General features: G+C 42.1%; 2 protein-coding genes across 5 annotated transcripts; both read right to left on the bottom strand.

Moving 5' to 3' along the window:
* Positions 1–2,864: 2,864 nt before the first annotated feature.
* CHRNA1 (cholinergic receptor nicotinic alpha 1 subunit) lies at positions 2,865–12,307 on the bottom strand. Its single transcript, XM_059475809.1, has 9 exons — positions 12,250–12,307; positions 10,367–10,512; positions 10,175–10,219; positions 9,632–9,741; positions 9,197–9,392; positions 8,342–8,579; positions 7,047–7,270; positions 5,547–5,786; positions 2,865–3,635 (listed from the first exon to the last, which is right to left on the bottom strand). Exons 1-9 carry the CDS (start codon positions 12,290–12,292, stop codon positions 3,504–3,506), a joined length of 1,374 nt encoding a protein of 457 aa, XP_059331792.1. The 5' UTR covers positions 12,293–12,307; the 3' UTR covers positions 2,865–3,503.
* Positions 12,308–23,822: 11,515 nt separating this feature from the next.
* On the bottom strand, positions 23,823–116,266 carry CHN1 (chimerin 1). 4 transcript variants are annotated; one of them, XM_059475801.1, is made up of 14 exons: positions 116,250–116,266; positions 115,511–115,638; positions 94,038–94,076; positions 90,710–90,765; positions 85,003–85,034; positions 84,016–84,129; positions 70,361–70,649; positions 51,788–51,865; positions 39,109–39,193; positions 28,959–29,132; positions 28,184–28,261; positions 26,924–27,061; positions 25,828–25,933; positions 23,823–24,749 (listed from the first exon to the last, which is right to left on the bottom strand). In XM_059475801.1, coding segments are annotated over exons 1-14 (1,491 nt in total). In that variant the 5' UTR covers positions 116,252–116,266; the 3' UTR covers positions 23,823–24,577. The 4 variants fall into 4 exon arrangements, with proteins under 4 accessions (XP_059331784.1, XP_059331785.1, XP_059331787.1 ...); XM_059475802.1 differs by lacking the exon at positions 116,250–116,266 and adding an exon at positions 115,884–115,921; XM_059475804.1 differs by lacking the exons at positions 115,511–115,638; positions 116,250–116,266 and adding an exon at positions 101,829–101,853.
* Positions 116,267–122,831: the final 6,565 nt, after the last annotated feature.

Here is a 122,831-nt window from a genome sequence, read left to right as displayed (position 1 = left end):
TCCTGCCCTGCTGTCCCTACCCGCTGTGGCTTGCCTCAGCTGTGGAAACAGGAACTGCTGAGTCAGCAGCCTGATGAAACTCACACTGCTTTCACACTTCTCTGGGGAGACTGCCACAGCAAGGAGGTTGGCAGCAACTTATATTCCGGGGAAAAAAAAAAAAAAAAAAAAAAAAAAAAAAGAGCACTTAAACTGTCTTACAATTGCCTGATACAATAATCTGATTTTTAAAAAACTCTCCAACTGAAGGAGGCTGTGGGACCCAAGCACTGGTGGCAGATGAATGATCACACCTGGCACACGAGCTCATAGTCGAGTGCTTGGAGTTCATTGAGTGTCATTTTCCTGTTCTCTCTCTTGATCAGCTCAACTGCATTTTACAGAGCCGAGATCCAACTGGCTGAAGAGACAGAATAAGGACATCGAGTTCAGCTCAGCTGTCTGGTGAGGATGGAGAGCAGCAGCCTGTTCTGATTACAGACTCATGCAGAGGTGAAACTGCTCCCTTGGAGCTTGTACAAGATAAGGGACTGTGAAAATTCAAATAACCCTCTCAGAAGAGTCAGGTCTCCCGAAAAGCACAAAGTGCCAAAGAGTAAAGAGATTTGGCAGTGACTGCATCTCTGAGAGCAGCATATCCATGGCACAGTAGAGACTAACTAAGGTCAGCTAAATGGATGGGAAGGGGAAAGTTAACTTCCAAATGGTTTGAAAACTGGAAAGAGAACCAAACTGAAAAAGATGGAGACATTCCAGGAAGCTATTCTACTAAGGATATAAATATGGTGTTATCAACAAGCTCAAAGTGAACTAAAGCCGCTTTAGTAGCAAGAAGATGGCAGTTAACTGCTCCAGGTACTATCACTACAAAAGAAACACCTTCCCACTGAGATGCCCCATGTCTGCTTTCATTTAAGTGAGGTCTGCTTACTTCAGCACCATGATGTTTACATGTCATTATTTTTTATACTTATTTGAGAAATTTAACAATGTGTGATGCCTGTTTCTTGCTTTGCTTATCATGAGGTTTGTAAGTTGAAGCTGCAGGCTGAACTATGCCTGTTTAAGGCAATGAGGCAGCAGAGATGCATGCGTGGGTTGCAATTATCCAGGGTCATCTCCCTGGGTCTGCTGATCCAACCCGTGTAGGAGAGAGTTTGTGTTGAGGTTGCAAGGGGGGGCTACAGAGCTGTAAACGAGAAATCATTAGACTATACATACTTACATGTGTGCAGCAGATTTTCTGTGTCAGTGACAGAACATTTACAAGCTCCAAAGCTACTATTTTAGCAGGGGCTGACATTGAAAGCACAGTAGCAGTTGAGAAGAGGTAGTCTGCAGGTAGGTAAGGTTGTTCTGTCAGAGGATGGACACTGGTAACAGGGGATCTTAGTGGTATGCAAAAAAATGTATCATAAAGGTGATCTAGGAAGAGAAAACAGAGGCTGGTATAGTCCAAATATTCAAAGCAAAGCAAAGAAAAAAAAAAGAAAAAAGAAAAAAAAGAAAAACATGCACTTATTTGATGCTTGGAGAACTCTGTTTGGAGAGTCAGAGTACAATGCCTGGAATCTGCAACTTAAGAAGGGAAGTTGTTAGCATTTATTTTTGCCTGCTGTCACATCTTTTGAGACACAACTAGTTCATCAAGAGACAAAGTGACATAAAGGCAGAAGATTTGCTGTGCCTATAAAACAGGTAAAAAATGACAATTTTTGAATAAATAGTTTCAAACCTTTTTCTGAGGAAGTGGAAGGGAAGCACTGGTACTTAGCTGTGTATAAGGAGAGCTGGAGAAGCAGGCAGGTACACACGTGCACACATTGACTCTGGCACACAGATAGGGGGAATTTGGAGGCCAAGACTCAGATCTCTTGGGAAAGCTGAACAAAGATACTGTAAGTGCTCACCATGAATCTTGTTACTTGATGTTTATTTTTAATGCTAAGATTCAACTACCTGCTGCTCTAAGAGGATTGTTCTGTCAATTTCAGCGCCAATCAGAGGCTCTCAAATTAAGGTCCAGGCACCATTAGGCTGCAGCTTAGCTCGTCTGAGCAGGGAGCTGCTGACTCCCCCAGGGGCTGGGAGCTGGGAATTCCCACCGGAGCCAAACCCAGCTGCAGTGAGCATTCCCTCTGGCAGCAGAGGTGGCGCCCAGCAATGCATCTTTGGCCCTCGCTTGCAGGGTTAATGATCATCCAGGGAGGCAAAGATTACCATCCTTTAAACCGTGAGAGCGGAGCAGCGTGCTACAAGTGATCACCCCAGACACACTGTTTGCTCAGGACTGCAGCTCACCAAAACACTGTCCGGCAAACACTACGCAATGCTGGGAGTGTTGCTCAAGTGCCTCATTTCCCTCTAGTGCTTCAAATGCCTGTCCTCTGCAGGCAGGACACGTTTTAACATAATACCAATTATTTTACTAAATTGTTTACAGCTGTTAGCAAAGTAGTGCTCTTGGCTTGGACAACCAGCTGGAAAAGATGAGTAACTTGTCGCAGTTGCCCCACCTATCCTTATTTATGTTTGAGAAGAAGAGGCAGCGCTGCTGGTATTGCCACACGGCATCATTTGAACGCAGAGAGGCTCCTTGCTTGTGTCGCATGCGGAGTAAACAGTCTGGCGGTGCTGGGCAGAGGCAGCGGCAGCAGTGCTTTGCTTTGGCCACCAGAGCGAGCTGCTGCTCAAGTTTTGAGCGGAGCGGGGCCGCTCCCGGCGCGGCTCCGGGAGGAGCGCTCCCGTTAGCGGGCCTCGGGCACGGCCGGGAGCCGCGGCCGGACCAGTGGGGCAGGGGACAGCTTCGGAAACAGAGAATTGTGTTTAACAAACACCCTCAAGGTCGAAAGTGCAGCGTGGAAACCAACCTTCCAAGAGCAGAGTAGGCTGAATGTGGAGATTATTCTAGAAACAGGTTGGATCCTTCCCACTGTAAAGAACAAGTCTCTCCCCCTTTGCTGCAGCAAGAGATTCTGTGGGTAGAGTCCTGCATGATAGTCAGTCAGTTCAAAAATCAAGTGCTTAAGCATGGAGTTTGAGATATTTCTGGTGGTTATGTCTAGTGTTATCAGAGGAGTGACTCTGCTAGTACACAAGCCACAGAGTAGATATTAAAACCAGCTTGAATGCCAAAGTTGGATACAGATTTACAGCTCAGCTAAAGCTTATTACACTGCTATTGACTTCACTGGAATAGTATCTGTTGCTTACAAAGTCAGACAACCTTATTATACATTAACATTTTTAATAAAGGGTAAAACAGATCAAAACCTGGCTGATAGCCATTCACTTTTACCACTAATGCAAGTGTTTCTTTTTGGCAGTTAAATGCTACTGAGCAGCAGCTCAGAAGTGCTAAGTATGGGGCCTTATGTTTTTTTATCCCTGCTCTTTCCCAGTGGTTACTGATTCCTGTCAGTGAACCTTTCAGAGGCTGGCCAGATTCTGATGGTCATGATGCTTTCAGCTGTTCAGGGCAGCAAATAGTTTCCAGCTGACGTTCATCCTTGCTGATTTAATTCAATAAGGCGACCAGCAAATACAGCTAATGTTCCTATAAAACAAACTAGCATAAATATGCCAAGGAGGAGATGATCAAGCACCATTGCAACAAACTTCCATTCTTCTGCAGCCTGGGAAAGAAACAAAGGAGATGGTAAAATCTCTGCAGAGCCCTGTTTGTTACAGAATTCTCGTAATTTACTATCTTGAACAAGGGGAAGACTCTTCCTAAGTGCCATTATTGCTATGCAAAAAATGCTCATTTTCTTCTCAAAAGCAGGTCAGTGGTTAAGAAAGCCTAAACAACCTAGAAATACAAGTTTCAACATAAACTAACCAGAAACCCTGGCAATTTGCTGAACAATTTCATTTAAAAAAATGTTGAAAAGCTTATTAGGCCAATTGTTGCTTCTGAAAGAAAGTGTAAAATCTTGAAAGCAAAATGCTTAGTTTGACTCAAATGACTTTTGTTTTTCCCTTGCTTTTTTTTTTTCTCATGAGATATCTAGGCAATTCCTAATAATTTAACCCTAATCCCTGCTTTCCATACACTCTAATGCCTTGTAAAACCTTCTTGGTAGCTCCATTAGTCTTTTTTCTAGTTGTGGGACACCATGAGCCACTTGCTCTGTACCTTTTCACTGGGAACCCAGCACAGTAAGAACATGCAGAGTGCAAGGCCCCAAGTACAGCAGGGCTCATGATTTCCACCCTGGAACTCCACCTGAAGGAGTGACATGTGCTGGCCTAAAGCACCTTCTGCTTGTGCCTTGGTTCTGCCATAAGCAGAAGAGGCTGCTGTAATTTATCTAGAGGACACTGACAATGACTACTGTTTTGAGATGGTTCAGAAGCAAATGCAATGAAGTGATAGCCTTCAGATCCTTTAGTTTATTTAGGAAACTTGACTTTTGAAACCCCCTGGAAGTGATATATCACTAGTGCCCAGATGACACAAACAGCTGGGCTCCACTTCCGAGGGGGGTGTTTGCTGGTAACCTGAAGACCCTCCTTGTAAGCTAGGGAGGAAGTGGAGCCCAGAGATGTTGAAGCCATGCCAGCCCTGCTGAAGACAACAATTTGTCTGCAGAGAGGCAAAGGAGTCACGGGGAACATGAGACTACAGCCAGAGCCATTCCACATGCTCCAGGAATTTGGTCACAGGAACAAACACTGTGGTGTAAATCCTGTCGGTGGCAAGGAAGCACCTCCTTTTCAAGAGAGTGAGTCAAATTATTTTTTCAGAGAGCTCCCCTGTCTTCAGACAGCCTGCAGCTCAACAGGAGAGGACTATGACCACCTAGGAAGGTGAAATACCAGGACTGAATTAGCCTTGCAAAAGCTGTGTGAGCTGTGAAAGCTGAAATAAAAGAGGGGTTAATTGTGCTGAATGTGCTAGAAGGAGGCAGAGCTAGGTTTTCTAGGGAACACTGCCATGTGTGACTATATGCTTTTATCCTTCCTTTGGCTTGCAATTGGAAAAAGTCAGTAAGCAGAGTAGCTCATAACGTACTTCATTTGGAGGGACTACTTGTATTCAGGAATAAAACAAAACCTTATCCAAATTGGAAATATAATTTGTAAGTTACATTTAACACTTCTCAAATAACACTACTAGGGCTTTTAGAGTTTGCCTTGCTTCCTGGGTTTTCAAAAGCAGCAGGATCTTACTACAGGGGCAAGATGCCTGAGTGGGAGACAGAAGAAATGTGTTTTGGAACTTGCTTATAATTCTTGAAACTGGTTTCCTACTCACAGACACTCCATCTCTATGCCTTCACATACCACATAAGAAAACCTTAGCACTGACACTTTTTCCTTCCTTTTCTATTATTTTGGGAAGCCAATATTCAGTTAACATCTGTGACAATTATTTGTTGTTCCTTGTTGACTCCCTTAAGGGGAGAAGACCACCCACTGCTGGAGCCAAACCAGGGCTTGGAGTGTTTTTGTAAGGCAGGGATATTTTGCCAAAAAAGTAAGATGTAGCAACCTGAAAGCTAGAAATGAATCATGCACAAAAAAACAAAAAAGCGCCTTACATTACTGGCTTCTTGGTCCGATTTCATTGTTTCTGCAATGTATTTGATTCCCTCTATAGCATTTTTCACATCTGGGTTTTTGGTAAGCGGGGAGTAGAAGTTGACAGGCACAGAACCTGACTTCCCAGAAATGTCAGAAATATCAATATCTTCTGAAAAAATATTTTTGTCTTGTTTGTCTCTTGATGGTCGTTTCATTGTAGAGAAAAACATGACGTTTGGGATGGTGTCAATAAAGATCTGCGAACAGAGGGAGAAGATGACAGTGGCTGCTCTGTGGGGCTGTGCTACAGCTGCAGCTGTGCTGAACAAAGACCAGCCTCTCCCCTCCCGGATCCTTCCCGTGCTGCACATTCCCTCTCCGACTGTGTCACAGCCCACGCCTCAGTCACACCGGGGCTTTTCTCACCTCCTGTCCCGGGGCAGAGGGAGTCCCCCCAGGGCCTGCAGTGTGTTTGCTGCCAGCCATCCCCCTGCCCTACACCCAGCATCCACACCTGAAGCAGAGGGTGATGCCACAGAGCACATCCTCAGCTGGCATGGGCTGACAGAGCTCCAGCCATCCCATCTAACTTGAAACACATTGCCTACAAATCTGACTGGAAGAATGGACTGCAAAGAAACTCTTTTGGCTCCTTAGGTTTGATTTCACTGTTATGAATGTTTGCTATACAGGCATATAAGGTTTACAGTAAGAGATTTGCTGCCAGAGCAATGTTAGGCACATGCAGTGTTTCCTGTTGAAATTTCCCTTCTGCAGGGGTTGTTTATGCTGTAGAGGGAATCCAATATAAGCTGTAACCTTACAAACACAATTAGAAATACACAGAAAAACCTCCTTTCGTGTCTTGGTTTAGTATGAACCCAGGCAGGCTTCAAAACTGCAAGGATTACTGAATAAATCAGATGGTCTTTGATACTGTCTCCCTGGCAAAGAACTTGTGATGATAGACAACCAATTTTTTTTGTGTCTTATGATTACCATTTAGACTCCTGTGCAAGGATCTCCCAAGGGCTGCAGAGGAACTGTATACTGGAAAACTACAGAGAAGATTTTTTAGCTTTTGCTGAAGTATTCTTTGCAAAATGGGATGCTGAACTCAGGTATTCCCAGTGGCCTTTGTGCTCTGCACTCATGCAGGCTGGTGGCTGGTCACTGGCAGGCAGCAGTGCCTTGCAGTCAGTGGAGAATTAGGCTAGGATACATAATTTGAGTCCAGATGGACATTTTCTTTTCCCATTCCCTACCTTTAGCTGCCCATGTTTTGTCTCATCTGTTCCCTGCAAGGCTCTACCCCAGCGCACAATTTTGTTACCTCAAGAAGCACTTTAGCAATCTTGCTGACTTTACACACAGCTAGGCAGTAAACACTGGCTCTTGTGCTCTTTAACGTGACGCATTTACCTCCCCAATTCTTTTTGACTTTTATTACAAGACCTGCCAATAAAATATGGAGCATTTGGTGAAAGCAGCAGGTGAAACCAAGGCACAGAGCTCACCTTCCTGACCCAGGGGGGCATGGTGTGCGTGCTGGGGGAGCGGTGGTGGGTGTTGATGACGATGACGGTGATGATGATCGAGGCGATGACAAACACCATGGTGAACAGCATGTACTTGCCAATCAGAGGCACTGCGCTGGAGGTGGAGGGAATCAGCTCCACGATGACCAGCAGGAACACAGTCAGGGACAGCAGGACAGAGATGCTGAGGGTCATTTTCTCACCTGTCATAAAAAAGCCAGACCCCCAAAATCATTGCTGCTCCCATCGTTCAGTACAGAGAGCATTGATTTGAGAAGCAGGATGGGTAAGTGCTGTTCACACAAACACCTGTGTGCATTTGCAAGGCCATCATCTCTGCCAGCATCCAAAGCAGAAGTAGGCTTGGCAAATATGAGACCCTAACAGCATCTGCTCCAGCACTAAGGTGGGAATTACCAGGAATGACTGGGCTGAGGTGTGGGTGGGTGCTGAATATTTTTACTTGCTAGGAGCATTTGGTGGGCTCTGCATTTTGAACAATGCAGCATATGCACCTTTGTGCTTGCTCCACAGCTTTCTGAGGGTTTGCTTCCCTTACTCTCTGTCTCTGGGCTGAGAGAGCAGACTAAAATCACATCTGACATCAGGTCAGTTGCTATGCATGTGGATGGTGTCAAAAATGAATTACAAAACATTATTCACACATTTTTTTAAATCCAGTTCAACTTTGTAGAAAGTTTTCCACTTAAAAAATTACGTCAAGTATTTAATAAGAAGGGGCATACACTGAAAATAAGTGGTATGAAAACCTGACAGAAGACAAAAAGAATGAAGCAGATGAAATGGTTGCAGGGAGCATGAGTGGCTCAGCAGAGACGAAGGAGGCCAGAACAGGTCAGAATTACTCTGTGTCACACAAGGTGATGTGTGTGTGAGCAGGTATCGAGCTCTCTGCTCTGACACGATGCAAAAGGGCCTCTGTCATCCCTGTGTGCTCATTTTACTGCTGGACATACTAATACACTGACTTCCTATGGCAAAACATAAAAATTATCCATCTAAATCTTTAGTTTGCAGAAGTTAACTGGATAGCTAGTCAGCAATTTCTGTGGGAAAGCACCCCAATTTATTTCTATCAACAGTTTCAGTTTTCAGCACTTATCCTTTCTTTGCAGAATATTTAAAGCCATTACTTTCAGTGGAAATGTCCAGTTTTAGTATGCACTGGCATTCAAGCTGGCTGATGGTTTCAAATACTGGGAATTTCTTAGAAGAGCAATTTCTATGGAAGCAGAACGAATACATTTACATACCTGAATCTGTGGGTAGGTAAAAAACGAGCCCTGTTAGAAAGGAGAAGAGCAGGCAGGGGATGATGACGTTGACAATGAAGTAGAGGGGCAGGCGCTGCATGAGGAAGTGGTAGGTGATGTCCAGGTAGGGCGTGTCAGGGCAGCAGGCGTAGTAAACCCAGTGCTTCCAGCCACGGTAATCCTTCATCACCCACTCCCCACTCTCCATGAAGTTACTCAGGTCTGGGCGATCGCTCTCCTGGCAGCAAAACACCCCAACAAATTCTTAGCACCAGGTATTCTGAGCCAAATCAAAACTTAGCAGGTTTGGCTCAGGAATGGGATTCCAGATAACTCATGCACTTTGTTGGGGTTTTTTGTGAGTAAACAACTCTCATCTATGTTATTTTTCCTTAGAATATCAGCCTCCACACAGCATTCAACTGAATATTTTACAGAAACGGTCAAGATAGTAGACTGAAAAAATGTGACAGATAGGAGACGTACCTGAGGGAACAGGGAAGGAGTCTTTGGCAATGTAAAGTCATGAGCAGAGAAAATATACCCCCTCAAAAAACTCTAAACCCAAGAAAACAAACAGAAGTAGAACAGGCAGCATCATAAAAAGTGGTGCAAATCTGCCAGAGGACAGACAGGAGACTGTTAGGGCACAGGGATAATATGTAAGAAGAATTTAGGAGCCAAACTAGGAAATCTTGTGTTAGATCTACAAATGAGAATTTTCTGTTTTACAGGTAGGGTCTTCTTGTTTTTCCTGTCAGAACTAGGTCATATTCCATTCTAAATCTGAGATCTCTCTTAAAAAAACACGTACAGGTCTTTGCTGCTTTTCCCAATTACAGAGTCCTTGCTTACCGGGTTAATAACAACCATTGTGCCATCATATGTCCAAGTTCCCAACTTCATGCTGCAGTTCTGCTGGTCAAATGGGAAGTGTGTGACTATGATTTCACAGTAACTCTTAAAAATGGCTGGTGGTGTCCAGGTGATCCGACCTGTGTGCTCCAGAAGGACTTTGGTGTATTTCACAATGGCAAAATCCCCGTCTGCACTGCAGAAGGAACAAGGACGTTGAAAGCAATGTGGACAGCATAATCAGCAGAGTCACAAAAGGTTTCTCTGGCTGTGGGTCAAATGACTCCCCAGTGCCTGCTCCTGGAGAAGCTTTCCCTGAGGAATTGTACCCACTGGAACAGATGTCATGGGAAAACTGTCCCACCAGGGTGGTGCCACAAGGCAGAGCTCCTCTCCCCTCCCTCCCTGCCTCCCTGAGCAGCTGGCACCCCTTACTTGTTGTAAAGAACAAGGTCTGGCCGCCAGATATCATCTGAGGGGATGCGGATTTTTTTTACGCCACCGTAGTCATCTGGATTCCATTTGAGGTTGACGTCTGTCCATTGCTAAAGAGAGAAGATTTCAGCCCCTGAGAGCCCCTCCCAGCACTGGGGTTAGTTTGTTTCCCAGAAACAGCTCCTCCCTTGCTTTGGGACATGCAGGTAAGCATAAACATGCGGGAGTGGGACCCCCAGCTCATTTTTTACATTAACTTATACTTTGGTTTAAGAAGCTTATTAAAAAAAACCCAAAAACCCCAAAAGAAAATAACACAAAGATATCAGAAGCCTACTGTTTGAAATACAACCCCAAATGCTTTTCTTAAAACTCTTAGCATCTAGAGTACTTTAATCTTTAGATCTCAGTAAGAAGAAATGCTCTACTGTCTGACCCACCTCTCCAGGCTGCCCCTGAAGGTATGAGAGTGTGGTCAATTCCTGACTGTGTTGAGTGCATTTATTTGAATTAGATGAAATGCTTAAGAATATTTAGAGTTACCTGTTTCAGGCGCACATTGGTTGTCACAATCTGATTTACTTCATCCTTAAAAAAAAGGAAAGGGAAAAAAAAAAGCAGGCAGTATCAGCAAGCATCAGGATTAAAGCATAAAAATTGTTTCCTTAGAAAAACACCACCATTTGGCACGATCACATGAGGCAGTGACTCAACACCACCCGTGTCCCGCCGTACCACGCTGATGAGCTGGATGAGCTGCAGCCCCACGGTGACGACGACGGCGTCACGATGGTCCTCCACGGGCCGCACCACCTTGTTGTAGTTACTGAACAAGTCCTCCACCAGGCGGGTCTCATCCTCATAGCCCAGGGCCAGCCCAGCTGCACAACAGCCAGAAAGGACAACAACAGTCAGGAGGGGCAGGGAACAGCCTACAGCACCATCGGTCTGAGGCTGGCATACAGGAAACGCTGCCAGGCAAGCTGCTGGTGAGGGATGACACCGAGTCCTCCCTGTGACAATGGCCTCCCACCAGGAGATGAACAAATGCAAACAGGCAGGATCATGAACATCAGACTGAACATCAGGAGTCTTCCAGCCTGAAACTGTGCTAACATGCAGTACTTATGGGCAGGTAAACACAGAAAATGTCCAGTCTCAAGGGTTTCTAATGTTGCCTTTTCCACCTTCAACCCCACAGACCTTCTGTGACACTGACATTAAAGGTGAGGGCCAAGCACACCAGTCATGGAGAAGGCATCACCATCCCCACTCCTTGCATCTGCAGTCTAAGTGGAACAAGAGCTCCTCTCCACAATGGGAGTTGCTGGGGTTATGCAGGTGGTGAGGGAAGGAAACCACTCACTGTGTGGGGCAGGTCCATGGACAGCTCTGCCCACAGGCTGCCCAGCATGACTTGGCTGTGCTGCGCCAAAGAGCCTTGAAAGAAAAATTTCCCAGGTGAAAATGGCAGGGAGCAGCCCTGTTCCAGTGGAGCCTTCACAGTGCTGTGCATTGCACTGCCGTGCCAAGAAGCAAGGGCACTGGGAACAGATGGGCCCTGCTTCCAGAGAGCCTGGGGCAGGGGGAGCAGGCACACAATGTCCTCAGACTGTAGCTGCTTCATTGGTACAGGGGAGAAAGCAAATGAGAGGGATGCCTGGGGATGTTTTTGTGTCTCCCCTCTTGAAGGTGGTGAGAGGGAGCAGAGCAGTTGAGCCTCACTGCAAGAATTTTTGGCAGATTGCATCCTTGTCTCCCACTCTCTGTTGAATCCTGGACCACAGAAGTCAACAAGAATTTTGCTGCTGACTCCAAGGATTTCTGCTGGTTTCCTAACTGACTTTTCATCAACTTCTTCTACATAGCTGAGCTGAGATTGCCAAGGGTTCTGCCTTGGCCTTGTCCTGCCATGAGATTATATTGAAGTACTTGGATGCCAATCAGAAAAGCTGTCTGTTTGCTTCCACTGCCAGGAGGCTGAGCGAGGGTAGGCAGGAGACATCTTTCAATGTTTAAGTTATGATTACAACAACCCATCTAATTGAAGCTCTATGCTTTATTAATGCAATTAAAATCCTTTCATATTTGTTCCCTTCTGGTGTAGCTTGGTAGGAATTTAGTATACTGCTTGAATTTTCTGAAAAGTTTTTAGGATTACAAATATTTATTCTTTTAAGGGACAGTTCAAAAAGAATTAGCTCAGTACAACACATGCAGCTGCCAATCAATTCTACCTCCTTGTCAGTCACCCCACAACTTCATGAAACTTCTTGTAATGATTTTTCCCATTCCAAGTCATGCTTACTAGATCCCTTCCCATATTTTGAAATACAGGTAGCACTAAGGTAAACGGGAGCATGAGAAAAAGATTGCAGAGACAAAACCAATTAAACACAAACTTCTCCACTGAAAATATCTGGTGCCTGAAATTACAAATACCTGAGCTGCTACTAATGCACTCCAAAGCTTTCTTTTAAATGATTGGGTGCGTTCATAAAACCTTACCAGTGGGACAGGCCCCTCCTGGAACACATTCTTGCTCGTGCTGATGTACATGCAGAGCCCTGGAAGGAGACACCCCCCCCCGCTTCAAGGCAACAGCTGGAACACCTTACCTGAGCAGATGAGGAGGAGGAGCACACAATGGACCTTCATCATCCTCTTGCTGCAGTCATACAGATGGAGGCATGCACAAAGCACTCTGAGTCTCTTCAGAGGGGGCTGTGCTGCCAAAGTACACCCAGCAGGGTGTTGGTTTACAGCACCTGTTCTGGGAGTGACAGCTGAGGGCCACCGGGCTGGAAACAGGAGCACAGTGTGCTTCACCCTTCAAATATCTTCTGTGGTTTACAGAAGGTGATTTTTTTTCTAAGTATCAATGTGGTCTGTGACTTACTAAACAAATACACACACAAATAAACTAAGAAAGAGTTATCTGTAAGTAACTGAACATCTTGGTGAGATCTCAGAAACTTTTTGTGAACAGAGCAACTTGCCAGGTTTAAGGTTTTGTTTCTCTGAGACAAAACAGAGCACAGTCACTAATTTCTGATACACCCCCACCAGACAGCATGCTGGGAGGAGGCTGCTCCCTTGGCTTCACAGAGGGATGGGAAAGCTTTGAAGTAAACAAATATTCTCAAGAGAGATCCATCTCCTTGAATCTACCAGGACTCCCTAGTAGAGGAGTCCCACTTTTTAAGCTATTAACTGACTAAGAGAAGATTCTCAGTCTGCTGCCACCTCCATAGTTAGTGGACTGAGAAAGTCAAGTGATAGAAACATGACTGGTTTGTTTCTACAGCAGGGCAGATCCAGTGGATTTCTGTAGAACATGCGAGTGCTTGCTCTTTATTGCCATAAATCACCTGTAAAGGAGAGAAAACTATTATTACCAAATACATAATAATGTATTGGTAATTATCAGTAATAATACTCAGTCATTGGTAATAATAGTCATTCAGGCTAGCAAAGAAAACAAGAAACAGTGGAGATTTATATATATATATAAATAATATATATATACTACACACACTTATATACACACACCTATCTACCTCATATATACATGATTATCTACTCTGAGCTCAACAATATCACTCAGGAACAAAACCTTGAGAGATAGTCCTGTGAAGTGCTCAGCAGCATGAGAAAAGCAAGTCCATCAGTTTCCAGGAGAGGAGATGAAGCAAAAAGGAAAGATGCCACTATAAATCTGTGAATGTTCTTTGCAGTTCAGGTCATCTGGTTTCAAAAGACTTGGAAGAGGCCCAGGAGAAAGTGACAACAACATCCACAGTGCAAATTGGCTTCTGCACCTGGAACAGATAGAGAGTATGAGCCATCAGCCTGAAAGCAAGACAGAGAGTTTTAGTAGGGTCTGTAAAATCCCAAATGGTCTGGAGAAGGCAGATTTGGATTCACTTGCTGTCCCCATGATAAAAAGTAGAGGATATTGAGGTTAAATTACAGTTGTCCAGCTTAACCAAGACAGCTCTTCACAGTGCGTGTCTGCAGTGGAGTTGGGGGCCACAGGAGTGTCTGTTTGCAGAGGTCTATCTCTGTCCAGAAAAAATAGTCTGCCAAATAATTTTATACTATTGAATGCACACATACACAGACTCCCCCTAAGAAGTCTGTCACTGACTCTGGGGTGGTGTCCTGGGGATAGATTGCCAAATGCTAATGGTGTTCTTGCATTTTTCTCAGGCAGCTGCCATGTGGAGATAGGACATGGCGCTGGGTGACCTGCCACAGGCGTTCTTGCACTGTGTTCCAAATTCCCTTTTCCAGAAAACATTCCCCAGAAAACCCTTCCCTAGCTTTGCCTCTGGGTGACACCAGAGGTATTTTCTATTTCTGCTGTATATCCTTGGTGCTGTCTGCCGGCTGGCTTGGTGTTTCATGCTGGATGCCTTTATTATTATTTTAATTATTTTTTAATCACTTTCCCTCACCCACCTCCCTCCAGTAAGCATCCAGCCTCTGCATTTACATTTATCACCCAGTACAAACTCTCCATCTACATAACTCTGGCCTGGTTCCTGGCCAGCAGCTCCCATTGTTGCAGAGATCTTGTTTCAAACCCGCGTCTGAGTGCTCCCAGCCTTTATCCCAGGCCGGCAGCTGCCGTGGAGATACAATTGCATGGAGGCATTGTGGGAATGCTGACCAGGGCCCTCCGGATCCTCTCGGGGTCCCAAAGCATTCCTGCCCACCCCAGCAGGGCTCCAAGATGGATGAGTGTTTCCACACTCTGGCACACGACAGCTCTCGGCTAGCAGAGGTGTCTGTCTGTCTGTCCTGACAGGGCTGTCCCTTGGGGCTGGCAGGGTGCAGAGGGTGTGGGGGCCCCAGCGAGTCTGCAGCCCCACAAGGGGTTGTGGCTCTTGCAGCCGCCCCCGCCGGCTGGGAGTCACTGCTCGTGTTGGAAGAGGAAGGAGCAGGTATTTGTGGAAGGCCTTTGGGGAGCAGCAGCCTGGCTCTGAGAAATGTTCCCTGGCAGAGACACAAAGCCTTTTACCTCGCAAAAAACCCGAGGCAACCTGAGCTACTGCAGTTAAATATGGACAGAGAAGTGAATGCTGCTTGTTGTTCAGCTAGGGAATGTGACCCATCATGACCGAGGTGGAAAAGCAAGGGAAGGGGCTGAGCCACACTGAATGCCTGAATTTGGTCAGTTGCTAGGATGGGTATTTTTCTTTTTTCCTTCAGAGTATTCAGCGAATTTTTTGACAAACGTTTCTTTCCCACGCAAAAATCCCTTTTAACATCTCTCTTGACTCCAGCCTTTTCAGCTTGTTTTTATGAGCCCCCTCCCCATCCTTCACACAAACTCACCTTCCCCTGTAGTTATGGCAGGCCATCCTCATTCAGATGGATTGGAAAGCAGAAAACTCCCTGCTTGCTGGATGTAGGGCACAGCTCCTTCCATCCACGTGTGAGGAACAGGCCCTGCCCAAGGGAAGCCAGCTGTAAACCAATATTCCTGCAGGTGACGTGCTTTGGCAGAGTGGCACTGCACAGGCACGGGCAAGGTGAGCAGAACACCTAATGCTTTGGACAGAGTGAGGAATACAAGGTGTTAAGTGGAATTTTTATCACAGGATTGCAGAGAGGCAGTGCCCAATGGAAGAGAGCCGGTGCCAGAGGCTCCAGCAGACACACGGACAACAGGGCCTGTGGGAGGGTGGAGGTGGTGAGAAGCAGAAGCAAAACTAACCAAAAGAACAGAGAAAGGTTAAAAAGTATATCAGGGAAATTAAAGGAACAAAAGGTTGAAAATAATAGCACTGTCCAGCAGTTTTAGCTTCAGTTTTCAAATGCAGTATATACCTTTTAAAATGCATTTTTGTATCGGGAAAATGGCATTGCTGGCGGCAGTAGATTATGGCAGCACTGTAAGGCAGATGGCAGACAAACATTTGTGAGTTTGCCACGCGTTGGTTCCCAGATTTCCCCTCTTACATCCCGGCACACGTTCCCGCTGGATCCCAGCTCGGCCCCACGGCCGCCAGATGGCAACAGCTGGATGAGGGATGAGCCGCGCACGGCAGCGCGACCGCGAACCCTCCCTGGCGAGAGAAAACGGGGAGCAAACGTTTTCGGAGGAAATTCATTCAAGGAATTAATGCCAGTCTTGAGATGCTGGAGGACTGTACTTACCCAGCTTACTCCAGTGCCCATAAGAATATGCTAAGTATTAATATACACGTCAGAACATATTGATAAACAAGATTAAATTCCTCAAATCAAGAAATCCAAAGTTGCAGTTTTCCATACTCAGACACATCTCCACCAACCCACAAAAACGTTTTATCACCACGGATGTTTGTGGCAAGTTGGGTTTCAGCAGATATTTTCTTTGTTTTCTATTACATCACCCAAAGGAATTGAAAATACCGAAAACTTGCTCAGAAGTGGTGATCTTGAACTCTGCAATTACAGAGCTTTCATGTTATGGCAGAGGCATGGTGCTCAGTTACCTAATCTGAATGATGCTTCTGGAAAGAAAATAAGAACTTGAGTCTGGAAAGAAAGAGAAGAACAAGGAAAAGGTCACCAGTCAAACAGGGAAACCAGATCCTAGGAGTCTCTGCTTCTGGAGGTGACGTTATTATATTTTAAGTGCATATTCAGATGCTATTTGTAAGTATTTAATAGAGTTACCGTGCAGTGCAGAAAGTGGAGCCCAGCATAACCTGACTTCTGGAAATACATGTGTCATATCCCTGCCCCATTCCATACAGTGAGTGGGACCACAGGAGCATTTAGCCTGAAGTATTTCTCTGGATGCTCCCATTTACCTGTTTAGATACATCTGTCTGTTTCTAATGATGATTCTCCACTGGAGCAACTGCAGAGCAGGCTGTTCAAGTTTAGCTGCACATAAATCTGCTGGTTCAGCTCCCATGAGCTCTGACCTATTTCGGCTGGTGTTCCATAGAGTTTTGCTGAAGGCATTTTGAGGGGTGCTCCACTGAACAGCCAAGGGAAGGAAGAGGTGGCAATGCAGGGTTGTTTTAGTGCTTAAAGCTACTGCCCAGATTGACACAGGCCCTTCTCTGCTGCCCACAAGGATATAATTGACTGCAGCCCTTCTGCAATGTCATCACTCCCAAATACAAAACAAATCCTGAAACATGGGGCACACATTCCCCATATAACCCCAGCTATGGGATGGGAGCATAAATATTCCTCTGGATGTCACCTGCTTTCCGTGGAACTCCAGTGCCATGGTGAAAGGCAGACCTGCTAAACCCTCCCACATCACACCTGCAGTGAGTACAACCAGGATCAACTTTTGTGATCCTGAGGACACCTCTGTAACCCTGTGGGAGGCTCAGGGTGCCTGCCTTTGGGGTGCAGGTTCTCTCATTGCTGGTATGATCTGGATAAACACACTGAAACAAGTTTGGTTTATTTTTAATCCTGCCAGTGAGCTGAGCGGCAAAGCTCTCTCCCTCCCCACATGGTGTTTTTCTCCATAAGCCCTCACTGGTCCCAGAAAACCCCACAGATCCCTGCAAAGCATCCCTCTCACCTGGGGCTGCAGCGTTTGCCTTCAAAAAGTCAACATCTACCTCACTGGGCTACCTGAGCTGCAGAGTGTTTAAAAGCAGGAAATGCCACCCTCCACCGTGCTCCCAGGGACAGACTTCTACTCCTGCACATGACACACTTGGAATTGTTGATATGTGCTTTACCCAGGACTGACCTCATGCCAAATACTCACTTTCATTGCTTATGCTGGGATCTTTGCCAACACACACAGAATTTTCTTGGTAATTAGTGGAAAATACTGACTTCTGTGGCTCCTGGTGTGTAGCTCTCACCTATCACACAAAATTTATTTTGCCTCCTTGGCAGCCTGCAAGATCTTGGCTGTGTTAGACAAAAGGGAACTTACAAGCTTGTATTTACAAATGATAAAACAGAAAAACAAAAATACAGCCTAAACTCCAGCAACACCTTCAGAGTGATAACTGGGTCCCTGCAGGAGGGTGGGGGCTGCCAATGGCAAGGCACAAATGGCTGGGACACTGAGCACCAGGCAGGAGGCAGGGGTGGCTCCCCTCCTCTGACAGCCCCACAGATTTTACTCAGCATTTCACATGAAGACAAATTCCAGATTTCCCTGCTCACCAATATTTGGGATTTGACAGGAGTTCAAAACACCGTACTCAAGGCAGTTTCGGGAATACCTTGGTAAACACACTGCACAGCAAGGGGAGCAGTGTGAGTGCAAGCCAGGCTGTGCAGGAGCCAGAGGAGCAGCCCCACAAGAGAAACTGGCACTGAAACAGTTCCAGTTTAATGAGTGTCAACAAAGCCTGGGTTGTGGATCAGCCTGATTGTGAGGTTCATCCTCCTAGCAGACAAAGCTACATCTGCACTGCCTTGTCACACTGCCCCGGAGCTTGCGCCCTGCCTGTGCTCACACAGGACAGGTTACAGCTCTGAAGCTCAGCACAGCGGTGGTTTGAGGTGAGAGCAGCTCAACAGTGTCAGATGATACACATGCAGCATCCAGCCCAACCACACTGCCTGCACCAAAAGGAATATTCCATGTGAGCAATTCCCTTGGTCACTTTTCCTGGCTACTTCAGGTAACCAATTCTGAAAATTTTTTATCTTCCTTTTCTCGTCTTTCTGTGCCCCCTGCACTGGCAGGTCACTGGGATGGTCCTGGGGAGGCTGCTGTGCTGGCTGCTGGCTCTGCAGGAGGGTTGTGGCACCAGCAGGAGCTTCATCCTTCACTGACACTGTCAGCAACCTGCCCACAGCTCAGGTGTGAGGCTGAACTGACATCTGAGCTGCAGGGCAAGAAGGGAACATCACTGGGGGTTTGCCTCCCACCAAGAGAAAGAGAATGGCAGATTCCTCCTAGTGCTGGGGGAGGTTTCCAAACAAGGATGGACTCAGACTGAACAGGCCAGTTCCCGCTTCCCATGGCAGTACCTGTGACTCCTCCTGTAGCTTCCCCACTGCCAAGTTGATTCTTTTCTGCAGCTTCTGACAAACCCCTCTTGGTTTATGCTAGAGAGAGAACTTCCAATTTAGCTGTGGGCAGGCCACAATTCTTCCTTCAATGAGGGGGCATGAAGGAGCTCTAGAGGCTCAGCATTGCACTGTATTTGAAATGGTTGAGAAGAGCGGGCATTTGGATTGCTGAGCATGGGCTGCTGGGGTCTGGGATTTTTTTGAACAAAATTTAAACCCAAGGTACTGTAACACATTTGGAAATGATGCCTTTTCTCCAAATGGCAAGAAGAAGTACTTTCAGGAGAAGCTCACAGCTTTCCATGAGGAAGGGATTTGCAAGTGTCAATGCTACTGACCTTGCAGCAGATGTTGCGCCTCCTCACATCTATTTCATTATTGGCCTCTGTCTACTTTAAATAAAAGTACTCAGCTGGGCTGCAAACCTCCCTTTCTGTGAGGTATCTTGTCCTGCACCACACTGGTGCTGTCTAACTCACCTTGCAGCAATCTCAGTGTACCTGAACTCCAGCAGTTTAGTGGGAGATGTCATATGAGAGTTGTTGCCTGGTATAAACAAGATATGTCCAACATCATGATGCTGGAAAACATCAAAGGGGATAAAAGAGCAGATAACAAATTAGAAGAATCTCTCACCTTCCCCTTTTTGAGAACAGAGCAGGTGCTGGATTTGAGTGAGCAACAGCATGGTGCTGTGTTAAGTTCTTTTGAGTTTAGTGAATGATCCTTCAAGCAAGCTTTAGGATACACTACCTTATGAATATTAATCTATAGAATGAGTAATTTTAATAGTTGTACAATCCTATTTGCATTAGTGACAGAGTTAGTAATGAGTCATAAAAAAAGAGGCAAAGAGAGAAAGCTTAGCATTCAATCTCTAGGCTTGGTAGCAAGAAAGAAAAATTACAGGCAACATAATGCTTGAAAATAAATCCTAGTTGGCTGCCAAATATATATTTCAAAATAAAGCCTAATTGCCTCAGGAAATACATTAATCAGAGGGTCCCAGAGGCCTGAGAACCATTTGCTCCAATTGACCAAGGCAGAGTACTGATAAACACCTGAGTAATGTAAGAAGCTATACATGTCCTTGAGACAAAATATATGAGAAATAGAAAAGGACATCTAAATAAAAGCTCTTAAACAAGTTCCTTGAGCAGCTTACTGACATCACTCTTGGGAGAGATCAAAGAAAAATGGTACTCTGACCATGAAACCAGCAAGAGACATTCGATAATCACTGAATCACGCTGTCCAAATTGAGATTTAGCAGGAGGCATCAAGAAGAGTATCTCTGTGGTGTGGCCCAGACCATGGAGAGAGACAGTCAGACCATGAAGAAATTATCAGGTTATGCAAGAGCTCTGGTGAAGAGCATAACTCCAAATGTCCATGGCTAAGGCAGGGGAAGGATGTGCTGAAAAACTGAAAAGAGCTGGACCCCCAATGCACAGGTGAGGCTTCCTCCTCTCAGTGCCCCAGCTGGAGGCAGAGCTCAGGGCACCCAGCAGTGCTGTGCTGCAGGGGGGACCTGGGCAGGTCTGCTGGGGACAGTGCAGTGCCACCCCAGCCCCTCACTGTCACTATAGGATACAGAACAACATAAGGGCACACAGCACTGCGTTTGAGGTGAAGAAAAGGGAAGGTTTATTTTCTGACTCTAACATTTATAGATTTCCAAAAGTGCCATCTCTCCAATGACACTGGACAAACTAACAGTCTATCAAATTTCTCTTCTTCCAAAAAAGAATGCAAAACAATAAGTTGTTTATAAGAAAGCGTGTGAGAAAGTTTGCTACAAGAATGTAAACATCAGAAAGCTTAGAAAATCTTAAAAGATCAAAGCAACACCTCCCAGCCCTCTGAGGGGCACAGGGCCCCTGCCCAGAGCCCAGGCTCTCTCCTTGCCTTGCTGGTTTGCTCAGCAGTCCCTGGATGCACACACACGTCCTGGCCCTCCTCCCCGTGTGTTACATAAGCTTCCCAGGGCTGAGGTGTAGTTGCTAAGCAGTAATTCTGCACAACTAAAGAAGAAACCCATGATTGCTAGGTTCACTAAATGGTTTTTTATCCCCAACTGCAATATAATTATAGCTATAATAAAAACATTGCAGAACATTCATCAGCATGCAAAAATTAGGTCAGGAACAAAGTGAGTACATCATATATGCCTTTTAGAAGCCTTTTTTCCTTTCCTTTGCCATTGAAGGGGGAAGGACCAGAAAAGTTTGTTATTGCATCAAATCATAAATAACAGGATTTTCCATCCTGTCAGCTCACCTGATATTAGCAGTAGCTCATGTTCTTGTTTCACAAGGCAGCTTGCTTCCCCATCACAGAGCTCTCCTAGAGCCTTGCCAGAGGTTCCCTGCCCACAGCCTCTGCACACAGTGCTTTGCCTGAGCTCTGCAGTCTGAAATGGGGGTGCCCACACATCCCTCCAGTGGGGAGCTGTAGTTTAATCCCTGTTCCCCATCTTTTCCCGTGTCCAGCTGCCCTTTGATGAGGTGCTGCCAGTGAGCTGGCGGCAGTGTCTGTGCCCAGCTGCCCACAGCTACCCACAGCACTGAGACAGCACTTAGTCCTCATGGAAACCAATTCCTTCAGAGAACTAATCAACTTGGTGATAGCCCTTGCTACTCATAGACCTAGATTATTTATTCTATTGTCACTTAACTAATACAAATATGAAAAATACCCACTTTCTGTGTTTAATTAAAAAATCTAATAAATGAAACTTAAATAATGCAATTTGCTTGTATGCCTGTGCAAAACACCTGCCTGGTCAGCAAAAAGAAATTTCAAATTCACTGCAAAGACAGTGATTTTTCTGCACTACCTCTTTAAAAGATTACCACTCAGGAAAGATCAGAGTTTCATTACAATAGTTAAAAAAACAAGACTAAAATGGAGGCTTTTGCCTACACACTTAATAAAAAATTGCAATTAAAGAGAATAAAGGAAAGCCACTGCATACAGATGCCTGGGATTCCAGGTCAAGAAAGCACTTCATTGAATGTTGGGGTCCTCCATCCCACATTCCTGACCCTAGCACAACATGTGACCCACATCCAAGAGATGTGCACTCTGTAGGGGCAGCTCTGTTCCATGAGGGCTGAGCCGGGCGCCTGGCACTCAGGGTCAGCCTTCATTAGTTGAATATTGATATTATCTGGTGTGGAACACATTCTGTATCATCCCTTGGCATGCAGTTTCCTTACAGCCCATCAGAAAGTGTGGCTTGGGGAGAGCAGAGGGTGTTGTTGCCAGCATTTCTTGACATGGGTTTTTAGAGGGTGGTTCTATTTATCTTTGGGTGTGTGGGCTTGCAGGGCCTTTACTTGCTCTGGCTTTGGGTTTTTTGTGTATTATGTTTGGGTTTGTTGTTTGTTTTTTTTTTCTTTCAGCAGTAGCTCCCCATTTAGGTTTTCCTCTTTTCCTACAGAAACTTCCATTATCATAATCACTTGTAAAACTGTGCTTGAGAGGGGGCATCTCCTGCACGAGGCTCCCTAGTAGCTCACAAACCTTGTTTGCCCCCCGGTGTGTACTGACCATCCCCAGAGCAATCTAGGCTTGCTATTTTCAGTGGTCTTTTCTCTCCCTGATCCACCTGTCGGGCACCTCTGCTTCCAAAGGCAGCTGAAAGCACCTGCAGGGCAGCAGCTGTGTCAGCAGCACCGACAGGGAGATAGAGGCTGGATATTTCACACCAGAAGAAAAGCTAATTATCCCAATTACTGCCATTTACTGTGTGCTTTCTGTTACATGCTTTAGAAAGGGCAACTACAGCCACCTAGCTCAGGTTTACTTGCACAGCTGGGGAACAAGAGCTGCCTTTTGCTCGGATGGACACAGAGTGCCAGCACCACGGCTGGAACTGCTGGGGACAGCCCTGCCCTGGGGACACAGCCCTGCCCCGGGCTCAGCTTCTGCTGGAGCAGTGCAGTGCACCCCCAGCATTGCCTGGGAGAACATCCCTTCTCCTGGTGACAGAGCAAGGACACCTGAGCGCTGCCACGGCCGGGGCTGAGAGCTGAGTGCAGTGACAGGACAGTGCCAGGGCCAGCCAGAGCCACTGCAAGGGATCCCCAAGGGCATGCAGGAGCGGTGGATGGCCTGAGGAGCCACCCAAAACACAGGGCTGAGTGAGGAAATGCACCACAAAGAGTCAGGGCAGCAGTGGGCAATACAGCATGTTCAGGAGCTGGCTTGGAGCAAGGTAGAGGTGAACACGTGTGGCTGCTCCAGTGCAAGGCAGATGTGACTGAGCAGCGTGTGGGCCACTCCTTTTGGGCTGGGGGAGGCAAGGCTATGGTCAGAGACATGAAGTTTTCCATCTGTTGCAGTTCATTGCCATAAATAAAGTGATACTGTGCACAAATTAGTGCAGGAATTATAACAGCAAGCCACTTTCAATACTACAGATGATTGAAAAAAACCTCAAACTAAACCATACTTCAGATTCCCTCAAAACTTCCCCCATTCTGCCTCCCCAGCAGCCCCCAGCCCAGAGCAGCATTCCCCACACACTTACCTGTGTACATCCCCATCTTCACCTTTTTCTCCCTGGAATCCTTCAATCTCAGGAGAGCTGCAGAAAGGCAGCTCACCATCTCTCCTCTCCTAGCCAGACAGGCAAGGCAGGGTGGGATGCAATGAGGCACCGTATTGCTGTCAGCTGTGCTGTCAGCACAGCTGGTGCTGATCACTGGGGGATTGCTCCTCCTTGTTCACCTCCTGCTCCAGGAGGTGTTTGCAGGGCTGACCAAAGTGCTTGCACCAGAGCTGAACTTCTGAAGTGCAAAGGAAATGTCCTAGGATGTGTCTGCATGTGGAATTTGGTGGTGTATCCATCTACTGTGGGCAGCTACAGCTGTGTAATTGTAAGCTGCCATTCCAGTTCACATACAGGCAATTATGACAATACTTTTCTTGGTTTATTTAAGAGTTCTGAAGCTTTCTTGGACAAGGAAGAAAGGAGTTTTCAGAGTAGACAGGAATTTGTGAGAACCTTAGCAATGTGTCAGGACCCAAAATATTTAGAATAGTCTTGTCAAAATTGGTGAAACTCTAACTCATTTAAGTCAGAACTCATTTGTTCAGCATTGAAGTGCCAATGTGAGAAATGAAACAATCAGTATTTTTGAAACAAGTTCAGAAAGGAAAAATAAATAGCATGATGTTAGAGTTCTAAAAGCAAAATTTAATAAATTAATATATGCATGCCAGATAAAAATACAAAATTACAATTGAAATAGCAATAATAATAAAGGAACACTGTTCAGTATTGCAGATTTCACTGCAACCACCATAAACATCATGGAGAATTACTTAAAGTAACATTTAAAGTACAATTTTGTTTCTGTTAAAAACAAATTACTATATGATGAAAAAATGGAAAGAAACCCAGGAAGAAATCAGCCCCAGAAGAGGAAGAGAAGAATATGAAATGTCAATAAATGGCCAGAGGCTCCATTTCACAGAAGTCTGCCTTCTTTTTAGTATTAGAAACCAATTACATAGAACAAAAAGCAAATTCACAACAGGTTTACACGGAGAAACATGCTGAATTACAATCACAAACTATCCAGAACAAAGATGCTGCACCAATTCAGTTGTTTTCTTCATGGAATGAGTCTCACCAGAACAGGGAGAACAGGGAGCAAATCATGCAATAGCTTTAGGCATTTTGTTTTTTATTTCAACATGATAAACACCCAGGATTACTAGTACTGGAAAGTATGTGTTAACCTTTTTCAACATCAGCTGAATGGCACTACAGAAACGACAAAGAGTTCCTTCATTGTTATCCTGAATACATCGAAAGCTCTAGCAAATATGGAATTCAGTGACAAGAGCCATTAAATTACTTTAAAATATTCCTTCATCCATAGAACACTGTTGCTTCCTTTTTTTATTACAAAACCCCCAAAATATTCAAAATAAAATGTCTTCATTTTTTATAAGCATCTCCACCACAAGTCTCTGATAGCGGATGTCGTTCAGCGCGGCCATCGCATCCAGCTCCGGCGCTCTCATAAGGGTTGGTCCAAAAACTATGCCCAGGTTTTCTGCACTCATCAGGTTCTCCTTTTCATGGAGCGTTACTCTGCAAAAAAAAACCAGTGATTCTCACATTTCTTCTGTGCCAGACCATGCCTGCATATGTTGAAAATCAGGGAAACTGGGCAGAAATGTGTGCCTTTCCCAGCAGGTTGCACATGGGAGTGTCAGGTGAAACACTTGGGAGTGAGTGAAAGCAAATGCTGTGGGGGTTTGTGGTGACTCGGTGTCTGTCCCCCTCAGAGCACACAGACCATGCTCACTTGCACTGCATGAACAAGTCCTTTGGTATACAAGAACTACAAACTCTAGATTTTTCTTCTGTTTCTCCCTTTCTGCCTCAGTTTTTATTTGAAAACAGGTCAGACTGATGTTACTGAGTTGCTGCGTCTCCAGTCTGTAAGTATTCCAAATAAAGGAGCTGTGTCTGATTACCTGAATTCAGCAGCAAGGCAATGGCCTGTTGAGCAGCACAGCTCCTTTTAGCAAAGCATTAAACAGAAGTTTAAAAATAGTGAATTTTGTCACCTTTCTACCTTATCATTCCCCTATACCAGAAATAGGGTGTGCAAAAGCGACTTGCTAGGTAGAGCAGCAACAGCTCATTTTGAACAGAGTGAAGAAAAATTAATTTCACACTTCACAAGCTGTAAGGTGGAATTTTTTTCCTATGTCTCTCATCCCTTTGTCCGTTTTAAAACACCCATTAGAAATGTCATTGAAATAAAGGGACAAATCAGGCAAACTCAGTAGCTGAATTTTGCCTGAGGCAAAACTCAGCAGAGACAACACAGTCCTACTTGTAGAGGAACTACATAATGAAAAAAGGCAGAAGAGACCTTAAAATAAAGTAGTTTTTCTATGGAGAGGGAATGATCTTACATATTGACAGTATGTTCATGTTACTTGAGAAACTAAAATGGACACCCTAACGTGCCACCTTGGATTTGCTTTGCAAGGGATAATCCCCTGTGCCTGAGTTTTGCTGTTGTGCATGGTACCACTCCTGCCACAGGCCCTTTCCAGGATTTGGTGGGCCTTGACCAGACTTTTCTGGAGGTGCTAACATGGATTTTTGCTAAAAATTAGTGTGGCTTAGAGTTCTTTGCAGCTGTTGCACCCACCTCTTCAGATGTGCCATGAGATACCGTAATGTTTCACAGTGTGCAGGCGGCAGCAGCTTCAGCGCCTCGTGCAGAATTTCCAGCTGTTCATCCGGATCTGTGGTTTCTGAAACACAGATGTTCAATGTCACCACACAAACAGCCAGAATGCACACACAGAAAGGCAACAACCTGGCCTGCACAGGAGACAGGGTCTCACAGCTCTGCTGGGTTACTCATGGAGGATTTGTCTGTCCAAGGAGGGGCTCAGAGCACCATAAGGATGTGACTGGTTTTGGATAAAGAAAACTCCCCAAAGCAAACTGCACTCCACTGAAAGATTCCCTGCAGCCTACTAAAAAAAATCTTCTGGCAATCTTGCTGACTGGACTGGTTTTGCACAAATAATCTACAGGTGCAACTCTGGGAGAGCAGAAGGTACTGGGAACTTTGCCATCAGTGCCTTTGGCTGTCTCCATATGACTTGGAAAAAGCCTTCTCCAAAGGAGCTGTAAGGCCAGCATGCAGTCCTTGTTTTGTACCCACGGCTACCTCACACCTTTCCAGGTGGGGCTGGTGTGAACACATCACAGAAATGCTTCAGGCAGCCAGGATGTTTGGGAGAGAGATTCCAGCTGGGCTTACTGCTGTGCTTGTAGACCCGGTTTCTGCAAGGCCAGCCCCAAAGGTGGCTTTGGGACAATGAGTGGTTATCGGCTTATGAAAACACTCAGAACGGACAACTCCAGAAACAAGTGACATCTTATTTCTAAACATTTCCATAAATCATCTTCTTTCTGGCACCATAAAACCAACAGACTTTAAATAATCACTGTCAAGTACCCAGGACTCATGCAAGACACACCAGTGATGTAATCCATAATGTGTGATGAAAAGGAAACATTCCTGGTGACAAAGGCAAAGGAAAATGTAACCGTGCCCACATAGCATCACGGTCAGGCCATAATGTGCACTGCATGTTTACTCCTGGAAGCCTTACTAAATTGGGCATGCAGGGTAAGAGCTGATGGGACAGCTACAAAACACATAGGACAGTCCTGCACAAAAAGGAGAAAAGGCTAAGAATGAAAAGCAGACAAAAAAGTGTTACACTTACTTGCAGACTCTATGAACTTTGGGTAGGCATCATATGTGATGAGTGGAATTGGCAAATCCCTGAAGTACAGTTTAAGTGCACCAGTGATAATATTGATATCTTCATACATATTCACAGAAATATCAGCTTTTTCCCCATCTGTGTGGAGAAGGCACTGATATTAAAGCCTTGGAAATGTAAACAGATGTAGAGCAGCATTCAAAAGAAAAATAATAAATCCCTTAAGCAAACATTATTGAAAAGGAAACAATTACAGATTTTGTATGTAAAACTGATATTCATGGTTTCAGGGTGAAAACCTCAAGCATTTTATAAAATAACACATCTTTTCTTTGTTTCAAATAATTACTAAAAAATACAGTTTGGGGTTTTTTTTAGAACCTGCCTGAGTGAACTTGCAGTATCTGTCTTGTATGAAGGTATGGACATTTAGATATTTCTGAACACACTGCATTGCAAAACAACACATTCATCAGCACTGAATGAGAAATCAGAGAGTCTGGGAAAAAAGTAAAAGGCAGAAAACCAGCTTTGTCCACAGCCCCCCTATTTTATAGGAAAAACATGTGTTCACCATTTAACTGGAACATACTACCTACTCCAAAGTGCAGAGGACACACATCCAGAACTTGGCCTCTGCAGCACATCCCCACCCTGCTAACACTGCAGATGTGCTCCGAATCGGGCCAGTCCTCCAGACAAACAGGAAAGAGAGTTTCCAGCACGGATTCTGGACTTGATTTCTACTGGGATAGAGGGACTGCAGCTGGAAACCCCTTAATTTTCCCACTGTCTTTTCTCAGAGAGAAGAGTTTGTTCTCAGTGACCTTCTTTTAGTCTGTAATAATTCAAACTTTGTTTGCACTATTGCATTCATCTTATTATTTTGGAGCTTTCATCCAGAAAGATGGATTCAAGTTGCACAGCTCTCTTAAGGCACTTCAGCACTCACCCTCTATCCCTCCCCCACCCCTCCAAGCACAGTTTGACTTGCAAACTAGGGCAGTAGTTCACAAAGCTTTGTCCTTTCTACACACATGGTTACTGGAGCACAGATACTGATGGAAGGAGAAAAGTGGATTTTTGTAATAAAGGCCAGGGTTAAGCGGATATGCTTTTGTGATGGGGCAGCTCCCCTCCTGCCAGCACCCTCCTGTCTGACTCCTTCAGAGCACTGGAGTGTGAGACACAGGCTCTGCAGAAAAACTGTCTATATTTTATACATCAGCACCAAGTTCCAGCACGCAGGGAAGACTGTACCTCTGTCAAATGCCATTTTGACATCTTCAATAAGATCACTAAATCCTGAGACTCGGTACAGTCCTTCAGAATTAAGACCTGCAATGAACATTTTAACAAGATTAGAATTAGTCCTGATTTTTACAGTGACCTTCAACCTGGTTCTTCCCTTGGCAAGGTAGAAAAAGCAGACATGCTTTAAAAGCCTTATCAGGTTTTTCTTCCAGAACAAAACCTTATGTGGGTTTATAACCCTGACCGTTGCAGTAGATGCCTTGTTCTATCAGCACTAAACTATATTTACAAAAATGACTTCAGAGCTGAAGGGATGTATTAAACCAATTACAGCTCATTTCAAAATAACTCAGATTAACATACTTGATGATCAGTCATTATTTCAGAATAAAAACAAGTACCCTAATTCTAGAAAAGGATACTCGGTGTGGGCTAGGGAGACTAGCAAGAATGAACACATTAATATGAACCCTCTTTGTTTTGCCACATTCATTTAATTTTTAAAATGAATATATTATTGGAAAGATAGGCACTAATATGTAACTACAAAGCAGTAACTTCCCATTAAGCAATTTCTAGCAGAATCTATAAAAATTATAAATGGTATGAACCATGAAATAATGCACAGTATAATATTAGCTGTGCAGGGTAATTGGCAGTCATAAAATGTCTTGTGCGAATCTGTTTTGAGCAATCATACATTCAGCAGAAACCCAGATGACCCAGATCAATCTAAATGGATTATCAGTAAAGCAACAAAAGTCCATTAAGGATTCCTTACCTCTAGATTCAATTTCCCTAATGCACATATCCACCACCATTGGTCTCTTGGTGAAGTGTGCTTTTACTAGTGTGGTAAGGTCACAGCTGTACACTTTTTTGACATGCTTCAGGTCTGGCTTGCAGTCATTTGGGACCATCTTGGAACATTGCTTGTGCACATTTAAACCACAATCTAAGGAAAAAAATGAAAACATGATTAGGCTGGTGTTTGCTGAAAATGTATTCTGAGATCAGTGCTGGGGAGTACAAATGGCTCCGGCAGGATCTGACCTCAGCTCACAGCAGTTACTTCTCTTCAGGGCCCTTAAGCACCAAATACCTGAAGAAGGGACAGCCCTGAAGTCAGAAGGATTTCCTACCCAAGACATTTATTCTGTTTCTGGGAGGTCTAACACAGAGTGACAAGCTTTCCATGTGTTTTTGCAAATCAGGAGCTAGGGGTCAATTATATTCCCCAGCACTATTACACACACTGCTGTCACAATGAAGACTTTTCTCCCAAGTTACTGGGGAATTCCTAACACCTCCATCTTCCATGCAGCCCTGGACCTGGCACTTTAGACATCTCCTAGGGGAGATGAAGGTAGGGACTGGGTTACAAACAGGCTACAACCCCTCTGCAGCGAGCTGGCAAGGCAGTTGCCCCTTCAGGGACAGGTGTGCCAGCCCTGCCCTGCCTGGAGAGGAGCTGACCCCAGCACTGACCCTGTGCCTCTGCCCAGTGCCACCTCTGCTGTTCTGCCATGCACACTGCCAGGTGCTTGCAGGAAGCAGCCGAGCCCAGAGAGAACAGCAGCACATCCCAGCGAGGGCGGCTGCCACCCTCTGATGGGCACTTGGGACACACAGGGACCCCTGCCCTGCCAGCCCCGGGGCCCTGACTGTCACAGCATCAAGGGATGGAGGAGCTTGGAGGATTGATGCCCTGATGAAAATCTGTACTTCCTTCTCTCACAGCAGGACTGGGTATTATCTACTGAGAATCCCTTCCTGTTTTGTTCCTGCTGATTTTGCCAATACTTGTACCTCCATTAAAGCTCCAAGTTATGTGACTTAGTTCTTTCCAGAAGAGTAAACCCCAGAATTCATGGCTAGGTTTAATTTCCACTCAGTCAGCTGCAGCCTGCTGCTAAAAGCACTTTGTTTACTTAAAAGGCCTGTAAAACAACCGGATTTGTCACTTAGGATCCTCTGGTTGCAATTAAAGTTTGGCATGTCACCTTCAATCCATCAAAACTTGCTCAGATCCTGATCCAGATGCAATGGCTGATTAGAATTCTCTGGAGGTCTTTCTGTGCAGGAGTGACCTCTGTTCCCCCTGAGGAGCAGGGAATGCCCGGGCAGGGAGCTGTGGTGCTGATTTCCCTCCTGGCTGTGGCTCTGTGCTGTGAACCCACCGTGGGCAAAGCCTCCCACCCAGACCCCTGCACACACACACGGTGCCCCCGGGCCCTCTGGGCTCTCCTGGGCACAGCCCAGACCCCAGCGCTGCCCTGCCCTGGGGGAACAGCGCTCTGGGCACCTGGGCTCCCCAGCGCTGGCAACGAGGGAACAGGGACAGCCTTGCTTCCACCTGAGCACGCACTTAAATCCCACATTTAGTCAAGTGCTCAAAGACCCCAAAGTGACCCCCAAAATGACCACATGCCCAGCATCTCCCTACCTGTAGTTTTAGGGCACAGAACAAAGAAACTCTGAGCCTGCCAGGCAGCCACTTGCCTTTCCTTTAAATATCTGTGCCCTGTGCCACATTTTGCCTGAATTTTGAAAAACCAGGTCTCTCTGTGCTTTAAATAGTGAATCCACATTCACTGAAACGTGTGACCTGAGTGAGTCACTGCTCCAGCTGTAACACAGCAAGGAGAAGCTGTTCTGGCCTCCTCTGGGTCTTGTAGAACCAAATCAATAAATGTTTGTGGAAATGCACAGGTAAAATAAGTCATCTTTGATGTAAGGTTTGAATGCTGTGTCATTAGTAACACCAGCACTTTTAAAATTAAGACAAAATACTGAATAGGTGCTATTAAAACAGTCTGCTTTCAAAATAAAGAGAAAATTGAGGAGTAAAAATAAAAAATAGTCAAATAATTAAAGGCATCATCTTAACATACACACAAGGGAAGCAAAATGAGACCACATAAGAAATCTTAAGTCTTGACTTCCTTTATTTAGGAATAAACCTTAACATTGCAATAATAGTATTTACAAATGAAAATATAATTATTGTACATACAATTCCTAAAACTGCCTCAAGAAGCACCTCTTCCAACAAGTATGAAATACCTGTATATCAAAAATGATGTCTACTACACTGGGATGGCAGCACCTCACTCATGAGGACTCATGAAGGATTCTGTGAGTGCAAATTAGCTGCTTCACACAAACAGCAGTATAGCTCAGAGTCACATTTCTGGGAACCCAAGGATAATTAAGAATAAAATACACAAAAAAAAAAAAAAAAAAGAAAAAATACATACTCCCAAGTATCTTACACTTGAGTTAAACCAATTATTGCCTTGACTGAGATCATCTTAATTATATTTATATACAAGAAAGTTTCAATTCATTAAAATCTCAATTTATAGAGATGTTTTCATTGTGAAGACCTTGCTTCTGACAGTAATTGTGTTATTGCTAATCCCATAGAGTCAGATAGGCTTTGAATCTGACCTCATTAATCCTAGAGTAATAATTACAAATGCAGAAGTCAACTTTTCTCCTCTCTCATTTGTTCTTCCTTTGCATTTGATTAGATTTTATGCACCAACCCACTGCTTAAGGGCTTATCAACACTCCTGAGAAACATTTAAAACCTGGAAATATTTCAGATACCTAATGTTTAGAAAACATGTGAGCCTTATGTCCAGGATTATTGGGCTGTGTGGTGTCCTTGTAATAACTAAGGCTTCTTGCCTCTTGTGTAAGCACAGAAAATCATCTTACTTTAGCAATTTCATATCAGTAAATATATCAAGGTTATTTCAGTGAATTTACATCAGAAGACAGAATTTTTTTCCAATGAAGAACCTGAAACTCACCAGTGCTGTGCTTCCTGAACCAAGTGGGCCTCTAGCCCCAGCTGACAATCCTTCATAGAAGGCAAACATCCATGTCTCAGTCACTTCACTCACCTCTGGTTCAGCTGATAGCTAAGGATGATGTCTTGCTAACTCCACCAAGCTCAAAAGCCCCATGGCAGAAGGTCAGTCCTCCTCTCCACAGAGCACTGGCCATGTCCCACTTCTGTACTTAACTATACTCAACTTACTTGTCAGCCCTAAACAACAGGAATTGTACTGCAAACTGAACAGTGTTAAATAAAACAAAAAAACATGTCCTCTGTTCTCACTGCAGATGCTTTGAAAGCTCCAAAAGTTATTATTTTAGAATCAAGTGGGAAGGAAGAGGAAAGCCAAGTCCTAAATCTCCCTGCATGCTGCCGTCGGGTAAAGTCTCAGGACTGCTGGCCTTGTTTGCACATGGGCTTTGTAATTTGGCTGGGTTCATTAAGACCAAGAGGATTAATTTAACTTCAAACCAAGGGAGTATTTACTTTTCATTATGTCAAAATAAATCCAGAATAGCAGCTTTACTCTGGATCTAAAGTAACCAGGAGCCTTACTCATTTCTTACAGAACCTGCTGGCTGGTGAGGAGCTTCAGAGAAATCCCCCTAAAGCATTGTATCTGCTGATAAATCCTAGAATAATACAGGACAGATGTAAAAGATGCAGTCATGAGCTCTTGCAGGTCAATAGTAAAACTTCTGCTGACTTCAGTTAATCAGTTTCACCTTACAGAGATGATTTCTCAGAAGTAGAATTGTAAGTCACTCTTACTGTTCCTTTTACAGTGCTATCAAACTGTGGCCACCTTTCAAATATACCACATGGACCAAAACCAATGCAGTCATAAATTCAAGAGTTTATAGGAAGTTTGGAAATTTAAGGAGGGTGCACAGACAGTAATTTCAGATGACAGGTCTGAAAGTCGGTGATAAGCTGCCCTGGCTTTAACAGCATATTGATCTAGGAGTTCAGATGGGCTGTGACATTAATTCTATGAGAAGTAGTAAATTTAAAACCAGCCTGACAATAGTTTCCTATGATACCTAGAAAAGGTCTGGTAATGTTATAGAAATAGCTAATACTGATGTTAGTCCACAGGGCTAAGAGAACAAATGACATGTTCATATTAAATGCATGAGCAGAGCCAACAGATAGATGTATGTTACTACTGCCCCATGAGCACACAGTATAAATATTTGCAGAGACTCAAATATACTTAGCTGTCATGTTTTGTTATACTGTTGATTTGAATTCAGTCAGTTTTAGATTTCCTTTGGTTGATGATTTACTGGCTAACATGGCTGCTGATCATGCTCCATCAGAACGACACCATGTGCTACATACATCACTCTAATTATATCTCCAAATTATTCCCCCAAAATTGATGCCTTCTATCACTCTGAAGAGCAGCTTTAAGAACTAAAGGGTAGGTATACACTATCTACAAGAAGTCTTGAAAGACTCTTCTGAGATTTGTGCTAAGTGTAGGAGGGTGGGGAGCAGCGAGTGCTGCCTTGGGCTGGTCCATTGCAGCACCTACCACACAGGGCAACTCCTCACACCTGAGCTGACACAGGGCTCTACACAAGCACAAAGTACTGGCATTGCTCCTTCTTGCAAGGGTGAAAAGGTTAGAAAGCCATTTTCTCTCATGCATCACTCATGAGCTCGTAGCTTTTCTTTAAAAATGTATCACTTTTTCTGTAGCAGAGGGAGCAGCGTTTTGTTTCGTGGATGCAGCGTGCTCCAACAGGCGAGGGAAGGCAGCAGCCCCAGTGGCCCCACGTGCTGCACTCTGTGCTTCCAAGCACAGTCCAGCAGGGTGCTGTGAAGGTCTGCCCTCTCCCTCCTCCTCCTCAGCTGCGTGGCTGCAGCTTGGGTGGCCACACTGGAGCTGCCACAGTGCCTCGAGCATGTGCTATGTGTTCATCTGCAATGTACATCTGGAAGCAGCCCTGGTCCCACCAGAGCCTTAAGCCACTTCACTAAGCAGCCCCATGGCAAAAACTGCTTCCATACATATGAGTATGCTCCCTAAAATCTCCTTTCATGCACATCACTGTACCATGCACTACAGGGTACATTATTTTAAGACAGGAGTTTCAAGAGGGCAGCTAGTTACTTGGCAACACAATTACCTAATGCTACCGAAAAATCAGGGCTGATGAAACAAAAAGAAAAAAAGCCCATCAAACCAGCCAATATTCCCTTACCTCAAATCAAAAGAATACTTATATTTGTGCCTCCAAAACACTCAGTGACAATGGTTTCATTTTATAGAAGTTTTGCAAGATTAGAGTCAGTTTGTTCAGGAAGTCCCCAGGCTTCCTGCCACGACACCTGCCTACCTCCTCGACAGCTCCCTGCCTGGGCCACTGCCTTCTTCAAGGCTTCCAGCTCTGTGTGGGCTTGGAGATAAAGCTGCTTTTAGGACCTACAGCTTCAAGAATATATAGCTGTAGAATAGCTTCCCCTTGGGAACGGCTCTGAAGCAAGGCTGAGCTGTCTGATTAGCATTTCAAAATTCCAGAGCTCATTCCTCGCAGGAACACCACCAGATCCCGAGCTGGTGAACAGCTTGTCAGGCAGCACACACCTCTAACAGCATCAGCACCAGCTGATGGCCAGGGGCTGCTGTCCAGCCCCTTCTCACAGCCCTGCCTTTGCTCTTTGGGTCTCTACTGGGCTGACTGTGCCAGCATTCCACAAACAGCAGAATCCGGGTGCTCATCTCAGAAGGAGCTTGGATGTGTTTGTAAGGCACAAGCGTGGGCACAGGGGAAGCTTTTCATGGCTGAGCCATGCAAAGTACCTTGAGAGTGGGCAATGTGATGAGAACACCTTCCCCTTCCCTTTGCTGACTTTAGTCACAAGAGCATCAGCTGTTTTTCCAGGCACAGGAAGCATGAGCACTCTGCCTGCACAATCAGTGCCTGAGGATGGGCAGGCTCCTTTGTGCTCTCCTCCATCCTTACACACCAATGGAGCAACACAGGGCTGTCCAACACAAAGGATTCATAGCAAGGCAAGACAAATAGCAAAGGAAATGGGGCAGCTGCACATCTTTTAACTGCTGGAGAAGGAAATGGATGAAATGGGGAAATTAAACACTTAAGCAGTAATTCACAAAACAATTCTGCTTTGAGACTGTACTTTAGTTCTTTTGAAAATTAACTCCCAGATCTTACTGTGGGTTAGGGCTGGCAGCAGTACTGCTTGGGGTCTGTCAGTGGGAGCTGATTATCTGCACACTGATAGTTCAGCTGCAAATTAATTTCTATCAGCTCTTCAGAGAGAAGTTACCTGCTCCAAGGAAAGCAGAAGATAAGAAATGCTACATGTGTAGCAGGCTGAGATAGTCTGGAGCAAACCCATGAAGGCTGCAGCATTGGTGCTTTGTGTACAGCCTCAGAGGGTGGTGCTGCCTGGTGTTACTAGGAGCAACCCAAAATATCACCAAAAGCATCCAGGGAAACAGATATATTAAAAAAGTTATCCTTAAGATAAGCTAATTAATGCTTTGTAACCAGCCTGTTAAAAAAAATCTGCTTTAACTGCTTATTCATGAGGAACAACAAGCCAAAGCGTGCAGGGGAAGAACTTGGAGAGCTCTAATGGGCTGGAGACAGGTGCAGTTTGACAAATCTACTGATCTGCCAGTCTGCCATTCCACTTGGGCAGCACAGAACAGCATCAGCAATGTCCAGTCTCTGAGAACACACTACTCTGGTAATGCTACTGTGAGTTACATGTTTGTGTCATTCATGAAGAGAACCAGCTGGTGCACATCTGCAAATTTTCTTTGAATATTGTTACAGTTTCTCTTCTGAACACATTCTGGGCACTGGGATGAACCCTGTGAACATAGGAGAGCTTTACAGAGGAGGAATGCTAACTAAGAATACATTTTTCTAAGTTCATTCATTGGATTTTGTTCTGGGGTAAAATCTTATGTCTTCATTAACTTCTACTGACCTTCAGTGTGTACACAAAGTGATGGCATTATAACTTCAAATACTGCTTCAATAATTTCTACTTACATACTGCAACCACCAATTAATTTCCTACAGGATCCAAATCCCAGACATCACCCCAAGTTCTAAGTTTGGAAGACCATGAAGTTCCTCTCATGTTTGGTATTTTGTATTAACCCCTAAACCTTTGCAGTCCACATAACACCCAACATCTCATTTCAACCAACAACCATTCATGAAGTGACCCATGTGGTGCCTACATTTACCTCTCATCTTTAGGGCAGGAAAATAGACAGTCCTCCTTCTTCATCTACCATAAAAGCTGAACAAGAATAAGTTAGGGAAATCCACCTTCCAGGAACTGATAATACAGGACTGCACCTGACAGGATCCTGACCACACTCCAGTCTGTGTTTTGGAAGAGAGACACATTCAGACATGTTGGACTGAAACGAAGCCTGACTCCAGCTGGATTTGCTAAGGCATCCTTGCTGGTTGCTATGGCATGTGTACTCTTATAAATGTTCAGTTCTGGCTGATAATTTTTTAAAGGATTGGCTTACTTTGTGTAACATAAGCTATCAGCCAGTAGAAATAAGCTGTTTTTTCACTGGCTCTTCCTCCTTTCTGAAATGGGTGACATTTATCTTTGCTCTCCAGCCTTGGACTGTCCTACACTTCTCTTTTTGCATGTTTTGTGCTTCTGCACAGAATAGGATTTTAAATGGTTGAGAGTAGCCCATGCAGTAATCCATTTCTATTTGTTAAACTCATCACTTCTGTACAGCAAATAGTCCTCTTGAGATGTGCAACTGTTTGCTATAAAAAGTAAATGCTTTAAAAAGTATAAAATTACATATGATCCATGCAGTTTTGCTTGTAGGTATTTTCAATAAAATGATTATACAGACCACCAAACAGATTTCGTGGATTTCCCTGAAGTGGCATTGAACCCCACTTGAATTCAAGTGGGCTGCATCCTGCTAAAAACTGTAATTTTTTTTTTTTTTAGTAGAAACCCACTCTGAAAACCAATGGCCTCATGTGGATCCTGGTTTACTGTGCCTCATTGTTTCCATATTAAAATGACTCAGTTCAGAATCAAAAATTTTTTTAAAGCACTGTAAGACCACATAAACTTGGCCAAACTCCCACCACTCAAGCCTGAGCTCCCCTACATGGGTACATTAGCACTGTTCTGTGTCTGTGCACCTCCAATATTTCCCTGAAATGCCCAGATCTGGGCAGGTCCTGGCTCTGATGGCTGCACAGCCTCAGCTGTGGGAGCAGGCAGACACTGCTGCAGCCTCACCCCACCCCAAATCCTCGCTGACACTTCAGCAAGCATGGTTGTACAACATGGGGTTTTAAAACACAAATAAGACCATAGAAACTACTGGAAGCTACCAACACTGAGGTGAAACCTCACACAAGACAGAAAGCCCTAATTATAGTTTCTGAACCTATGAAGTCATCTAATACACATATGCTCTTTATGCTGCGAGGAGGAGAATGGATGTATGCAGTACTTATTACCATCCTCATAAGCAGGAAAGAAAACCAGATTTTGGAAGCTTTTGGAAACCCACAATTTTGAAAAATCTGCATAAATCCAGAAAATCAGCTGTACTTCAGTTAAAAGAAAAAATAAGGCAGTACAAAATAATAAGCATTTTGGATTTAATTGTAAAAGCAACAATATTAATTCCACAGTGCCATGCAGCATTGCAAGCCTTCATACTGTTTATTTTTATTCTTTTTCTGGATCAAAGTTACCTAACATCAATCTGCAAAATATTTGGTAATGCCCAAATGGAGGAATCTTAGGCAAGGAATCAAGATGGAACATTTACTGATTCAAGTGTAATCAAAAACATACTATCAGAAAACCAAAATCAAGCCTCCTCTTCCTCTCCTAGCACTGTACACCCTGTATCAAAATCAAGAGCAGTAAAATGTACTAACAGTCTTCACTCACAAGTGGAGGACATGGCTGTAATCCTGTATTCTTAGTAGAGGGAAAATACTGAGAAAGGAAATGCCATTTTTGCATAATCATGTCTTAAAACAGAGCTGCATCCTCTAATGCATCCTGGACAGTGCAGACTGTAATGGTAACAACAAAGTATTGCATTCAAATAGTTATGGGGAAGAATTTAAAAATATTTCAATCTTATGTGGCTAGAAATGATTTTAAATATTACATCACTTTGCAGTCCTGAGATAAAAAGCCTTCTTATTTGCTTGAGACAAGACTTCAGATAGCTTTAGACAGAGCAGATTTTCTTAAATTAGCTTGAAAATTCAGTTTCCAGGGCAACGTAAGCAGGTCTTCATACATCAACATCTCTTTGCACCATTTTTATAAATACGCTTTGCTAGAATGTCATAAAATACTTTTTAAATACAGCAAACTATTTGGATCACTTTGATCCTTTTCTCTGCCTTTGAAAGAAAGCCGACTGTCCTTTCCTTTCAGAAGAACCTTATCAATAAAACTGTCCAACTGTTTTCCTTTGGAGAGGCTTTATCCAGCAATGCCTGCAGTGATACCCATGCGTGTAATACATTTCTACCAGCACCTGAGTGTTTATGTAACATTTCAGGACGCATCCCTTATTCATCATCCCCTTTTCTTTTCAGTCTGCAAGTAGGAGATGTGATTCAGGCTCTGTGGCATGCTCGGACTCAGCTGGTTTATATATAAAATTAGCCTGAATGTCTGTTTCACAGAAGCAATGTGGAATTTGCTGAAGTCCACCTTGCACATCAAGTTCCCCAATGACTTTCTCACACCTACCAATACATGGAATGGTATCAAAGAAATAAAGGTAACTATGCATCTGTCCATTTTCTCCTCCATTCTAAAAGGATGGGGGGGAAAAAATCTCTTAATGATAGTGATTGTCTCCTCCCTGTGAGTGCTGGAGGGGTGCTGTGCATCACTCCAGTGAGTTACTGAAACAGACACCTGAAACAGCAGCAGCAGAGTGGATACATCTCCTCCTTCCACTGAGCAGGGAGCAGCCTGACCCTGGCCCCAGCTGCACATTACAGAGTTATAAGGGGAGGAATGACTCAGGAAAAGAACACTGAGTGACTGTTACCTGCACATTTTACTCCCTGAGCAATGAGGCCCCACATGAAGTTGGCACAGTATTCACACCAGTGCGGGCCCCTGAACGTGTGCACCTGGAAGACAGCAGCAGAAAGAGAATTACAGAAAATGAGCCACCATTTCACAGACATCAGCATCAATGCATGTAAACAGTGCAGAACTCCTCTTCTTTGAAGGCACCACACGCAGTTTCTGGAAGGTTCCCTTTATCACTGCAGGAAAGGAAGAAAGGAACTAAGAAAGATTTAACACCCAAGGCTCTAGCAGACCTGTGGAAAACCAGAGTCCTCCATCCCAAGCCATCCCGAGCAGCAGAACTGGGTCTGTGGGGTCTGCTCCAAGACAAGGCATAGCCCTTCTCCCAGCTCTTGGCATCCCTCTGTTTGGCAGGAGTCTGGCCACAAGGCAAAGCTTTTGCAGCGACTGTGCAAGAGTTCACTTTTCAATCTCAAATGCTTTCTGCTGTGGCCTCCTCTTCATAAGGCACTGTGTGAAATGGATAGAGGGCTGCAAGATTCCACCTCACATGGAAAGAGTCCTGCCAGGCAAAAATACCAGTGCCACACAGAAATACTGTACATTTGCCTAGAGACTTTCCAGTTTAGAACACCTCCAACAGGAAATTAATTTTCTTCAGACTAATGCTACATATTGAAAACCCCGAATGAAAAAGAATAATCCACTGAACCAGGACAAAATTCAAAGCTAAAGAAGAAAAAAAACCCCTATGCTTGCTTTCATTCCTGACTCACATGCTTGTTACAAATCCTGCAGCCACCATTAACTGCTTCTGATTTCATTCTGATAAAGCTCCTGCTGTAGGAAACCACAGGATTCTTTACAGAGAAAATCATTACTTCCTTAGCCAGCGTAAAAGGCTTTGAGCTGCTATTTAGAATAGACAGGCTGAAAATAAAATTAGTAGCTGATGATCATAAAGAAATGAAATTTGCAGTGAAATACAGCAAAACTGCTTTAGGCTGGAGTCACTCAGCTCCTCAGAGTTGCTGAGTGGGTGTGGGAGCAGGCAGTAACCTCACGTGTGTGCAGTGCCTGGTTGGATCAGTGTGGAGCAGGAGGGAGAAGGAGCTGGGGGAAATGTTTGCTCCTGACATCTGCACACAGCTCTGGCTACGAACACTGAAAGAAAGGCAAAGTGGCTGACTGAGGTGGCAAGTGTCCCCCATGCCACTGATGTAAGGGGCAGCTGGATCCAGCTGACACCCCCACAATGACACTGCAGAGCAGCACCCTGCAATTCAGCCACAGGAAGGTCTGCAGCCTCCTGGGCACCCTCAGTGCAGCAGAGACATTGCTGAGACACTCTGGAAAGTTCCTGCTGAATTCACCAAGTAATCCACATGCACATCTGTGCCAGGTGACTCCTGACTGCCTGCTCCAAGCGAGCCCAGGTGCCAGTGCCCTGCCCTGCCTGTCCCCCCCTGCCTCTGGAAGGTGACGTGTGCTCCACCAGGCCTCTTCTCCCTGCAGCTCTGGCTGGCTTCCACAAAGCAAACGATGACAAGACTGCCAGCAGCTGTACTCTCCATTTTCTTTTTCCCTCTCACCACAAAGAGATTTTTCACACCATTCACTTTGTTACCCACCTGCACTACCCACATAATTTTGACTTTCTTCCTCAGACTGGTGGTTTTTATCCACGTTTTTGGCAGTGTTCTCTTCCCAGAATAAGAACATTCTAATATCCTGAAGCAAAGCATTGTGCTTTCATGCCTGCAGGACAAACAGAACTTTTTCAGGGAAAAAAAAACAAGGCATAATTTGGGTCTCCCTTTTTTTTTTTTTTTTGGGTCAAATTCCCCCTGAAACATACTTCTTTAAAATACTTCTCAAAAATCCCATTGAGGAAAATTGAAGCAAAATTGACATTTCACACGTGTGGACAATAAAGAATTTCTTTTCACCATATTTTTCTATCTCTGATTGCACAAAGGAGGGGAATTTTGTTTTGTTCCTTAAAATGCTGACGGATACATTATTAGTTCTTTCTAAATAAAAAGAATTATACTATCCTATGTTGTGCCTCTGTGGTTGATGATTTTGATTCATCAAACATCAAACCATTGAATGTTCTATTTGCTGAAGCATTTCCAATGCTGTCCTTAGGTGCTGGAGTCCCAGCTTGGCTTCTCCAGAGCCACCCCCAGTGTTGATATTCACTAAACCTCAGATGTCCTGTCTCTAACTGGCTGTTTCAACAGTGACCATTCTTCCTTCTTGGCATCTTGCTCCCCACCACTGCCTGCATGTTTCCATCTCCTCCTGATTCTCCTTAGAAACTCTTCTGCAGGGTCTATCACATCACAAATCTGCCACTCCAACCTTTTCCTTACATTTTTAATACTATGAACTTTTCTAATGAGCTCAGTTTCTCTTACATTAAGTAACTCTGATTCACCTAGAATGTACCACAGCCAGCTCCCCTGGTATCACCCTGGCTCTCAGCCTGCTCCTCACAAGAGTTTACATGACTCATCATCAACTTAAAAATGACAAGGACAAGGTGGACTCTCCTCTTCCCTACCAACAAGCACTGCTTGTGCTGGTTGGACTGACTTTGCCCTTCAGAACCACTGCCTCAGCAGCTTAAGCACTTCTGTCTCATCCCATGCAGCCAGGCTTCATCCAAATACTGAAATGCCTTTCCATATCATCAGCTGGATTTACCCAGAGCCTGCTCTGCTCTGTGCTGCCCCATCCAAATTACTATTTCTTATCCATTATTCTGATTGCAAACTCAAAGCAGATTAAAAGGTGAGGGTAGGTTTTTCTGTGTCCCATGATGCTCTGCCTTGCTTCATCCTTATGAGGTGGGAGGTTCTCTGGCAATATTAAACAGGAGGCCCAAAGGTCACCATGTCCTTCCAGCCCTGGTGTAAACAGCCCTACAAGATCAGCTCTGAAGCCTCTGCTTCTGAGGGGTTTCTGAGCAGAGCTTTCTTTTCCCAGAGCATCAATATTTCTACTTCTGTGCAGTGGAATTGGACACCTAACCCTGCCCTGCTCTGAATACACACCCTCCCTGGGAATTAAATGAGACACAGTCAGTGATGCCAGGAAATAGTGAAAAATTGGTCTTCTGAGGTAGGTCAGAACAGCCTCCAATCCTAGTTAGAGAGTGGGTGGGGTCTGGCAACTAAAAAGAAACACCTTAGCATCCCTTTGCTAGTTCAAGAGCCAGCACCTGCATTTATCACATGGCACTGCTTAACACCGCATTCTGATTTTTTATTTAATTCCCAATTCTAAAGACTAGCCAAGCAACTTGTCTGTTTTCAAAACTAAAAGATGATTTCCAGAAAAATTTCTAAAAACACACCCAGCAGAGTCCCAGAGATCCTGACTTAAATTACAAAGGGTTTCTTTCCCCTTGTAAAAAAGAGCATCTGCAATATGCAGATTTTACTGTCTTATAAAATGTGGTGAGAGAGCAGGATTGCCAACTGTGGCTTTACATCTCCCAATCCTTCCATTCCCACTCCCACCCAAAAATCTCCTTTTCTCTCTTTCCAAATGGGAATAATTTTGTAAAAGAATCTGGGAAATGAATGAGTGGGAGAGCAAATTAAACTGGTTTTAATCTTGATTTTCTTCTCTTGGAATTTTACAAATTAATTTAAAACAAAAGTCTAGATAATTTTAAAGACAAATATCTGCTTCAGAAACGACATAAAATACTATTACTAAGCTGTCCTGCAAGTCTGAGGTAAGAAGAGAGCCTCATGTTAGGTTTATACCCTAGGCATTTCTATTTAGAACTCTCCTGCACTATCAACAAGGCATAATAAACATGTTACTACTGTGAACTATGTAGGAGAAGCTTTTTGCTCAGCCTTAAAAAGTATTTTCTTAACACAAGGAAAAATAGCTTAATTCTTGTGATTAACAACTCTGAATATTAAAAAATGTTACTTTGTTTTGTATTTAAAGTTTTTTTTTTTAAGGATAAAATTTTAGGAGAACCAAATAAAAAATCAGGCAGTGACTCTGACAGCAGATTCTATCACAAGCTGTGAACTCCTCAAACAGATCTGCCCCCATTATTTCTCAGGCTCTATAAAGGTCACTGCTGAAGTTAGTTACCCGTGCACCTTGTTACTCCACTTATTTTTTATGCTTTTGGTTTTTCCAAGGCAGTTATTCAGCTACCCTTGACTGCTACCTGAAGATCAGGAATAAGCCAGCAGATATTTTTTATTCTTAACTGGGAGACTTACATTTTATCACATCAAGGCAGGGAGGAAGAGAATGAGAGACCATCAGTGAAGAGCTGTGCAAATGTGATATGAGGGAAGATGGTGGATCAGCAGAGCTCTAGCAAAGCCACTGACAGGAAGAAAACAGGGCTGGACTTGAAAAGCTATAGTTATAGAAAACCAACACTGGGCACATATAACAGAAGTGTTTGGGACAGTCTGGACAAAAAAAGCTTCCTTTGTTGAGGGCTGCTGCCACAGCCCCACTGAACACTTGTTCCATCAGACCCTGCTCCCTGCAGAGCACCCCTTCCACAGCCCTCCACACCAAACTGCTGCTCAGAGTGATGGGGTCTGGAAAATCCAGCCATTGCCATCTGTTGTGGGATGGGATACATCACCTTGGAAAAGGAAGGGAAAAATACTGCTGATCTGTCCTCCTGGGCTACCAGAGCCTTACACTTCAGGCAGAAGCCTTGTCAGGGCTCAGAGAGTGCACCAGGGACTGAACACGTGTCACAGCCTAGCATTTGCACCACATGGTACTCCAAAGGTTCAGGTCTGCTGGCTATACTGTCCTTCAAACAAATTCTCAAGGATGATGAGACACTGCTGATGGAGACTGTCAGCTCAGTGGTCCTAACTGATTTGCAATTCCATCAGCTGAATTCTGCCTACTGGGGCTTTAAACTGAATGTGGGAGACATTGTAGATCCCAATTAGAACGATGAACTCAGCCTGTATTATTAACATCTGTTTTCCCTGTCACAGCTGATTTTATCAGGCACTGAGCACACCCATGCTGGCATCCAATAGGCATTTTCATCCATCCCTGGTCCAGAGATTGCCTGGACGTGAAGGATAAAGAAGAGATGTGAGTGAGAAACTCAACCATCAGTCTGGGCAATGCTTCAATTTGTCCTTGTATCTATTATGATGATTTGATAGTGCCTCTAAAACAAGGGTCTCAAAGCACTTCAAGTATTCCAGCACATGGTAATTCTCCTCGGAGGCAAATATTGCTGCTGAAAAGTAATCTGAGAAGCAAGAAGACTGCCATGACAACCCACATGGTTGTATCTGCAAGATAATTGCTTTCACCTGAAGGTGTAACAGAACTGAATGTAACCGAGAGCATGGAACAGACCGTCTCCATACCTAGAGCTGACCCTGCTCAGCCCAGCTGGGGTGTCAGCCGTGGGGAGGCAGCCTGGGAGCTCCCCAGTGCCTCTGTGCAGCAGCTCTGGAGAGGAGAGAGCTGCCAGAGCTGCTGTCAGAGCTGCCTCCCTCGCCCAGAGCGTGCGGCATAAATAGCCTGGCTCTCGCTGCTGGGGGCACGGGGAATGTGGGGCAGGACATCTCCCTCTGCATCCTCACCCACTTGGAGCCAGAAGCGCTGTCAGACCTTGTTTGCTCTCTGCTTTGCACTGCCTGTGTCAGCAGAGAGGGAACAACTGCAAATTGAGGTTAGCTTGTGCTCTACAAGAGCCGAAGTGAAAAATGAGAATTGCAGGTTGTTGGCTTTTCTGCTTGTAAATTGAGTGAAAGTGGCCACCTTTCTTTCAGGATGGAAAGCTGATTTTCTTTGAATTGATATCTGGAAATGGGAACATTTTGTATTTTATTTGAGGTCCAACTTACTCGATACAGGCCTCCATACAAAAAATTCTGAAACTAGAGGTGAAAATTTAATATAAGCCTTAGAATTACATTTTGAATATAAGCCTTAGAATTACATATGTACCTTATGTATAAATCGAATATAAACCCCTGAGAATTCCTAAATGAATGCTTTTGTCAGGATCCTAAGGCTAATATGGAAGAAAAGCTGTTGATGAGAGAGCATAACATGCACTAGAAGCTTCTAGAGGCCAAGTCCCAGTCCCCCCCAGAGGAGCACTTCCCAGCCTTACCAGAGAAATGGGCTGGTCTGGCTTTGGGCTGTGCACAAGCCAAACTCACAGGATCCACACGTGCAGACTGAAAAAAATGCTGGTGTGGTGGGAAGGAATTACAGCCCAAATAAATTAAGTATTTAGAAGAAAGGCTTTCTCTCTCTCTCTCTTATTTTTTTATCAGTGGCAAAGCCTGAATTCAGGGACTAGCACCAGAAAACCAGAAAGGTTTAAATAACATTGTGCTATTTGGAATCTGCTTTGAAAAAAAAAAAAGTGAAAGGAACATTAAATAACTTTAGGAGACTAAAATCCATCGATGCCTAAAAGCTTTTCTGGATTGAACTGTCTTATGAGTTTCAGAAGGAACAATATAGAGCAGATGAGGTCTTCACAGAAGTTTTGTAGAAGGTTTTTTTCCAGTTATGTTCTCCAGGTATTTTCCCTGCCTTTGAACCATTTTTCCCCCTCAAGTCCTAGGAGTCTAATAGAAACATTAAATTTCCTGAGGTGTTCTTATCTGTGGGAACACACACTGGCTCTCCCAAGGGATTATGCTAGAGGCACCCAGCTCTCTCTGAATATTCATTTATTAGTGCAGTGGCTCAATTAAAGATATTTCAAAAATATGTCCAGTGCCAGTTCTGTTCCTAATAAAAAATCCAGCATCTTCTTTTCAGTGGAACTAGATCAATTTACCCCAAATCAGCATCTGCCCCAGTTTTCAGAACATCAGAAATAGAAATGAGTTCATGTCAGAAGTCACAGAAAAATGGCTCTGCTTAATATAGTAAGAGTTTGTTATAGTTTCTGGCCATTTTGAAGCACTTCTGCATTTTCCATCTCCCAGTTTCCCAGTGTTTAGGCATGGCTCTACTGAGAAGCTCTCTAGAATAAGATGTGGCATGGAAGTGATTTGCTGTGACTTCTTACACTAGCAAAGCACCCAGCGCAGATGCAACTACACCAGTAAAACCTGGGCCAGGGCCAGGTGGGCTATTTGTTTCCAAGATGTGATACAAGTTTCACTGGCAGAGTAACTCTTGTTAATATCAGCAGTCTCTTAATTGAAGCGATGCTTGAGTCTTTCTATACCAGCAAAGTCTTTCCAGGGACTGGTCCTCACCTGAGCCTTCACTCCTTGGGCATATTTAAGGTTACATTCTACTTCCAATTACTTCTGGAAAACCATGCTGTCTCTGGCCTGGAGCTCCCCATTTGGCCTTTCAAGTGGGTCATCCTCAAAGAGAAAGCCAGGACATTGCTTCAGTCGAGGAGGGGGTGAGGAATCCCAACTAACAAGGCTCATCAGCACCTTGGCTGACTCGCTTTAGCACCCATGGAGAAACATCTCTCTGGAAGAACTGTTGGCTTGAAAGGGAATTATGTTGTTAATCCTGACTGATTAAGCAAGCAGTCTTGCAATGGTTATTTTTTACTGTGCCCTCAGCACTAGCAAGACAGTGACTAAGAATCAGCACGAGAGTATCCAGCACTGCACAGAGAGATAGCAAAAAATAAATCTTCTGGAGATAGATGTGGTTTGTGAAAGGCAAGAGAGAAACAAGGCACTATCCTGGGGAAAATGCTGCATGGAAGCGCAGCTCTCAGCCCAGCCCTGGCAGGCACTGACACCTTCTTGCCTCAGTGAAGCACCATGGACTAACCGAGGCAGAAGAGTGGCTTGTGCCTTGCACTAGGGGCAGCAAGGAAACGCCTGCAGGCTGCTCTGCTGGCTCAAGGCACCAGGAGCCAGAGATGTCTGAAGGAATACCTGTAACCAGCCAAGGGAGCTAAAACTTCCCCAGGGCCTATGAGTCACAAAGCTGAAGGGGAGTGAAGACCTTTAAGGTGTTTTGTCCAGGCTTATTTTCAATTTGCCAAGTGATGAGGAGCTTATTGCACTGAGTAACAAATTTCACAATCCAGGAAATTTCTTGCTGTTAATCTCAGATTTTTACCTTCCTTTCAAGCTATCATCCCATAAATCCCAGCTCCTTTTCCACAACTGCCCTCCTTATCAAGAACATTTTTCAAGCACAGTTTTATCTCTTTCCCCAGCCCCATGCAAACACAAACAGCAGGCAAAGGAGTGAGGTCAGTGCCCAAAGCACAGCACCAGGTGGGGAGGAGATGCAGAAGATATTCCATGTCAGAGAGGATGGACCCAGGGCAGAAGGTACCTCATTAGATGCACCTTTTCATCACCAAAAGCAGAAATGGAGAGACGAGGAGAGGAAGAGTGGGAAAGTGCAGAGGACTGAGCGAGGGGAATCCTGTGTGTTCATTACCCTAAAAAACTGCCTCCCCAGAGAGAGAAGATGCAGAAAAACCCTAAGCCCAGCTTGGATTACCTGGCTAAGTCTTTTGGGCCAGAGCCCACTTCACACCTTCCAAGCCAGAGCTTCCCCTGGTACTCCTCAAATTTTCCATCCACATGGCACCTTGCCCCTTTTCCCTTCAGATCTGCAGTTCCTCTATTGCCTTAACCTCCTTCATCTGCCTGCCCAGAAGTGCCCAGCTGCTTCCTATCCTTAAACCAGTTCAACAGATTACATATCAGCTGGGTAAGAAATTTTATTTTAATTTACAAGCTGTCACAGTTATTGCCTTTTGGGGACAATATAAGCAACTATGAGAATTGTAAGGGACAGTAAAAAGCATTCTTATTGGTAGGATCCAGGGGAATGATTAGGTATGAACCTATTCTGTTTGCTTCTATGAAGTTACAGAACTTTGTAAACTCTTCTGTTACAAAAGTTTCCCCTATGATTAAGTTCTTTTTGTAAAAAAATAACACCACCGGCTTGAGCTATGCTCCTTGTCAGCACTTCCAAGAGCACAGGTCTCCCAGAGCACCCAAACAGAAGGCGCTCTTGTTCATCTACACTGGGTGGAAGAATGAGCTTGATATCCATCACACACACACCCCCTGTCCATATTGATACATTTGTACCACAGTCTGTGGGGAGATTTATTGCCCATAATGGTTAGTGAATTGAAAAAAAGAAAACGCTTTTAAACCCTTTCTGTGAGAAAAGGTGGGGCTGAAATTTTGAAGATGGTGAAGTGACTGTCCTCATTTGGTCTAATGATTCATTGTGCAAGAGATCTCATTCAGTGTGCTGGATTTCAGAAAAGCACAGTAAACAGAACGAAACCAAAAGTAGTCCAAATATGCAAAAAGATAGACCAAATCAAGTCACACTCATGTCAAATTCCATTATTCAATTAGAGCTAAAAAAAATGCCCTATCAATGTAAGCCTCTTTAATCTGATAGATTTGAATTATTAGAAAATGGGTATTTTAGATTTATAGAGAAGAACACAGAAATATTAATTTTTTATATAAATTGGAAAATGCAAAAATATGCTTAAAAGGAGAATACTTTTCACATCTAGCTTTCATCCTGCAGGACATGCATTTAAAACTCAGTCAGAACTGACATTTATAAATAATCATCCCTTTCTTTACTTATGGAGATTAATTTAAGAGAATTCAGGCACTCTGTATTTGCATTTGAGATGTGCTCATGAGAGACCAGCCTTTCCCAGCCAGGAGAATATTACAGAGCTGGAGATCATTACCGACCTGCTCTGCTTGCAGAGCTCCCTGTCACCCTGGCTACCCAGCCTGTTCCCTTCAGGCAGGAGACAACTCACATTCCAGGAGATTTAAGTAAGATTAAACCTTCTCAAAAACCCTGCCATGTCAGCACTCCTAGTAAAACTGTCTTTACATTCTTCTTTCAAACAACCCTTGGAGCAAAACATAGGTTAATGGATTTATTCAGGGGACTTCTTGATGATTTAAAAGCAGCTTTCATGCTCACCCCTCCCCTAGGCACTGCACTCCTGCAATGAGGATTCACTGCACTGCTCCTCTGCCACCGTGTTCCTCTACCTGAGCTCTGTGCAGGGTCTGAGTGCTCAAACTGTACTGAGTCCCCAGATACCCACCCACAGGGGCAGGAGAGAACTGAGGTCCCTCAGCCTGTGGTCAGCTCTCTGGGGTGTTTGCTAAGCGCAGGCTGCCTCTGGAGTGGCTGCAGCTGTCACCTTCCCCAGGAAAACACCACTGCTTGCTGTGCATGTGTGGGTCTCCATTTCTCCCCTCTCTGCTAGGGTGCCACAGCGTTTCCAGTGTAAAAGGATTTCTGAGACCCCTTCATTTCTGTGAGCAGTGGTGTGACTGATCAAAGAGCTGCTGGGAGAGGGTTAGGGGTCCCTATCTGGTGCCTTGTGCCTGCAGCACAAAAAGCAGATCATCTGCAGAGCTACAAAGCAGCAGACACACTCCTGTTTGCTGTGGAGCCTCTGGGGACAGCAGTCACTGCTGATTAGCTGAACTGGATAAATTTATTTAATTCCTCAGTTGTTTTTTCTTGGTTTGTATCAAAAGTCTAGGTTGAAGACTCTGGGCTTGACATTTCCTACCCCTCCACATGGGTGGCAGATTTGCTGCTTGGCAGGCAACCTAGGAGACTCATACAGACATTTTAAATGGTGACATGTATACATGCAAGGAAAAAAACTGACAGATGCAAAGAAATTATAAAGGAGAGAAGCACACAAGCTAAGGATAGCCCTTCATTTTAGAGCCATAACACTGTACTTGCTAAGAGCTTATCTTCTGCTTTTTATTCTGATGGGAGAGTGGACACATTTAGAGTTCATGACTGCCAGAAGCTTTCCTTGCATGACAAGGTTGGTTGCAGCACACCCTGTAGAGGGCTTGTTCTCTTCTAGTCTTTTATAGCAAAAATTATCTGTGAAAGGCAATTCCATTACACTGACTTGAGAACAGACTTACTTCTCAAGGTATATTTTTCTGGCAACAGTATGTATAAAGGAATTACAGCACAACTATTATAAAGAAAACAATCCATGTGGAAAGTTTGTGCCATGGCTATGACCTTGGAGCAGACATACAGTCTGGTTTTGGAAAAGACTGGAAAACTCACAGCTTTGAAACTTTCCATAAACAGTTTATGAAAGAAAAAGAAATAAACAAATCTGAATGAATGAAAATCAGGTTATCAGATTATTTTCAAAACAGATATGTTTCAGGCTGTTAAAGAAAAACAACTAGGGAACACAGATGTGCAAAATTAAATACTTATTATCCTACATACACTGTAGTACATGGAAAATCATGATCTGCTGGCATCTGCAAGAATTATCTTCAAAGTCTAAGGAACAAATGAAAATTGCAAGACGTTGCAGATATTTAGGACACCTTAGGAGCCTGTGAAAAAATGCTCTGCATTGAACTGTCAGCCTGCACAAATATGTTATGCCAAGCATTCGTATTAAACACTTCTTACATACCAGTCTGTATACGGTTTTCAAATTTGTGCTTAATGGAAGTACTCAAATGAAACAAAACATTCTGATCACATAAAGTTTCCATTTTTGGTGATTATCTGCACTCAAAAGCCAGAATGTGGTTTAAATAAAATCAGACGGAGGATAGGTAAATTAATATATGTGCATGCATGTGGACATTCCCACATTCCGACATATATGCATGATGGAAATCAAAACTGAAAACAGGAGACATTTAATGGATGCATATATCATCAGATGCCTGTATTACATTAACAATCTGCCCTTCTCTTAAAAGAAATAAAAGCAGGTTTTTAGGTTTGGGTTTTTTTTTTTTTTTTACATTAAAGACAACATTTGGCCTTCAAATTATATATATGAAATTTGTACTGTCATCTACAGGAATCCAGTAAAACATCAATTTACGCAGTCTTAAAATTAAGACTGCCTATCATCAAGTGTATTTGACCACCAAAAGGTTACACTACTGAGTCCTTACTGGACACCTATTACAGACAGACACAAAACACGAATATGTTGAACTGACATGTATCACTCTTACCAAAGAACATTGGTTATTCAAGGCAATTAGAACAATAACTAGAAGCTACATAGAAGACTAAGTAAATTTTATTAAAACATAAGGTAGTTGCTGATGCCAGCATGTCCAACAGCCTCATGGCATAAGCCTCGTTAGTTTCAACACTCAATTCACTGACACAGGAGAAAAGCCAGAAACTAAAGGAAATGCAGACCATCTGCTCAATCCAGATGCAGCAGAACACACTTCTTACCTCTGAAGCTATTTATGATCGACAAACTGAGATAAGATCACTTTAATAATCTAACTATAGATCTGAGAGGTTTTTTGCATTGAAAGTAAAACTGGACTACATTCGAGTTGAAAGAAAACTTTGATGTTTTTCTCACCTTTAGCATCTCTCTCAGTATAAACCAGTTCTAAATAAAAGAGATAACTAGATATGGCAAATATCATTGAAAGAAACGCGTGCACACAAGCAGCCAACAACAAAATCCCGGTTCCTCTGCTCTATGTTCTAAACGCGCCTCACTGATGTAACTGGCAATGAGCTTCACTTGCAGCTTTTAAGTTCCTAGAAAGTCACAGTGTGCATACCCATGATTTCCTTACGATACCAGACCCCTTTTAAAACACGAGCTAAAGTCCCTTTGCCCAAAAAATAAATTAGACAGGAAAACGTCTTACCTTGAAATTATGAACCTTCTCGTATTTTGGAACGTGTTCATTTTCCTTCAGAGTTGCTCTTCGGACGAGCGACGTCAACTGCGAATAAGCAAAGAGTTTAAGAGGTTGCCAGATTGTCACGGACGCCTTGCGAGCGCCCAGTTTCATGCCCAGGGCTGCGAGCAGCAGATCGCGCTGCTGCCGGCCCTCGTGCCCGGCGCTGCCGCGGGCTCGGTGCGCTGCCCAGGGCTCCCTGGCCGGCATGCTGCCCGGAGGCGGCTCGGTCACTCTCGGGCTGCCGGGGCGGCGCGGACCATGCCGCAGCCTAGGCTGCTGGGGCGGGCGGCGCGGCCATGCGGGGCTGGGGCTCGGCGGGGCGCGGGGCCGGGCGCTGCGGGCGGGCGGCCTGCGGGCCGGGGGCGGGCGGCAGCCGGCGGCGGGGACGCGCAGCCCGCGCGCGCTGCCTCCATCGGCGGCGGCCGGCTCGGGGGGCGCGGGGACGCGCACGCCTCGCGCCCTGCGCCCGCCCGCTGCCCGGCGCGGCCCCGCGCGGAGCGGAGCGGCCCCGCCCCGGGGCGGCCGCAGCCAATGGAACCCCGGCCCGGCGGGCGGAGCGGCCCCGCCCGGCACGGCCCGGCCCCACGCGGTACTGCACGGCTCCTCCCGGCACGGCCCGGGGCCCCGGGAGCGGCACCCGCGGTGTGAGCCGCGCACCGCTAGCAAATGGCACCCGTGCGCCGCTGGGGTGCCGCGGGAGGCAGGGCAGCTCGCAGCAGCCCCGGGGACGCGGCGGGAAGCGGCTCTCCCCGACCCTCCCGTCCGACGTGGCCTGTGCACCAGGGGTACAGCCCGGAGCGGGTAATGCTGATGGACACCACTCTTCCCTTAAAATTAGGTTTTTCAGTACTTTTCGTATGAAAACATGCTCACCAATCTCATATCTTGTAGGGATGTGAATAGAAATGTCATCCCAAGTTCATTGCAGTGCTCCATCCAGCAAAGACCTGAACCCCGCACTGCTGCTGTCGCCTCTCTTTAGAAATTTACAGATCCTAACAGAAGGTGAATGGCCACAGTCTCCCACTGGACTGAAACCTGAACTTCGGACGGATGCAACTGACGATGAAACATCCACAGGGCAGTCTGTTTCTAGCCAGCCCTCACACAAACTATTCCACGCAACCATTGAAGCCTTGACCTCAGCTGCCACGGAGCCAGAGCCAAGGGGCTCCCGAAGGAGCAGGGCAGACCGTGCCATTCCCACCGGGGCAGCCCGGCTCCCTGCAGCTGAGCGCTGCCCGCCGGGAGGGCTGGCCGCCATGGCCACTCTGCCCTTGCCCCTGGCGCTCTCCAAGCGTTTGTGAACAGTCTCTGTCAGAGACAGCAAGAACGGACCCTTGATCTGAGCACAGCCAAGCTTTGCAGCGTGGGGCTGGGGGAGATGCCAGGGACCTTTCCCTCCCTGCCTGTGCAGAGCGGCGCGCAGCCCTCCCTCCCTCCCCCTGCCGCACTGCTACCGCTCTCCCTGCTGCAGCCGAGGTATTTTTATCTCTCCTGAGTCAGAAACCGACGACAAGCACAGTTTGTCACAAGCTTCTGGGTGGAATTGGTATGTGCTTTGCAGCTGGATCTCAGTGTTCCAGTTTAGCTCAGCCCTGCCAATACAGCTGAGATTAGTGCTGACTGGGAGCCCCTCTTCTCTTCCCTTGTATGGCCACCCATAACCTTCCCGACAGGTTTTAAAAGTCTGCTGGGTTTCAGCATTGGGTCATGGTGCAGAGATTAAGGATCAAGGTTGGTGCTGCACTAAACACTAATCTGCAATACAGCTAAGAATTGAAACACTGATCCATGATCATACAGGAGAATGCTGTCAGGTGCTACTGGCTCATACAGGGTCTGACTCAGTTCCTGGTTTCAATGCAGGAGGCTGCTTGATCCATCCTATCTAGAAATACTTTTCCAATGACTACTTCAATCTTGTCTTGCTTTTAACCACTCCTTTCTAATGCAGGCGAATGCTCCTCTGGCATTTTTCTGTCCATCTTTGCAAGTACATTAACACTCCATGGCAACAGAAGATCAAGAAAACTGAGATGATGAGTAAGAGATGATAAAAACCTGACACTTTATCTACACAAAGTGTGAAAATAGCATGGACTCAGGGGAGCAGCCTCCTTTCCTTTCCCTTCCGCTAAAGTCACTTCATGGTTTAATTCCCAAGAACTACATCAGATGTAAGTCCTCATGGAACAAGGTGGACCTACACCTGCCCCAGAGGAGTCATCCTCTCCAAACAACTTTGAGTGACAACAGGCTCAGGAAGTAAGTCACGATTTGTAAAAACATTTCATTATGCTCTTCTCTGCAACCCAAAATTTCTCTTATTTTTAAGGGGAAAAAATGCCTCACCAAAGCTTCATATTGGAAATAAATTCTTTTAAAATGTAATTTGTTGAAAATAAATAATGCAGTGATTTTCAACAATAAATTTACTATCAGAATCAACTCATTAATTTTGTGTAATTCCACTTAAGAAGCAAGGTAAAGCAGGCTGAATTTCCTTTTTAATCACTATAGTGCACATATCTGGTTTTTGGCATACTTACTCCTTAATTGTCAGCGTCCCTTTTCCTAATTCTGAAGAACTGAGTTATTTCCAATGGCACTTTAGAGTCATGCTAGTAGAAACAGATCTCTGGATCCTGGAAAATTAAATCTAAGAATGCCAATAAAAAGGTAAGCAAAACTACCCAACAGGGAAAGGTCCTATCTTGTGGTTGTAATTATGAAAATGTGTTATAATCTGGAAAGTAGTTATACGATTATGTATTTTAATTTTAACACCGCTTTGTGTTACGTTACTCTAACAGAGACTGCTTATTGGTTTGACATAAATCAGCTTCCCATTGTTCAATGCACAGCATTTTCTGCTCTTTACAAGTAAAGGAGTCCTGGCCTCATCACCTACCCTCTCAGCCATTTGCCTGGGCTATTTGCTCTACAGTAGTGTACACCAGAAACAGAGATTGAAACAAAGTTGAAGCCACAAAGCCAGCAACAGAAAAATTAAAATGTATACAACTGCTTGTAGATGACACAATTTTTCATTCTTCTGCCATTGCCTAACTTTGGGTGCTTGGCTTTGCAAAGCAATGCTTTCTTTTACATACACCAAATCTCTCCTTTTGAAAATCAAACTGAAGAATGAAATTTCTGTTGTGCACACCTTCCTGACAACAGTTTGGGCCATCAGGCAGGGCCAGATCTTTCACTTTTTAGTATGTGAGATAACAAAGTAAGAGAGAGCGACCCACTGTCCTCAGGCAGCCCTAATCACTGCAGAGATGAGTCACCCTGAGAGCAAACCAGTGAAGGCAGGGACCTGGGGCTTAACTCAAATGCTGCAGGAAGCTATCAAGCTGTCCACTCCAAGGCACGCTCCTGTTCCAGGCTCTCTGTGTTTTTCTGTGTTTTCTCTAGTGCCTGTAACCTGCAGGTCCTGCTCCTCTTCTTACACCTTGGGCTGGCTTTTGATTCAGTGCCTGCTCTCCACCAGTGGCTCCTGCACTCCCACCTACCAGCAAAGTCTCCTCTCCACAGCCTTTCATTTTCCAACAAATTATCTTTGTAAATTGCTCTGCCTGAAGATACTGTCTGCTACATACTGGATGAAAAAGAGGTAAAAATCTGAAGAGGAAAGTAATTTCCTTTCCACTTTCCTACCTCTTAATTTTTTGGGGTTTTTTTAGCAATTGTGAGTGACAAACATTTGCAATCACAATTGCAAGTGCAGGGAGGAATATGCTGTGCAGACTGCATGAGGAAGGAAACTGCAAGGCTGTCATTCTTAAATTTAATTTCACGACGTGATTTCACAGGACTGAGGTGAACTGAAAAGGGAATGACTGGAAGCAACAGCTGAGCAACTTCTCAGCAGGGCATGCAACCAGAGCAGTCCTGTACATTTTAAAGATTTAAACACTAAAAAGTCAAACCTAGCAACACAACAGGCTTTAAACCATGACATCTGTTTAGAGGTTCTACAAGTTAAGTATGGACTGAAGGGTGGAAAAAAAAAAAGAAATAAAAGACTGTAATGTGCTATTTCAGATGTTCCCATTTGTTGTAAAACCTCAGCTGTAGGAGTGGTTCAGTCTGGGTCCTACTGGGACTCCACTTTCCTTACTTTCCCCTGGAGTAGTCCTTCAGGGTGTAGGAGAAACAGCTGTTCTCTGGAGCACTACCTGCTCTCAGTGTTAGCTGGATAATGTATGCATATTTGCTGCTACTAATCTCCCAATCAGTAAGTCTGATTATGAAGCCTTCACAGAATTGATTTAAAAGTCATCTTCGACTTGCAGTAAATTCCAATTAGTCACTCTCTGAAAGACACATTATGTAAGTTTAATCCAGTCACACAGTTCAGTCAACATCGTACAAATTATCTTTCTAAAAAGGGAAATCAATGCATTCCCATTTATGGAGTAAGAAAGTGAAAGTACTTCAGGAAAAAAAATAAACCCAAAACCAAACCCCAACCAAAACAGAAAAAATTCAAGCGAGGTTAAGATCACAGGTCCTAGAACAACCAGATTAGAGTTGATCTGTTGATCCTGAAGCCCACCTGCATTTCCAATACAATGGAATGTTTTGTTTTCTGAGCACCTGGCTCCAGTCTCAAACACATAATCATGTTTTCTTCAGAATGCATAGTACGCTGTAGGCTTTTCATTCTCAAATGGTATTTTCATGTTGTTATGACTAAATATGCCTTTATTCTTTCAGAATGTATATAAAATATGATCCCTTCCCTCCATTTTAATAATAACCAGCAGTTATTTTGCAAGCAATTTTTAAAAACATCAAAGATTATGCCCTATTGTACATGTATCAAGAAACAAGACACTTGGGTTACTATGCAGTGAGCCACTGTACATTTTGCAGTATTCTGTTTCACTGTACAGCTAACTGAGCCAAATGCATATGCTCAGAAAATCCTTGCTTGTATGAACACTTTATGAGCATATTTTATGGCCTCAGTACATGATTTTCAAAAGCTAATCAGTCAGATTGTGAAACTGAGCCCAATTTCCTCAGTGCTGCTCTTGGTAGAAGTTTGTTCCAAGCTAAATATAACTTTCCCAGTCATGTCTTTCATGGGATTGTTGTGAAGGGAAAAGAGTAGCCCAAAATTTTACTTTTTAAATAAAAGTGGTGATAATCTGCTTTCAGTGAATTTTCTTCACTTGTAGAATGCTAACTCCAGGCATAGCCTCTGCTCACATGGTGTGAGCAGAGGGTAGGAATGCTATTAAAAGAAAGGTCCAGCCTGAAAGATGACATCTCAGAAGGTGGGTGGGAAGGACCATCACACAGCCTCAGCCACCAGGGACTTCTCTTGCTGCCATTCCAACACAGCCACGCTCACCTGGCACATGGACACGTTCAGGCTCCCACAGTGCTCAGGCAGAAAGGAATCCTCAGGCAACAGCGAACCCTGCTTTCAGTCACCCACAGGGGAGCTGGGTTTAAGTAGTGGTTAAATGATGAAATCTTACTCCTGAGAAAAGTTCTGGTTTTTATAATAAAATTTTCCAAATGGACTGACTTCTAATTAAATCAGACCTTTCCCACCCCCTCCAGTGAAGTACTTATGGCAAAATCTAAAGAAATGGCTACTTATATTTTTGATAAAAGCTTACATGATTTCTGTAGCTGCTAATGAACATTTTTATATCTAGAATTTTAAAAGAAGTCTTAAAAAATGTTTAATTGAAAATTTAATTAAACAAATTCAGCCAAAATGTTGGCTTGACTTAAAGTAAGGCTGGTAAATAAATAAACAAACAAATAAATAAATAAATCCAAAGTTTAAATTATAGAAAAAAAGTTGCCTGATATTGCTGCTAGAAATTACTGCATCAAAAGTGAGTTCCTTCAATGCTGTATTGTACAATACAATCAAAGTGAACAGGCATTATTTGTGAAGACTGTATGTTCCCATTGGTGTGCTTACCATGCAGAGCATACTCATAAAAAAGCAGGGAGATCTTAAGGGAAGCCAACAGAAAAGTTTTTCTGTAGCTTTACTCCTAAAACCCACTGGTCACTGCAGCTGATTGTGATCTGGGTTTATTTTGCTTCTAGAAGCTGACAGGTTGTAGATTTGCTCCTGGCAGTTACTGATATGGGCCTTTGGAATGACAATTCCAAACTGTGCACCAGCAAAGAGCACCCATGTGACTACTCCTCTCTTTCAGTTACTGGCAAGGCAAAAACAATGAATGGTTACTTTTCTGGGTAGTGGCACAAAAGCAAGGAACTTTTCAGTGGCAAATACAACCCATTCTTTTCCAAGGAGGGACATATTTTGGTATATAACTATGGATCTAGACACAGCAAAAATAAAATAAAATTTTCTCAGTACCTTCAGGAAGAAGTTCTGCTTTTGATCTGGTTCTGGAGGACTTTGCTAATATCACATGACTTAGCTTTCAGGAAGGTCAGCAACTGACCCACCATGTACAGGTAATTCCCAGGGTAACTCCACACTCCATCAGTACAAATCCCACTGCAGGGGTGTATGTGGGCACGTGGTAGGGGTGTGATGTTGTAATCAACAATGGTGTTCACTGGGTTTTATAAGCTATAGCTACAAGTTCCTTTATGCAGCTTAAACAGTGATACAAGTCCTCACAGAGGAGCCAGAGAGATCGGTCTTGCAGCTACAAGGCCTTCAGGAAGAGGAGCTGATGAAACAAGGAGCTCTGTTAGGGGAGCAACGCTCATCCTGGTCAGCAACACAGAAGCTGCTGTTCCTCAGTAGCTTCTCCATCTTGCTCCCATTGAGTCAGCATTTCCTGTTTCAGCTGGAGCCCTGCATGCTCTCCCCATCCCTTTGTCTGGGATGTGTCTCCCTGCTGGTCCGCAGAGAGCTGTGCTGCTGTGACTGAGCTTCCACTGACATCCACTGCAGTGAAGGGTCACTCCAGAAAAAGCCTCTTGATTCATGATGTGTCAAGGCAGACTGTACTCCAAAAAGACCTTAAAAATAATTTATAAATGCCATGTGCTCTATAGGAGTGATAGCAGTTAAAATGTAATGCAAATTGGCAGCTGCATGAATGCTCCTCTTTTGGCAAATGCTCTTTATTACTGATATACTAAATTAAAGTATTGTAAGAACAAACCAGCTATTTAGACTAATTGTTCAAAACCACAAGGGACTGGTGGTTTTATTCCTCATCTGACCCATACTGTCATAAGGATTTCCTCAAATAAAAGGAAAGATAAAAATAAAAGAGAAGTTTAACCATACCCTTTGATGAGGAAATAAATATTACATTTTCTTTATAATATCCATTTAAGAATCTTACAGATAAAATAAATCTGTAGTCAACCTGTTATCTTTTTGTAACTGAAAATGTATACACTTAGGGATAATGAAAATAGTGTAATCCACAAGGTCTTTCTATTAATATATTTATTAGGTATTTTTAAATTTTTTCCTTGTGGAATAGGAGTTATGGCTACTGGTATAACATGGACAAATGGTATGGAATTTTTTTTTTATTTCTCATCAATATTTTCTTACCTAATGTATTATACTTATTTCACATTAGTCTTGACTGGCAGTCTAATGCATCTAATACTAGCCTTCTTTTGTTCTACATGGTAATTCAATTTAGAGTAATTCAATGTATGTTATAATTGAAAACTGCAGCTCATTAATTTCTAAACACTCTTTGTATTTCAGACCACACCTGCTCCTTTGGCACAGCATCTATTTTGAATCCATCCACTTCTTCCTGAATAAGCTATGTTGCTATGGTACATGTGCTGTCACAGTTTCTTTCTTAATCATACTCTCAAGTCCATAATCATACTTATTTAGCTTAAATAAGAGTAAGAATCAAAAGTCTCCTAATCCTTCCTGAATTACCATTTGATTTGAACCGATGATTCAAGGTGAAAACAATATTTAACCTGAAGGAATACTAGAGATGTCAAATGGCTCTATGCAACATGCTTGCCAAATGCATGATGATGAAAACCTGCTTATGGACCACCGCCCAGCAGAAAAATTAAACAATGGGGTAACCCCCAGTGCTCCCCAGCACTCCTCAGGGACCCTGATTACCAGGTTTGTAGGCCCATGTGTGTCCATGGGCATAGCTGCACCAGTGGGTCAGGGTCTGTTCATTTTATACCGTGCAATTAGGCACACTTGAAAAATCAGATGGGCTGATCATCCTTCAAATGAGTCTCATGTGGACTCCCACTCCCTTGCATAAATCTCTATTTAAATCAAGACTGCTTTGAAACCTGCAATGAATGAAACCAGAGTGGAATTGGCAGCAGAATTAGTCTGCTTCCAAAGTCACATTTTCAATTATTAACAAATTATCAGTTTATTTCCACCCATAAAGTCTTCTAATCCCTGATCACATTCTCAGAAAAGGCTCATTTCACTTTTGTTGACCAGTGTTCCAATTTTCTTCTCTCTCCTTTTATATATATGGTTCATCTTTCCTATTTATTCCAAGTTTCCTAATTAACATTTTAAAATGCTTCTGTCAGGAATATTTTTCCTATAACAGCAGTAAACATCCCATTTCCCTACAGAAAGCTATGACTATTAAAAATTCTTGAGACAGGCACTCAAGAAATCATAATCTCAAATGGTCAAACACAGCATCTTTGAAACAAATTTAAATAACCACTTGATTTGAAAATTGAATGATTTTGAATGATTCAAAATGGGGCTGGCAATGTAACCCCCATCATAAATCTTGGCTATACAGAATATTTACCTTTCAAGGGAGAAGCACTGGCATGTGGACAGATCATACAACTTCTGTTAGAAAGGAGAGACTCAAGGGGTTTTTATTCTTTCCCCCCAGCAAGTCTGTGGTTCCTTACAACATAATGTTTAGCTGATGTCTATTTTCAGTTGAAATACACTAGTCCCAGGTTCCAGTCTACACCTGGGATTTCAGATGCGTGTGGTCTTTGACCAACAGCTTTTATTTTGAGTGCAGGTCACATCAAAGCTAAAATACTAAGTTTGGGGTATATTCGCATTACTTAAACTCATTGAAATAAACAAAATGTTAAACCAGCACAACTACTTCTTTCTTTCTTAGCATGCTTTTCATCTTACCTTACAGGGCAATTTTTCATTTGTACTACCACCATCAACTAGCACTTTAAAAATGACACTGCTTAGAAGATTTCTACCGCTGAGGCTGTGTGAATTTTCAACAATAAAAACAGCCCAAGAGAATGAACCCATCAGGTCCATAAAAAACTGTCCAGGAAGCTCTCAGCATGCTCAGCTTACTGAGCAGGAGCCTGCCTTGAGAAGGAAGGCACACTGCAGTGTGGCAGAGGTGACAGGAAGCTCCCAGGCACCAGCTGTGATCAGTGCTAGCAAGGATTGGGATGGAGCTGGAGGCAATGAGAGCTGTCACTTAAGAGACTGAGCACTTTGAAATTCTGTGAAACATAACACAGGATACTTTCTGCAATTTTTGTGCATTTGCATTAAACATACTGCTACTCTAATCATCATCCAATTCACAGAAACGCCTGAATGCAAATGTAATGCACTATCATATTAACGTTGGGAAATGTCTTCAAGACTTCTCTAGCAATGTAAAATCATCAGAAATCTTCTACCAATAAACTATTTGACACATGATATAAAGCACAGAGCTTTAAAAATGTTTCACCATTACATGCAAAATGGAAATTGGGAACAGAGTCTTTTCATATTTTCACCGAATTCCTCCAATCCCCTCCCAAAAAGGGTAAAAGCTGCTTTCCTCTAAATGCTACTAATCTAATTCACAAATTGGAAAATATGAAAAAAATTATTAAATCACATACACCTATGACTAAGGCTTCCTAGAAGATATTATACTCTGTGATACTAGCTCTAAGGTTCCTTAGGCAACTTATTTCTAATTGTTTACGCTCTAAGAAAATGCAATAATAATCTCCACTACACAGCAATATAATCAAAGTGCATTATAATATGACCTCACTATTAGAAACACATCCTTTACTTATTCTGGAAATTATATTCAAGTTGAAATTGAGGAATACCAATACTAACATGATGAAGATTAGAGCAACAACTGAGAAACAGAAATTTCAGAGTGGTGATTCTTAACTGACTGAAACACTAGGACTGTAGGAACACTAGATGCCAGAAGCAACACTGTTTCTAACTGCTGATGCCATGCAGAAGAAAGGTTAAATATGGAAAAGTTTAATGTTCTAAAAGTTAATGATCAAAGAAAGTCTTTGCAAAACTGTCAAGAGTTGCTGTCTTTGCTGATGACAAGTGTGACAGGTTTGAAATAATAGGAGCAAGTAGTTTGTTGAGCTTGGTAATAAAACTGCTCTCCTTACTTTGTTCAGTCAGAAAACTTCAGCTAGAGACTAAAATTAAACATGAGAAGCTTTAGCTGAAAATATTTTTTTTCTTGTGAAAGATTAAAAAGAAAGTAACAAGGACCAGAACAGATCAGCTTCTGTGGCATTTACCACAGGAAAAATGTTCTTCTTTTCTTTTACAGTCTAATACTTGTTTTAGGCATACCTAACTACTTCTCTTTCTGCTACTACCTCTAAAGCAAGCACTTCAGTCACCATGGGTTTTAGGCATTTGGTAACCACTTACAACAGGGCAATTATTAGTGGAGCAGATGTGCCTTCTCTAATGGATGGGGGGACACATCAGACCATCACAGCTCCACATCCTTTCCATCTCTGTAGATAAGCCAAAGGACATGGATTTGTACTTGGAATCATGTAACCCATGTAAAATGCTTTCCCTGCTCCCATCTAGACACACAGAGAACAAACAGTAAGGAGAGAAAAGAGTTTATCTGAATAAAGAGAGGGATCACTGGAGAAAACCCCTGTTAGTCAGACTCCTAGCACAGGTTTGACCTGGCTACACAGAACTGCAGAAGGCATAAAATGCAAGATATTTCAGATATTAGCTCACAACCAGAGGTGCTACCAGCTGCACTGCCCCAGCTTCTCCTTGAGCCTCTCATGTTCCACAAATGACCAGACCTGACCCTGCCCAGTTTATGAGATTGGACACAATCATGGCTCAAGGTGATTATCACCAGCTATACAGTGTCACGTTATAAAATTTAAGTGAGCTAAGAAACCTGTAAATAACAAAATTATCGTTTTATAGGGCTCTTAATTCAACAGTCCAGTCTGTTTCCTGTAGAAGTGATTAGTAATAGAAAATAATTAGGAGATGCCAGATGGGAGGAGGAGTTAAAAAAAAAGACCCCAAACTCACACAACTAAGGAATGAGAACAACAAACGAGAGAGCTGCCAGCTAGCAACCCACTGCAGTCCCTACCATCCAGAAAGCCCTCTGCACAAGCAATAAATCAGAACCACAGCCTGCTTTAGAGGCTGCTCTGAGAGAGACCCACCTTTCCCTTCTGTGGCCACTGCATGGATTATTCAGTTGTGAGAAGGCATAAAAAGTCAAGGGTAGCTACAGGGGTTTTTTAAAATTAGGGGGAAAGAAGACTGTAATTTACTTGTATGTGTCTATGTGGCTTCCTCACTGTACCTCTAGGTGGCCTTTTGGGAAGCCTGGAGTGTGAGGCCCAAAGGGAAGGTCAGCAGCAGACTCCTACAGCATGCTAGGACTGAAGTCACAACAGCTCTCCATTGCTACCCAGAGTTGAGCTGGAGCTCTGTGTTTCTATGTCCCAACTACTGAGGTCCTCTAGGGTGGGAAAACTGGTTCTCACCCTGAAGAGTGCCCAAGGAAAGCTATCCTCTTTGGCTCTTCAGGAGCAAAGGGAGAGTCCTGCCTCTCTCCCTGTGTGTCTTCTTGTCCAGCCTATCCCAGCTACAAAACAAAGACATTTCTGCCAGTACATGTAAGAGAGGCTAGGGCTATATAATACTTTTTGAAGGGCATTAAAAACGTAGCCAGATCCAAACCACCAAGTATAGAAACCCTGAAAAGAACTGAGGTGAGGGCTTCATACTGACTGACCTCCCAACACCCAGAAACACAGGAAAGGAATAACAGTTTATTCACTGCTAATGGTTTCATTTTATCAGTAACAACACAAGCATTATGCTTCAGAATTAATTGCACAGCAACTGTACTGCTTTACAGCCTTTTTAACAGCTCTGCACACTATTCATCGTACAAAGGCTCAATCAGGCACAGGGCATATGCTGAGAGTAATTACTCACCACACTTCTGCTGAGGGTCTCACGTGTGAGTCTGAAAGAGTAGCTGCACTCCATTTCACATGGCAGCTGCCTGTCTCAGTATAATTTGACACCAAACTTTCTGAAGACCATATCTTTGTGTACACATCTCACATGTCAGATCATAAAAGAGCCACACTTCACTGAAAAGGCAGAAACTAACTTGAAAGGTCAACTCAGCAAGCAGTGAAGAGACTTGTACCCATGACAAAAGGCTGAAGCAGGATGCTGATCCTCAGTGTTTACCTTCAGACCACAGGGAACACCTCTACAGGAGTAGCATAGCAACAGGAGGTGCAGTCTCTGCTTGAAATGCAGGCTGACCTGAGGCACAACTCACTGTCTGCAGGCTGTGGAGCCTTATTTGTTCTGACCCTTGTAATACTGGACCAGCAACATGCAATTGAGCTACCAACACAAGCACACAGCTTCTACTTCCAGTTAATTCCCCCCATTATGGGGTAAGCATTACTTTAATGTGCTCTGGAGGTGCAGACAGACACACAGAGGCAGGCAGGCAAGTCCTGCAGGCCCACTGGAATCAGCCAGGAGGCCATTTGCAACCTGTAGGAATTAACTTGAGCATGGCTGGGCATGAACAGGGCTGGCACCAACAGACGAAGAAAGAATTTGTCCTTCACCAAACAGGAGAACTATGGGACAGTGTTTAACACTGGAGGTCCAGTTACAGACCCTTAAAAAACAAGTTTTTCTTCCTAATTTATCTTTTATAAGCATGAGATACTGATAAGAGTAAACTAGATGTTCTGTGTGTGACCTGGGGTTTAAATTAGCTAAGTGCATGCTTCATTTGGAAGCTCTGAATCTTAAAACAAAATCAGTTTATATGAGCTTTTTTAGTGAATCAATTTTACTGCCATAATGAACACAAATAAGGGCTTGGGTTACTCTTGGTGATTCTAAGTAGAAAAAGCACTCTGCAGTTTGGAGAAAAGAATTTTCTTTGTACTGATATCTATACACTGGGTAACATGTGCACTTAACTCTCCTTTCCTGGGTATTGATAAACACAGGGTTAAGTTAAAACCATATATGTTTGTAAAAATGCATTGTAACCATTTGCAGTTTTAGTTTGGCCCACATGTGCCATGTATAACACTGTACATGACACTGGTTCCCTACCTACAGAAATGCTAATGCACAGAAAGGAAAGATGAGGAAAACTGAGTCTGGGGCAATCTCCTCTGAGCATTATGTTGCTGATATGCTGGAGCAGCTACCTAAAAAGTAGGCTTGTCTTTCATCCTGCTAAGAACTTTCTCAGAATTGACAAAATTGTCTATGCTTTGAAGTCTCTACTGAAAGATGGGCTAAACCCAGAAGAAATAAATAGAAGTTTCTGCCTTCCACAGAGTTATGTTTTATTTATAAATTACATTAAAGTTAGAGAGTGATTGTCATGGACACCCGCGCAGGGACCGGAAAGGAACATTTGTGAGAAAAGAGTTGACAATCTCCTCCAGTTAACCCATGGGATTCTTCAGTGCTTAGTGTCCTGCATCTTTAAATGTGCTTTAAGGTAAACATTCATTAGCTGCACTTCTAAAAACATGATTGCCCTTGTTACAGCTATGGCTTGTTTAGATGCTGTGTACATTATACACCCATCTTTGAAGTTAATTCAAGTAAATGGAAAGATTTCAAACAACTTCCAGCATCAAGATTGCTTCAGCCCTCCAAGCATACTTTGCTCCCTGATTATTAAGACCAGGTCTTTTTGAGCCCTATCAGTTCCAGAATTGGCATTACTGGGCACCAAACAGTGCTGTTCAAAGCTCTGTGTCTCTATCACAGGCCTGGATAAGGGTGCCTGTACTTCCATGCCAGCCACTGCAACTCCCTCAGCTGCTGCCTCTCATGTGCTGTCCCTGAAGATAAAATAAGCTGTGGTGAAGGAAAAGTTTAAGCAGATCTTACTAACAGATTTGACTGAGACCAAAAGTAGAAAAATAGTAGTGACATTAATGAAAATAGAAGTGTTAATTTAAGGCTGGAAAGTAAGACAGGTCCCTCTGCAAACACCTGAAAGTATAACCCTTGATTCTGTATGTGGAGTCTATTACAAATTTATTATAAATGTACACAGATCACACTTAACTTTGTCATCTGTATGATCTTTGGAGGCAGGTATAAAAACATGTCTCCTACTAAAATTATACAGATTGACATTTTCAGATCTCCTTGCAGAGTTGCAGAAAAATCAGCCTTCTTCACTGTAGAGGAAAAAATGGTATCACTAGCTAAGGTAATTGAAAACAGAAAAAGAAGATTGCTTTTGTTGGGTGACTGCTGCCACAAATCTTCTCTCAATTCTTTCCATCTATAGGAATTGAATGGAATGTAGTACAGTCTAGAAAAAGTCTTTAATTGATTTACAGCCACTGAGTTTCTCAAAGAAATAGCACTATCACTAAAGTAAACATGAACAGATGTGATTCAGTTGCTATCCTAACATTTACCCCAGGATTTCATTTTGAAAGACAGGATAACTCATAACTAATGATTTCATTTTTTCATAACAAATATTAAATCTTGAATCAATCACTCATACAACCTCTTATACATTATACATATTATAAAGAAATCAAAAACATGTCAAAATGAAAAAAGAATATTTTGCGCGGCTTGAAAGAAGGACTTTGATTTATGTTTCTAGATATTTACTAATTTCTGAGAGCTACCATTTTTATAGGGTGTTTAGAGCAGGGGATCTGCTCTAAGGCCATAATTGCCTTTGAGAGTACAGAATGTTCAGAGACCCATCAGTATTCAAAGCACAGGAGGAATACTAAATCTTATGATACTGGCTATTATTTCCACTTCCACACTAGGTCATATAGATTGAATCCACATGGGAAATCCTCTTTTAAATCATTCTTAGCCCTCTCTTAATGCACAGACCACGATGGCCCCACAACCGAGTTCTGAACAATTTGCAGACTCTTTTGGGAACCAGCATCACCTTTTTAGCACAACAGCTAAAATGTCTACTTGGGACATTCAAGTAGGACAAGCACTCTCCTGTTTTCAGTCTCTCCTCCTCCAGTTATGTCTTGACTAATTAGTAATTCCTTCAGAGGTTAGGAAAAGCATTAAATTATTACCCATGAATTTAAACTTTTAATGTACACTTGTACATGGTATGCAGTTATATTCTTTCTCATTATTAGTGAAGCACATGCTGTGTAGTGGATTATATTTTCCCATCAAAAATTGCATCTTAAATCATGCCACAATATGCTCTCTTGCACAACTCAGGAGTATTGCAATTTATGTCTTACAATCCTTATCTAATGATTGCATAAGTTTTGACTTTTCATCTCTTTCAGTCTTTAAATCTTTCCCATTTACTAGGGCTCCTTTTTAATATATTGCAAATGAAAAGTGTCACCCAACACATACTGAATTCTTCTACCATACATTAATTACAGAAAGAGCAGGGAACAAATGAAGTATTTCAAGTGCCTGCTGGGAGGCATCTAACACAAAATGCAGCATTTCCTGCTACTGCCCCACACCAAACTGAAGACTGGGTGAGTGCCCTTTAATATTTCATTCTCAAGCTTGGGGTGTATTCTCTAGCTGCCCAGTTTCCATGGCAGAAAGTGAGACTCCATTCCCAGCAGCTATTCCACAGGCTCTGACTGGTTTTGTGTCTCTTCTTTCCTTCTGAAGGACTTATATTCCATGCACCTCCCACACATGACTGGGCAACAGTCACAGGCACAAATTTAGATTTGTATCTGAACAACCTCAGAGCCTGCAAATCTGGGAACATATTTTGGCTCAGGATGATCAGATGATCACGTTAAAGACCCAGACTTCTTTCTCTCTTTACAGAGGAAGAAGCATACAGTGCAGGGAGAAGCTGTGCATTTCAAAACTGATGAACATGCATTCATTGCCAGACGCTGTACACACTGAGGAAATTTTCATCCTCACCATGGGGCTAATAGGCACACAGATCTTGCTGCTTGGGTCATAAAACAATGGGTTTTTTTCATGTTGAACTCTGAACAATTTTCTTTGGTTCATTACAATTCAATGATATTCTCTTCATGTTGGACAACAGGAATCAACCTGCCAGCCCTGCCACCAAAAAGGAAGAAAAACTACTTGACCTATTTATAAACAGCTGCTTGTTCCAAATGCTGAGATTGCTGGTGGGATAAGGTGCTGGTCATGGGGCTGAATGCGTTGCTGGGTGAAGTGACACGCAGGAAAATCTGTGCCATCTTTCCACCCAAACCCTGAGAGGTGCAAAGACAGCCAAGATGTCACCTCTGTGCCACTCCACAGTGACAAAGACCACACTGTACTGTCCCCATGCAGGCACAGATAGCAACCCCAACTGGACAATCACTCAAAAAGTAAACTGAAAACTCCACATTTAACTATCCTGTGATCTCTGTGTGCCTCAGTGTGTTCACATCAATAAAGTTCCAAGACAAAATAAAGAAGAGTATTAAAACCTGGGCTTCAGGACTGAAGACACCACTGCTGTTGAACTATTTTGTGGCTGAAGCCCCTTTAGTCACTTGTATGTTCCAGATGAAGGGAGTGGGATGCTGAGATTACCTAGCTAATCCGTTTAAAGGTTTTTTATATAAAATTTCAATCTTTGACAAATATTCAATAGTCCTTGAGCTATTTAATGAAAAATGTTTCAAAACAGATGGTGAGGGACATAACACAATGAGTGGAATCCGTGGAAAAAAACAGCATTCTTCAACACTAATCATTGAAATCTCTTTACTATGAACACTGTTTCATCAATCTAAAAAATGTAACAGAACAGAGTTCTGCTGTCACTTGAAAGTTTATAAATGCAGGAAGAGTTAATTTTACCAAAGAAACCCGAAGTGGTAACTTCCAGAAGACTTAAAGAAGATTTTTACCCAGACTTTGCATTATAATAAACTGTCTATGATAATATGCAAAAAGAATCCTTTTGAAACAGCAGGCTGGAAGCAGTGGCTGTCAAGAACTGTAAGTGATAACTCACCCCTCTACTACTGCTACCTAACAGGCGAGAAATTGGATATTAAATGTGGTCAGCTAGCTTCACTATCCCAGCAGTATTTCTTTTGTCAAAATGATCTGATAACAGTGAAGATTCATACTTTAAGCTAAGTTGGGTGCTTCATCTCTCAGCAAATTCAGTGCAGAATGACAGATTCTGCTGAAGGAGGATTTGAGGGGACCAAAGCTATGAGCCTCTCTCTCTGTGGACTCAGTACGGAGCTTAGTTTCACTGTAATAGCCATGTATGTTGGAAATTGTCAGTCAGACCTTTCCTCCACATCCACAAAAACTAAAATCACACATTTCTGATTGGAGAGACAAAAGATCCCAACTAAGGTTAGCATTTCTTCTACGCACTATGAGCATATTACATAGATAGACCTAATGTGTATCATCCTGAAGTTTGTGAAATAGGGAAGCATATCAGACTATTATACATGCATTAACACCTACAGGTGTGTAAAAATGCCTTTTTAAAATACTTTCATTTGTTAGATTTTCAATATTTTTCATTTAACACAATGGAATTTACATTATGGCTTCCTTTTATGTTTAGTCTCTGAACCACAAATAAAATTTCAGGCAGCTGCTTTGTCTGCCCAGTACGTTCCCAACCTCCCTTAATTCACTAGTTCTAAGATTTCTTCCTTCTTAGTTTTTCTTTTATAATCCAGGATGCAATTACTTCTCAGCTGATACTGCAACTCTCTGAAGAGAGCAATCCCTCTTTGCAAGTCTGGCTGAGGCCAAAAATAGCTCTGTCAGCTTCTGACAGGCTGAACTTAGCCAAGTGAAATGTTTTAACATTTTATCAACTTAATGAACAGTCTTATTTATATTGTGGACAACTTTACTGTTATTATATGCAGACTGCTGAATAGGTTATGGAATGCATTTGTTTGGGGAAATCTGAATATATTAAGAAGTAAAATGCAATTGTCTTATATACTATAAACAATTTAAAGATTAAATATTCTTTGCCCATTTGAAGTAAAGGAGTGGCTTAATGGTAACATCCATAACTATAAAAAGACCTGAAGAATTACAATGACAAATAACTAACCTCCAAATCATGAAAATTTGCAATATGCAAAAATTACCATTACAAAATTCTATAACCAGTTTAAATATTATTGTTAATGTAACACTGGAAATAACTATGCAGACTAAATAGCTGCAGAAACCTTTAGTACTTAGAGTAGAGGGGAAAGGTTAAAAGTACAAAAGAAAAAGTCTAACAGAAAAAAAAAAGTGGGTTAACAATTGCTTACCCTCTTTTCTGCTACCTCATCCTCTCCTGTAGACTCTTTGCCATCATGTTCATCTCTCAGGGTTGGCATATGCTTTTTGTGTGCTGGCTCTCTGTTTAAGGTTGTATATCCTATGTGTTCATAAATTGGATTAATTGTCATCTTGGAAATGTATTCAGCTGCCTTCGTTTCAATATAAAGAGTAATCAATCCATCTGTCACCAGGTCATGGATGGACTCAAAACGTTTCTCCCCAACAAAGTGTTTTCCATCGTAGTAGAGTCTGAAGTTTCTGGTTTGACTTCCAAATCTGCCTCAATGAAATGGGAAAGTTGTTTTTTTTAAAGAACAGTAAGCAGAATAAATAAGAGTAAGCAAGCCTTTGCAAACAATTAAAAACACTTTATCACTTAAAGCTGTGACTGTGCTCTGTGTCTGGTCCAGCCGAGCTGGGGAATTACTACTTAGCACAGATAGGAAGGAGAGATCAACAACAACTGCAGAGAGATAGCGAAAACAGTACTGTCCCAGAAGGAGCTGTTTGTTCTGGTATTCTTTTAGCCTTTCCATTATCTATGGAAAAACTGAAAAATTACTTCACACTCCTTATGGCTTTTTTTAGTGCTTTGCTACTTTATCACTGCAGTGAATTGGCTTGGCTGTGCTATGAGGAGCTCTCATAACAGAGCCCTCTATTAGAGCCGATCAATCCGCAGCTCTGATGCTGTCTCAGACCTCTGCTCCCCTGCTTGCTGCAGGAAGAGGCCATTCAAGGTTCAGCTGAGCTCCAGTGCCAACAATTACACTGAAGCAGAACTGCTGCCAGAACCCGAGCAGCACAGGACAAAATGGCACAAGGGCAAGCATTCTTTATTCCTGGCCAAAGGCCCAGGACTAACTCTTCAAGCTTTGTACAAAAGTCCTTCTGTGTTCTGCTTGTTAAGTCCCAAGCTTCAGGCAAATCTTTGTAATATACAGGATATATAACACGAAAGCTATCCAACACCAGCCATTCTGCATCAGGATGGAACAGCATTTTGATACAGGCTCTTAGCAACCATAAGAATGCTCAATTTACCTGAACAGCAGCATATTTTTAAAAACTGCACTTAGAATTTGCAATCATTTTCTGCCTCAAAGCAGTCTAAACATGTGAAAACACACTAGTGTTTGCACTTGGCAACATTTCCTGTGGGGAAGATGGAGGCAAGAAGCTGCTTTCACAGCTCACTCCAGTGCTTTCTGTGGTCAGACAGCAGCGAGGGTATTGGCCCCCTTATGAGGTCAGATGTGCCAAATAAGTTTTAAGAACTAAATTTGAAAGGATGGATTGGTTTCACTTTACAATCAAATGCTTCATTGGAGATGTTAAGGAACACAGTAAATAACGATACTTTGCTGAAGTGGCTCCTCTGCTCAGCAGGGCCTTGCCAAACAGGGGGAAGCATAATTTTAGACCCTGCCTCCGATGAAATATGACATTCTTCTTGCCAATATGGACAAAAAATAGATGGTTCTAGAGTCTGTATTTTTTTTCTCTGTTCTACATCAAAATGCCAAACCTTCCCATCACCCTATCAATAGTTCTGACAGTGACTGCAACTTCAGACACTGCTACTTCTGCAAAACACTCAAACGTAAATGGAATCTGCATCCTGTTCAGTAAGGAAAGGGGACACAATGTGTAGGAACTATGTGGGCATTTTCCTGCAGATTAACTGGTACTTCCATGCATATTTTTATGTCATACAAACTAAAAGGTCATTGAATCAAACATGAGTAATTACAAAATGACAGAAAGAAATACCCAATGCTAATTTCATCAGAAGATGCAGTTCTGAGTAAATACAAGTAATACAGAAAGCAGAAAGATAATGTCCTAAGTTATAGCAGGAGGGGCAGATGTATTCAGACTTACTCCTCAGGACACCTTTATACTCAACACAGTGTATTGCAAACAAGCTTTGACCACGGGATGTCCTCTTTATGCACCCTTGACTGTCAGAGACGTCCACATGAGCCAAGAGTGCTCAGCACTTTGCAGTGCCAAAGCGAGCAACCTTCACTGTCATCTGCTCAGGTCAGTGGGAATAATGCACACTGAGCACACACAAGCACCTTGATGGCTCTCACTTCACCAGGAGAACCAAACAAGTTTGAAGGTGAAGAATGATGGGCCTTAAATGACATATACATTGGAATTACTTATATTAAGAGATGCAGGTGAACTGCTGCTCTCATCAGTAACATCTGCTCTGACTACTTAAAGCAGAGTTTCAAGCAAGCTGGAGGTCACTTATTGCTCTTAGTTTTCCAGAAGAAAAAGTATTACACTAATTTTATCAAAAGAGGATATGGCACAGAAAAGCATCACAAGGCCTATTACTAAGTACACACAGTGTGTTGATTTTGGCAACGTCTCTCAAAATCTAGAACCAGTCTTGTCTGGTTCTGAAGTCCTGTTCTGAAGAACAAGATGACCAAATGCAGAAAAGAGACAGAACTTGTTAAAAAGTTAGTTTTCTTTCCCACAGGGTCAGAATGTGCACCCTCCTACCCCAGGTGTGTTTTACTGAGCAGCCCCTGTGCTGTAGATCTGTTCAGACTGCTGCACATGGAGTGTGTCATTGATACTATAAGGAATAGAGTTTCCAAGAGATGAATTGTTTGCCTTTATCTAATTTCCCATTTGCTCCAAATCGATTTTTTTTTCCTTTATTCTTTTCTAATTGGATATGTTGTGGAGAAAGGTACTGGTTTTCAAATAGAATTCTCCTAGTAATAAGGGAATAAACTCCCAAAATCTCCACACATCAATGAAACACCAGCCTTTTACAAAGACTGTACTGTCAATAATGTGTCTCAGACTCCTGTTTTATTTCTTTCAAATTAATTTAAATTTTTCCTGACCACATAATGACACTACTTCTATCAAATTACAATATTCAGAAAAGCATGTATGTTCAATTGAAAATTATTAATAAAGACTTAATCTTCAATCTTACTTAAAACTATGGTTTAAATTTTTCCACTAGCAAGACTATTTCCTTATGTTTACTTTCTGTAGCATTCCTGCAGCCTAGTTAATTATGCATCACCGTGGCAACTAAGTAGAGCCAAGATTTGATATTTCAACTTCCTGATGCTCTCCTCCAAAGGCAAGTACTGGTACCAGCTGTTTTTTGTTTAATAAATAGAAAGTGGGACACAGATAAAGTATGTTCTCTTTTGGTTTATACAGGGGAACATCAGATGTTTTTCCAAGAATTAAACCTCTGACATGTCAAACAGTCTCATTGTGTCCACTGTGCATTTGTTTGCAAGCAGCAGGACTACAGTTAAAAGACATTTTTTATTCCAAGTTGTCTGAAATCACTGTCTAGTTCCTTTGGTTGCCAGTGGGGCAGAGTAGATAACGTGGGAAAATGTATTAAACAGTAGAGAAAATGTGGCTGGTAGTAAAGGATAATAAAGGACTGAGGAGCTGAATTGGGTATCATGCCATGAGAGACAGGCCTCAGAATCAGCCACCTACCTGTATGCAGCATTCAGTAAAGAAACAATAGGAAAAAGGGAAGGATTGAGAGCACAGATACACTCTTACCATCTGAGAGGATGAATTTATAGTCCACATACGGAATTGTACAGTAGCTATTCACCACTTTCACAGGCTATTTTATGATGAGAAGAATTTCTAGACACGGGCATTGTTTAGAGTGCATAGTTGCAATCAAATGACAAATTAATACCCCTCAGGACTACTCATGTCCTCCTTCATTTCAAACAACTTCATACACTGACCTGGGAAAACTTAAGACTCAGCCTAAAGGTCACTTGGACTTAATCACTCTGGGAGAAAGAGTCTTAATGTGCTTTGCAGCCAGAAGGTAAAAGTCTTTCTTAAAATTAGGTGCCAGAATTTCACTTCTATTTTCTGAAAACTCTGAACCAACACTTATGACTAGACTCTTGACACTCCATAAAAAGCCACAGGAATATAAGGAATCTTGCCATCACAAATGTCTCTTAATCATGCTGTGTTCTTGGGTGAAAACAAATTATTCCATAGATCCTTTTTTGGCCCATTTCCTTGTCAAAGAAAGACAAGCCTTGCATGCAGCCAAAACCTCTTCTACACAATTATCCCTGAAGGTCTCAAGGTCTCCAACTCCTGAAGGAAGCTTTTTTTTTTTTTTAATATTCATTGGCAACAACATTTCTGCTGATGGCCAGGGAACTGCAGAACTTGCCAACTTCCCAGAATACCTGCCTGAAAAATAACATAGCTTTCCAAACCTGAGCAGTATTTTACAAGAACACAATATGTATAAATGCAGTCAAATACATTAGGGATTGATACAAATGGAGACAAAAAAATCCTTGCTGATATGGCTGGGAAGGGTGGCAGAGTACAGTCACTATGGATACTTTTCCAGAGCCATTTGGAAGGGCAGTACTGGCTAGCTGACTGTTGCTTGATGAACATTAATTTAGTGTAAAGTTATCCCTAAAACCTGGTAACATCCGTGCTGAATGCATGATACTTGAGTTCAGCATCCTTACAAAGAGAAAAGGGATCTTAGACCTGCTACTGCAACGTGCCCATCCCCTGCCAAAGCAGGCACAATCTTCCACTCCCTCTCTCTAACCTGGATCAAACAAAAAGCTCAGAGCCTGTAGGGTATCAGTGCTAACAGCTCTCCAGCAGTCTCTCTCAACTGAGGCTGAAGACATCAGTGCCCAAACTTCCTTGTCAATGCTGGAAAACAATTCTGCATAAATGGCATGCCAACAGCAGGCAGGGAGGACCAGAGCAGTGGCACTTCCCTGTGGATCTTAAGCACTGTCAGGGACAAAACAACTGCTCTAGGGCATCAGCAGTAGCCAACAGTTGCTGAAAGCAATGAATAAGAAGTGTTATCAGCCCTTGGTACCCATAACAGAGCATTTCACAAATAAATCTAACAAAATTAGAAAATAATTCCTTTGCTTCAATGTATTATTTTACCATCAACAGCTGATTTTCACCATCTTAAAATTTTGAAAATACGTCAGCTGATCAAGTACTATGGTATGCTAGTAATGTGCAGTAAGACCATTTAATACTTAAGGTAAATGTGTAGTGTTCTTGATCAGTGGTAAGCATTTGAAAATAATCTGTTTGGTTTGAACAGATGCATTACCTCTTCTTAGTACTGTGCCTGTATGCCTTATTCTATTTAACCTTATATAAATTGCTTGGATTCATTTGATGGTTGAATCAGAAACAATACCAATGTTTTGGGCACTGTTTTACTGCCTTTTCTACCTGGTGAGAGTTCCATGCTCCCTGGGAATACACTCACTGTGGTTAGTGGTTAAGACACATTTGAATTCTACATGCACACAGGAACGTATTAAAAGCCTGGTGTCTTCTCTGTACCTGAGAGCAATATTTGGAGACCTCTGCCAGCTTGCCCGGATAAAGATCATCTGGAAATGTTACTTGCAGGAAAGTTACTTTCACAGTTTCCTAATACATAAATAAGGCTTACAAAAATTTTTTAAGAAATGTTCTTCAAGAGTTAATTTTACCATGTGGCTTCATGCTACAGAGAGATTTCATAGTACTTTAAAACAGAACTGTGTTTCAATCCATCTAAATTAAGGTATCAACCCTACCACTGTCTGCTCAGCAAACTTCCAAATGTGCATGCAAACTTTACTCAACGTAAATGTTTTCATTTTAGGTCATATATTATGTTGTTTTTCTGGTTTATTTTGAAGTAGAACAGCATCAGCAATGTAGCAGGAATTCCACTGTAATTGTGTGCTATGGAGAGAAAACTGCCATAGCATAATGCTCAAACATGTTCATTTTTGTTTCACTCAGAGTAGCTTTTCCTACAAGGCCATAAGTTCATAGGGACCAAGAATGGTTGGAAATGCACCTTTAAATGTTGTCCAGTCCAATCACCCTGCAATAAGCAGTGACATCTTAACCTAGACCAGGATGCTCAGAACCCCATCCAATTAATTTTCCCAGGGATGGAACATCTGCCACTTCTCTGGGCAACCCGTTCCAGTTTTCACCACCCTCATAATAAAAAAATTTCTTTTGTATCTACTCAAAATCAACCCTCCTTTAGTTCAAAAATTACTCATGACTGTCACATTTCTCTTTTTCTTCTCTAGACTTTCTCACACTAAAAGCAACTTGCTCTTAATTTATCCTTCTAAAACAATGTGGATATTTTAATTCAGTATATCAAGAAAACCAGAGTGGAAGACATCAAGCGAAAACCCAAAGAAATGTTCTTATTGTAAAATAGCTTTGCAAGTCCAGAAAAGGTTTTTGAAGAGCAGAGTGGAGCAACATTGTTTTTGCTGTTGTTCCTGTTTGTTTGGGTTTTTTTCTAAGGTACACAGCAGGTTGTTTTTCAGAGTCTAAAGAAAACCCAAATTCACTTAGATTTAAAAAAAAAACCTAAAAACTACAGTAAGATTTCTGTTCCACAGAGATTTTGTCACATCTGATTTGCCTTAAGCCACTGCTAATTCAAAGCTTACAATACAGGCTTACTTAACTTACTTAAAGGTATTACAAAATTTGCTATTCGCTTAACTTGTTTTCTCAGTGTACTCTACCTCTAATCTTCTGGTACTCACTCATCCCTTCTTTGCAAACAGTGAGATTCACCAATATACTCTTCCTGCTCTCTAAATGGTTTTTCCTCAAAGCTGTCTTCCTTAAAAATAAACAAGCATAACATAAAATGAAATAATTCCTGCATACATAACATGCATTGTTAGAATTCTTGGGGCTGCTAACAGTTCATCAATGAAGATTAATAGCTTTTTTACAATTATATTCTGTTTTTCTAGAAGACAATTTCTTCTTTCATCCAAGTGCAGCAATAAATGGGGCAGATGTCAATTTATTAATGAAACTGTTAGAGTTCATTTATCTCAAGATACAAAAGAAAAAAATTAGCTTGATTCTCCCTCTAGCACCTATCAAATCAGGAAGAACCATACTCAGCTGAGCTTCACCAAGTATAAAGGAGGGAGAAGGAAAAGGAAAACTGGGCCAGATAACACTTATTGGTGTCAGTTCTTTTGGTGTTTGAATAATGAATAAATGTTGAGATGAAAACAATTATGACATTAAACAACAATGTAAGGTTGTTGTATGTTATCTTGAAAACACGTCTATAAAGCACCCACAGTATCTATGAAGTACAGGAATAAAGGTGTTTCTCCAATTACAAAAATTTCTAAATATGAATTCCAAAAATATCCAAAATGAGAGGGCAATCAAAAGGGCCAACTTGCAGATAGATTTCTACCTAGCATTTTCTAAAAGCAGTAGAGAAAAAGAGGCATTCAAGTAGAACTTGCAGAAGACTGAAAAGATATATATGCTTTGACAGGGGAGGAGAGCATTATTGTACTTGCATACACAATTTGATTGGCAACTGATTGCACTACAATTTGATTTTTTCAGCTATTATTTCAACTCCAATAGTGCCCAGAAGCTTTAAACCATGCAGACATTATGCAGCATAAAACCAGCAAAGTGCAACACAGATTCCTGCTCAGGAGCTGTGACTGGGGGTAGACTGAGATGGGGTACAACTTCCAGTCTATCTTTTTAAGATATCCTAGACTTTTGTACTGAACAAGCATGTGAGACAATAGAGAAAACAGCTTCTGTAATGGAGAAATGAGGCCTGCAGAACTCCATGGCCTAAAGCCAAGTCATATATGAAGCCAAGAAGTGAGCCCAGAGCTCCTGAGCTCCACCCTGGTACCTCAGCACCAGCCTAGTGCCTCTGCTGCCCAGCAGATCACAGCAGGAGCTGCAGCCAGGTGAAGGACATGGCATAAATGAACATGAGCTGTGCACACTGAGCACAGGCATCTCTTGGACAAGCTCTCCCAAAAACGTTCACAGCACGCTGGAGCAGAGAGTATTCCTCCGAGAAGTGCTGAACTTAACACCAGCAGGAGAAACACTGCAGTAAACTGAATTGCTAAAGATAAATTAGACACTCTAGCCAAAAGAAAACAGAGCTGACAACAACAACAGATGGGAAGAGGAGGGAAGGAGAACAGGAACACAGCAAGAAGACACGAACCATAAGGAAAAAAGCATTCTAGTCTGTGGGAGGACCTAGGTAGCCAGTTAATTACTCATTAAGGTTAGTAGCTATTTATTATTATTCTAAATACTTAAGTGAAGCCATTTCAGTAGTGCCCAGGTGCACTTACATAAGGCAGATGATAAACAGAACACCTCAGGTGTTTACTGATAGCTGAACCTTAAATGTTATTGACAAACTAAGAGAGTCAATTATTTAGTGTGAAATTTTATGTAGGAAAAGAAACTTTTTACGGGAACGTTACCTAGATAGAGGGCCAATTGTTTTACTTGAAGCAGAAAAGCAAGCTCCAGAATTTATTACCACCTTTTCCCCTGTTGTTTTTTCTTTTCAGCTAGCAACCAAGGAATATTGTATGAATATTTTAGAAAGGATTCTAGAAACTGAATTCAACCCTTGCTACTGCCAATCACTTCTTTTGCAAATCAGGTAAAAATACACAGAAAGATATGTAAAGTTTAGTCTTTAAAATGGTCTTTAGAATTTTTCCCTACCAACTAGCATGATGTCAGAATACTGTTACCATGGTAAAGGGAAGAGATGCAGTTAGCTACTGCTTTGCTGGGCTCCTTCTGACTACTTACAGATCAGCTGTAGATGCAGGATAAACTATGATCAGATTTTGATACATTCATAATTCAAAAAACATAATTCAGCTATCATCATGTAGAAAGTAGTTTCAAACAATTCTTCTTTCCCCAACTGCTCTCCCCGGTCCCAGTATGAACAACAAGGCTTTTCAGCAGAATGCAGATCAACAGTGTTCATCTCTGAATTCAAGAAGCCTTTTGCAGATGTTGAATTCTACATGTGTAAGTAATCTCACAGCAATCCACACGTGTTCTGGAACAGCACTACACACGTGTCCCAAAAGAGCCCACTGGAAATAAACAGCATCCAGCTACCAATGCACTCATCCTCTGAAACTTAAAAGGTTCATGTGCAGAATTATGCCCTAATAGGCTACCAATTAGGTCTCCTTTTAAAATGCCTGTGGCTAGTTGCTTAAAAAAATGTCATAATTCATGGATTGAGAATGTGTATGAATTTGCACAATACATGTTGACTAAAATAAAGATTACTAATTTTTGACATTCATTTCACCTGAAGAATTCTTTCCTGGTGCTACATAATCTTCAATGTGCCCAAACCTCCAAACATAAAGAAAACATGACTCATAATCATGGCTCACATTATTACCTTTTTTTTTTTTTAAAAAATTCATGCTGCAGAACCTTAATTCATTCTCAGTATCACAACAATAGAATTTGCAGGAAGGGAAACCATGGTAACCAATTAAATGTGCTACAGCAGCTATCTGCTCAAAAGAACATGCAGTACCATCACACTTCAACGCCTACCACTAGTACACTCTCTACCCATTTCCTCTTTATCCTCATCCTAATTATTAAACAAGCTCTCCACCACAGAGGGCTACATTGCAAACCATGTCTATTGTTACTGCCACTTGCTATAGGTCTTAACATTAAGCAATGTACTACTCTTTTGCCAAATGTAAAAGCAGATCTAATAGCTCCAGAAGTGAATTAGAAATTTTCATTATTTTAAATCTGCTTGGAACATTTAATTAACATTACAATGCATTTTGTGTCTTTTTATTCTGAGAGAGACTTGCTGATATGTATGTACACAGATATAGATCTACAATCACTTTCTCATGTCAGTAATTTTTTTAAACCTCAAGACTGCAAAACATGTTCAGTGGCATTCTGATTGATTAATTAATTAGTAAAGATTGGTGAATGCATCCATGATTAAATATAATATAGGCATTAAATATAGTAGGGTGCTTATTTGCTGCTCTCAGTTGTGTTTATGCTTCATTCTCCTTTATATGGTATCTGAGCTGACACAATTTTACAGACCTTCTTAGGCTCTGAACATCAATTTTATCTGAAAGACAGCTCTGACTATTTAGTCAAACTTCTATACTTCAAACAACATTTAAATTATCATTTTCTATTTCTTTAAGAACATACTTCTATCTCTCTTACAAATTCTGAGAAAATTATTTTCTGAAAAAACTCCACCATCTTTTGTTTCAAATTTATATTTAAAAGGTAGTCTGCCTTTTAAAAAGTCATGATGCAAATTAATTGCACAATAATGGATGAAAGTAGGCAAAAATAGCTCATCATAAGATGATCAAAATGCAGCTTGTTATATAAGCGGAAAGCAGATTTTACAGTAACTCAACAGCAGCTTTAAAAAAATGAACAGTTTTTTTGGGTAAGAGTCACTTTCCCTACCTTACAAAGAAAAAAATATTAAAAATCTTCACTTTGAACTCAATTAACTATTTGACAGTATTGCACTAAGAAGAGCTGACCGCTTTGCTTTAGCTTGCAAAAAGTATTATTTTTCCTGTCCTATATTTGGTCATTTAAGTGGTGCTAGGCTATGTCTGCAGCTATAGCAGCTCAGGAACAAGATCTTTAGATCTACTAAAGCTAGTTCCATAAAAGCACCACAGCAGTCAAAACTCATTTAGAAATAAGGCTTTAGAGAACAAAGAACTAAAGCATGTGGTGCAGTTCATCTCGAACAGGGTGTGCAGTCCTGGCTGGTATGGACACTGAGCTTTTGGGCATCAGCTACAATGGCTGGTGGAATCAAATGTAACACTGCAAGTGTCCCATGATGATCTGAGGAATTGTCTGGCTTGGGTCCTCAGGACAAACCACAAAAAGCTTGTTCTTCTCCATTGCAGAAAGGATGGCTGGAAACATTCCATGACAGAGACATCATACCTTGCCACAGGAAGGGACATGATCCTGTTTCACTACACTGCTCCTCACGACTGGATGCCCTGGGTTTCTCAGGGTTCCCAGGCACGCTGCCACAAGCACAGGAAGGAGACATCTGCCAGAGCTGGACATGCTGGGCCGTCTGTCTCACTGAATTGCCTGCCTCCCCAGCAGAGCCACCGGCAGCTACAAGCCAGGAAACAAACCTGTCTCAGTCTCAACATCAGCTGCTCCTACCCACAGCTACCACAAGACTTTTATGTCTCCATGAACTGGGATTTCATGATGCAATCACACTTCATAGGCGGTTTCTCAGAATTGACAGACTGTCAAAGACTGACACATCAGACAACAAACAGTGAGAGAGATTGAGTAGATACATAGAAATACAGAGGGAACGAAGTATTTATGCCAAGAGTTGATAGTACCTTAAAGAATCTAAATTTTACTCAACTTTTTTCCATTATTTTTACCAAAACATGCCTGAAAACCAACCAGAACACACGGATATTTCACTTTATGTTTTGTCACTATGTTATTGCAGAATTAGAGCACCTCTAGAGAATTGCTGGGTTAACTTCATAAAATTCTTGGAATCTGTTCTGTGTTTGTTTTTTTATGTAACAGCTGACCAAGTTTTCTTTCCTCCCACACCTTCTAAGGGGTAAAACAAAGGTAAAGAAGAAAAAGCAAAAATCACACAGAAGTGATCTTAAAGTTAACATGAGTGCTTCAGAGACAGAGTAGCACTTAAACCTAGTATGAAAATACCAAATTTGTTGATACAACCAGAAGAGAAAGGGTGAAATTAGAGACCCTGAACTCAATCAAAGCTTTCTGTTGAACTTGGAAAAGTTTTGCTCATACATACCATCCTGCTGACAAGCTCTGTTTTTGGCCATGGAAGTTACATTCTTAAATTCCTGCTGGGATTATCTAAACTGCAGATGGGGCTATCTTTGCCATCTGGCAATGTAGTGACCCAAACACAAGTGATGCTCTCAGAAAAGGATACAACTACATAAACTCAACATGGCAATCACAGCAAACTTCTCACAGTCAGGGTACACAGAGAGACTGCAGAAAGGACCTGGTCTTTAAGAGATGCTACTATGTCAGAAACACACTCACTGGACACTTTGGCTAATGGCTATATTCTGCATTTATAGTTCCAGGGAAAGGAAGAATAAAAACTGAGAAAAATTCTCCTTCCAGTCAATGGAAACGCAGACTCCTGCTACACTGCCTAGTAGTGATAAAAAATAAATCCTAGTGGTAAAATCCCAATGTGTGGAAGACAGAGCACCACAGTTCACAGAGTTCCACCTAAGACATGAGAGTTAACACTCTCATTCATGCACATTGAAGGCCAACAGCAAGAGAACAGAGCATTGTCTGCTATGGGAAGGAAAGCAGCCACCTAGACCCACTGCCCATGATACACAAGTCATTTACCATTTAAACATAATGAAATGGCTGCAAGATGCTGCAGTTTCAGTTTCTGATGTGTTTTTCCAAACACTGAATTTCATCAAAATAAAACAATGATAACAACTTTGTTATCATTTGAAACTTTTCCCAAACCAATCACTAACAACTATCCATTCTTTTCTCTATTTGGTATAAAACTGATTTTATTGTTTTCAAAGGGGTTTTCCAGTGTGAGAGATACCATCAAACCTGGGGAAAAAAGCCATCTTTTGACTTGCTGGACTGAAGGTGCATTTGAAAAACAACCTGCAGTGATACATCCTACAAGATGCTCAACAGCTTTATCTGAGTCTACAGGCCCTGTGTGTTCTGCACCACTGGAAGCAGGCAGTGGAGCTCTGCCTTCAAGCCAGGTGTTACAAAAACTGATTTCTTTGTAGCTTTAAAAGAATATTGCAAGAGCAGAAGATGATGAAATTGAGTACTATTTTAATACAAAATACCAAATTTACACTGTTAATGAAAGCCAGTGTAAATGTCAATAATGTCTGTCGTTTATTACTACAGAAACAAATATACTATGAAAATATATTCTTTTTCCCCCTGAAAAACTAATTTATCACAACCTATTATTTCAAGACATTATTATTTTAATCATAATTTTATAAAACTTTCAGTAACTGCATCTTCTTCAATGTTTTTCTGTCCCACTTAGATTTACAACCTTGCTAATAATCACTATCTCCCATCTCAGGTGTACAGCACAGGCCAAAGTAACCTCCAACATTTAAAAGTAATTAAACTATTTAAACCTTACAACTACTTTTTGAGTTTTTTATTGATAGCTGACCCACTTGCCAGAGCTTTGCAGAATGAAGAAGCAGATCTGCAAGCACTGTGAGCTAACAGGTGTTCAGACAAAAAGGGCCTCCTGATGTGTTGCCATCCCAAGGAGAGACCAGGGGGGACAGAGTTTTCCAGCACATGGCAGGCTGCTCAGGGAACTCATAAGGTGCCTTTTGTTTCTTGACCACCTGCTCTCCCAACATCTGCATTGGGTCACATCTGTACCACAGTGGGAAAAGGGCAAAATGAAGCCCCACTAGCAAAACCACAATTGCTGTTATCCTGATGGTAAAAACAATAAGGAGTGTTAGCACTTCAAAAAAGGGCATGGAAGGTCAAAGATACCAAATCTATAACTAGGGTAAAAAAGTATAATGATGAAAAAGAAATTAAAACAACTACAAAGAATTTTTTGATCTGAGGTCAGCAATGAAGTAAAACCATTTGAATATTTTATAAATTTAAAAATGGAATATTAATTACTGACCTTAATGCCAAAGTGTAGGTTCCAGGTTGCCTTTGGCTTTCACGAATGAGATAGCTTCCCTCTGCAACACTCAATAATTGGTCAGCTTCCTCCCTTGAGATCATCCCATGGAATCTACGGAACAAAAACTTCTTTGAAACACACGCCTCTTCTCTTTTAAATCACCTTTTGGTCTTCATTTAGAAAGCACCAATGATAGTAATTTAAAAAGAAACAAACAAAAATTACTGACTTGGTGGAATCTACAATTTGAATTAATTTCCCTATGTGCCTGTATTTGAATTTACTTCAAATGGTTTAGAAAGGCTTCTAGGAAAGAACATCTATGAAACAAGTATATTGTTTTTAAATCTGCATCTATCAATTTAATATGTAGAAATAAATCTGTTTTCTCCTGCTGGTTTCACATCTTTTGTGCTAGCGGCATGCAATCAAACATTTTGAAGCATTCAAGGACATTTTATGTGATCCCTGAGATTTTAGCAAGTTGGTGTAATCTCAGTAATTGCTGATATAATAACCCAGCAACACTACACATCTTTTACCAAAATAAACATAAGTAAGATCTTTGTTTCTCCACACTAAATCTAACCATCTTTGCATTAGCAACCTGAAACAGAAGACACACAGAGACTGATTATATATTGCATTTGGGATCCAAATATCTTTTCTTCCTAAACAGAAACACATTTTGCAAAGCCAACAGGAGAGGGAGATAGAAAAAGACAATCCCTTGAAAGCACAGAAATGTATGTTTGTTTTTCTCACTTAAAGTAGCACTCAGTGATATCCATATCCATGAGAAATTGCAGCTGTAATTTTAGGCAGACAAAAGTAATAATGTAGTAATGACCTGATGGTGAGACACACTGCTCTAAAACACACAGAAGAAAAAAAGAGCCCAGACTAAACATTTGACACCTTTCCTGTAACTATTATTAACCAATATGTCAGGATAAACCACTTCCAGAGGTGTTTGTTACTTACTCTCTTCCATAATACTTGGGTCTGTTCTCTACCTAGAAGAAATAACAGAAATTGTAATGTTTCATAACAAGAGAAGCTATACAGTAAAGTGGACTGTATACAATACAGGATTAAAACCAGAAAGGGATATAATGTGAAAGTGCACGCAAAAATAATCAAGAACAGAATTTCTCCTGTGATTAGCACATAGGGAAACCAAAGGGAGATATTCAGAAAACACTGCACTTGTGAATGGCTTAAAATGGAGCGAGAAAGGATGAGCCACTTGGACCATGTCATCCTCAGGACATACAAACTGATGGCATTAAATATTGCTTTTACAAAGTGCCAGATAGGGGAAATGAGTTAGCAGTTCATGCATGTAAGTGCACCATATTGTTGAGTGCACTAATACAGTGAAACATCTATAAAACTCTAAAATTTACAGGTTACCTTCCATCACAGAGCTGTTGGTGCCCCTGCTGAAATAAAGCCACTACTATGCAGCCCCTCAGAGTGAGGGCAAATGGGTGAGTAAATCATCAGGTGCCTAAGTCTTGTGCTTCTTGACTTCACTAAAAGAAGTAGTACCACCTAAAAGACTTCAAAAGCAGGTGTGCATGTGTTTTGTAGTGTAACTCCACCTTGGCTGTGCTCCAGAGACCTTATGGTGTAAATGCACACAATATGCAGGGGTGTCAGGGCACAAGTTGCCTGATAATTATTCTAGATAAAATAATGCATCTTCATTTGTCCAGGAAGTTTAGAGCCAAGTGAGGAATAGCATATTCCACAGAAATCAACTAATAATTTAAGCCACCATGTTATCCTTTCTTGCTAAATTTAAAGGGGGAAACTCTTTGGGGAATAAAAGTCAACAGTTATACAACTTGAACTACAGAAATATAAAACAATCCAGCTATGCTGCAACACAGAATGCCACATTGGGTTTTTTTAACATCTTTTCAACAAAAAGCCTATTAATATTAGTGCTTCTCTCCAGTGTTTTCAGTGGAATATAAAGATTTCAGATATTCAAAACAACAAAAAACAACATACATCCCGATGTACAGTCTAATAACAATTCTTCAACATTCCCAGGAAATAAAAAGCTATTGTCATGATCCATCACTTTGGAAAAAACATTCCATCACGGGTAAGATTTATCATGTCCTAAAATATTTCCTTTTCCTTTATAACAGCAAACAAGTTGCCTGGTGTGATAGCTGTTTTCAAAGGGCCTGAAGAGACTGGATTATTTCAAAAAAGAAGAAAGGTCTTCGATTTTTTTTGTTAAATGTACGCTATTTCTTCAATAAGAAGATAGCAACATAAACAGAGAAAAAATGAAAGCATTTTATTGTTGTTGTTATAGAAACTTGCAACAATTCTTAACTAAAACCCTTAAGCCAAGACACTAGTTTAGAGCAGTTGTTAAAAGAAGAATCCTGTCATGAGTAAGATTTTGTTGTCTGTCTAGTGAGATTTTATCTTTATCTCAGTGAATTTATAAGACAGAACTGGAAAATTTATATAAGCAAAAGCATTCCTTTTCAGAAATGGATTAGTAACTTGACAGGGCATCTTCAGAGTACTTGCAAGTCCTAAGAAAATTTATAATATACTCTGTGCAAACATTTGAAAATGCGAACAGGCAGATGACTGGAGCAAAGCTTCTGAAAAAAACCCCACAGGACTTCCAGGCATTTGTAGTAGGCTTGCAGGTCATTTTAGTGGATGATGAGTTGAAAAGGAAAATAACCACTTCTGTTAACACTGCCTCTACTGATCAGTTTTACCAACTTGCAATAACTTCAGTATCAATGTTGATGTGCAACACTTTTTGCCTGCATACGACTCAGCGCAGCTGGAACCTCAATTCACAGAGTTTTATTGCCTGTTTATTTGTGTTTTGGGGCTTTTTAATCACTTTTTAAATTTATGATAATATTAGGGGGTTTTGACATCTATACTGACATACATTAAGACTTGAAGAAAATTCCATCAGAACTCAACAGGGGCCTTCTAATTCACTCAGAATGACTGGGCTACAGACACAGTGCAGCTTGTGTGCACTGAGAAAACCACACAGACTCTCTGTAAGCCAAATTTACCATGTAAGACAGTAAACACTGTTCTCAGGCTTTCTGTAAAGCTTCTGACAGGTGTTACACCAACTGCACCCTTTGCAACTTAGACACAGTGCTCTTATCCTCAACTGCGCTGGAACCAGAAGCAATGTGCAGCTCTCTTGGTCTTTTGTGTTTCCTTGGACTTCAAAGGGCTCCTGGCAGACTGTATTCTACAAATTTAATTCTACAAATGACAATGCAGGCACCCACGTATCCTCCCTTTGCACCTGAGCACTGAAGGCCAAAACAGTTTAGTTCAGAAGCTTCAATACTCTAACTTTCACAGTTTGTCATCCATAAGTTAATGGGACAAAACCAAAACATCTGGACTGGAACTCAACCCATCCAAGAAAGGAAATACATTTTAAAATAAGATGATAGCAAGAAATTGGTCCTATTAGCTCATGTAATTATCCACTGTAGAATTCTTTTCTGATTTGGCAATGTCTTGGGACCAAAGCATTGCTGAGGTTGAGTAAGAGCAGACATAGCTGCTTCTTTTTCTTTGTATCCAGCAAAGATCAGCCAAACACTGCCTTTTGACTTCTCAGGATTTTTACTAATGGGAAAAATTTCCTGTTGTTGTTAGCTTAGCAAGGTTTTAAAAATTGCTTCTAACTTGGAAAAAAATGAGGGGGAAAAGCATGAGATATTTCTTTCCAATGTGTTTATTTGTATATCACTAATGCAGAGGCCACAGGAAAAAATTAAATTCTTATGATACCTTCAAGAAACACAAATATCAGCAAGATATCCACCATTACTTCATTTGTCTTTTTTTCAAACTGAGGGGTGAAGGCAATGAAACCAAATTTATGAACAGACAAATCAAGCAGACGTGGCAAGCACCCTACAGCAGACATTCCTTTGGAAAAGGGCTTAGCTATAATGAAATTTGGAAAGTCATTCTAGTCAAATATCATGCAGATAAAGCCACCTTTACAAACAGCTCTAATAAGGATGTGCATTATATATGCTCATATTCTGTGTTTCTTGACAATTTTCACAATACTAAACAGAGATGCTGTTTAACAGGTTAATTAACTATTAGCACTGAATTAGGATGAAGCCTCCTAAAAGGACAGAAAAAGCCACTGATTTCAATTTCTCCATACTATGTATTTTTTCATATAGTTATTTTAAATTGTTCATTGAATGCTTTTATATGTCAGTCAAGGCTGCCCTAAATATGCCTATGCATGCACACATGTATACAAGCCTATAAGCAAAAAAAATAGTAATTTCATGGAGGAAATACAGTATTAATTGGACAAACAACATTATAATTTGCATGCAAGCCTCATGCAGAAGTCAAATAACCTTAGAACATTATGGAATTATCAAATTTAACCTCATGGACTATTAAAAGGCTCAGCTCTGCTGCACCTTTACAATAAAAAAATCACAAATGAATGCAATCTCCTTTTACTTCAGTGTCTCTCCACTGATCTGTGTGTTGTCTGATATGAAACTGGTGTAGCAGAGCAGAAACTTGAATTCTTTGTATTTGAGAAGCATTTCAAGTTAAGTAGGTCATTCTGTTGAATACACCTCTCAGTATCAGCACTTGTACAGTGTGTGTCTTTGCACATGTAATAAAGGGTTGGGGTTTTTTTACGGTGTGATTTCCAATTATTCTTTAACAAGTGCTTTTTGCCCTTAATCATCACTCCTGCTTTTGTCAACAAGTGGATTACAACAAGGCAAGAAGAGCAATTTATGTGTTAATATCTCACCAAATTACATATCATTCCTTCCCACTGACCTCTTTGATGTTCTCAGGACCAAAATTCTCTTCCTAATGTTTATGAATTTGTTTATACAGCTGAATAATTCAACCACTTAGGAAAAGATTCTGCTCCCCACTGACTCATGTGTGGCTGCTAATAGAAACCCAGCTGAGAAAGAACTGATCACAAAGCTCAACACAAGCAGGAGAGGCTGAGACCAGAGAGAAAGGTTAACAAGTTACTGCTTGCTGAATATATTTTCACTTCAAATCAGCTCAGCTGCATAAATTGTTCAACACTTATAATGAAAAACTCTTATCTGCGTTATAAGGAACTAATGATGAAGTAGGAAAATGCACACTGATCATGTACTTCTTCAATTTTACCTTTATTAGTTAAAAATAAGCTTCCAATTTTTTAAATAAAGTAATTCTTCAATGATAAAATGCATATTTAATATGCTCTGTTCTGCAGCTAAATACCTGACTGATTCTTTCATAGTTTTCTGTTATTTACTTCTATTCACACTAGTTTCTCAATCTACAGCCTTTATTTCTCAGTTTCTACAATGTTCATGGTGCAGACACAGGTTTACTCTGCAGAGTTCAAGAAGCTATTTTAAAATACACAATGTCAGTTTTTTTGTTCACTCTGACACGGGGATAGATTTACACTTAAGTTTGTAATATGTCAATCTTGTTTTGGAATAAATTCATAGAAATATATAATTACAGACACTAATCTGTTGCATTGCATTCTCCATTGATGACAGGACTTAGCAGTGTTTTGATTGTACATGATACTTTTGCAATCCCCCATTGACCATAGCAAATGGCCACCACTCACCCATAGCAAATTTTCCTTTGTAAACCAGTCCAGCTTTTTAATTAACTATCTCTATTAGAGCTAGTAACACTTTCCAATTAATAGAATTTAAATTCAGTGAAAATGAGGATGAGAAAGTTGTAGTAGTCAGTGTGATTCATATTTGAAGATTTACACAGGTGCTTTTATATTCGGCCAGCAAGTTTCTTGTTCTACTCTAAAAAGAGGACAATCAGTATCTGATCAATAGCTGAACAATTTCCATCACACCAGAGGCAGTAAAAATTTTTCATTTTCAGATACTGAATTATACACATTTATGTCTCTGCTTATTTGACTGGATTAGCTAATAGTATTCTAAGAAACACTATGAAAAAGAACTTAATATGAAATTTGCTTGTGAGTTCTTACGACGTAGGACAGAAGACCTCCAAGCCCTTCTCTGCAGCCAAACTGGCCTGGGATATTATGCTATCATATTTTACTAAATATCCCAGACTCCTTCAGCAATTTACAATTTCTCCCTGACTACAAAGTATATATAGTATATAGAGTATACTACATATACTTGGTGCAGTCAAATAATTACAAAATAATTATCATGTTAAGCATTGTATGACTTGCTTAACCATGCTGGTACTTTCAATTATGGATTGGTTTGAGTTTTTAATTTCTTTGTTGTTTTTATTTTGGTTTATTATTTCAAAGAAATCAATATATATACAGAAAAAATAAGGTTCTAATTCTGTGGGAATTAAAACATTCACAAATGAGATCCTCATGAGCAAATCAGGAGAAAACATGTGTTTCCATGTGTCTAAGCATCAAAAAGTAGTCAATGAGTCTCAGTAAATGATGATACACATCAAAATGCTTTAAATTCCACTTTTAGAACAAATGGATTTCTGAGTACCCGTGCCCCAAGGCTACCCACTCTAATCACAGCACAAAGTGTCCCAAGGAGCCACTCCTTGGGCTGGACACAATAAGTTCAGGCATGGAATTACTGGACTGTACAGAACTGAACACTGTGATACCTACCTCACGAGTGCAGGTTATTCTTCTAGGATGGGGAGCTTCCTGTTGCAACTGATACACTGGGAGAAGGCAGAAGTTAAATTCTAATTAATAGAGCATCATTGTGTAAGTTACACATTTTAACATTAAACATTGCTGTTTAAATAAAGGAGACTTTTTGCAAAATTTAACACAAGGATATGAAAGATATAAAAATTTACTAACAAAGGGTCAGAAAAAAAGAATGTTGCAAGCCAAAATGGGATATTGATTTTCTTTATAACGAATTCATCAAGTAATATGGAATAACTAGGTGAGATCAGACAAGTTCCAACAAACAGATCAGAAAAAGAATCATAGTAAACACAAACTAAAGTTCACTATTTGTCAGATCAGGCTGCTGTCAGACTTTCTTTGGCAAGCAGATGGAGCCCAATCCTACAGTGCTGGGCACACACCCAGTCACCTGCAACACATCAAGGCTTTACAAGAACCACTCAGAACTGTGCACTGTCAAACCCTCTGCCTTTGCCACTGCTCAGTGAGGACCTTTCTGAAGAAAGAGAAAGATGAAGACACTAAAGCCTTTGCAGATCTAAAGACAAAATGAGTTGAGTAGCAGAGTAAAACAGCTAAGGCTCAAATTATGACATACACTTACTTACATTTATATCTTCCTTCCTACTTTTTCTCTGTTTTTAAAATAAGTTTCATCAAGCCAGAACAGATCTTTACAACCAGATGTAAATTTACTGCTACTAGTATGTGCAGACTTTATGGAATAATACCAAAGGAATGACTTTCAACTTTAATGCCAACTGAATCTGGTTTGGCAACTCACCTTCAAAATGAGGCTGTCAACCCTAAGTTAGTATTGCAATAGTACACTAGAAATGGCAAAATGGACATTTGGAATTGTAATATTCTAAAATTAAATAATGTTGCAATCATTAGCATGAATACCAAGGTCTACATTGTGCCATCACCTTCTTCAGGTAATAAGACCATACATTAATTTAAGCAATAAAATTTGACTTAATTACAATTCTCATTTGATCCCAAATCTTTTCCACTGGCAAATGCTGTATTTATGTGTCAAGCTACATGGGAATGGAGAAAATGGCAAGATGCCCAATGACCATTGAATCGTAAGATAAACTGGAAAAAAACATTCCCTTTTTTCCAAATAAAAAAACCTAATGGTTTTTCCTGTTGCTGCTAAAATCAGTCATTTCCATGCTGGGTAATACACAAATGATTTCTGCAAGTGATGAAGAACAGCACACTGGTATATAAAAGTGCAATTATCATTTTAGGCATAGCATGACCATTTATTTTGCCAGCACATAGATTCCCTAGCTTCTATTGTAAAAGCTGTATTTGACCACACTGGATCCTGTCCATATCTAATTCTGAGAACTGTAGAGTCAATTTCAAAGGAAAAAAAAAAAAAAAGGAAGGAGCAAGTTAAGATTTTTCTGAATTTCACAAAAGAGGAGACCCACAACCATCATGCCCCACAGAAACTGGGTGAAAACTCAGAACTATTTCCCACCTTACTTCAAGCCAGGCTGAAAAGATTTTCTGAAAGGAAATTCTTTTTCACCAATGGCAATATCTTTCTCCTCTTCCAGTAACCTAGCACAGCAGGGTGACTAGCTAAGTTACAAAACAGGATTCCTATCCCTCCTCCTCTAACCGATGGATGCAATTCGAATTGTTCAACAGCAGCTTTTCCTTGCTGTAATTATTGCCAGGGAAGTCAAACAAGACATTCCTCTTTGTCATGAGGCAGAAATCTGACCAAACCTCAGGATCCAGAGCTTCACCCTGAGCCCCACAGGCAGGTTCACCACGGCAGGCAAGCCCCAGTGTGGTAGGAGAGGGGGTGCACACAAACCATTCATACAAACCACATTGGAGAGTGCTGCAAACACATCTGCACATGCCCAGGCCTTCAGCTTCTGTCAAGCTGGCAACAAAGATTTGGTATTAGAGAGGTTCAAGCTCCTTCTTCTAGATCATGGTGTGGAATAAACTTGAGCAGTGTTCCCTGAGTTCACAGAAGGTATAGAGCTGGGGAAAAATAATCAAATCTGCCCTCTTACACTTGCTCTCCTTCTAACCATGATTCTCACCTAGTCTTTAATTCTACATCTCTGATTAAAAAGTTTCCCACAGCAGGATGGAAACCTTTAAAGTAACTACATTTTCTCAAGTGCTAAATCTCCTCAACCTTTAGAGAGCAAACATTTTCTCAATGTGAAACGTTGCTTGAGCAAACCCCTTTAACCAAGATGAACATATACAAAGTAATGCAAATGTAAGTCTGACAACCCTAAACTGTTAAGTGAGTTATACACACGAACATTCTGTTTTCAAAATCTGCTTTTTGAAGATTTTCAGAAGAGTCTGAGCAGCAGACTCCTCTTTCTTGCTTCCTCAAGTGTCAAAATGTCTCACATCTTGGCTTTTGTATCTACAGATAACTAGAATTCATAGGTGAGCCACTGTGGGGAAGCTATGACGGTCTTCTACAGTTTTCTCATATTCTCTTCCATGTCCCTAAACCTCCATTTGCACAGACAAATAAGAGGTCATTTTACATGAAATTCTTTTGATTTAAAAATGGCTGTTTGCTTTTTTGTGGGTTTGGTTTGGTTTTTTTTGAAAAAAACCCCATCAGGTTGTGAAGTTCCCAAGAGGGTGGCACTCTGATGTCAGGGCAAGGCACCTGGCCTGCTGCCCTGCACACCTGACCAAGGCAGCCTGCAAGACCAGCTGCCCCTGGGCACGGGCACAAGCACACCAAGAACTGCAGAGCACGGGCAGGCTGGTAGCAAACACGCCCTTCTAGCCAGGGCTTCCAAAAACCTGCTTGTGATTTGTCACACCAGGTCAAACAAATGCTCTTGTTTCACTACATCAGCAAATTCCTGAAAAAAAACAATTTACTTTGAGTTTTCTTAACCAGCTCAAGCTCAGCTCTAGTGATGCAAGGCACTAGATCACAGGAGCCCTAGAAGTTTGCAAGGATACCAACTTTAAGGCATGAATGGAGCTTATGTAAGCCCTGATCTAGGCAGACAAACCACTATAAGCAAGACCAAGCAGGAGTGGGACAATGCACATTAATAAGGGGCAGAGAATCTACTCCTCTAAATAATCTATGTTCACTTGTCCTTGGGGTAGTGAAACTACCTCCTTGTACCTGTCTCTAAAAGAAGTGAACCCCTTTGATACTTCTTAAACTCACATTCTGATGAAAAGAGAAATTAGTCTTTTAAAACATCCAACTGAAACTTTTTCAGCTTTAACTTGGGAAAAAGCCCCAAAATGCTGAGATACTTACAGTAAGATTTCCAAACAGGTGGTCTGTATTCATCAGTATCTGAAAAGAAACAAAGAAATCTTAATGTTGCATAGGAAACATTTTAACACAGAAAAAAACTGCAGAAGCACTTGCAGAATTATTAAGATAATATTGCACCTAGGTTCTAAACCTACTTTTTACTATTATAGAACAAGCTGTTTTTACTTAAACTAAAAATGTGAAAAGGTATTTCCTTAATCCAGCTGGGGGAAAAACTATAGAAACAAATCTGAAAAATGTCAAACATGCAGATCAGAAGCCAGCATACTGTGAGGAGGAAGAATGTATATTATTTTACTATGTATATAAGTTCTATTTTCAACTATACCAGAAAGATTTTTTAAATCTCAATTTATATTCCAATAAATGAGTTTCCATGCAACTTATTCCTGCCATTAGCTTTTTCCTCTTCTGGATGGCAATTAACAACTCTTAAAATAAAATCAGAGTACGCGAGGACAGCGAAATACTTTGGAGCAATGAAGGGAAGTTTTTTCATACTGAGTACAAGCTCTTTTTGGAAGTAGTGACTAGATATTAAAAGTAACAAATTTCTACTCCTAGATTTTAATTCTCAAATAAAATTTTAAAAAAATAAGATTCCAATGTCTTCTATCACCCTTATGGCTTGTGTTACAACTGATCCAACATTTTGAGCTCAGGGCTATGCTGCAAACTGTGACTCTGACCCACTATTCCACTGCTCTGACCAGCTTCAGTTCTGATGGCACAAGTCACCAAGGCTTTCAGCACGATGCTGTGCTTACCTGCCTGGAGCTGGTGAGAATTATTCCATCCTCCCCACACAGGGTCCCAAGCTGAGCCACCCCCACAGCCAGCCTTGCTGGCTGCAGCCTTTGTGCCTGAGCTCTCTTGGCAATCGTCTGCCCACTGGAACTGCCTGCTGCACCCAACACAACGGGAACTTCTTGTTTTTATTCTAAGGTTACATAAAGATCAAGCAATCTGGGAACCTGTTCCTTGAATTTTAGCCTGAATGGCATCTCCACTTCAGAGTCCTTAAGGCCTGAGCCTGAAGCTGAAATTTTGCTTTGCCTCCCCTTTGAGCAAGCAATCTGTCTTCTTCAGGTCCTTGCTGTAGTCCATCTCTCACACATATTTATGTCAAATATCTCTAAACTAGAGCTTAGTGGAAGGAGATATTTTCCAGTTTAACTGGCACAGGCTTTGCCAGACCCTCCCAGAACACTCCCTGCCCTGTCTGCACTGTAATTTTGTTCCATTTTTTACCCCATATTTTAGCTCTGTGCATGAAGAGGGGGCAGATCTTGCAGACCACCTTGGTGGCAGTGGGTTTTACAAATACAATTCATTATGACTTTATTATTAAGGCAGTGCTCAGTTAAACTGCCATCCCCCTGATTATGATGGGGTTTGATCTTTGGAAGGTCCTGCAGATGCTCTACCACATCCTGCAGAGCAGCAAGAACACCTTGAATCTGCAGAGAGACCTTAAGCAGCTCGTGCTTCACTGAGGCAGTAAAAGCAAATCAGCAGCAACAGATGCAGCCAGGGTTATTCATTCCTGCTTTGATACCTTTAATTAAGGCAGTGCAAGTCGATTCATTCCAGAAGCATTGTAACATGATCCCTTAGCAATGCAATGTCATGTGGAAAAGGAGCAAAATTTTAAAGTAAAAATAATGGCTTTAGTCCCAGAAGACAACTCTTATTCCACCACCTGAATTTACTTTTGATATACTCTGGGTTTTGGCAATATATGCACTAGTTGAATTCACAAATAAATAATTTTAGTAAAGGACAACACACACTGTATTTTTAAAATATGAGCTGACTGTTATGAAAGTAAAAACATCTTGGCAGTCTAACCTGTACTTGCTCACACTCAAGCCCTGCAATTGCTACAGCTAAGGGCACCGTGGTTATAAAACTAAAAAAAGTGACAATATTTGTGCCAAACAAAAAACCTCAAACCTTGTTAAAGTCAGACAAGAACAGCAGTTACTTTCATACAAGAAATAGCTAACATTCAGAAATGGGAAGGAATGATTTATGTTATGCAGCTGTGCAGAAGGATTTTGTTAGAAAAAAAATCTGTCAGTGAGCTTTATTGCCTTTACAGTGTGAGAATACCCTCCAGCCATCCCACACAAAGCAATGAAAAAACAAAAGGTGATTTTTATTGTGATTTTTTTTAAAGTGTAGTAGCAAACACAAGCACAGTGAAAGAGTGAAGCAGAGGGTTTGTAGTGTTTGCTTCCGAGCAAGAATGTTTCTATGACTAAAACTATCCTACTACACAAAGATGAGATAGAATAAGCATGAACACCAGCCCTGTCTATTAGTTAGTTATCTGTTTTTAAAGGTTAACTGATGTGGTCCCATTTAATACATCAAAAATATTTAGAAATTCATTATAAGGAAAAGGGTTTGATTTTCAGATAGTACAGGCTTCTACATACAGCATCTCCAATTAGGCATCTGAAAAGCACTTACAGGCATGATAAAAAACCCACAGAAAATGTGGAACCCAAAATACATTTTCTCACTAATGCTGCAGCATGTTATAATTAATGCAATAAAGTACACTGTCAGTTCTCAGATTTTTTCACAGTAACTCAGCTCTGCTAAATGTTTCCAGGATAAAATAATTTTCTACAAGCTGTGCATCAGGATCTATCTTAACTGTATTTCCTGCCCTAAGTGAGATGCAATTCAACTTAAAGCTACTCTTCTCCAAAGGCCTAGAGCATCAGGGAAAACATAAATAGATAAGCTGATGCCATCAGCTCTGTCCAGATGCAATCCTACCAGCACTGGTCAGATTTTCACCAGTATGAAGGCACTCTCATCAGCAAGGACATTTTAGATCAAGGACATGTCCATGTACATAAATTGCAATTTCAAACTGATACCAGTTTCAAGCTGACAGATACTTTCCCTTAGAATTAACTGGGCTACAAACACAGTGCAGATGATATGTACTTAAAAACCACACAGATTTCCCATAAGCCAAATTTACCATGTAACACAGTAAACACTTTTCTTCAGCTTCCTATAGAGCTTCTGACAAGTGGTGTTACACCACCTTTACTCCGAGCAACTCAGACATAGTGTTTGTTCTTACTCCAGCAGTTTGTACAAGCATTATTTAATGCCATCAGTCAATATAGGTAGAATCCTGAGGATGATCCAAGTGGCTCATCTTTTCTCACTTTGTTTCATTCAGAAGTGCAAAGTTTCCTGAAGATCTACCTCTAGTTTCCTTATATACTAATCACAAGAGAAATTCTGGATACCCAGCTCTTGCTTGCCATCATCCTCTTGACTCACAACACACTCCTCTCTTTTCCAGGACTTTGCTGTCCCCCAGTGGGAGGGAAATCTCCACCTCCATGCAAGACCTCTCCCCTCATCCTTGAGCAGCACTTTGGTTTGCTCCCCAGTGTTGTCCTGTTAGGACTCCCCTGTCTATCCCACTCTACCTGCTCAGCATCTCATTCTGAAGCCACTTTGTCTCATCTCTACCCCAAGGTTCCTTGCTATTTGCTTAAATGCAGAGAAAACAGAGACAAAAAGCTCAGAACAGCACAACAGGCAGCTTCTGGCAACAGTCAGAAATGTCACAGTGGGCAGGAGCATTGCTCTTTGAGTACAGAATGCCCTCCTTTGAGCACACCAATTCACACAAAAAAATAGTTAACTATATGTCTCGAGCATGAGCCAAATTGACAAACACAGACTGACCATCAGAAATACTCACTTCCACAGAAATGGTTGCCAACAAACAACCATACAGCCATTTAGAAGTTCATATACACAGACACAAACACTAGGAGAACATCTCAGATTTTCCATAAACACAAATGTGACTAATTGTGACATTACAATGTAGCATTTCCCTAAGTTTTTTTGCTTCTTTCTTACCCACTCCTATTTTATCCACTATATAAATTTGGACAACTGCAGTACTTTCAGAGTGTACATTTTAACTGCAGATATGAAAACTGTTACTGTTGCCTCAAACTGTTTAGAGTGCTTGCCTTTGTGTATTCCTTTTAAAGAAAGAATAAAAATGTTTACCTCTGCTTGAAATGGCTGTTTCTCAGCCAGTTCAAGGGTAGAGGAGCAGCAGCATCTTAACTCATCAGGATAACCCCATAAAGCAATGTAGACTTCAAGATTTACTGTAGAGAATTTAGTTTTAGTTTTCTTTTGCTGGATATCAGTACCTGCACCTTGGTCATCTCTAACAGCCGAGATTAATGTTGTCTGGGAGCAAACAATCATCCATCTGCTGAGACAGCAGCTTTTACCCCAACCTTTGGTTTTATGTGATGATATCTCTATTGAATACAGGTGAGGCCTCAGGCGGGGATCTTTGTGGAAGAGGCCAGTTCTCAGCCATGTGGACCAAATACCAACATGATCAGGAGAAAAAAAAGTCTGATTTCATGTTCTGAACTGGCCTGGGACCCAAGAATGGTGTAAGTCACAAACATGAAAAGATGCAAGAAAGTATAAACATTCTTCTGTAAGCTCCAGCTAGGCACTAACCAGAAGGCATGTCTTGTAAGAGGCCATTCTTGCTTTGTTTGGCAGCAGCATGTATCAAAAATTAACTCCTGGAGAGATTCATGACCGGCCCAGTGGATGTGGCCATTTGCTGACCCATACAACAGACTCCTTTTTGTGCCTGAAAAGCAACTTCTAGAAAATTTGTCTCCAGCCCCCAGATCTTCCTTATTAGCACCTTCTCTATGCCCAATGGATGCACATAAAAAAAAAATAAAAAAATCACTTGGCTTAGAGAAACAAAGCCATCATTTATTTGCTGGTGAGATTGTCAAGCCACAAAAACCAGCACAATTTAACAGAAAATGTCATTTCATCTCTGTTTTTCAAAGTACAAGTGCCAAGAGCATTTCAGAAACTAAGCTCAAGCCATCACAAAATGTTTTCAGCAGTAGCCAAGCAAGCCCTAGCAGTGAGGCCTTTTACACACTCCAACCAAAATAAAACTCAAACAGCACTGAGTTAATTGAAGGCTGAATACAGCCACTGCCCTAGGCAGCAGCACTAAAACAGATGGGCTACAGCTCCATGGTTTCAGGGTAAATATGAGAAGCTGATCCTTGGCTGCAGCAGCACTGAAGTGTTTTGCAGAAGTCCCTGTGCAGCTGGCAGCAGGAGGGGAAGATAATTCCAGGCAGCTTCTGGAGAGGGACAGCAAGGTAGATGATGCAGAAAACACCAAGCCATCCCTGTCCATAGCATGTGTAAGGAAGAAGTAAGGGACACACACACCAAACATCTTTCATTGCTCCTAGACCAGACCTTGGGATGCTCTTCTCTTTGCACAAAGGCCCTCTGCTACCAGGAGCAGTAAGTTGGATGACAATCTGCCATGGATGGTGGGCAGGAGCAGGACCTTGATGCAAAGAGCAAGTGCCACATGTGTGGCTGCTGCCCATTGCAGCAGAGGGTCCTGTGGAAACAACCCTGGATTAGGGTGCCACACACAGCTGCCAAAGGCTGTAGAGAACTGCACTTCAGTCAGTGTCCATAAACAAAACAGAAAGCTGTGGTCAAGCTTTCTTACCTGGCAAGAAATGTTTTCTTAGAAACAAATACTTCTTTAGCATTTAAGTCCTTCACATGAATAGAAAAAGGGAAATGATCCTATGGCTCAATCTTGTCCTGCCTTCATCTTTCCAAAGCAAAGGGGCAACAAACTATTTCTGACCAAAATATCTCGCACAGACTTATAACACATTTTAAAGGATATGACTTGCAACTTTTTGGAATATTTCTTTTCTCTTAAACAAAACCTCTTATACTGTTATTTTACAAAAAGAATTGGGGTTTAGAAGTCACTGAATAAATAATGTTTACCCAAATGTAATGTTGCTCCATTAGTGACTTAAAACCAAGACATTAATGACAAGAACCTGATGGCACATATGGCCTGGGGCCATGTAGAAATCGCTTAGGGTTTCACAACCTGGGCATCATAGAATTTCCTTTGTTAATGGAACATCCCCACAGGGCTGAGAACACCCCAGGCAATAGGCACCACATTTCTGTATGTCACTCAGCAACGATGACTGATACTTCTAGAATGTTATTGAGTCTTTGATGCTTCTTTAATGTTATCTTTGGCACCCAAATTCCTTTGAATTAAGGAAAAGAAAAATGCTTTGAAAACTTTTAGACATATCAAGGCTCTTCCTAAGACACCAATGCTGTAAAGGAGCTTCAGCGCAAAAGTCTCCCAATAAACCACCATCTATTTTCTCCACCTTCTCCAGGAAGGGAAAAGACATCAGACAGGCACCCAGTTCAACAAGCTGGCAGGTGTTAGAGCTCAGCAGGGCCCTCAGTGGTGTGCAGACAGCACCCCTCCCAGCAGGGCATCCCCTGCTCTGAGCCCATCGTGCTGTTGACACGACACAACCCATCCCGGTGGGAGCTGGAGCGAGGCACTGCTAAATTCCAGCTACATCCCACTCTGAGCACAGAGGCAAACTGCCTCCAGGTCCAAAAAGGAGCTTTTGCCAGCTCACATGGTTTGTCTCTGCCAGGGGATGGCAATCTGCAGGCAGAGGTCACAGCAGCCAAGAGCAGCCAGCTGCTCCCAGGGCAGCCCTGGAGAGCTGGCACACAGCAAAGGCACTGCACCACTGCAGCCATCCACCCACAGGGACGCGCCCAAGCTTGGGGGCAGAGGTGACAGTCACCACTGACAACTCTTCTTACAGTAAGTTTTACTTCTTTACCTTACCCTTTGGCACAGGTAGCTACACTTTCCAATGCCCATAAATTCAAATGCACATGGTCAGCTTTAGACCTTTAAAATTAAATGATGTTTGAGTTATCTAAGCAACAAAACAAATCCGTGTATTTTCTTCTCCTTTTCAGAGGCATTCCCATCTGGGAGAAGAACAAGAATAAAATACAATCTAAGGGAAAGATGCAAATCACTGAAAACAGGCACCAATAATGAATGCATCCCTTCAGTTGCAAGATGGCACTACATCACACATCCTGTGCCCCAGAAATTTTTAATATTGAAAACTTATTTTTATTTGCTCTTTCATCCTCTTGTGCTTTTTCTTTTACTACTCTTATTATTACTGGAGAAAAAATGATTAAGAGACAGTCAGTGTGTACAATGCCCCAGAAAGCTACAAGGGCTAATGGCATTTCTCAGATGTGACCAAGGGGGACACGAGAAAGCACACTCAGCAAAAGGGAAGGGGCCTAAAGAAGGGCATGCTCTGATAATTACATCAGTCTTGAGGGGGAAAGAGAAAATGGATCACACTGCCATCCTGGTTCTACAGTGTCTGATCTGGCAACAATAAATTCTGTGAGAATGCTTCTAACGGGGCTGAATGAGAGACCCACTGAAAACAGCCAGAGTTCAATGACTTTTATGAGCAGGTCTATTATTATTGCCTCTGTTTGAATGATGGGAAATTTTAAGAAGTAATATTTTGCTTATCACAAGTACTGCTGCAGTAAAATGAACTCATCCTCTAAGTGATTAGACCAGGTTGCAAATCATTAATTTCTAGATTTTCATTTAACCAAAGCAAAGGAAGCAAGTATTCATTTTTCCTCCTCTTTGCCAAATAAAGTACTGGCACATGACTGCATAAATCATGAGAAATCAAAAAAAATTATATCTTTTACAGCAAAAAAAATTAATCTTAAATATCTTAAATTTTAAAGTGAAACTTTCACATAGACAAAAACATAGACACATAGACAAATTTTTCTTACCATTGCATTTCTCTTGACAGTAGCTTAATGGGGTGAGGAAATATGCCATGAAAGCACAGGTAGCTTACTCTTAAAGTTTCAAAACATCTAGTATTATTTCCTAGTGTTGCTTCAAGTATAGAAATTTGGCTCTCAGAGAGGTAAAAAGATGACAAGTGCCACCTTGTGGGCATTTAATAAAGATGAAATTTAATGTTACTTTCTGTATCTTCGTCACCAGACAACAGGCTGCTGCTGATTTTCAGTATTCCTGGGAACACCTCCTTTGCTCTCTAAGAAAAGACAGACATGGTGGGAATTGCTCCCTGACATGGGTCTCAGGTCAGCTGCAGGTAAAACAACAGAGTCAGGCCAAAGATTGTCTTGTAACCCTCTCATTTACATCACCACATGTATCCTGAAATGTCTAATTTACGCAGTAAACAACTTCCAACTGAAGATGTTGTAAAAATCAAATATGCCTCTCTAATGTATGTGTTTAAAAGAAAAACAGCTTTTTTTAAAAAATTCATTGTGACAGAACTGACTACATCTGACCACAGCCCTGAAGAGATGGATCAATGAGTTTGGCAGTTTCCCATCCTCCCCATGGGTTATTTGAAAGGTCTACTGCAGTCTAATTTCACAAGGTCAAGATTTTCAGAAATAGGCCTTTATTGGATTAATTGCCTCTTTTAGATTTAACAGGAAATTTTTCCAAGTACCTTTTAGATTCAGTAAAGCAAATTCTTGTTCACTGTGAATTCAGAGTAATGTCAGGTTGCACAAGCTTGACCACTGCAATCAGACTTCTTTGTTTTGAAACCCAGACTGGTTTTCTCTGTAGACACTGTTTTGGTCATGGCAAGTTAAACTCACATGGAAGGCTGCAGAAATATCTGTTGAGGCTATTGCTCTCATACTCTCTCATTCCAACCATAGCAAGGGATAATACAGGAGAAAACATTTACCCTTTGACATTTTCTTTCCTATTTTTTCTTCTGCAAATCCTTCTTTGTCTCCTATTTTAAAAGTCTGCCTGCAAAAAGACAAAGCTCATTTCCCATTGCTTGCTTCATTTCCTCCAAACATTAATAACACTAACAAGAGCACAGCAGTTTCACCATAACTTCAAGCCAGTGACAACTGTTATAGCCATGGTCTCAAGGCATTCACAGAAATACATTTTGTCTTCATTTCTCCAACCCATCTAACAGGGAATATTGATTGGAGTTTGATTACACAAATATTCTGAACAGTTATCCTACTAGTGAAAAAAACCAACATGCTATCATGTAAAAGTGCCTTCTAGCTGTAAATTAATCTTCTACCCTGAAGACAATGTCTGTCCAGGACAAGCACTTTTGAAATACAACCCCTCCATCCATTGCATAATCCCCTAATTTGCTGAAAGGGGAGATGTGCTTTATCACAGTTTGCTTGGTTGCTTTCATTCGTTTTTCCACACACAACACCAACATAATGAACATAAGTTCACTTTCCTACTCTAAAATACACTTTTAAGTAGAGTATTGTGGCTTTACCAAAAGCTAAACCTCAATAAAAGAGCACAAGACTGACTCTGCCCCCCTACCCCTTGGTAAAAACCCACTGAGAACTTGTCCATCTTTGCATTTCAGCCCAAGATAGTTGCTGTGCATTCATTAACCTCCCGGGGTAAATAAAAAAAAAAAAAAGAAACAAAACCAAGCTGCCCATTAGCAGCCCAGGCAAAAATCAGAGCCTTCCAGAGAAAATTAAGAGCAGATCTGATTTCTGACTGCTGTTACAACTGGCATCAAGACAGACTCACATATTCCAAAGCACATCACTCCAGCTGTGTCAGATGGCCAAACCAATGCAGCTTCTCCTTCCTCAAACTTGACCCATTTAAACTCTTAGACCATCAAGTTATAAAAAACCAATTGTGATTCCTATTACAAACAGATTTTTCATTTTCTAAAACAATTGTCAATAACACACACCATTGCTCAGGCAAAAACATGGTTTGTATTTACATCCTTACTTTCAGAACAGATGCAACTACCAAGTAAAGTAACCCAGCCCAAGATCGTGATTGCTTTTTACAGCATCATGAAGGACAGTCCTAAAAAAATTATTGGCAGGGTCTGAGACAGGAAATGGAAACAATGTGGTAGGATGCCTTTTTTTAATTGGAATTTAAGATTTTATTCCGAAAGGCATTTTCTGATTGCTGTGAGCTTCTCCCCAGTCTGAGACGCACCACTCCTTACCTCGTGTGCTTCTCATATAAAACATTCAAGAGGCCTCCAAAGAAATGAATTAGGATGCTCCACATAGAAAAGCTGAAAACTTCACATTTCCTTTTGGCAATGCCATGGCTCACTATTATAACTGCAGCCAATGAACTATGGTGAAAGCTTTTCACCCAATGGCCCCTCCCTGTTTATAGCATTACATCCATCTTTTTCATAATGATTTTCCTCCCTGGCAGGCTCATCTGCTGCACTAGGCAGGAAGCAGACAAAGGAGAGAGAGCAGGGCCAGCCCATGGAGAAGCTGTGCTCTGGGAGCAGTCCTGCAGCCCCCAGCACACTGTGTGATTGAGGCAACAGCCAAACGGTCTCAGAGTGCTTTAGCAGCTCTGCAAGCACTGACAGCTTGTCTGCATGGGCTTCCCCTCTGTCCTCAGCTCCTTCTGGGTTTGGGGGCAGAAAAGCAGGTCAGGGGAGCTGGGAACGGGCTGCTGGAAGGAGAGCTCAACAGAGGTTTGGTACTGCCCTGAAGGAATCCAAAAATAGCTGGAAAGCTTGATATGATCAATGCTAAGAGATAACCTCCAGGTCCTTTTTCAGTTAACTCCATGTTTCTTTCCCCCTACACAAGATGAACTCAGATGGTTTTCTTATCTCTCTTTTGAAATTGTTTTCTTTCTCCTTTTTCTCCACTAATTAGAAGAAAGACAAATTTGTCCACAAGTAATGGAAACTTGGGTTATTAGCTCTCATATGATCATGGCACTATGTTAAACAGGTTTCCAACAATTATGAGCTGCATTTCTAGGATATCAAAGCATTCTTACTGGAACCAAGATCCCATGGAACTGTCCACAGGTAAAAGCAGACTTAGTCCTACATAAGACATCTAAACAGAAAATAGGAACAGTAGCTGGTGAGAGAAGCAGAGGCCCTTACAGATGAGTTCATCAAAGAAAGATCAGTATCTCTATTCCCAAGCCTTGCTAACACAGTATTACCCCAGCCAGATTTGTCTCTCTGGATAACAGCTATTTTTTGTGTCTTCAGCCCCACTTAGACTTTATAATAAGAACCCTATCATGGTAATTGACAGCACAGGAAAACAAACAGACAGACAGAAGGATAGTGATAGGATGTGACAGATCAAAAATCAATCTTATAATTTAAAAATGGTCCTGGCCTGACACAGCTTGGTGAAAACTGCTGTGAGGCAGAATGTTGCAAGCAATTGTCAGAGACTGTGATACACAGGATATCCACAGAGAAAGAAGGGCAAATGGTAAGACAGCTCTGAGACACTACAAGCCCTGCCTGTGCCTCCCACAGCTGCTCTCGTACAGCAGTGGGATAAGGAAAATGCCAGGTTTTTACATTTAAAAATCACTATTAACAGCAGCATCACCACCACCCCACCCAAAAAAAGCAATAAAAAATGACCTTTCTGCTTTTCATAGACCTTCCTACTAAGTGAGAAAAACCGCCAACAAGCTGAGTTAGCCAGAGTGAGCTCTTCCTCTGACAGATCAGTCTGCAACTCACTCATCCCAGAGGCTGCTTGGGCCCCTGTCCCAGGAGTGCTGCATGCCCTGTCCCACCTGGGGCTCACCAGGCTTTGGGACAGCCGGGACACAGAGACCACAGCTCAGCTCCTGCTGATTCTGAGCCTGCAGAAGAGCAAGTCAAGATTAAATTATCATCTTTGGTCTAACGCAGCTGGAGGTGGATTGGGGTGGGGGTTTCTGCTTACTAAGTACAGTTTCAATAAAATCTAAGGAATACAAGATGCTCCATGGAGTTCCTGCCGTGCTTGCTGCTCTGCCACTGAGGAGGGGCACACAAGGCTGCAGGGAGGGGACTGTGGGCACAGCTTGCTTTGACATGATGTGGCATTGGGAAACACACAGGTCAGCCAGGAGCTCCCTGAGCACCACAATAAAGCAACAGCACAGCTACAGGCCATGAGCTCACCACTGGAAATGGATGCTGTGACAAGCTTCCTCCCCTTCTGTTTCTATTAAACAACTGAAGATTTTTCTCAACTTTTGTTAAGTCCCATTTATAAATATACTGCTTAAAAGAGAAAAAAAAAGCCAAAAGGAAATCAGTAGAAGTAATTGCTGTGTCAAAATTATGCTTCCTTAATTGGAAGGATAAACCCACATGTGCATGTTTTGCCTGTAAGAGAGAGGTGAGGAAGAAATACATCCTCTTTGGGGGTTTTTTGTAGGCTGCTTTTTTTAATAAAAAATTATTCCAGATTGCACTGAAACACTGTGTCCAGATTCACATGGAAACCATACAGCACAGCTGAAAAACACTGGAAGACTAGCCCTACCAAATAATTATCAGCAACTTTTATAGTCTGTAGTCTGCTCTGGACTGCACATGTATCAGATACTAATTCAGCATTGAGGAGAATGACTTATGAGCAATGTGAGCACGAGGAATGGTCAGGAGCTGCACTAAAGCACTAAGTCTGTTTTTCAGAACTGCTCTCCTTTTTACATAGTCCCCTATTTACACCACACAAGAAATAATTTTATTCTCTCCTTATCCACTGCTGCAGCAGTACCCTAAAACTTTCCTACATGAAATACTGTGAGGGTGCTGAGGCACTGAACAGGCTGCCCAGAGAAGCTGTGGCTGCCCCATCGCTGAAAGTGTTCAAGGCCAGGCTGGACAGGGCTCTGCTCTGGTGGAAGGTGTTCCTGCCCATGGCAGGGGTGTAGGAACTAGATGACCTTTAAGGTCCCTTGCAACTGAAACCCCTCTGTGAGTCTATGATGCTCAGTTGTACCTGCTATGCAATTTAAATAGTTGCAGCTGTGGTAGCACACCACAATGTAGTGGGCAACAAAACAATTCTAGTATTTAGAAAGCAGAATTTTACCTTTATATTTAGAGTGAACTTTCACACAAGCAAGCTGCCTTGGGACATCCAGCTTCTGATCAAGATCAGAAAACATATATTTTTATTTTAGCTTCTTAAATGGCAAGACTGCTCTTGCAACGAAGGAAGCAGGAAGGAGATGGAGATGAGCACCGTAGCAGAGGAAACCATCACCTCCCACCAGCACCAGATACCCAGACCCAACCACATGATGTGGTCAGCAGAGCCAGATCCTGCCAGCTGCACCAAAGCTGGATGTGACAGCGGCTCCCTCACAGAACTGACAGAGGCCAAAAGAAACCTACCTGCTCACTGTGAGCAGGAAAGTCCAGCCTGCAACCTCTTCAGAGGGCCACTACCAGAGAATGCAGTTTTCCTAATGCATTCTCCCAAGGGACTAAGCTTTGGTCACATGAAAAACAGACCACTTTATCACATCCCATCAGCATTAACAACATTTTAACCAAAAGCAAACCAGCCCCAACATGACCAGTGTTCCATGATGCTTATCACAGAACCTGATAAGGTCATGAAAATAAATTCAGAGATGAACATATCAAAATATATCATGGAAGTTAGACTCACAAATGAATAAATAGAATTTTATGAGTACAATTTCCAATAACTTTCAAATCACTTCATATATATCATTATCATTTTATATATCTTTTTCATTCAGAGTGCTGCAAATGTCAAATGCCAATTCTTACCATTCACAGAGGCTGCTGCACACACAGCAACACTATTGGATTACAACTGGGTGTGACCAACCTCCCTCCCTCCCCCCGACTAGAACCAGGACAATGACCCGTCACTCACTCCACACACAGCCAAACTCTCAGAACAGCACAGAGAACTACAGAAACTCTTCCCAGCATCTTCCTGGGCATGGCCAGTGAGGCTGCCTGAGGCCCAGATACCACGCAATTATCATGTCCTGGCTATATGGTTAAATGCTTTAGAAGATCAAATATTTCAGAGACCTTAAATGGTACTTGTTGTCTTACATAACAAGAGTTCTATTATCATTATAGTGCAAGGATTCCATACTGCCAGAGTTTTGTACCTCCTCTAAGCACTGACTCTTCCTGGTCCTTGCAGCAGCCATCTGACTCCAGTTCCCACCTATCCATTCTTTTATACCACTTGTTCTCATTGGCTACAGGTGTGGCCTGTTAAGATCAGGCCTGCTCCTGATCTTTAGTAATTGGTCCAGCTGCAACTCGTTGGGGGATAAGATTACATTCTATATGACCTTCATTCACCCATACTGTATCCGCCTACAGTACTCTTCCTTGTTTCACACATACTCCAAAAAGCAACATCCAGAGGGTTTTTAACTTTCTGCCATCATTTGTGAAGATGCACAAGCCAGATACAATCCATGGCACTGAAAGAATAACCGAGCCAGGTGATGATTTTATGAGGGAGGAGGAAGCATCTCATCCCCTGCTAATAACTACAGAAGAGCCCTTGGGCCAGTCTCGGGGCTGTTTTGTTTCCTTGTGAGGACATTTGTGTGCAGAACTGTACAACCTCTGTCCACAGGGTGGAGCAGCTCAGCAGCCTGAGGTGCATGCTACACCCCACGCTCAGAAAAAACAGAACTGTGCAACAATGCTCGTTCAGCTTAGACCGTACAGAGCACTTACCCATGTCTGCACCCTGGGGGATCCTGATTAATCTGCCTTTATTCAACAAAAATGGCACAGTCTTCCAAAAGGCTTGTGCTTTGAGTTTACTATTAGAGCAGTATTTAAATTATGGCTATAGTATTGCCACTGTGAGTACACACAAACTTTTCTGGACAGAGATGTGCTTTCTGTCAATGGAAAACTTTTTGTACACCTGAAAAAAGCAGGTAAGACCTCTTGAAGAGAATTAGCGAGAGAATAAAGTCCCAAAACCTGACAAAGCAAAAAGCATCGAGTCCAAAACAAACAGAAGAAACCCCACATTTACACCTGGAGCATCAGCCCTTGGCCAATGTGAAGTGTACATCAGGAAACCTTCCTAGATCCTCACATTCAGAGTGTCTTTCACTTCAACATCATCAGATGAGATTCTGTGTTACACTGTCTCCATTCTTAGTGGACCTGCTGGTGTCAAGGAGGAAAGGGATGCAATTGTTCAATGATCAGCATAAGAGAATCTCTTTGGAGAAAATTAAAAAATCTCACCTTAATTCATTACTTGAGCACACAACTGGACATGTCCTTTCCAGTTTCAGCAACAATCCTCAAACTTCTGATTTCTTTAGATTCTTATTCTAATACAACTGAAAGGAAACACAATTTTATACTAGCCACTGTGTGAAGCACACTTCTAAGCACTAAGCTGAGAAGCCATGACTCAAATTTTTTATCCTTGTCTATACTGTTAGTGTCACTTCTCTGGTATTTTGATCAATTTATACCAATTTACTAGTTAATAGATCCTATACAGGTTTTTTTCTTTTGATTGCATTGCTGGCAAAACCTTTTCAAGCCTGCTCTCCTTATTTGTTTCATTAGGTTCTAAAAATCATGAAAGGTTAGCACAGCACCTAGGAGAAAATGTTATGACTCTCAGCACCTGGACACTTCTCCTCCCAGACACATGAATGGGAGTTGGAAGGTCTAGTTTCCCTCTAAAATAGTTTCAATTTTTAACAAATCACCTTCATTTTTAAATGTTAAAAAACCCCAAACCTAAACATTGTACTAATATCCCTAAATAGCTTCATCTAATTAGACTATTTGTAGTTCCCATTGTGACTAGATGTTGAATTGCTTAAATGCCCTCTAAAATTAGCTTGTTATCAGTCAGTACTGAGTGAACCCAAGTATTTTAAGCAAGGGCTAACCACTTCAAGAGTATCTGTTGCAACCAGGTTAAAAACATCACTTTGAATTCACTGTTGTTCTGCTGAAAAAGACCTAGCACAGGCAGCGCCACATGGGATATGTACTCACTTTGTTGCTCACCTTATGCTCTTCAAACAGTTTTCAGTTTTTTACTTTCTCTTTGGCCTAGAAACATCCGTGATAGATACCATTCCTATCATTCTACCTTTATGTTCCCTGTAGTGACAAAAATCCTACTATAAATGTCCCAATTCCATGAACAAGATTCCATTACCTACTACAGGTAAGGAACATATTCAGAGACTTTTCAGGGACAACTGGACTCTTGAGTTAAGGGGCTCTGTCAATAAACTTCACAATCACAGGTAGCCACAAGTTGTAAGCATAGCCCAGGGCCAAATATAGAGAAGAACTTGAATTGTAGGTGATCTGTTTATTTCCTGCTCTTAGAAGGCTCTGCACACAAGACAAAAAATGAGCAGATTAATTTTTGAGTATTTCCTATTCTACAGAAAATCTGCAGCATTATCTGTTGTGAACCATTTATCAGAGGAGCACTTACGGTCTCTGTACCTGTGCCAACCAAGCAGTCTAAAAATTAATGCCCTTTCCCAAGCAAAGAAAACATTTATTTAGAGAAAAATGTCTCTCTTTAAGACTGACACATTAGAAAATATGTGCTTGAACCAACATAAGTATATCCTACCTTTTGAAGCAGCCATGAGCCAGCAATCCCAGTCTGCATGGAGAACACTAATCACAGATGCATAGAACTTGAAACAGTAATTTGTTAATTATTATTTCTAGTATGGAAGAACTTATTTAAAAAGGTTCACTTCATACCCATAGTAGAAAATAATCATAGAAAATTAATTCTGTGCAGGACAACATCAGAGCTCACAGCCGTGGAAGCAATTCTGCTAAGTGAGCAAATCACTATTTATGAGCTCTTCCAGAAATGCATGGACCCCTGAAACAGAGGGATCATTGGCTTCTCAGCCCCTGCCCTTTCTGCCTGTAGCAGTGTATTGCTTGTTTCTTTTATTCCGATATTTTCCCTAAAGATTTCTCTAAAAACTGCTCTTTTTCATCATCTCCTTATAAAACCATATCTGTCATGCTGACTACAGCTCTGTCTCTAATCCCATTCAGCTGTAGCCACTCATCAGAGTGCAAGCACTTTGAAGATTAAAAGAGAATTGCTTCGTTTCTCATTTCTTAACCACCAACACTCAGGGATGAGTTTTTATCCACTGGCAGGCTCCGAGCAAGAAGGCAAAAGCAGGGATAACTAGTGACAAATATGTCCATGAAGATCTCTCCTGGCTGTTTTGAAATGTCCTCCTTTGTTCACACAAGAGAGTTGATGAGCAAATAAATGAACAGGAAGGGAATTCATAAAAGACAAGGACAACTCGCAAGCACTAAACATAACAAAACTATTTTTCTTTCAAAGTACAATGTTGACTTTCTTTGAACACTTTTCAGGATATTCAAAGACACAAGCAAACAGTGGGATAACTTAATACCTCCCCTCCTTTTCCCTCTATGTTGTTTGTTATCTTTCCAATAGTTGAGTCATCCAAGTGGAATAACAGCGTGCACCTCAGGCCTGTCACTGTGCAATCTCACATCTTAGGGTATTAACAGATGGCTTTAGGAAGTCTAGCCATAGGAACGTGACTGATTGCTTTTCCTGTCACTAGGAAGCTGCTACCCTGCAGGGATTCAGCACAGCAGGACTGGTGGGCATCCCTGAGCCACCTCTGCTAAGCCAGGCAAGTGGCTTCAGCCCAAAGGCTGGGCATGCAGCCACCAGACTGTGCTGAGATGGCAGAGAATGGCTCTAACACCATTCCAGCTGCTGCACCAGGCAGCAAGAAACAGTCAAAGAGAAAAAGGAGGTTACACCTATAATCACCACAACTTCTATTGCTGTTTTTCCTCCTACAGCACAACAGGACTGTGCTGTAGAAGGAAAAACACCAATAAAACTGGACATCTGCTCAAGTTCCAGACATTCACACACACTGCATGTGAAAATGCACACTTTGTGTGGAATAAAATGAATTTAAAACCTTAATAAACAATTCACATGGATATCAAACCTATTGCATCTATTACTTGCAACAAACAAAAGAATCAGACAGAAATTTTTTTCTGCTTCTCAGAGAAATTGACTGTTTTCCAGTCCTTTGCTCATGCAGTCCTTGTGCAGGACCTGCTTTCCACTGCCAGATCAAACTTGCATTCCAAGTGCTTGGCCACTGAAACACAAACTGAATGTTCTGGTGAAACCCTGCTTTGCTGGCCCCATGAAAAGGCGTGGCACATATAGGTGACCACCTATGGTCACAACAGGCTATTTCTGCCATTGCAACTTTGTCACACAGTCATTGAATATCCTGAGTTGGATCCCAAAAGGATCTTGGAGCCCGAGTTCTGGCCCTGAACAGGCCGAAATCACAGCAAACATCTGTGAGTGTTAACCCTGTGGAACTATGAACCCTGCTGGGGTGACACACTGCCTGAAGTAGCCAGCATGACTGAGGTAACAGAGGTATGTCTCCAGCTAACAACTTCCAGGCTCTCCCACTGCTGACTAATTCCAACAGGGGCTGCTCTTCCTATCTGTGGGGCAGTTGAACGCCTCTTTCCCATCACCCACATCACAGACCCACCATCTGTACCAGGGAACATGGGCAGCCCCCTACACACCTTCCATACAGCCAGCTGTCAGCACAGGGTATCTTGGAAGGGCATGACTGAGAGACAATGACAGGATGAAGAAAGGAATTTCAAAATAACTAAAACTGATGAAATGAAGGGTCTTAATGTTTTTCGTCCCTTGTACTTTATTGCTGCATCATAATCTTGCCAAGAGGCTGTAACTGAAAAGGGTAAGTGAGGGACCCCTTAGGCTTTATGTTAATTGTTGTTTATGTTAATTGATGTTAATTGTTAATACTAGAAACTCTTTTCACAACCAACTTTCCCAGGAGCTGCCACCCAAAGGTGTGGACTGCAGGCAGTGCTCCTGTGGCAATGTGGGCTGCTCTGAGGACAATGGCAAAGGGCAGCCTCCAACAGGACCTGACTTCCACCCTCCTGATAAGTGTGTCCCTGCTAACCCAGGATCTGCAACAATGCCAGCCTGGTCTCCAGACTGTCCCCTTCTAGCAGTGTCTTTGCACTATGCACTGAACGAGCCATAAAACACTCCCTAGAGCACGTTATGACACTGCCCAACCCTCTCCTCTCCCTTGCTGTGCACATACAAGCACACACTGATTGAAAGGGACCCAGGAAACTTGGGGAATCTCCTTGCCCAATAAAGTTTACATGGCAATTTACGTCAAATTTTACATGCTTTTGGAGCACAACTTATTAGAATCAGCCGGAGAATGGTGAAATTTGGTTCAGTGTGATAGATCATTATGGGCTAGGGAAAATAAAAATGCAATATTGAGCCTAGAGTTTACGTGAGTGAGTAGAACCAAAGAAACCACTCCCCTGAGATCTGTTGCTTAGGACAATTTTATCAGCATAAGATAGATGTGAATTTAAAATGGTACAGTTACAGCTGCTTAATGCCTTAAAACAGATAAATTAATTCAGACATTTAATTTGCCTTTCCTCAAATTTGCTGATATTGCTTTGGTGGGAGGTTACATTGAAATAAACAACCCCCCCTCTTTTGTGGGTTATATTTTTAATGATTTACTATGGGTAGCTCCAGTGCAGTAACTGAAAATGTAACTACCCATCAGCAGCCAACATTTATAATAAAGGCTGAACACCGTTCCTGAAGCTCAAAGCAAGCACGCTGTAGTCTGTCTTTGTTATGTGCTGAGACAAAGTGTGCCAAGCCACCCCACTCAGAGGACTCACAGCAACACAGTAAGCTGTGCTAGCTCAACCATGAATTAATCACAACCACATCTGCAAAGATACTGCACTCACGTACACTTCTGCATTTACACAACTCACACACTTGCATCCATAGTTTAAGACATACTGTTAAGCTTTTACATTTGTGAAAGGCATCACATTCATTTGTTGATGCATATGAGCCATTTTTGTTGCACTGTTTTATTGTCACTTTTTGTTTTCTTAAAAGAGTGCAATCCTGAGGTTTGCCCTCAGCAAGATAATGTTTAAAAACTACAGACACAGCAGAGCACCCCACTCTGTCCTCTTGACTCATTATCTTTTACATGTATCAATGACATTTACTGTAACAAGAGATGTGATAACACACAAAACCACCAAGTTACTTTGTAATGCAAATTTGTATTAATAGAATATGTCATGCAGTCAATCAAACACGTACAAATTGGAAAAGAATCTCATAAGTTAAAAAAAAAGGTACCTGATATAGGAATGCCACTTTCTTTAAAAGTTAAAATTAAAATATTCTTCATTTTTGCAGACAAAAATTATAATGACACTCAGCATGGAGAATGTGTGTATTTCAGCCTAAAAATTTTTTTTTCTGTTAGGGAAAACGACAATATTTACCTTCAGTGCCAATGTAACAAACTACCTATTTTCAAACAATCAAATTCAAAATGATACAATGTAACATAAACAGCGGGGTTTTTTTTTCTAAAAGGGCCAATCTGCCATTTGATCTCTGTGTTCACTTTCACTTCTAAGTTCAAGAGCTTGATCCTCACCCCACGCCTGACAACCTGCAGGGCCCCCCTACCTGCAGCTCCTGAAGTCCCGTGAACTCAGAGACGAGATCAGACATAAAACAACAGAGACGGTTTACTCTGACCTATGAACCAATGGCATCCTGAAAAACTCGAGCAGGAAATATAAATATGGGAGACAGCACTGTAGCTAAACCCAACACAGCACAGATTTTATTTGCAGGGAGCTATCTTGCAACACCTGCTAAACTTCTCAGATGGGGTTCAATATGCAAAATAATATCACAAGTGTCAATTTTTAAGAAAATCCAAAAACCTGGTTTTAGTCTTTTAAGAAATTGTACCAGTCCAAGAATCGGGAAATCAATGAAAGCAAGCCATTTGTTTACATATGAAATGAAATTCACAGTCTAAACGCAACGAACAGACTTGACATCCTCTATTCACTAGAAATCACTCGTGGTGCACGAGCTTCTTTCAAGAAAGGATATCCCGATTATCCTGTTAACTCTGTACTGACCTTAGCTGTACTCATTTCTGTTTTCCTTTCATTGCTGCATTTACCTCATGTTGCCAGACACAATTTGAAGCCTTTTTGTTTGTTTGCCCGCCGTAAAATTGCTCACGTTAGGCACAAGCAAGCCTAATTCAATAACGTTGAATTGGCAGAACCCACATGTTCAACAGTTTAAACTAGAGTTTCTCCAGCCGGTTCCCACCGCAGCCGGGCACGGCCAGAGCCGCGCTCCCGAGCCTCCTTTGCCGGGCTGCCCGCGGCCGGGAGGCACCGGCTCCCGCGGGAGCTGCGCCCGTGTCCGCCCGCGGCGCTCCGGGGACCCCCGGCCGGCCCGTGGCTCCGGCACAGCCCCTCGGCTGCGGGGCTCCCGAGGCACCCCAACTTTTCTCTGCCGGTCGCAGGGAGCCCCCGCGGGGCTGCCCCTCCGGGGTGATTCCCGCAGCCCCGGGCCCGGCCCTGCGGGCGGCGCCCACGCCCAGGCGCTGCCGCGCCGCAGACAATGGGGGCGGCAGCCCCGCGCCCGCCGGGCCGAGGCGGCGGCGCTTCACTCACCGAACAAGGTCAGAGCCATCGCGGCGGCGGCGGCGGCGGGGCGGGCCCGGGGGGCGGCGGGGGCTGGCCGGGCGGCGCGGCGCTGGCATTGGCGCGGCGGCAGCTCTCGCATCAGCGGCGGGGCGCGCCTGCAACACAAGTTGGGCGCGGGGCTGTCAGCGCGGCACCGGCGGCCGCTGCCACTTGCTGCCGCGGGGCGGGGCGGGCACAGCCCGCAGGGGTAGGGAAGGCAGGGGTTGGGCAGGGCCGGGCCGGGCCGGGCCGGGCTGGGCCAGGGGTGTCGGGGGACGGTGGCCGGGGACGCGCGGCACCGGGGGCAGCCCGCGCCCGCCCGCCCCCCGCCCGCGCTCGCCCGCCCCCCGCCCGCGCTCACGCTGCGTCCCGCCGCCTCGGGGAGCCATCTTGCGCCGGCACGGCCCGCCTCCGCCCGCCGCGGCCGCCGGGACGGTTCCCATGGCAACGCGGCCGCCGCGCCGCCGGGCACAAAGGGAAGCGCGTCCCGCCCGGGACGGCCCGTGCGAGCCCCGGGCCCAGCCCCGCGCAGCGCTCCGGCCCGGCCCTCGGGCACCGCTGGGGCCGTCCCGGGCCCCGCCGCTCCTCTGAGGAGATGCCCCGTGGAAAGCATCGCTCCCCCGGCCCGTGCCTCCTCGGGCACGCTGCGCCTGCCTGCTCCGGCAGAAGAGCCAATGGTACTGTGAAAAACATGACTCCTTAAAGCGAGGTGAAAATTCCTACTTACATGCCAGCAACGACGAAGAGAGGAAACGCATAGATTTCCCCTCAAAATATTTCGCGCGAGAAATTTCAGCCAGCCCAGCTGTCATCGGTTTTCGCTGTCCAGGACTGTAAATTTCAGCACTAAAAGCGCTCAGTTGAAAAGGCAACAGCGTTCCTGGTGCAACTCGCTTGTGCAGGTGGCATTTCCCGCCTGATGAAGGCAGAGCCCGGCAGAGGCTGGCACCCCAGCAGCAGAGGCTGGCCAGCCCGTGTGGCCGGGAGCAGCATCGCCACACCCGCAGCCATCCCTCCCTCCCTCCCTCCCTTCCCCTCACAGGTGCGCGCTGCCAGTTCAAACCCAGCCGCAGCTCGATCCACGCCAGTGGAACCGCCACAGCTGTGAGCATCCGCCACCTCCAGCAGGGGCTCGCAGAGCTCGGCCGGGGCTTTGCAGGTGCTGGCTTGGAGGTCGTGGAGCGGGTCCCACCATCTCCTGGGGCGCGGTGGCAGCGGGGGTGCAGTGGGAAGCCCGCCTGCAAGAGAAGGCTCTCGGCAGAGAACAGCCCGAAGGAAGAGAAGCGTGTGCATAGGCTGCAATTAGTGGTTTCAGTTCTGTGAGTGCAGGTCAGGGTCAGCGAGTGAATAAAACACCTTTCCTTGCACCAGGCAGATAAAGCTTAAAGGCCTGTCTAAAGAACAGGTGGTTTATGCAGTTAGCTGCACTCAGGTGTCCATGTTCAAAATTCTGCCTAATCTTTGTTGTAGAGAGCCAAAGGAAAACATTGTGGGGAGTTTTCAGTATATCCAAATATCCTTTAAGACAAAAATATGACATTTGTTATGTTTGTAATATATTTCAAAACATAGGGTTTTATGTTTATGTACTTCACTTAGTGTGCAAAGTTTAAAAAATAAATGTGAGAGTCATTTTTTCCTTATTCTTATTCCTTCCCAAATAAATTCTAGCATGATGGACCTGATTTTACAAAACATTTTTATTTTGCATGTATAAAGTGCAAATGTTTACTGAGCAGATGGACTACCAAGAAATAATATTTCAATTGCAGAGCTCAAAGAAGTTTAAACACAGATGAAAACTGGTTTGAAAAAAAGCAATGCAAAAAATCTTTGCAATTCTGCCTACATGATTTGACCTTTGTGTGCACAGAGTGTTTTCCTTGGCTTTTTGGAAATAAGTTGGATCTTCAGATTATTTTCCCCTTACATTTCCTGGAATTAAATCCCAAGCTTTCATTCCAACTTCCTTCAATTAAATGGCCAGCTTTTACACTTCGACTACTCCCAAATGGTTTTTTTGCTAACTATTCAACTGCATGTTTACATTAAAAATGCTTTCCTGTTCAGAGTATAAAACTATTTTTCATGATAGGCAGTATGAATACTACAGTTTAGATCAGCCTGAGTGCTTTGATTAGTAATTTCAATTGTCTGATAATGCCTTTGCTATTAGTGCAGTTATTGCTAAAACCTAGGGAAGCGTGTTGTCATTTCACACTTAGTTACTGTACTTTACTGTGCACTGGAGCAGTGGCTGATCAGAGTTTTCAAAACAGAGCTCAATCGTTATTTCTGATTAGATTCTTGGCTTAGGAGGATGTTTTGGCCCTGGCTCTGCAGCCTTCGGGAACAGCAGCAGCTTTTGGAAGGAGTTCACCACCAGGCTCACCCCCACGGGTGCTGGCCAGCACAGGGTGTGTCTGTACACATCTGCACCATTGGCACATCTGGCTTCACAAGGGCCAACAGCCTCAGCACCGCGGGAACAAATCACAGGTGCAAAGCAGAAAAACACATTAGCCCGAAATTCACCAGGCGAAGGTCCCGGCCACCACATCCTGCTTTTGAACGGACTGAAATCCTCTCGGAGATACCTCTTTAATAACAACATTATCTTAAAATTCCGTAATGCCTTATCAAGCCAGCGCATCTCATGCACAAGCGACTGCAATGCTTTAACCACAGCTCTGGGAAAGGAGCTGGATGTCCCCGGCGCCAGCCCCCGGCCGAGCGCGGGAGGCAGTGCGGATGGATGCTCGGCAGCACCGGCACAGCTCCCGCGGCGCTGCTGGGCCCTGCCTGCCCGGAGAGCACAGCTCAAGGTTTGCTCCCTCGCAGGGGAGAGAACAAAAGAGAACCTCGCTGTGCACACCTTGGTTTAAATGGCAGCAAGAATGAGCTCGGTGTTTTGTTCCCCTGGATCTTCAGCCCTTGAAATGCCCTCCCTTGTGCTATCATCATGATGTGTAGCAAAGGTGCCATTGTATTTGCCACCTGGTAGGAATATTTGCGGGTGTATCACAAAGTGTGCCTCAAGGCTAAAGGCTCCAGAAAAGAAATAAATGTGTAACATGCTATTTTCTGGTCTTCTCACTGTCCTTCAGACATTTCTTGCCTCATCTTTCAAACCTCAAAGTTCTTTAGAAACTGTAGTCAGTTACTACAGCTTCATTATTCATGTAAAATATCATCACTGACGTTTGGGATTGGTTTCTAGTGTTTGGGGTTTTTTTATTTTGGCTCCTCTTCTTTTGCTGTCTTGCTCTGGGTGCTGAGCACCATGAGCCCAGTGGTCTATTTTCCAGTGACTTTTCTGTGATCAATCACCTTGTCTGAGAGTCTGGTACAAAATTGCTTCTAATTACTTGACATTTATTCTTCAAACCTTAACTAATGCACTAATCATATAGTGATAAATGAGATTTTAAAATTAATCACTGACATTTTTAAAGATTTATACACAACTGTATAAACAGGTTCCCAGCTAGTAAATATAATGTTGTGTGAAGGAAAAAACCCCAACTCACCATAAATTAAAGCTGTCCTGTATTAACAGGAAGCAGTAAAAGTGAAGACGTGGTCAGATGTTACCTGATGAATAGGGGTAGTATCTTATCACAGTTACTGTCTTCCTGCTACAGATCCCTTTGACAGGAGGAAAACAGCATTGTAGAAGTCTTGCTATGAGCAGAATTTAATTTAGCTTTTAATGTGTAATAGCTGGAAGTTTGTGGGGCAGGCAGGGAAGTGGCCAAGGGCTGCCTTACCAAGCTGATTTGGAGCTCACAGTATTTGCAATGGAACATGTCCTCCTTGGAAAACAGCAAGGCAGATTTCTAACTCTTGTTCAGTAAGATAAATTCAAGTATTTTAGCTCATTTAAAAGTCATCAATAAAAAGTTTGAAGGCTGACCAGCCAGCTTGCTAGTTATAATTAATATTTATATAGATGACAGTGATTTGAATATAACATCAGGCCTATTACCAAACCCAGAACAGGCATTGCACATTGCCAAAATTTTGGATAATCTTTCTCCCTTTGAAGAGAAAACTGCCATTTGAGCCTGTCCTTTGGATGATGCTGTTGTTCATTATTAATGGCAAAATCATTTAAGACCGATATTACCCAACACTGTACAGGCACAGAGGAAAAGAATCCTGCATCAACTGCAGCACCTATGAACAACCTTTGCAAATCAGACATAATCAGTGTTTTACTAAGATCTATGCTAGTCTGTAGATTTTTGAGGTAATTTTTTTTCTTTTATTGTCAGTGTACAGACTAGCACGATAACAGTTATTAGGAAGAACTTGCATCTAGAATTTTTTGATTATTGCTGAAGAAAGGGAGATATGTATAACATCCACCACAGCTCCTGTTTTAAATCACAAAATCACAACTACCATATCAGACACTCACATTTGGCATTCTATCCTGATCCACATGAGTTGCACTGTGTCCACACAACAACTTAGAGCAGCTTGGTACACAATGCATAGTGTACATCAGTGAAATGAAAAATGGACTTAACACACCTGCTTTTGGCTCTCTGGGTCATGAAAAAATGTTTGACAGAAATAGGTGACAATAACAACCTTTAGATTTGGATTTTTTTTCTGGTTACAGTAGAAGTGAATGCCTTAAGATCTAAGGGGAAGAGCACATGAGCACCGTCTTAATTTAAAACTAAACTAATGCTTTATTTGAAATCTAAAAAATGCGCTGTGTTTAGACGGATGTTAGGAGAAATTATGCCATTTTTGAATGGAAGAGCATCAAAGGAAAAAAGCTCCCTCTTGCCTATGTTTCCTGAACAGTCCTTCATGAAAGAATTCTTAAGGAATTTTACACCATGACTGCACTTAATTGGATTTCTGAGATGTGCACAAATGTGTGAGAATTACATCATAAACAGGTACTGTGCATAGGATATAGTTGATGCTACCTGTGTAGCAGGTAGCAAAATAATTTGATCTTAAACTTTGATGCTGACATGCACAGCATTTCTCTTGAAGCAGGTTGCAGGTGATGTTTAGACCTAACAGTATCAAAACTATTTATAATTGCAAAAGACTTGTTTGGTTTGTTCCCCATTTGCAGCTGCTCTGAATGCACTTTAACACCAGACTTTTTATGAGCTTTCTAACTGCTCATGTGCACACTTACTGGCATATCCCATACGCAGAGACTTCTAATGTGAAATCAGTAAAAAAATTATTAAAATACTATGAAATCTCAAATTGCTTGCAATTTTGTTCAGATATAAGAACTATATACTTTGCATTACATTTTCTAAGAATCCTGTGTAAGAAACACAATATGGTTTTGATTTCTTGTTTTATTAAGTGAAATGAACAGGCTAATTAAAGAAATTCCAGGAAGTTTCTGCTTTCTGTCTCCTAGGGAAAAGCCTCAAGTGTCAAAGGAGATAATACTGATGGCTATAAAACATCCAAGTGTGTTTATACTGGCTATAAAATGCAGCTTATTCCTTCTATTTAACTTGCACAACTTTTTGTTTTTATACCATGCTTAGAAATTCATATTAAGCATCAGTTGAAGTAGTGCCTCTGTATATTTGGAAAAAAACACATTGTAATTGCAAGTTAAAAAACAGAAGGCAAGCCACAGGCAAAAGAGTCTTAGGAATAAACTGTTAAGACTATAATTTCATCCATAAACACTAAAAGCTAAGAACAAACTAGCCATGAAAACACATAAAACCCTGCAAGATGCTTCTAATCCCATGTTTCAAAATGTCTTTGGCCCTGAATGATGGATGATCTCCTACTTGGAGCCTTAAGCTGTGCCACAGAACTGGCCGTGGCTCTGCATGCAATCAGTTGAGCCTTCTAGAACTACTAGACCCACTTCTAGATCTCCTGGATGGATTTGAGGAATTTTTAAAGAAATTGAACCTTCTCATAACAATTCAGCATTTCTGAAGTGCTGTATAGAACCAAAACACTCTTGGTGCAGTTATTCAATTTTCTAGTATCAGTCCCTCAAAAATTTTCTACATTCCTAGAGAAGCCAATGTATGTGTTACTGAAGCCAGTCAAAAATAATGTTTTTAATGAGGGTATGAGCTATCCCATGCAACTTGCTTCTCAGACAGAGTTGCACCTTCTAGAATATTTAGTGTTCTTTGAGAAAATGTCCATGATTCAGATCACATGAAATATTTCGAGGTATTTTACCCTTTACATGAACAAGGGTGTGTGGGCCCTGGTAAGGCAAACAATATCAGATTTGAAGTTGAATTTTATGTAATAGTTTAGAAAAATACATAAGAAATTAAGTCTAGAAACTGTGAGAATTCCCTGATGTACAGACAGATGCAACCACATTATCAAGGGCCTTTGTAGAATGAAATTTAATGACTTGAAGATACATCTAAGTCCAAGCCTCAAAATGTTGAGATAACAGAAGCATAGGATAACTAATCAGAAGTTTAAAAAAAAAATAAATCTCTGATACATGTGTTTACTTCCACCAGGAAGATGTTTGAAGGAGAATATAAAACCTTCCAAAGTGAGCAGGCAAGCACATGCACTACTGGTACCTTCCTGCTTTACTGCACAGCTAACCCTGTGAGCAGCCAGGTAATGGCAGCAGGGCACAAAAGACAGGAGAGAATAATGCTGGAAATATCTTTCAAGAACATCATTAGCTCTTCAGCATCGCAGAGAGATGACATTAACCAAAGCAACTTCAAAGAGCTGAAGGAGATTAAAGTTTTTCCTCTTAATGATTCTAAAGTGTTATTGAAGGGATCAATAGCTCTTCCTGTTAAACAAGCAGCTCAAATCAAGTATTCCTGAAGAGGAGATAAACCATTCCTGGAAGTAATAGTGGGATTTAATTAGGATTTGACATTTTTCACTATTCATTAATTTATCTGCAAGTATCACAATAGTTTTAGTGAACTGTAAATTTACAACAGTAAATTTCTCCTATAAAAGGAGAGAAATACCTGATGCCTTCTGAGCCCTTAATTGAGCCAAAATATCTTATTTACTATGTCATCCACATAGAGAGAAATCTCTCTTTCCTGTACCTGATGTCACTGTTTTTTACTGGGGGAGGAGGAAAGAAGGAAGGCAGAAAAAAACCTGCATTATTTCCCCTTTCTTTAACAATAAAATAATTACATCTCAAGGTGGTGCACGTTTTGCTTATTGTAAACCAAGACACATGGAAAGCCCCTTAGCAAATCAAAACTAAATTAGACTATTACTAAGACTTGGCAACTTTTCAGCTGTGCAAGCAGAAGTTTTATTTTAAACAAAATCAGAGATAACT

Source organism: Ammospiza nelsoni, chromosome 7 (genome assembly GCF_027579445.1).
Source record: "Ammospiza nelsoni isolate bAmmNel1 chromosome 7, bAmmNel1.pri, whole genome shotgun sequence".
In the NCBI taxonomy this organism is placed as follows: Eukaryota; Metazoa; Chordata; class Aves; order Passeriformes; family Passerellidae; genus Ammospiza; species Ammospiza nelsoni.
This window is presented reverse-complemented; position numbering and strand designations above follow the sequence as displayed.

Coding starts and splice junctions, on each gene's coding strand:
- CHRNA1 (XM_059475809.1), bottom strand. CDS start 12,292: ATGATGAAGGTCCATTGTGTGCTCCTCCTCCTCATCTGCTCAG. Junction 9,393..9,631: donor GACCTTGTTCTTTACAACAA/GTAAGGGGTGCC, acceptor TTCCTTCTGCAG/TGCAGACGGGGATTTTGCCA. Junction 3,636..5,546: donor CGGACCAAGAAGCCAGTAAT/GTAAGGCGCTTT, acceptor TTTCTTTCCCAG/GCTGCAGAAGAATGGAAGTT.
- CHN1 (XM_059475801.1), bottom strand. Junction 39,194..51,787: donor AGAAGGTTCATAATTTCAAG/GTAAGACGTTTT, acceptor GCTGTCTTCCAG/GTGCACACGTTCAGGGGCCC. Junction 25,934..26,923: donor AAAGTTCATAGAGTCTGCAA/GTAAGTGTAACA, acceptor TCTGTGTTTCAG/AAACCACAGATCCGGATGAA.